The sequence below is a fragment of the Bubalus kerabau genome, chromosome 8 (genome assembly GCF_029407905.1).
Source record: "Bubalus kerabau isolate K-KA32 ecotype Philippines breed swamp buffalo chromosome 8, PCC_UOA_SB_1v2, whole genome shotgun sequence".
Classification (NCBI taxonomy): Eukaryota; Metazoa; Chordata; class Mammalia; order Artiodactyla; family Bovidae; genus Bubalus; species Bubalus kerabau.
In genome coordinates this window covers 79,389,597-79,532,196 of record NC_073631.1, presented here as the reverse complement: position 1 = coordinate 79,532,196, position 142,600 = coordinate 79,389,597, and the positions used below count along the sequence as shown (strand labels likewise).

The following is a 142,600-nucleotide window of genomic DNA, read 5'->3' as shown; positions in this document are numbered from 1 at the left end:
ATGCTATATGGACATGAGTAACTTGTTTTAAGAAAATTCTTAGTATATGGAGCTATTCGTTTCTTGGGCTGCTAGAGAAAATGACCACAGATTTTGTGGCTTAAAATGATAGAAACTTACTGGAGAAGTCAAGGCGTGGGCAGGCCTGTGTGCCCTCCAGAGGCTCCAGGAAAGGATTCTTCCTGCCTCTTCCAGCTACTGATGGCTCCTGTGTTCCTGGGCTTGTGGCCACATCATTCCAGTCTCTGTCTTCATCTTCACGTGGCCTTTGCTCTGTGTATTCCTGCGTGTCCTCTCCTCTTCTTATCAGGACACTCATCCTCGGATCATCACCCTAAATCCAGGATGATCTCATCTTTAGATCCTTAACTGAATTATATCTGCAAAGACCCTATTTCCAAATACAGTCTTATTCTGAAGTTCTGGGCAGACACGAATCTGGGGAACACTCTCCAACCTGTGCCAGAGTGAGGAATATTGTACATTTGTTCTTAGACTCCCTAACCTACAAGTAGAATAAGCATTGCAAGGTAATAAAAGGTAAGTTCTTAAAATCATGTATCCATGCTAGAGTCTTTCTCTCTTCTCATTTCTGAATAATTCTCTACTCAGTTTTCCTCAACAGCCTTTCTTTTTTTCTGCTCAAGCTATGTCAGGAAGTATTGCAGAATTTTCCAAGGCCTGAGCCACCACTGACATTTCTTACCCTGGTTTTGTTGCCTCTGAGTGCTTTTCTTGGGAAGAGGCAAGGGGAATCAATCTTAGGCACCAGGAGGGAGGGATGGTCTGCAGGGTTCAACATGGGGTGGGTAAACCACCTTTAAGAGGAGTCCACGTGGCCATGTGGCCACCACCCAGGGCTCAGGGATGTGTTGGTGGAGGGTGAGCTGGAGCACTGACAGCCTTAAAGCAGACTAGCAGGTAGGGTTGGACTCACTCAACCAGGTGTGGGAAATGATTGGATCTTTCTGAGAAAGAAGTCTAATGGAGTTGTGGTCCATGGTCACTGGTGTGTTAATAGCAAGAGGGGAGAAGAGGGCCTGGAAGCAGTGCCAGCATCCAGAGGGGATTTTCTTAGTCTGGACAATAGCCAGGGAGCATGCAGAATAAGGCAGTGACCGTAGAACAAGAAATGAGAGCGACAGACTATTTACAATAGCCAATACCTAGAAGCAACCTAAGTGTCCATCAACAGATGAACACAGTGGAATATTACTCAACCACAAAAAGAAGGACATATTGCCATATGCAGTAACACGGTTGGGCCTAGAGAATATCATGCCTAGTGAAATAAGTCAGAGAAAGACAAAGACTGTATGTTTTCATTTATATGTGGAATCTAAAAAATAACACAAATGAATTTACTTATAAGACAGAAACAGACTCACAAGACATAGAAAACAAATTTATGGTTACTAAAGGGGAAAGAAGAGGGATAGATTAGGAGTATGCGATTATCAGATACATGCTGCTGCTGCTGCTGCTAAGTCGCTTCAGTTGTGTCTGACTCTGTGTGACCCCATAGACAGCAGCCCACCAGGCTCCCCCGTCCCTGGGATTCTCCAGGCAAGAACACTGGAGTGGGTTGCCATTTCCTTCTCCAATGCATGAAAGTGAAGAGTGAAAGTGAAGTCGCTCAGTCGTGTCCGACTCTTCGCAACCTCATGGACTGCAGCCTACCAGGCTCCTCCGTCCATGGGATTTTCCAGGCAAGAGTACTGGAGTGGGGTGCCATTGCCTTCTCTGTATCAGATACATACTACTATATAAATCACAGAGACTTACTGTATGGCACAAATTTATTCAATATTGTATAATAATCTATAATGGAAGAGAATCTAAAAAATATAGCTATAACTGAATCACTCTGCTGTACACCTGAAACTAAACAACTCTAGCTTCACTGTGACTGTGTAAGACGCTGCACTGGGAGTCTGTGCTGGGGGTGTGTCCCGCTTCTTCACTCTCACATGCTCACTCAGACAGGTAATTCACGGCATCGATCCATCTCCTCAGCACCTGTGGGTGATAGTGGTGCTCCCCATATTGACTGGGGGGTGGGTATGAGGACCCGCTGCCTTTCCTAGCAGAGACACCTGTGGGCCCGACAGGTCGGAGCTCCCTGTGGTGGGGCTGAGCTCTGTGTGTCTGCTGCTCAGCCTGCCTCTTCCACCCGCAGATACTCATCCTGAGGGGACACCCAGCAAACTTCCTGCACATGGACCCCCATCTCAGAGACAGCCTCTGGGGCCACCCAGTCTGCAGCAGGGCCTGGCGATCATCACACCTCCTGGGGAGGTCCTTCGGACTAAAGAGATGCCATTGGTGGGATATGAGGGGCCCTTGGCAGGTGGGAGCTAACCAGGGTATGTCACCTTCCAGACAGTGTTCCAGGGGAGGCAGCAGATAGTTAGGGCGGGGACTCAGAGTGAGGGAGAGATGCCCTCCTCATTAGCTGATGGGGGAACGCTGTGGATCAGCCGGCTTCACCGACCTGGTTGCAAAGAAAATGGCCACCATATTCTTTTGTTCTCCGTGGACTTGCAACAGGGAGGCAGGACAGGCTGAGTTTGCAGGATAGACCAGAATTAGACTGCAGGTGGTCACGGATCTGGAGGCCTTGGGAAAACGAGCACCAACGGCAACGTGGAGATGTTAAAAACTACACACTTAATTGCTCCAGAAAGTGCTGCGAGCATCAGAACTATATTTGGACTGGAAGGGCTTATTGGCAAAATATTGCAGCAGATGCTGGAGGGAGGTTTAATTGGAGGAGTCTGCATGCTCCATTTCCCAAGATTCTGAGTTTGATGCCACTTAATTTTTGCAAAATAGAACATCTTTTAAAAGGTTGAGAGCTACAATATAAGCCATTCATAGTTGTTAGAGCAGCATTTTTCTTTTCAAAGTAATTTAAAGTAATCTGTAATGACTGAGAAAGAAAATGTGGTTTCTGGGCGTGGGGTGAAGGAAAAACTGCAGCTGACATGCTCCATGTCATTATTTAATTTACCCTTCACACTGAAACCCCCGAAAATTAAATCATTTTCTTTCTCCTTTCAAAATAGATTAGGCATCATAGAAAGCCAGTGAATAAAATTGATTCTATCATTTCTAATGAGGAGAAAACATTGCACTTGAGAGTCATAGAGTTTTCAAGACACATTTACAAACATGTTTTACAGCATATTGCAGTAAATGTGGGGGGGCCTAACCCAGCTTTGTATCTAAGAATTGCCTTCTTTTTCTCCAAAGTTGTCCTCCGAGACCTTCTTCCTGGTCCCCAGGCTGGCTGCAGTTGGTTGGACTCCAGAGCATCACCTGACAGAAGTGAAATTTGGCCTTCTCCACTGGGTGTAGAAAGAGGAGGAAGGAAGAGACCACAGTGGCCAGACAGTGATCTTGGATAAAGGAGATGTGTATTCTGGGCTAAGTGGTCCTCCCCAGCACCCCCAGGCATCCCAACAAACAGCAATTCTGGGTTAGGGCTCCTCAGATGCATCATGGGCTACCATGGTGGGCTCAGTGGTAAAGAATCCACCTGCAATGCAGGAGACCCGAGTTTGATCTCTGAGCTGGGAAGATCCCCTGGAGAAGGAAATGGCAACCCATTCCAGTATTCCTGCCTGGGAAATCCCATGGACAAAGGAGCCTGGCGGGCTACAGTCTGTGAGGTCGCAAAGAGTCGGACATGACTTAGCGGCTAAACAGCAAGATGCAACACAGAATGACCCAGAGGGCGTGTTGCTGAGCCCCAGCAACAGCTTCTGATTCAGCAGGGCAAGTGGGGCCCCAGAATTTGCATGTCTAGGAAGTTCCCATATGATGCTGATGCTTCTGGCCTGGGAACCACATTTGAGATCCACCGCTCTAGATAAATATGATGATGCTTCCCATTCAAATACAGTGGATCCTAGAACAACTTGGGGGTTAGGGGCACCCACCGTCTGCACAATAAAAATCTGAGTGTAACTTATGGTGAACCCTCCTTAGTCATGGTTCCTTTGTGTCCGGGTTTCCTCCATATTAGTTGTTCTGCATCTTTGGATTCAACCAACTGCTGATTGGATCATGTTGAACTACAATATTTACTCTAAGTGGACCTGTACAGTTCAAATTTGGGTTGTTCTGTGTAAACGAGATTCACACAGAAATACAGGCTGGAGCATAGGACATTCTAAGAAAAAATAGGGAAGAAAGTCATTCCTCTACCCTGTACCCAGCCTGAGGTTAAGAACTTAAAGTAGAGGAGCCCCCGGAGTGAGTGTCAGAATGAGCTCCCCTCAGGTAGGGTGTGTGCGTGTGTGCTCAGTTGTGTCTGACTCTGCGACCCCATGGACTGTAGTCCACCAGGCTCTTCTGTCCATGGGATTCTCCAGGCAAGAATACTGGAGTGGGCTGCCATGCCTCCTACAGGGGTTCTTCCCAACCCAGGGATTGAACCCACATCTTTTATGTCTCGTGGATTGGCAGGCGGGTTCTTTTTCCAGTAGTTCCACCTGGGAAACCTGCCCTCAGGTAGGCTGCTTCTGTTAGGAAGCTAGCCAGACATACCTGCCCTGTACCCTGCCCCCACATCTGAGATGCTTCATCTTTCCCTCCCCCACTTGAACAGTGGTGGTTGGAGCATTACCTGAGGTCCTTGCTCTCGTGGTCAAGGACCACTGCTAGGTTTCCAGCCATAGGTTGGCACAGGTGCATCAAGACCTAAAAAGTGGCTCAAGGTAACCCAGGGTTCATCACACTGTACTTGTACTAAATTAGCATTGTGGTTTTGCCCTCACCTCCTTTTGCTTGGGTGCTTATGTGTGCCTGTGCACTAGGAGGAAAGTTATGTGACCTAAAGCTGTCAATCAACTTGTCAGTCAAGTGACACAGGACACAGAGAGGGACTTGCCACCTCTCCGAAACAACCAACCCCACCACGGGGCTGCTTCTGGTTTCCAAACAGCCCGCTGTCATCCTTTCTCGGGAGTGACTTTATTTCTGCTTAATAAAAGTCTTGCTAATTTAAACTGCTTTATGCCCCTTTACTGAATTCTTTCCCCCGAGAAGGGCAAGAATGGAGGAAATTGCCATTCTGCCAGTGACACTTCTGGCAGTTACAAGTTCATAAAACAAGATTAGACAAGGCTTCTCCCTTTTATGTTTAAATGTAATAAACATACACACTTTTCTCAAGTCTGCAGCCTGCTGATTTGTTTTAAACCTGTGAATCCCCTGATACCCCCTGAACGAAGAGCCATAGAACATTCTCAGGGCCTCCGTCTCGCTCTTTCCCAGTCTGTCTCTCCATAACTGAAGTAACTGCTGGCTGATTGAAAGCAGCATCATTAGTGTGGTCATTGCTGAACTTCACAGGAATGAAAGCAGACAGCAGGCCCTCTCAGTTCTGACTTCACGGTCCTCTGAGATTCATCCAGGTGTTGCCTATAACAGCAGTTCAGTTTTCTTAAAGGTGTGCAGGCTTGGCTTTAAAACACTTTTCACTTTGAAATAATTACAATCTGATAAGAAGCTGTAAAACAGAGTGGTCTCCTGTTCCCTGCAGCTGGTTTCCCTGGTTGTAGCCTAACTGTGGAAGACTGTCCACACCGGGAAGTTGACACAGGTACACTGTGTGTGTGGTTATACTCCTATGTCATTTGTTACGTGTGCTGATGCCTGTAAATACCACTGCAATCAAATTACTGAACGATGGCAAAGACCTCCCTGTGCTACCCTTTTGTAGGCCTGTTCACCTCTTGGTGGGTATGGAGCCAAAAGACACAACCAAGCCAAAGATCAGGAAAAGGAAGGATTTATTACTTGTAGCAAGTAAAGAGAACACCAGAGATGTTTCCCAAAGCAGTGTCTCTCCCAAAAGCAAAATTGGGGAAGTTTTAAGCTAAGGGTACATGCATGTTCATGATGGGGCTTGGGTGGTGGACAGAGACCCAGCCTTAGTTGACTGAAGTCACAAGGGTCAGAAAAGGCCATCGTCATCATCCCTTAGGTTCTAGCTGAACTGGTGGTTGAGTTTCAGGCTAATCTTTACCACTGAAAAAGAACTGGAGGTCCTTACAACTGATATGTTATCTTTGCTATTATTACTTTTGTTCCTCCTAGCAGTTGTTTGTTCTTGCCTTCTTTTGTTCCCTTAAGATTATTAATTACTGAGCCCTGTCCAAGGGCCTGGTTCTTCCTTTGGGCATCCCCTGGTCTATCTGCTCACAGTCACCCTGCCTTCGTTCTCCCACGACCATCCCTGATGCATGGTAACCACCCATCTCTTCCCTACCCCTATGATTTTGTCATTTCAAGAGTTTTAAATTTATGCTATAATTATAGATTATATAACTAAACAATGCAGTATGGAACCACCCTTTTTCACTCGGCACAGTGTCCTTGAAATCTTGAAAATCACTGTGTGTATCAACACCTCTTTCCTTTTTAATATTCCTCAGGTTGGATGGTTGGAAAGGGAGAGGTTCCACCCCAACCCCTCTTGAGTTCTTTTGGCTAGTCTAATAATTAAATTGACACAGAACAGGTTAAGGAGAGGAAAAAGAATTAATTTGTGTTCATAGAGGTTTCATAGAGGTGGGACCTCCGAAGTGACCAAAGCAGACTATTTATGCATCATTTTTTAGACAAAGAAACAATGATCTGTGAAGTTTTAACAAAACAAAGGGGCTTATGCTTGAGATAGCAAACTAATGAAGAATTAAGATTTGTTTATACAGCTTTCTTAGTCTTGAGTCCCCCAACTCTGGTGATAAAGATGCTTTCTGTCCTCCCAGTATGGGAAGATGTGGGACATGTATTTCCTGATTTCAGAGGAAAAGAGTGGAAGGAAGTCAGAGTGTTTTTATATCTTTTTCTTTCACAGGCTGTTTCTCAACTTAATTCAAAATTTTCAAATATGCCACTGTGGCATACGTTGGGATGGCCAGCTCTGAGGCTCAGTGGGAGAAGACTAGTTTGTTTCACCATTCGTCCACTAAAGGACATTTTGGTTGTTTCAGTTTTGAGTTATTATTACAAACAAAGCTGATATTCGTGTACAGGTTTTTGTGCAGGCATAAGCTTTCATTTCTCTGGGATAAACAGCCAGGAGTGAGATTGTTGGGCTGTGTATTATCAGTGTATGTTTAGTTCTTTGAGAAACCATTATACTATTTTTCAGAGTGGCTATACATTTTACATTTGCATCAGCACCATTATAAAGCCAACTTTTCTGCATGCCTGCCAACATTAGTACCCAATTTTATGTCTATTTTAGCTATACTAATATTTAATAGATGAGGAGTGGTTTTTATTTGCCCTTCTTCTAATGGCCACAGATATTAAACATCTTCCCATGCGCTTATTTGTCCCTTGAATATCCCCTTCCATGATTCGTGTATCTTAATCTTTGCCCATTTTCAGATTGAAATACGTGTGGTTTTTACTGTTGAGTTTTGGGAGTTCTTTATACATTCCAGATATTAGTGTTTGCCAGCTTTGCAGTTGCAAAAATTCCCCACCCCCCCAGTTTGTAGCTTGTTTTTTAAATCCTTTTGATGGCATCTTTTGCAGAGAGAGCTAAGATTTTAAATTTTAAGTTCAATTTATCATTTGTTTTCTGTTATGAATTCTGTTTTGATGTCAACTCTAAGAGCTTTGTAACACACTCTAGATCCTGAGAATTTTCTACTCTGCTTTCTTCTAGAAGTGCTATAGTTTTACCTTTTATGTGCAGGTCTGTGGTCTTTGTTGAATTAATTTTTATAAGGTGTGAGGTGTGAAATTGAAGCTACGGTTCATTTTCCTGTCTATGGATGTACAAACACTTCAGTAGTGTTTGTTGAAAGCACTCTCTTCCCTCCACTGGATTGCTTTTACATCTTTCTCAAAAATTGCTTGACTGAGCTACTGCTACCCAGGGAAGGCAGACTGTAGGGGCCTGCCGGGACTCTACTCACAAGGAGGCTGGGCTCCATGAGGCTGCTCTTCTTGGATTCTTGGAAACCTCAACAGCCCTCCCCAGGATATTTGGGGCCAGCTGTCAGGACAAACCCCCTCTTTATTGTAACCTTTAGAGAACATTTCATGAGCAGACTTGCTCAGGACCACATTTTGTGCTGTCTGTGGTTTTCCCTTTATTATGAATAAGAATTTCATTCTCTATATTTATGTGATATTTACATTTCATTTAATTTCATTCTTTATATTTATGTGATATTTACAAAGCCTTGGTGAGGCTGGTTTAACTATTTCCCCATTTTCCAGCTGAGGGAGAAGAGCTGTGAAGGGTCCCAATCAAATCCAGTCAGTGTCTGGGGCTCAGCATGTCAGCCTGGCTTCCTAGGCCATGAACAGAACTGGCATCTAGGTTCTAACCAAGAGGTTCAGTCAATTATCACCACTGGAATTCACATAGTTTCAGGTCAAAGCAGCAATTCCTGAACTCCAGATGATTTTACCTGATTCCTTGATGCGACCATGGACCTGAGAGCCTATGGAATCAACCAAGTCATTCAGTAAACAAGGGTGACTGGTTGGTCATCTCTGAGGCAATGTCCTGGGGAGAAGTGAATGAAGTGCTGTACTTCATTAGAATCTGCAACACACATGATGCAAACTAGGGGGCGCCTCCTCCTGCACCCTAGGGGAAAGTGAAAGTGTCAGTTGCTCAGTCCTGTCCGACTCTTTGCAACCCCATGGACTGTAGCCCACCAGGCTCCTCTGTCCATGGAGATTCTCCAGATAAGAATACTGCAGTGGGTTGCCATGCCTCCTCCAGGGGATCTTCCCAACCAAGGGATCAAACCAGGTCTCCTGCATTGCAGGCAGGTTCTTTACCATCGGAGCCACCAGGGGAGTGATGGAATAAACACAGTGAAGATCTTTGCCATGATTTCTTCTGTCCTGTTTGGGGGCATTGAGCCTCACCTGAGCCTGGAGGGGGATGGTCAACAGTGGTTCTCCCTCTCAGGAAGCTCATGAATTTAACCTCATGAATTCAGATATTATTCTACTCTGGGAACAGTTTAATGGAAAAAAGGGAGAAGGGAATATTAACAAGTAATATTTATTGAGCACTGACCATTTCCTGGGTAGCAATATTAAAATATCCTTCCTTGCAATGGCCTTGGAGTTACGCTATTATGACTCCCATTATACAGATGAAAGTCAAGGCCCAGAGAGGTCAACCAACTTGTTCAAGGTTATTCGGCTAGACGTGTTGAAAGAGGGTCTTGAACTCAAGTGGTACTCTTGACCACTGAACTTATAACTAATCTGGGAGCAGAGTTTTGTGGCCTGAAGTTGGGGTGCAGAGGACAGGGCTCGCTCTACCAGGGGGAGGAGAGTCATGGGGCTAGGACTCCAAAGGTGGAAGTTGAGAGGTGAAGCAGGAAGGCTGAGCAAGGATTCCCAGGTAGAGAAGATGGGCAAGGGCAGTGAGGCAAAATGGGCTTGGAGGCCATGGTGAGCCAGGTGATTTCCAGAAACTACAAGCCCCTCGAGTTGGTTGGGGCCTGGGGTATGGGGACAGCTGGGAGGTCAGACAGAAAGGCAGGGGGAGCCCAGAGCACGTGTGACCTTTACAATCTGAACTAGAGGTGAATAGGAGGCTCTGGACAGTGTTAGGCACAAAGAGACACACCCGTATTTCCCTTTAGAGAATTCAGCTTAATGACAGTGGGCAGGTGGGGGTGGGTAAGAGAGCAGAGAAACCACCGTGGTGGGAAAACAGCTGAAAGGCTGGTGCCTCTCAAACAGCAGGGATGGGGAGAAAGAGATGCAGAGGTACCCACATGTCCGAGAGGTAGGCATGTGATTGGAGACAGGAAAATAGAAGCATTTAGCATAATCCCCAGGAGTTTTTCTTGGATGATGAGTAGATGGAAGAGTGATTTATTAAACAAAAATAAACCAAAGATCAAAACAAAACAAGAGAAAAAACTAACAAGGGCAAACCAGTTTGATTTTAAGGAGAAACCAGGGGGAGGGGATTTCAGTTTTTCACAGACTGAGCTTGCAGTGTTTGTTCAGTAAGCAGAGGAAGGGTCTTTAGAGAGGCCCTGGTGGGCATATTGTAGGCCAGGGGCTTCTACGAGAGGAGACTGAGAATAAACCGTCACTGCAGTTGCTGAATTTTGTTCTGTGTTTCCGGTGGTTCGGCTCTGAGAGTCTGTAAGACAAAGCTAAGATGAACAGACCACTGGGGAAAAGTGACTAAAGAGGCAGCGCAAGTGCAGTATGTGAGCCTTCAGGACAAATGGGAGGAATTCTCGCACATCATTATCTGGCCACTCAGAAGCCGGCCGTGGGCGGTGCGGGAAGTACCTGCCACCTCTGTCATTTTACAGCGAGGAGCTGGTCTGGGATGTGCAGGGGAATCTAACAGAGACATTAGTCCTGGAAGACAGAATGAATTAACCTGGCTCCTTTATTAACCCAGACACTCACCAGATGAACGGTGACGACTGAGCTGTGCATCGGCGCCAGGAGTGAATCCAGACAGGATTGACCCCGATTGATCTGAAGCTGTTAACAGGTGTCTCCTCTGGTTTTCGCCACAGAACCAACAGGCTTAGACGGGACCTTTTCCTTGGAAAAGGTCAGAACCCAGAGAGGGGAGGATATCAGCGTTCTGCTGAAATAATGTAGTTTCAAACGGATGTTGGAAAATCAAAACAGATCTTTGGTTTCAAAATAGAGTCTTGCTAAAATAGTCATTGCTTTTAGGGAAATTATTACCTGAGTGGGGGTGAAGGGACCCTGTTGGGGTGCTGGAAATATTTAATATCTTGATTTGAGTGGTACATCTGTGGGTTTATGAATAAGTAAAATTTAATCCGTATTCTTAACATCTATACATGTTATTGTATTTCGGCTGAATCGTGTCTCCCCAAAATTTACACATTGAAGTCTTAATCCTTAGAACCTCATAATATGACTTTATTTGGAAACAGCTACATCATTGAAGATGTAGCTAGTTAAGACGATGTCATCCTGGAATAGGGTAGACGCTTAATCCAGTATGACCGGTCTCCATATTAAAAGGGAAAATTTTGACATGGACACACACACACATGTAAGAGTGCCATGTGAAGACTGAATTATTCTGCCACAAGCCAAGGAACCACCAGCAACTGGAGAGAGGCCTGGAAAAGACCGTCCTGACACCTTAATCTTGGACTTACAGCTTCCATAACTGTGAGAGAATGGACGTTTGCTGTTTATGCTGCCTGGCCTGTGTACTTTGTTATGGCAGCTCAGGGACACTAATAAAGACCAGCGGCTAAGATTCCATGATCCTGATGCAGGGGGCCTGGGTTCAGCCTCTGGCTAGGGAAATAGATCCCACACACTGCAACTAAGAATTCCCAGGCTGCAACCAAAAATGCTGCATATCACAATGAAGACGAACAATTCCACATGCTGCAAATAGACCCAGCGCAGTCAAACAAATAGTAAAAAAACAAATATACAGCATTAATAGGAAAAAGGAGAAAATGATCATTTCAAAGGACACAGGAAAAGCATTTGACAAAATCCAACACCCTTTCACAATAAAAACACTCAACAAATTAAAACTAGAAGGAAACTTCCTCAATATGTTAAAGGTATCTGTGTAAAACTCATAGCTAGCATTATACTTAATGGTGAAAAGTTGAATGTTTTCTTTTAATATCAGGAATAAAGCAAGGATGTCTGCTCTCATACCCTCTATTCAACACTGTACTTCAGGTTCTAGCCAGGACAATTAGGAAAAAAAAAAAAAAAAAAAAAAAAAAAAAAAAAAGAGAGAGAGAGAGAAAGAAAGAAAAGAAAAAGAAATAAAAGGCACCCAGATTGGAAAGGAAGAAGTAAAACTGTATTTGAAGATGACATGATCTTGTAAAAGACAATCACAAGGAAGAAATTTATAAAATAAACCAGCAGAGCTAATAAATTGAACCAGTTTGTAGGATACAAGATCAGTGTACAAACCAGTTTAAATAAATGGATAAATGAAGAGATATCCCATATTCATGGATTTGAAGTCATAATATTTACATAGCAATACTCCCTAGATTATTAATATCTGCAGATTCAATGCTATCCCTCATAAACTTTCAAAGGCCTTCCCCATCCCCCATCAAAGCAACAAACTTATTCAGAAACCTACATGGAAATGCAAAGGTCCCAAATATTCAACCAATCTTGAAAAAGAAGAATAAACTTTCGAAGTTGGAGAGCTTATATTTCAATTAAAAAAAAACTTACTATAGAACTAAAGTAATAACAGCAATAACTCAGTACAGGAGTGAGAGCTGCCTGATGGAGTCCCAGATTACTGCTATGGGATTGCATGGGCAAGCCACCTGCAGCTCCGCACCTCAGTGTCCCCGCCTGTCCCCATGTCCAGGATCGGGCTGCAGGAGTCAAGAGACATAAAGTGTATCTTTACAGCAGGGCCTGGCACACAGTGAGGGCTCTAAATACTAATCCCTATTATTTATAGAGGCTTCCCTCATAGCTCAATCAGTAAAGAATCTGCCTGCAGTGCAGGAGACCTGGGTTTGTTTCCTGGGATTGGAAGATCCCCTGGAGAAGGAAATGGCAATCCACTCCAGTATTCTTGCCTGGGAAATCACATGGACAGAAGGTCAGACACGACTTAGTGACTAAGCAACAACAACATTATTTATAGGGACCAGAGATCAAATTGCCAACATCTGTTGGGTCATCAAAAAAGCAAGAGAGTTCCAGAAAAACATCTACTTCTGCTTTATTGACTATCTCAAAGCCTTTGACTGTGTGGATCACAACAAACTGTGGGAAATTCTGAAAGAGATGGGCATACCAGGCCACCTGACCTGCCTCCTGAGAAATCTGTATGCAGGTCAAGAAGCAGCAGTTAGAACTGCACATGGAACAACAGACTAGTTCCAAATTGGGAAAGGAGTATGTCAAGGCTGTACATTGTCACCCTGCTTGTTTAACTTATATGCAGAATACGTGAGAAACACTGAACTGGATGAAGCACAAGCTGGAATCAAGATTGCCGGGAGAAATATCAATAACCTCGGATATGCAGATAATGCCACCCTTATAGCAGAAAGCAAAGAACTAAAATCCTCTTGATGAAAGTGAAAGAGGAGAGTGAAAAAGCTGGCTTAAAACTCAACATTCAGAAAACTAAGATCATGGCATCTGGTCTCATCATGTCATGGCAAATAGATGGGGAAACAGTGGAAATAGTGATAGATTTTGTATTTTGGGGGCTCCAAAAGCACTGCAGATGGTGACTGCAGCCATTAAATTAAAAAACGCTTGCTCCTTGGAAGAAAAGTTATGACCAACCTAGACAGCTTATTGACTTTCCTGGTGGCTCAGAGGGTAAAGCATCTGCTTGCAATGTGGGAGACTCGGATTCAATCCCTGGGTTGGGAAGATCCCCTGGAGAAGAAAATGGCAACCCACTCCAGTACTCTAGCCTGGGAAATCCCATGGACAGAGAAACCTGTAGGCTACAGTCTATGGGGTTGCAAAGAGTCGGACACGACTGAGCTATTGCACTTTCACTTTCAGACAGCTTATTAAAAAGCAGAGACATTACTTTGCCAACAAAGGTCCATCTAGTCAAAGCTTTGGTTTTTCTAGTAGTCATATATGGATGTGAGAGTTGAACTATAAAGAAAGCTGAGGGCTGAAGAATTGATGCTTTTGAACTGTGGTGTTGGAGAAGACTCTTTGAGAGTTCCTGGGACTGCAAGGAGATCCAACCAGTCCTTCCTAAAGGAAATCAGTCCTGAATATTCACTGGAAGGACCGATGCTGAAGCTGAAACTCCAATACTTTGGCCACCTGATGTGAAGAGCTGACTCATGCGGGGACAGAGGATGAGATGGTTGGATGGCATGACTGATACAATGAACATGAATTTGAGCAAGCTCCAGGAGTTGATGATGGACAAGGAAGCCTGGCATGCTGTAGTCCATGGGGTTACAAAGAGTCGGACAAGACTGAGCGACTGAACTGAACTGATTATTTATAATCATTGTAGAAAATAGGAAAATATATTTAGGAAGCTGTGTCTTCTGTACATTGAACATTTTAACCTGCTTGGAATCATATGAATGCATAATGTTGACTTTCACTTTTTCCATTCAGCATGAGTTCATGAAAGCCCATTGTCTCATTAATAATTTTAGGTCTCTAGATGCACTGAGAGCTTTCTATTTTTGTTTGTGTGAATATATGCACTAGAAACTGTGGGGAGATCCAGTGCTTCCCCACTGAAACTACTCAGTCTGGATCTAGTCAGAATAAAACTCACTGAAGTCATCAACATTAATTTTTAAAGTGATGGAAAAACATTTAGGTAAATGTGAAAATTCTTCTTTTAGCTTTCAAATCCTGCTGTGCTGGGTTTAGCAATGTAAATTACAGTTCTGGTCCCATGGTGGTTTCCTCCCCTTGGTGGGTGGGAGTGGTGGAGCCTTCCCCCTTTGCTTTGCCTGCTGACCCACTCTGAGTGAGAGACAGCACAGTGACCACCTTGACAGTTTAATGGGAAGAGTCACTGCTTCTATAATTATGTAGTTATATATAGAACACATTATGTCTGTCAAATAAAACTGTTAATTTCCATTCCTGTTCAGATAATGGGAAATGCAAATTTTAATAATGTAAAAGCATTTCCCCAAGTTTTCAATCAGATTTTGGTGCTTTTATCTTATGAACTGATTGAGAAAATAGACCAACACAGGCTCTTTAGGAAGAAAGAAATATTTATTGGTAGTACTTCATAATAAATACAGTAGGGTCCCTGGACCAGTGGCCTCACATCACCTGGGAAATTGTTTAAAATGCACATCCTTTGGCCCCAGCCCATACCTACTAAACTGGAAGCTGGGAGAGGGGAGGGCAATCTCCAGGGGATGCTGATGCAGACTCAAATTTGAGAACCACTGGTGGCTCGGTGGCAGAGTCCACCTGACAATGTAGGTGACGTGGGTTCAATACCTGGAGGGGGAAGATCCCCTGGAGGAGGAAATGGCAACCCACTCTTGCCTGGAGAATTCCATGGACAGAGGAGCCTGGTGGACTGCAGTCCGTGCATGCTTCATGCTAAGTTGCTTCAGCCGTGTCTGACTTTGTGTGCCCCTATGGACTGCAGCCTTCCAGGCTTCTCTGTTCACAGAATTTTCCAGGCAAGAATACTGGAGTGGGTTGCCACGTCCTCCTCCAGGGGATCTTCCGAAGCCAGGAATTGAACCCACCTCTTTTACCAGCTCTTGCGTTGGCAGTCAGGTTCTTTACCACTAGCACCACCTGGGAAGCCCAGGCTGCAGTCCAGTCCAATCTTTGGAGTTGCAAAGACTGCGAGAGCACGATTCACAGCATGGGATTTGAGATAATATTCTCGACTACATAGTTCAGCAAAATACACAATACAAAAACAGTTTAAGTTTCTCTCTTACTTTCTTAAGTTTCTTCTCTTACTAGTGAGCTAGCAGTGAGGGGGTTCTGTCTGAATGACAGATAACTTGAATGTCTCTGTAGTTCAGCTTTTTTCTGATCTTGTGAAATAGGCTTTAAAAAATGTGTGTGCCTTCCTAAAGTTTCATAAGTTTATCTCTATAGGACTTGCACCTCTTTTGTTACATGTATTCTTAGGTACCTTACAGTTTTGACTATCATTATAAATGGGATCATTTGGAAAACTCTGTTCCTGCTTCAGAGATATAAATACATTCTTAAATTTTGCTGCTGATCTTCTAGCCAATCATATTGTTAAACACATATCATTTCTGATGATTTAGGTATGGATTTTCCTGAATTTTTGATGTATTTGTTTGACCAAAAAGCTTGTTCATGTTTTTCCATCGCATCTTACGGAAAAACTTGAACAAACTTTTTGGCCAATCCAATAGAATATCACATAATATTTAAATAATAATAGCTTGGTTCCTTATGATTTTCCAGTGCTTAAAGCATTTAGATCTTTAGAAACTCTTTAATACCATTTACATTGATTTAATACTATTTATTATACTTCGCCATGATCTCAAATAAATAGTGGATTTGTCTTATTCTTGATTTTTAAAGAAAATGATTCTAAGATTTCATCACAAAGGATAATGTTTTTGAAGATTTTCATTCAGAAGTCTGCTTCCATTTTTATTCAATTAGACTGATGAAGAATGTGTGAAGGATTTTATCAAATGCTTTTGTGGCATCAGTTGAGATGATGGTATGGTTTCTCCCTTATTAATCTATTAATTTGGAGAATGATATTTATAGATTTTTTTTCCTAATGCTAACAAGGCCTGCTGCTGCTGCTGCTAAGTCGCTTCAGTCATGTCCGACTCTGTGCGACCCCATAGACGGCAGCCCACCAGGCTCCCCCGTCCCTGGGATTCTCCAGGCAAGAACATTGGAGTGGGTTGCCATTTCCTTCTCCAATGCATAAGAGTCAAAAGTCAAAGTGAAGTTGCTCAGTCGTGTCTGACTCTTAGCGACCCCATGGACTGCAGCCTACCAGGCTCCTCCGTCCATGGAATTTTCCAGGCAAGCGTACTGGAGTGGGGTGCCATTGCCTTCTCCTCTAACAAGGCCTAGTAGTTCATAAAACAAAGTGGAGTGTACCCTCTTTTTCTATTCTCGGGAATTGTCTCTGATTCTGGAGCGATGGATTCCTCAAAAGTTTGGCAGAACTGATCACTAAAATCTCCCAGGCTTGCTGTTAACTACTGACCCAGTTCTTTTAATGATTATACCACTACTGAAATGTTTCATTTCCTCAAGATGTTATTCATAAGTTATGTTTTTTGCAGGATTCAGATTATATACGCTCTCAAATATGTTGCCACAGATTTGTAAATGGCATCATCTTAATTTCTTTAAACTGTAGTTTTGGTAATTAAGTCCTCTTTCATATTCCTAATATTTTCTTTTTTTACTTATGATTTCTATTTATTTATTTCAGTTATTTTTGGCTGCCCTGGGTCTTTGTTGCTGCCCTTGGGCTTTCTCTAGTTGCAGCAAGCAGGGGCTTCTCTCCAGTTGTGTGATGAGTTCTCACTGTGGAGGCTTCTCGTGTTGTGAAGCATGGGCTCTAGGCACAAGGGCCTCAGGAACTGGCACACAGCATTAGTTCCTCTGCTGCATGTGGGATCTTCCTGGACCAAGGATTGAGCTGGTACCCCTTGCAATGCAAGGCCTACCATTGCATCCACACCATTGGACCACCATGGAAGTCCCCCTAATATTTTCTTATACTTTCCCTCCTTTAAACCAATCAACTTCTACAAAGAACTGTCAATTTTCCTAGTCATTTTAAAGAACTTATTTGGCTTTGTTGATTTTGAAGATTGAGTATTTGTTTTCTATTTAATTTTAGAATTTAATTTAATTTAGAATTTAATATAAATTTAAATTTATATTTCACATGATATTCTATAGTTCTTTATATAGCCTCTTAGGTTGGGTTCTTAGTTTTTTATTTTTAGCCTCTCTTCTTTCTTATTAAAGTCTTTGAGGCTATAAACTTCCCATTAAATACGGTGTCCATTGTATCTCAAGGTTTGGTATGCAGTATCTTTTATTGCTCAGTTTTAAGTACTTTGAATTTTTCTGGTATTATTTCACTTTGAGTCATGAGTTATTTTGACATACAGGAACATTTAGTAATCATTTTATGTTTACACATATTTTACTTTTATTGTGGCTAGATGACTGGTTTGTAAATATCTGAGTCTTTGACTCAGATTTTTGAGATTTACTTTGTGACCTAGTGTTTAACTTTTGTAAATGTTGCATATGTACCTAGAAGAGTGTATTATTGAATAAATCAAGTTTAATAGTGTTCAAACCTAATTTACCTTTAGTCATTTTTTGTCAGCTTAAATTATTGATAATTGAAAAAGGAAGATTGATATCAACTACTCTGATAATATACTTGTTAATTTCTCTTAGTTCTACCAATTTCCTTTTTTTTTTTTTGGCCGTATCTTGAGGCATGTGGGATTTTACTTCTCTGACCAGAGACTGAACCTATGCTTCCTGCATTGGACCACTGGGGAAGTCCCAAGCCAATTTTTAATTTATATATTTGGAGTTGACTTTTTTCATGCAAATTCAGAATTATTATAATGTATGGATTGAATATTTATCTCCCTCCCCCAAATTCATATGTTGAAATCCAATCTCTAATGCAATGGCATTAGAAGGTAGGTCATTTGGGAGGTAATTAGGTCATAAGTATTGAGCCCCCATGAATGGGATTAGTGCCCTTCTGGAGAATCCCATGGTTGGAGGAGCCTGGTGGACTGCAGTCCAAGGGGTCGAGAAGAGTCGGACATGACTGAGCGACTTCACTTTCACTTTTCACTTTCATGCATTGGAGTGGGAAATGGCAACCCACTCCAGTGTTCTTGCCTGGAGAGTCCCAGAGACAGGGGAGCCTGGTGGGCTGCCATCTGTGGGGTCGCACAGAGTCAGACACGACTGAAGTGACTTAGCAGCAAGAAGAAGTCCAGGGAGTTCCCTGGTAGCCTCATGGTTAGGACTCTGGGCTTTCACTGCCATGGCTTGGGGTTCAATCTCTGGTTGGGGAACTGAGATCCTGCAAGCTGCAAGGCCAATAATAATAATAATAAGCCCCACAGAGCCAGTTTGACCTACTCCCACCATTGAAATAGAAGAGAAGTCAGCTGTTTGCAACCTGGAAGGGGGTTCTCACTAGAACTTTACCATGCTGGTACCTTGACCTTGGACTTCCAGCTTTCAGAGCTGTGTGAAAAGAAATGTCTGCTATCGTGGTGTTTATAGCAGGCTGAGCTGACCACAACTGTGTCTTCCTGTGGAGCTATTGTCATTATGCTGTGATCTTCTCTGTCTGCAGGAACATTTTCTGTATAAAGCTTATCCTGCCTGGTGTTAGCCTCATCAACCAGTTGTCCTTTGTTCAGTGTTTCCATTTGTTTCTTTTTTCTTGATTTTTCATCTGTGGGTGTTGTTACCTATTAACTCTTGTAATCAAGAAATTACTCAATTTTGTTCGTATGCCCAATATTTGTCTTTCTACTCCCCACACAGTTCAGATCATTTTTCTGGGTTCATTTTCTTTTCCTCCTGGAGCGCTCTTTTAGAAATTTCATTATTGTCCTTATATTGGTGCAATTCTCTTGATCTTTGATTTTCTGAAAATATATTTCATCCCCATTCAGGAAAGTTTTTTCTGCAAATTACACCATTCTCAGTTGAGAGGTATTTTTACTCAGTCCTTAAAAATTGTAATTCTTCTGTTTTGAGAGCTCTTTGTTGCTGTCTGAAAAGTCTGTTCTCAGGCCACCTGTTGTTCTTTTGTAAGTAGCAGATCCTTCCCTTCTGGCTGCTTTTAAGACATTGTTTATTGTAGTCTGTTGCTCACTCATTTCTGTAACTACACCTTTAATTCCTTAGGAAATATATTCATCATTAGTTGATACTCTGTATATGATCATTACACTATCTCAGGTCTTTGAGGGTCTAAATCCATGGTTGTTTGTTTTCTGTTGACCATCACTCTCAGTAGTTTGCTTTCTTATGTCTTTGATGATCTTTGAGTATGAACTCATGTTGTTTATCTTAGTCTGAGGAGAATCAGGTACTCAGACTAAGGTGCTTTCTGACGGGTAGCACTTGTGATTCTGTTGGTAGCCAAGGGGCACTTCTGGGTTGAATTTCCTGTGGGTCCCCTTCTTCCTTCCCTCCCTCTTCCCCTTTCTAACTTTCAATATAAAACATTCAAACATAAGGGAAAATGGAAAGAGAGTTTTCTTTGACTGAACCAATTTGATGAAAGTTATAGACAACTGATCTGCCTCCTGAGAAATTTGTATGCAGGTCAAGAAGCAACAGTTAGAACCGGACATGGAATAACAGACTGGTTCCAAATTGGGAAAGGAGTACGTCAAGGCTGTATATTGTCACCTTCTTATTTAACTTATATTCAGAGTACATCATGTAAAATGCCGGGCTGGATGAAGTACAAACTGGAATCAAGATCACTGGGGGAAATATCAATAACCTCAGATATGCAGATGACACCCCCCTTACGGTAGAAAGCAAAGAGGAGCTAAACAGCCTCTTGATGAAAGTGAAAGAGGAGAGTGAGAAAGTTGGTTTAAAACTCAACATTCAGAAAACTAAGATCATGGCATCCAGTCCCATCACTTCATGGCAAATAGATGGGAAATCAATGGAAACAGTGAGAGACTTTATTTTCTTGGGCTCCAAAATCACTGCAGATGGTGACTGCAGCCATGAAATTAAAAGACGCTTACTCCTTGGAAGGAAAGTTATAACCAACATAGACAGCATATTAAAAAGCAGAGACATTACTTTGCCAACAAAGGTCTGTCTAGTCAAGGCTATGGTTTTTCCAGTAGTCATGCATGGATGTGAGAGTTGGGATATAAAGAAAGCTGAGGGCCGAAGAATTGATGCTTTTGAACTGTGGTGTTGGAGAAGACTCTTGAGACTCCCTTGGACTGCAAGGAGATCCAACCAGTCCATCCTAAGGGAGATCAGTCCTGGGTGTTCATTGGAAGGACTGATGCTGAAGCTGAAACTCCAATACTTTGGCCACCTGATGCGAAGAACCTACTCTTTGGAAAAGACCCTGATGCTGGGAAAGATTGAAGGTGAGAGGAGAAGGGGATGACAGAGGATGAGATGGTTGGATGGCATCACCAACTCAATGGACATGAGCTTGAGTAGGCCCCAGGAGTTGGTAATGGACAGAGAAGCCCGGCATATTGCAGTCCATGGGGTCGCAAAGAGTTGGACATGACTGAGTAATTGAACTGAACTGAACTGAACTGAACTGATAGACATTGTGAAATTTCATCCCTAAATATCTCAGCATCCATGTCCTAAGAAACAAGACACTGTAACTGCAACATAATTATCATGCTTAAGAAACCAAGTCATCTGGTCACTTACTAATTCCCTGATATCATCTCAGACCCAGTGCATTTTCACATTTCCCTCATTGTCCCCAAAGGCTAGCTTATGGTTAAAAACTAGAATTCCAGAGGTTATCATATTAAGTGAACTAAGTCAGACAGAGAAAGACAAATATTATACAATATTGCTTATACATGGAATCTAAAAAATATTACAAATGAACTTATTTACAAAACAGAAACAGACTCACAGACATAGAAGATGAATTTATGGTTACTAAAAGGGAAAGGTGAGGGGATAAATTAGGGGTATGGGTTTAACATATACCACTGTATATAAAAGAAATAAATACAGATTTACAATATAGCATAGGGAGCTATATTCAATATCATGAAAAAGCCTATAATAGAAGTAAATATGAAAAAGAATAGATAGATAAACCTATATATGTGTAACTGAATCAGTTTGTACATCTAAAACAAACACAATATTATAAATCAATGGTAGTCCAATTAAAAAATAATCAACAACTAGGATTCAATCAAGGTTCATATATTATTATTGGTTATTATGTCTCTTTTATTCTAGAACAATCTCCCCCCCCCACCCTGTTTTTTTAATATATAAAAGTGGTTTTCACCTAACATGTAATTTCTCAAAGAGGAGTCTGGGACTGGCTGAACCTACACCAATGAACTTCAGCGGGTGCCCAAGTTGACTGCTCCAGGTTGTCCCTTTCTCCTTGCCATCAGGAAGGAAGGAGTGGAAGACAGCCTGTCCCCCAGCCCCTGAGCCACCCCTTTTCTCATTCCCACACTCCTCAATCACCCTCACCGGGGTGCTGACCCTCTCCTCTGTAGGTGAGGTGACTGGCTCCCCCTCCCTACAATCTCTTTCAGGGGATTTGTGGGGGGCTTTCCCCGACACCTCCAGAGCGGGCAGATCACCTCATGTTCACAGCAAGGAGGGGTCATCCATTACCCTCCTTCTAACAGATGAAAATGTCAAAGTTGAGAGAAGCGAGGCTGATGGAAGTTGGCTCTGGAAGACGGTCAGTGGTAGCAGCAAACCAGTGGCTGTGCAAGGCCACAGCTGAGCTCTGAGTGTTTTTGCAAAATGAACCTTGCCCCCACTCCCATATCTTCCACCAAATTCCAGGGAAGCGCCCAGCCTGCCTGCTGTGCTCAGGGGTGCAGGTGTGCACACTGGTGTGCTCAGGGCTGAGGCTGCACTCTGCCACACGGGGGACCTGGGCTATACCACTTTGTGCCCCATGAGCCTTGCACAGTGGGCTGCTACACTGTGACCTCCTCACCAGCATCCAGGACTGCCCATCCCCCCAGGTGCATTGGCACCTCCTTGGAGTTTGGATTCTTGCAGGACTTCTTAGCATCCTAACTCTCTGTTTCTTCCTGGGAACTTTAATTAATACATGATAAATAAGCATTTATTCCCTGCTTGTAACCGTCTGTGGGGAGAAGGATGCCCACCTGTAGTGTTCCAGCTCTCTTTTAAAACAACATCTGACCAAAAAAAAGTGCGTTGACCAGACTTCAGGGCAGCCCAAGGCTTGGTTTGCTATCACCTCCGGCCAGGTCCTGAAGGCAAGCGCATCTTTCCCCTGCAGGCCAAGAACAGGGACTTGGTAACTGAGAACTGAAAGCACATATAAACTGGCCTGCTTTCCTCTCACTGATAACAATTTGTCTTGACCTGAAAAAGACATATTACAATAATAATGTATATTTTGCTTATGCTTTACAATGGTTGAATTGTAATTTATCTATTCTGACTTATTTATTAGTCCTCATAGCAAACCTGTAATGTGTTAGATTTCCAACCTCATGATATTAAATTACATATTTATGATTATAAAAATTTTTCATAAAAATTTTATAAGCCACAGAAACATACATACATACATAGGAGAAAAAACAAACATCCATATTCTCTGGGAACCTGCTGAGGCGAGCTAAGCCCTGAGGGTAGAGGAGAGGGACATGACAATGAGAAGTGACCGTGTGCTCCAGGAGTTCACAAGGGAGGGAGATGGAGGAAGCGAAATAATTGTCTTTTAAGACTGTAAAAGTTTCCTAGGGCTGCTGTAAAAAAAAAAAATCCACAAACTGGGTGGTTGCTTTATGGTATAAATTTATCCTTTACAGGTGTGGATGCCAGGAGTTCAAAATCAAGGTATTGGCAGGGCTGTGCTTTCTCCGAAACCTGTAGAGGAATCCTCCTTTCAGCTTCCAGCTGAGGTGGTGGCTGGCCAGCCTTGGCATCCTTGGCTTGTGGCAGCATCATTCCAAGCTCTGCCTCCATCCTCACACGGCCATCTTTTCTTCTCATTTGTTATTATTCAGTTGCCAAGTTGTGTCTGACTCTTTGTGACCCTCATGGACTGCAGCACACCAGTCTTCCCTGTCCTTCACTATCTCCCAGAGTTTGCTCAAACTCATGTCCATTGAGTCAGTGATGTCGTCCTCTTCTCCTCCCACCTTCAATCATTCCCAGCATCAGGGTCTTTTCCAATGAGTAGGTTCTTGGCATCAGGTGGCCAAAGTATTGGAGTTTCAGCTTCAGCATCAGTCCTTCCAATGAACACCCAGGACTGATTTCCTTTAGGATGGACTGATTGGATCTCCTTGCAGTCCAAGGGAGTCTCAAGAGTCTTCTCCAACACCACAGTTCAAAAGCATCAATCCTTCAAGGCTCAGCTTTCTTTATAGCCCAACTCTCACGTCCATACATGACTACTGGAAAAACCATAGCTTTTACTATATGGACCTTTGTCAGCAAAGTGATGCCTCTGCTTTTTAATATGCTGTCTAGGTTTGTCATAGCTTTCCTTCCAAGGAGCAAGTGCCTTTTAATTTGGTGGCTGCAGTCACTGTCTGGAGTGACTTAGAGTCCAAGAAAATAAGTGTTTCCACTTAGACACCTAAATGTAGGATGATGGCATCTTGAGACCTTTAATTAATTGCATCTGCAAAGAATGTATTTCTAAAGTCCCATTCTGAGGATGAGTTCTGGGGGGACCCCATTCAACCTGCTACAGAGATAGAAGTTGATGAGTGTGGGAAGGCAGGGGAGTGTGGAGGGAATTGGTGTGGGGCTCCTTCGATAAAGAGGGAACTGAGCTGGTCCATAAATGGGGGTGTGCTGATGGTGTTTTATCCTACTAGCGTCCCAACCTTCCCCAGTTGACATGGTTCCAATGGGATGCCAAACCGTGTGTTTTCTTTATGCCCTCCTGCCTAGGGAGGAACAGGACCCAGACTCAGGCTGGCTGTTGGAGACCCTGGGCTCCTAGCACAGTAATGGTTCCAGCAGTGAGCACATGGGGGCCACTGGGCTGCCTCTGCTGGCACGTGGAGGACATGAGCTAACCTAGAATGACCAAGGCACAGGAGGCACCTGCCCTTCCTTGTATTGTTCCCATTGGTATCAGGAAAACACGATTTGGACTTCAGGACCCATCAGAGATGTTTGTGAACCGACCTGCCACTGTGGTTTCCATTCCTCTTGATTGACTTGGAAGGTTTCTGGCTGATATAGTGGATGAAACTCTGCAAGGCAGAGGAGAGGTTCAGAGAGGACCTGACAACACGGGGGATGGCAGGGAACAGTTAAAGAATTCCAGTCTGAACTGGGGGCAACCAGTGTTCAGTTGTGTAGGAGAGGGGACGGGTTGGGTGCCGGTCTGCCCAGCCTTGCCCAGGGCAGCACTCATGCTACACAGTGCCCCTAGGTGTTCCGTGGTCAAGTTAGTTGAAAGGCAGCGTTCAGCCAAGGTAAGCGGGGCTCCTGTCTGCAGCATCTCTTGAGAGCTTTCAGACACAGCATTTCTTTTCTTAGGGTTTTCCTCAGGACGCGTGTGCTGTAAAAAAACACGCTTGGGGGATGCTCTGAGGCAGTAGGAAGCATCTTTTTTTAGAGCATGGAATGGATAAGATGCTTTCTACATTTTAGGGAAAATGTGCCAGTGTCTGAGTGACGGGAGGGAGGGTGGTTCCAGTGGTCTTGGCAAGAAGCGGTGAAGACCCGGATGAAGGCAAGCTGCAGCGGGCGAGAGAGGAGATGCACGGGAGGAAGCTATTTCAGGAGTCGGATTCATAGGACTGGGAGGCAGATTGGACATGAGGCGAGGAAGGCAGGCTTGGAGGGAGAGGCTGCCGGGCTCCTGATGGGGATAAGGCGGTGCCTGGAGACTCAGGGAATCCAGAGTGGGTTGGGGTGTGGTCCCACTCACATTTCCCGGGGGCTGACCTGAGTGCTGTCACCAAAACTGAGTGTGACTCAGACCTACAGCTCTTAACATAGGGAAGGGTCCATTTAGCCAGACCCCACAGTGGTGAGCAGGGGGCCAGTGGGCAGCGCGGCTCTGCACCAGCCTCCACCCACTGCAAAATGCAAAACACAGGGCTGGGAGCTCATCATCCAGGTGCCTTGGGCTGCATTTACAGCACTCTAATTCCCTTCCCTTTACAGGAGATGCAAAATGCATTTAAAAATCCTTCTGGAGTTTTGGTTTTCCTTTTAGTCCCAGATGGCCTTTTCAGCCTCTGGCGCCTATATTTAACCTATTTAATGAGATTTCTTTTCCAGTAATTCCTGAAACTGGTAATCTCTAATTGGGTCAAATTCTCTACCCACAAGCTAGCGATTCTATTTTTAGTGCAAATCCTCAGGCTGAAGCTTCCCTGCCTTTCGGGCGCAGCTGTCAGAGCCGACTCTCCGCCTTGCACAGCTTATTTCCCACCCCTACCCCCCCTCTCCGCCACCGCCCGGCACGTTTCAGGGTGAGCCTTTAGCTCCCCTTCCCTACCTCCCCCTGTCTTCAGCTTGACCCCCTGGGGAGGGTTTATACAAATCCATTTAGTGCCGGTCAGCTTAGGTCCCCTGGGTCACTACAAATAACTGTTGGCAGACAGCTTTGGGGCAGCGCTGAGCAGGCACCTCTCCTGTCGCCTTCTGTCCCTGTGGTGGATGGTCTGCCAGGAGAGCTGGTACTAAGAGCATTGTTTCAGGAGCTGTCAGGACCCCAGATGTCACCAGGGAATCCATAGGGAATCCCAGCTTTGTTCTCATCACCCAGGGCACGCCGCTTGGCATCAGGATGTATGCCAGGCACTGCCTCGGGGGTGGGTGGTCCTTGTCTGCACTGACCACCCTGTCCACTAACAGCAGAGGTGACCATCAGGACACTGTGTCCCCTCCTTCCTCCTGCTGGACAGAACCACACTCCTGTGAGAACACTTGGCCCCTGGACAGTTACCATCTAAATGGAGAGCTCCCCTCCTTCTCAGAAAACACCACTGCATACCTGCCCAGAATCTAATTTCTTTTGGAAAAAAAAATGCAATACAGAGAACACAGGAAGGGGATGCACTTGCTTTGGCTCATGGAGGGAGGTGTGTTAAATTAGGGCAGACGGTTTTTCCCTGGAGCACCTGAGTGGGCATGGATGGGGCTTGAATGAATTGCTGTCTGCACCTGAGAGTGGCCACCATGGCCTCTGTCCCAGGGCCGGTCAATGGACCTTTTCATCCTATCTGTGCTGATGTCAACCCTCCCAGAGTCATCTGGGCCCTTCCACACTGCTTGTGGCTGATGTTCACTCCTCAAGAGGCCACTTGTTGTCTCACCAAGATGACACAGAAACCTCACAGGAACCCTGGCTCTGGGCAGTAGAGGAGGTCAGCAACCCCCACGCCCACCACCGCCCACCACCACCAAGTCTGGATTAATCGTCTAGGCCCCACAGTGTGCTCTGGGCATCAAGAACAGTAGCCCACCCTTCTGGGTGCATGGGTGCGGTTCACAGAGCCCAGTATAGCCTGACCCCTCTCTCCTACCACTGGGCTCTTCCGAGGACGTATCCTGCTTTCCTGGAAGATGATCGCCACAGGTGCGATTCTGTATCTACCTGTGTGATTGCTCGGCCGGCACCCGCCTCTCCCACCAGCCCGGAGTCCTGCTCTGCTTGATGCCAAATCCTAAGTGACAAGGGCAATCGGCGAAAGTGCCTGTCATACCAACCTCCTCCCGCCAGCCGGGTCTCCCTGTAGAAGCGGTGGACACTCAGATGTTATCTGACGCCTTTGCCCCTAGGCTGGCCAGAGACGCCAGCGCAGAAGTGAGGATGCTGAGTCCCCCAGGATCTGCGAGCCCACCACCCTGGGGAGGAAAGTGGTAGAGCCACTTTGAAACTGCAGTTAGCCCTCTTCCTGCTGGCACTGCAGGGGACAGTGACATGTGAAGGGGAGGCTGGTCGTCTGCCTACTGTCATCTGTCCACTTGTCCAGGGGCAGCCCCTGCTTGGGCTCGAGGACTTCAGGAGGGGAGCACCTCCCTTGGTGGCCTCCCCAGGCCTCCAGGTTGTGGTCCTGGGTCAGCCATCCAGGCTTTCAGTTGGGAGAGTAAAGGGGCCTCTTAGTTTTCAGATTAAAAAAAAGAAATTATTTTTAATCGAGGGATAATTGCTTTATAATATTGGTTTGATTTGTGCCATACATCACCATGAATGAGCCATAGGTGTACATATGTCCCCTCCCTTTTGTACTTCCCTCCCACCTCCCACCCATTCCCACCCCTCTAGGTTGTTACAGAGCCCCAGTTTGAGTTCCCAGAGTCATACAGCAAATTCCCACTGGCTATCTATTTTGCCTATGGTAGTGTATACGCTTCCATGCTGCTCTCTCCATTCATCTCACCCTCTCCATGCCCTGGTCCACAAGACTATTTTCTATGCCTGCATCTTCATTGCTGCCCTGCAAATAGGTTCAACAGTACCATCTTTCTAGATTTCAAATATATGCGTTAATATACGATATTTGTTTTTCTCTTTCTGACTTACTTCACTCTGTATAATAGGCTTTAGGTTCATTCCCCTCACTAGAACTGACTCAAGTGTTCAGATTAAGGTAGTTGGGGTTGGAGTTCTCCTTCCCCCTTTTGACTGGAGGGTTCCTGAACAGACTCCCTGAACTTTTCTAATCACTGTCCACAAATCGTGGGCCTCTCAAGCCCCAGACAACAAGTCCACCAGGAGCGATCTGAGGAAGGCCTGGGAAGTGTGCCTGCCCCGGGTGTCAGGAATGTGCATCCCAGTGTCCCTGGAGGCTGAGCGCCCCCAAGTCACCTGGCTGCAGGGCTATTCCACTTTAATGGCTCTCTTTTGAACCTGTCATGTGGGTCATTTGATTAAGAAGCAATGGCTCTGACAAAATTAACTTTGTAGAATGTAGTTTCCTGTTAAACTTTCCTATCTCTGTCCCAACCAACTTGCATTTCCACAGTGGCCCAGAATCAATCTACTAGAGGTAGGTCTCTTTCCCACAGACCCACACAGGCAGAACTTTGTTCCAAATACAGAGTGGTGGCATGTGGAATAAGAAACACTTGTCTGCAAACACTTGAGTCCATGGGCTGGCTTAGAGCAACTACCCTGCTATCATGGTCTCTGTTCAGAATGCCTGAAACTTAAACATTTACCTCAAAGCGTTTGAATGGCCTTTGCCCCATTCCTGTATGCAGGGATCACTGACCCATGAGAGGCAAAACCCATTTATTTTGTGCTTATGAAGTAAGTGCAGGTTCTGTGGGCATTTGTGCCTCTCTTCCTACCATAACCCTGTGAGCCAGGGGTTGTTACCCACTCAGTTTAAGGAGGACACGAGGCACAGAGAGGCTGAGTAACCTGCCCAAAGTCACACAGCTGGGAAGCGTGGTGCTGGGACACCAGCCCGGCTATGTGACTCAGGGTCCACCATCTCTGTGGCGTCTGTGATGCTGAATCTGGCTTCAGGCTGGGTCCACCCTGAACCATACTCACTCATGATCTGAAACTGGATTAGTTTCTGCGAAGTTCAGGGCCGTTGGCAGTTGTGATGCTCAAATGCAAACTAACACATGAGATTTGTAAATAATCAAAAGCCAGAGGGAGGCCTGGTGGCATTACTGATGCAAGAAACACTGCCTGCCTGTCCCAAGAGATGTGCCAGCTCTCCTTAGGAAAGTGGGGAGAGGACTGTGAGCAGCCCTCCACAGGGTAGAGGAAAACATTTGTTTGGTGACAGGAAGGTAACCGAATGTCTGTCCTCCCAGGCCAGCAGGACTCAATGTGGCCCACGATGGTGCCCTCTATCTGCTCACCTCCGCTGGGGAGGACGTGCTCCCCAGAACAAAATTTCCCCTGGTGATCTTTGCAACCCCTTTGCTATCTGTCAATATTTACTCTCTGTAACATGGAACATTACCCAAGATAAACCATATGCTAGAGGTATTAGTCTGCTAGGGCCCCTGTAATAAAGTATTGCACCCTGGGAGCTTAAACAACAGAAAAGAGATTTGCAAACAATTCTCTCACAGAAGTGGGAGGCCTGAAGTCCAAGATCAAGGTCAGTGGGGAGGGCCATGCTTCCTCTGAATACACTGGGGGAGGATCCATTCCTGGGCCTCTCTCCTGATTTCAGGTGCTGCCTTGGCTTGTGGCAGCGTCACTCCAGTCTTCACGCGGTGTTCTCTGCATGTGAATCTGTCTCCAAATGCCCCCTTGTATAAGGACACCGGTCATATTGGGTTAGGACTCACCCTACTCCAGAATGGCCTCAACTTAATTGCATCTGTAATAACCTCATTTCCAAATAAGGTCATGTTCAGAGGTACTGAAGGTTAGGACTTCAGAGTATAAATCTGAGGTGGACACAATTCAAGCCATGACACCCAACGAGTGTACTGGATGTGTGGACTTGACTCTCGGATAATTTCCCCCATAGCCCTGGCTGCAAATTGTCCATGTGAGGTCTTCTCCTTGCCTTCCAGCCAATGGGATGAGACAAGAGGAACCTATGAGCAGTGCACGTCTGCACTGTGATGGTAACAATCTCTCCCACCAGCTGGAGTTATGGAGCCATAGCCTCCACAGCTCCCACAAGGCTCTGGTGCATCCCCATCTCTGGCCCTGCAGGAACATCTCCAGGCCTCTGCTTCCTGGTCAACAAGACAAGGGTGATAAACCTTTTCACCAGGATGCCACGAGGCACAAAGGACATGATGGATGTGACAATGACCTGTGAACCATGCCCCATGGCCCTGGATGCTTTGTCAGGAGGAGCAGTGTGCTTTGTCAGGAGATGCTTTGTGTGTAGCAGCAAACAAAAGGCGTGGTGCCGTGGCTGAATCTCTTTCCATTGACCCTGCAATACACAGGCTCTGTAGAAAAAGAGTTGATCTTGCCCATTAAAGTTGTTGGGTGAAGGAAGAGTGTGTTACTGATTTGTGAACTTTGTACCCAGATCACTTTATCATACTTCTTGCATTCTTACTGTAGTTTGATCCATTTTCGGATATTATTCAGCTTGCCTTTCACAAAGTCATTAAGATATAGAAATATACTGCATCATTTTACAAGAGAATCTACTCTTGACACTCAGTACTTAAATAGAAAAATCTTGCAGACTTTGCTACCTTTTGGGGACGGGCAGAAAACCAGATGATGGAAGATGGGCACTTTGCCAAGTGAGGGGGAGGCAGGAGATCTTCCTGGTTCAGTTGCTGCCCTTCCGGAGCTGCCTGATCCATTGGGGTTGGAGACGAACTGATGACCAAACAGAGTGTTGGGTACTAGGGAGAGTAGAAACCAGGATGAGGAAGCAATTGGCTGGGGCAGGGGGAGTCAGGAAGGCTTCACAGAGGAGGCGTCCTGTGTGGGGAGGCCATTTCAGGAGGAGGGACCAGATGGCCACCCAAAATTTGCTGATATGAACAGCTGGGAAACAAGGGGTGGAGGTTTTCCTGGCCTAGGCAGAGACTGTGAGGTGCTGTCTTTACAGCTATCACAGCTGATACCAGATTACTTTGGACCTTTTATAACAATGGCAACTTCACCCGGCCCAACTAATACTGATTCCAGAAAGATGTGACATGCACCTCAAATTTAATTCTTGTGTCCATATAACAGTATATGTGCAGGGGTTCTCAGCCCTAGAGCCCCTCTAAAACAGACCCATGCCTGAGCCACAGTAGTTTAACCTGTTTGTCTGGAACTGGACTCAGGGAAAACCCCTTGCCGGGGGCTAGCCTCCTGGTCTCTGTGACTCCCTGGGATCTCAGGTTCCCAGTCCACTCACGTCCACTCATATGAGAAGCAGCAGGGGATGATGGAGCAGACACTGGTTCTGCTGGGAGTCCGGACACCTCTCCACATCTCCTGGAGTCAGCTGTTTACTCTGAGATCCTTGTGTGTTAAGGCAGAGGTAAGACATAAGACCCCCCCCCCCCACCCCCGCCAGGGGCTACTATGAGCATAATGCAGGTTAAGGCTGGCACAAAGCCTTTTCCTTTAGAGTGAGTGTAAGCAGTGGGTCCCACACACATGCCACGGCAACGGTCCCTACATTTGTCCTGCTGAAGAAAACATCTCATCACTCCGGTTTCCAGCTTCCACTTAGGGCAAACTGCAGCTTCCCCTTTCCTTTCCCTCTCCCACTCCATCCCTGCACCAACAGCCTCACACCCGCTTCCCTAGCCTCCATTGCTGTGACTCTAACCTGGCTCCTCCAGCGCTCAGGTGGCACTGGCCACACTACATGCAGGCGACTGGGGTTTCTGCTTGTCGGATCTTACCACCTGGTCATTGCTTCCACCCCTGCACCCGATGACAGGGGTTGTAGGAACCAGGACAGGACTTGCCCACAGCCTGCCGTGTGGCGGGTTCTGGGTGTAGAGAGGCTGGGGGGAGGGAGATGTCGCGGGCCACCACCTTCCTCCCTGCCCCCGGGGTCCTAGGGCATCCCCTCACCTCTCAGGGCTCTGGGTATGGGTCTGTGGTCAAGCATGGGCCCCATTTTGGGTTCCTCTAGAATAGAGTGACCCGCTTTTATTGGGGGTTACATTAGACAAGGTAAGCTGCCCCCCTCGGAGGGAACGGTGCAGAATTCCAGCACTTTTAACGCCCCAAGAGACAGCATAGTGCGAGGCGTGCGCACCAGTGGGGAAACTGAGGCCGGGAGGAGTAGGCTGGGCGCCCAAGGTCACGCGACTCCTCGGGCGGCGGGGTGTACAGATTGTGGAGTTGGGGTGCGGGCCTCGCGCACGCGCGTGGGCCTCGCGCGCCAGGCCCGCGGCTCCGAGCTCGGCTGTCGCAGCGCGGTCGCGGGAGGACCGAGGCCGGGGCGCGGGCGGCGCCAGTGCGCAGGCGCGGCGGGCGGGAGGGGACGCGCTCGGGGCGCGCGCGCGGGGCAGCCGGCGCCCCAACTCGGCCCGCCGCGCCCCGGCGCCTCGCCGCCCGCCCGCCCGCCCGGCGCCCCGGCCGGCGAGGGGCGCGCCCGCTGCATGGCGCTGGGATGGCGGGGGCGCCGCGCGGCCGAGGCGGCGGCGGAGGCGGAGGCGGCGCGGGCGAGTCTGGGGGCGCCGAGCGGGCGGCGGGGCCGGGCGGCCGGCGCGGGCTGCGGGCGTGCGATGAGGAGTTCGCGTGCCCCGAGCTGGAGGCGCTGTTCCGCGGCTACACGCTGCGGCTGGAGCAGGCGGCGACGCTGAAGGCGCTGGCCGTGCTCAGCCTGCTGGCGGGAGCGCTGGCCCTGGCCGAGCTGCTGGGCGCGCCGGGGCCCGCGCCCGGCCTGGCCAAGGGCTCGCACCCCGTGCACTGCGTGCTCTTCCTGGCGCTGCTCGTGGTCACCAACGTCCGCTCGCTGCAGGTGCCCCAGCTGCAGCAGGTCGGCCAGCTCGCGCTGCTCTTCAGCCTCACCTTCGCTCTGCTGTGCTGTCCCTTCGCGCTCGGCGGCCCCGCCGGTGCCCACGCCGGGGCGGCAGCGGTGCCGGCGACAGCCGATCAGGGAGTCTGGCAGCTCCTTTTGGTCACCTTCGTGTCATATGCCCTGCTGCCCGTGCGCAGCCTGCTGGCCATCGGCTTCGGGCTCGTGGTAGCCGCCTCGCACTTGCTGGTCACGGCTACGTTGGTCCCAGCCAAGCGCCCACGTCTCTGGAGAACGGTAAGTGTCGCCGCGCGCCCTCGATCCGGTCTGGGACACACCTGCTCTCGGGAGGGACTGGGCACGCGGGGAGAAGGGTGCGAATCTACCGACTGGGCAGGTGGAGAAACTGAGGCCCCGAATTGGAAGGGGGACGTTCAAGGTCACTCAGGGAATTGGGGACACATTGAGGGCTGGCACCCTGGGGCCAGACTCTTTCCCAAGTTACAGTCCACAAGCGGTCCTGGGTGTGGAGTGTGGAGACCCGAAACTACCGGGCGTGGAGAGGGCAAGGATTGGCCCAAGGTCACACAGCTGGTGAGCGGCCAGTGAGGCCAGAGCTCTGGTCCGATGCTGTCTGGCTGCACCCATCCCCAAAGGATGGACAAAAAGTAGGTACGAGGAGCCGGCCTCGGCAAGCAGGATTGCTGCGGGCTGTGCGCTCAGCCCGGGGCTCCTCTCGCTTGCGCCTGGAGCGCGGAGCGCGTGCTAGGCTCGCAGAGTCACCCTCCCAACCCTGCCATCATGGGGGATGTGGGAAGCGGGTAAAGACTTTGGCCCCCTCCAGCGACCCTGGCTCCCATTTGTGGATCCGTTTGGGGTCCTGAAAGACAGGGTTTGCCAAGGTCGCACAGGGCTCTCTCTGGTCCCTCTCGACCTGCTCTGCCTCAGCCGGGATCCAGGCTCGCAGCGCCTGAACTTTGTCACTCTTTTCCCCCAGGGGCAAGATCGTGGTGAGGACCCCATGCTGACTGCTTCCTAGGGGCTCCTCCCCAGCCCGAGGACCCCAGGGGTTTTAGGCAGGTGTCTTCCAGCCTGGTGCTTTTCCGTGCAGCCCAGCCCATCCCACCTAGTCTTGGAGGGCCCAGAGGGAGGGTTTTGTTTCTCCCTCTGGCTTTATTTTGGCAGGAGGGTGGTGGGAATCTGATGGGTTGGGGGAGCCCATCTAAAGAGAAAAAGGGGGATGTGAGGAGACAGGGGTGAGGAAGGGCAGCTGGACAGAGCTGGCTTTGGGAAGAACAACTGGGGTGGGGGGAGTGATGAGAGTCAGATAGCTGGTTCCAGGGCCCCACCAAGGCCCCTCCACCCAAGGATCAAAGGAGGTGCCCCCAGACGGTGATGCCAGAATGCACAGGGTCAGAGGGGCCATGGGACACCCAGGAGTGACACACGTTTCAGGGCCCAGAGAGGCCAGTGTGTGGTAGGGGCTGTGGAGGGGCAGGGGGAGAAGGAGGGAGTATGTGGAAGGGAGCGGGCTGAGAAGGGCTGGTGGGGTGGGGGGAATAGAGGAGGAGAAATAGGGGTGAAGGCCAGAGACTGAGAGGAGGCAGAGATAAAGGCAGAAAAAAAGGGAAAAGGGCCAGGGGGCTAATTGCCCCCAGGGAGAGGAAGGAAGGCGTGGAGAGGGGAGGGCTCCATTCTCCAGCTGGCCTCCTGCCTTGCATCCTTAGGCTTTGAGTGGGGCTTGTGTGACCTTCTCAGGGGGCACTCCTGTATCTTTCCCCCCACAGCCCTACTATGTGTTGTGTTTGCTCCCCCCTCCTCCCAGCCAGCTCCCCCCAGCAAGGACCACCTCTCTATCTGGACAGGGAGGGTGGCTCAGTGGCCAGGTCAGCTTCAGGTGAGAGGGGCCCTAAGCTACCTGGGCAGGCCCCGGCTGAGTTCTGGTGGCCCCAGGGGTTCAGGCAACTGCTTCAATGAAAGGCTGTACTATTGTCTCCTTTTATAATCACCAATGTTCTAGGTAGCCTGTAGACATTCCTTTTAGAGAATTAAAAGATTAAGGGAGGGGGGTGGGGCAGGGAGAGTCTGTAAAGGTGCCCCAGGCAATCAGAACTCCACCCTTCCCCCAGGATAAGATGAGCTCCATTATTCTAGGGAGGAGGGGAGCCCATCCTGGACTTAGGTGAATTCTTAGGGAGCACACACCTGGGTTTCAGTTGGCTAATGGCTGTGACTCCATGGGCTAAGCAGACCCTTCCCTCACTGAGCCTCAGTTTCCCATCCTGTCTTACGGGGCATCACAGCTCACCTTCAGGGCTGTGGTGAAAGTGAAAAAAGTCCACATTGGAAAAACACATATTCAGAATCTTGTGCCACTTCTGAATTGTTGTGGCTTCTTTAGAATGTTGGTATTCAAGTCCACCAGTCTGCACAGGTGGTGATATTGACGGACAGATGGAGATGGATGCGGAGAAACATGCGGTGATCGGACCGCATGGTGCTCCAGGGATTCTCCCTTCCAATGAGAAAATTCTGGGAGTCTGTGAAATCTGTCCTTAGTGAGCTCTGAGACTGGTGGAGAAGATGGCACCCACGTTTCTGAAGCATGTTGGTTGCTAGTCATGCTTACGCCTCCCTGCCCTCCTGCAGTGCACTCACCTGCTGACAGTGCCACTCCCGCAGGATGGAACCCAGGACAGGCAGAAGCCCTGCAGGACACAGGGTAGAGGCCAAAAGGAGGCAGAAGGGCTGGATGGATGAGCCAGTCTGTGCTGGGGTGCCGTCTTTGCTGCAGATACGGAGCGTGTCCTATGCTTGCTGGAGAAAGCCTGTGCTGGGGCCTGAGACCTGGGTTAAAGTGTGGGCTCCTCTGGCCCTCCATAGAGGGATTCCAGGGGTTTTCTGCAGCAGTGCTGGGCTGCCCTGGTGTGCTTTGGGGCTCTGTAGGGCCCAGGCTAGCCCAGATGCTGGGAGGCAGAGGAGAACACACAGAAAGCCAGACATGTGACTGCACAGCTGAAATTTGGGGGGCTGGTGCTCCTCCCTTTCCCGAGAAGGTGTGCCTGCTACTGCTTTCCCCTGGGGCAGAAAGAGTTTAAGGGAAATGGCCTTACTCCCCTGTGGCCCAGGACCAAGGCTGGGCCCCATAAATATAGATCGAACGGAGTCCCTTCTGTGTCCCTTGCTTTCAGGGCCCAGTGGTTGTACCTCAGCACAGTTACTTTTATTTAACTGGGTGACATGTCAGAACTGAAGGTATCCCATGCAAGAACACCAGAGGCCTGCTCAGAGCCAGCAGCAGTGGGCAGGCTGCAGAGTCCTGGGCTTTCGAGGGTGGGGGAAGGAGGGAAGCTGGTAACGTCAGACTTGTCCCTTGCTGACTTACATACTGGAGGTGGCTGTGCTCAGGTACAGGGCGGGGAAGTAGAGTCAGGGGAGTGCTTGTGAAGGTCACTGCCGAAGGTCATTGCGGGGGAGTGGTGGTGGGGGAGGATGGGTGTCTCTGGAGAAAGCTCGCTGGCTCATGCTGCCTGCCCTGCCCCCCAGGTGCCTTGCCTGTGGCAGGTGCAGGAGGCAGAGCCCCAGCGTCCTCCTTGTGCTGCCCCTCTGCTCACAGCTCCCAGAGGCCCGCTTCTCAGCCAGGTGGGGCAGGGCTGCTGTAGTTTTCAGAAGGGGGACAGTGAGGGTCCACTGCAGCGTGCAATTTGCAGTGCAGTGTGGCCTCCTGTCAGTATAAAGGAAACATGTTTAGTGCCTGAACCACGGAACGGTAACAGAAATCATGGCTGCCCTGGGGAAGTGGGAGCTGGCCAGATTTCCATCCCCAGCCCACCCCCTCCACCCCCCACCTTGTAGTGTGGTCTGAGCTCTTGAGGAGCTCAGAGTGCTGGCAGGTGGAGCCATGTGACCGCTCTCAGAACCTCCGCGTGTGCTGGCGGTGCTGGCTGCCACACGGGCTTTGGCAACCCATGCCTCTTGCCCCTGTGTCTCCTACTCCTCCTTCAAGTCAGGCCTCTGGGGCATTTGTCAGGACCTGTGTCCCTCTCTCAGCCTAGCCCCTCCTCAGGCACCCCCCACCCCAATTCTCCCCTGCCCCACTGGCTGGCCCTCTTCCCCTCTTTGTTTAGTTGCTAAGTTGTGTCTGACTCTTTGTGACCCCATAGACTGTAGCCCACCAGGCTCCTCTGTCCATGGGATTTCCCAGGCAAGAATACTGGAGTGGGTTGCCATTTTCTTCTCCGGGGGATCTTCCCAATCCAAGGATCGAACTCATGTCTCCTGCACTGGCAGGCAGATTCTTTACCACTGAGCCACCAGGGAATCCCTCTTCCCTCTGGCCCTCTGCAGACTCTCCGCACTCCCTGCACCGGACCCTCTCCTGACCGCCTGTGCAGCCCTGCCCCACAGCTGGCCCCTCATCCAGCGTCGCCCCTTCTCCTCAGGCTGGACTCTTTCCCAGGTGGGGCCCTCTTCCTGCTCCCCTAACCAGCCTCCTGGCCACTGCCACCAGTTCCTCCCTGCCCCCCAACCCCCACCCTGACTGGTTCTGTCACCTGTTTGTTCACCTGCCTTGGCTGAGCTGAGCAGGGAGGAGGAGGTGGCTCCCTGGCACAGGCTTGTCCTGGGCTGGCCACTCCTCCCCCAGGCCTCCGGTTGCTGGGCAGGGCACAGCACCGGCTTCCCATCCCCTGCACCTTTCAGCCTGGGCAGTTTCCAGTGCCTCTTCTAGGCCTGCAGGTTCATGTCTGTGGGCATCCCATCAGAAACTCCTGAGTCCTTGGAACCTGGGCTCCCAGCCCTCTTGTCTGATGGGCGGGTCCCTCCCTAAACCTGGTCTGTTTCTATCACAGCTGTGTCATCCTCTCGCTGGGCAGCCAGCTCCCACAGTAAGAAGCACCTAGAGTTGCCGACACCAGGGCAGCAGGAACTAGGGAGGTAGGGCCCGGGTGGGGAGACCATCCTGCATCAGAGTGAGGGTTCCCACCTGCTCCCCCTCCGGGCAGTCCTGGGGGTCCCAGGCTTTCCTCTGCTGCCATGTATCCCCAGACTGTCCATGTGCTGGAGCCTGGCCCCCTGAGTGGACTCAGCGGCGGGGCTGGGGACCACTGGAGCAGACACAGCTGTGAAGCCTCTGCAGCTTCTCAGGCCGTGGCACTTTCTCTAGATGGTTCTGGGTCCACGCTTGAGTGCCAGATGCTGAGCCAGGGGACAGGACCTCCTGCCCTCCAGGAAGTTAGTCTTCGGGGACTCTGATCAACTACTGGAACTGCAATCTGTGCTGGGGGGAGTGTGTGTGACCTTCGGAGAAGAATAAAGGGGACAAGGCAGACGGAGGGCTCAGGCCTGCCTCCTGGGGACAGAACACTCCAGGGTCCCGGACAGATGAGGCCAAGAGGCTGCTGGATTCTGGGGTTGCAGGCAGCTGGCTGAGGGAACGAGCTGGTCACCGTGGGGCCGGCGAGGCGGCTGTGGAGGAAGGGGCAGGTGTGGGAGGCCCTGGGGTTTGGGCTGCACAGAATGTTTTGAGGCCTTCCTTAAGCGGGTCCTGTGGGGAAACGTCCCCACCCACTGCCCTTTCCACGGGCTCCCTCCCAGTGGTTCTGGGGTGCTGCCCTTCTCCCCTCACATCTCTGATGTCCAGAGGGCCAGGTTGATAGGCCAACTGCTCTTTGTTGCAAACTTGGAGCCCAGAAATGTCCTTGGGCCATTCCCTGACTCAGATGGTGGTGGGTGGGCTTGCAGAGTGGGTGGGGTGGGAACTCCCTGCACCGCAGGGGCTCTGCTCCAAGCTGTGTTGCTGAGGGCAGGGCCCTCACCCTGTGCCTCCCTTTCCTCCGAGGTCATGCCTGTGGTTGTGTAGGCATAGGTGGCCCCCGGGGACTGTGCCAGCCCCACAGCGGGCACTCAGTGAAGTGGAAGCCGTCTCCTGTCGTGCACTCATACACGAGCACTCACACACACACAGACGCACACCCTTGCACACTCACACAGGAATGCATGCACCCACATGCAGACTCACATACAGGCACAGGCTCGCACACTGCACTGATTACTTTTCCCATTTCCTGGGTAGATGTGTTTTCCCTGAGGAAAATGGGATCTGGGGCCCTCCCGCCCCGCGACCTTAGAGGCCAGCCCTTGGAATGAGACCAGGCCCCAGACTGCACCCAGATGGGGAGGCTGGGTGAGGGGGGCCGTGCATGTAGGCCTGAGAGCCGTGGGGTGACAAGGACCAGGATCCCCGACTGTCTGGGGCCCTCTGCCCTCCGTCTGCTCTGTGTGAGTCTCGGCAGGGCAGGCTGGGCTTCCTTGTGCGCACATCCGTGTGTGGGGCGTGGCGTGAGAATGACGCTCACTGCCTTCACTGCTCCAGTGCAGGCTGCCCCTCAGTGCTACGTCTGTGTCCCTCCTGTCCTCATCCTCCCTAGGTCCTGCTTTTTTCCCTGCAGCTCCCGACCCTGCCTTCCTGGATTGGAGGGTGGCGGGATCTGCTTTGTACCCGAGCTGCCGGTGTTCACTTTGCCTCCAGCCGAGGGAGAGCTTCTTGACTCCTGGTTCTCTGGGTGGGGCTGTGCAGAGCATGGATGCAGCTCTGGGGGTGGGGCTCGTGTGTGTACATGTGTGCATGAATGTGGGCACAAGTGAGTGCACATGTGTAATGTGTGTGCATCTGTGTGGGCATGTAGTTGCCTGTGTGTTCACCTGTGCATGTGTCCTCCTGTACAGGAATGTGAGTGTGTTCATGTGTGTGTGTGCATGTATTGGTAGCATCCAGAGGCCCAAGTCCCACCCCAGACCTACAGAGTCTGGGTCCCTGGGTTTGAGGACACCCACCGTTCTTCCAGAATCGAGCACCTGCCTTGTGCCAGGCTTGGTGTGGGGTGTGTGGTCTGAGGGCCCACAGTCTGTGCACAGGGATGGAGAGCAGGGCCATTGTGTGTGTAGGTCTGGAGTCAGGGGCACTTGCTGAAATGGGCAGTGTAGCTAAGAGGGGGCAGCCCAGGGGTCATGGTCCATAGTGATCCTGTGGGCAGTGTGGCTGCTGCAGGCCAGAACCAGGGTGTCCTGATTTGCTCCTGAGGGGTGCCCAGGTGAGGGGTGCCCAGGTGAGGGGGTGCCCAGGTGAGATGTCCAGGTGAGGGATCCAGGATGCCCATTGAGGGACTAGAGTGTAGGGGAACAGGTCGCCTGCCCCGATGAGTAACCTGGGTGCAAGGGGATAGGATGCCAATTAGGGACCCTGGGGATGGGACTCCCACCCATGATGCCTCAGGAGCTCTGGACAGCTGGGTGCCCCCTCTTGCTGTCCACGCTCTCAGAGGGGAAGTCCTCCCCAGGGCCACATTCCCAGTCTGAGGGCGGATTTGTGTTTTGACTCTGAAGTACAGAGTAGCTCTACCAGAGCTCAGCTTTCCCTGTGCTGAAGTAGACCCTGACCTTCGGGAGCACAGCTTCCTCCAGTGGGTGGATGGGCCTTATTGCTCACGCAGCAGCTCGTCTGGGGCCCAAGGCACCATGTGCCCAGGCTGGACGTCAGATGCCACACTCTGGACAAGGAGAATGGCCAGCTACAGAAGGGTCTGGCTGCTCCAACCCGGGCCGGGCCTGGGACCCTGGCCCCGTGGTCCGCCCTTCTGTGTGACCTGTCATCCCATGCAGTGTCCCCCTACCGCCCTTCTCGGGAGCTGCCCAACGAGCTCCTGGGAGACTGCAGCCTGGGTGCCTCCCGCATCTGCACTGGCAGCTCCATGCCACATCTGAGCATCTGAGCGAGGTGTCTGCTCTGGGACTCTCTGTCCACTGCTGCTAGGAGAACTGGGTTGTGAGCATTGGTGGTCAGGGCGGAGGGTGCTCACTGAGAGCCTCGTGCTGGAGTGCTGTGCTGAGTGCTGGCCTTCTCTGAAAGAGTGTGTTTTTCTTGGTGCATTTGCTTAGTTTCCTTATGTGAGAAACGCTGTCGTGTTGTTGGAGTGTGTTGCCTTCTGAATCATCCGTGGCCAAAGGGATCTGAAATGTGTGCTCTTTGAACTTGTTTTGCAAGATGGCTGCTTTTCCAAACACACTCACCCTGCTCTATGGGTGAAAAGCTCAGTGAGCACATTTGGGGAGTCACTGGTGTAGCCTAAGGATTTGGGCATATCTCTGCTACTTTATTGTAAAGCAGGTCTTTATCTGCAGGAATCACAAGTGGTTCCTGGGCCCTCACCATGTCCCTGGAGGACCCTGTGCAGTGAGATCCATTCCTGAAGTCCAGTGTGTTCAAGGGTCCGAAATGAGCAGTGAGGGGAGAGCCTCTGTGGGGCTAGAGTCGGTGTGTGACCCAGTCCCTGTGTGCACACGTTTGTGCACTGTGCCCCCCCGCCCCGCCCCGCCCCGCCATGCCCGGCTCCCACCAGCTCAGCATGCCCCAGAAGCCACGTCACTGCAGACACTGGGACATACTGATGCCTTGCCTCTTATGTGCCTCTGTCGGTCGTGGAAAAGCTGGGATCCCTCCCCACTGCCCGGCTGATGACAGATGCGAGAGTTGGGCTGCAGTCTTATCAGGTCTTGTCTGAGGCAACCTGGAGAGAGGTTGGGCAGTGCCCCTGGCAGTGCAGGCGTATCCCTGCACCTCCCTTCGCTCCTTTCCAGGGCTGTGCCAGGGCCAGGCCACCTCCCCCCCACATGCCCTCAGTTACTCATTCAACAAACACCAGAGCACCTGCTATATTACGAGAGGTTCCCAGATCTATCGCGGACCTGACAGACTGAGGCCCCTTGAGAGGCAGCAGCAGGTAGGGGAGGTGACAGATGAGTTAATAATATAATGTATTGGAAGATAGTAACTTCTAAAAGCAACAGAAGGAAAGAAATAGAAACAGCCAGCAGGAGAATCCAGAAGCTGAGGTGGAAGTGTGTGCACTTTTCGCCAGGGGTCAGGTAAGTGGTTTTGATAAGGTGACATTTGAGTGGAGCCCCTGCAGGTCAGGAGTGCATCAGGCACTGTGTGTGAAGGGGGTTCCTTCCCAGGAATGCAGGACAGAGGCCCCAAGCAAAGTGGGCCAGGCCAGGGGTACACGAAGAGGACAGGCTGTAGGGCATGAGCCACAGAGAGTTTTGGGCCCAGGGAGACTCAGGACTAGGGATTTAGAGCAGAGGACCATCCAGGAGCCTCAAGGGCCAGGAGGGGCACAGGCTTGGGTTAGGAGGCAGCTTGGCAACCAAGCAGTGGATGGCAGGGAGGGCAGTCAGGGGGCCCTGTGTTGGAGACAGAGCTGGTAGGATTTGCTGGTGGTGGAAAAGGGCCGTGGCCTGAGAGGTTTCCAGGGGCCTGGATCAACTGAGGTGGGAGAGGCTGCTGGGGTGAGTGCTGGGTGCCACCAGGGGTCCCACCAGGGCCTGTCCCAAGCAGGCTTGAACAGACACCCAACAGGAGACATGCATGGACAGGGGAGGGGCACGGCTGGCTAGGCCAAGCTGAAGGTATTGGTTTGGGGGTCTTTGGCACAGGGATGGGCTCCCAAGTGGAGTGTGGCTGAGATACCACAAAGGGTGGAGTTTGGGGTAGAGAGGGGTCCAGATGTGAGGCTTGGACCAGAGGATGCTGGGGAGGGTGCCCATGGAGGGGAGCTCATGGCCTGAGCAGGTGGGCTGGACATTGGGACCTGAGCCTGGGTTCAGGATATGAAGGTGGTCCTGACCTGGTCACAGACCACCCAGCACAGCTGCAGAGGGGACGGAGGCTGGAACTCCACTGGGCCTTTCCAAGAGTTTTGCTGAAAGGGGAGAAAACTGGGCAGGCCCAGGAGAAGAAGAGGAGTCTCATTTTCAGGAGAAAGAGAGCAGTAGGTCCCAGCTGGAAGGTTCAGGGAACCCTGGGGCATGGGCAGTGGGAGTGGCTGGGCCAGGCAGAGAGGGCCGCGGGGGTGGAGGGACGGGTGAGGATTGGGATGGAGAAGCTCTCCAGGCTGCGGGTGTGGGGTGGTGCACTCACTCCTAGGAGACGCCCGGGTGGGCAGGCCCTGGCGTTTCCTCCAGCGGTGTGTGTGGAGCTGGATTTTACCAGCCTGACGTTTCCAGAGTGGGAGTGACAGGAGAGTGTTCTGCTGGGCCGTGGAGTTTCAGCTGGAAAAGAGAGCTCTAAGGGCAAGTCTTCCAGGGGTGAGAAAGGTGCAGATGGGGTTCCTGGCAGGGCCCAGGCATCCGGGGGGTGTGGGCTGAAGGGGGTCCTGGGGGGCCTGGATGCTGAGGCCAGGTATGTGGGGGAGGTGCCCTGAGGCCAGGAGTGAGGGCAGTTACAGGGAGCCCGGGAGGTGGGGCTGCTGGGTGTGCCCTGCCCTCTGCAGCTGGGGGCCCTGCCCTTCCTCAGGACCCATGTGTCTGTAGATTGAGGATGCTGGTGGGGGTAGCAAGGACCTGTCAGTCCCGGGAGGCGTGTTCTGGGCTGTGTGGTACTCAGCCTCCACCCCAGCACGGACCCTTCCCCAAGCTCAGAAGCCTCAGCCTGGCTCCCCCATCATCCGCTTCTACTGCTGCCAGTGTGAACCAGCGCCCTCTTCAGGCCACACCTGCCAGCAGGTGACCTCTAGGCTTCTCTCTGCCTTGTCACCCTCCTCCCTGGTCACTGATTAGGTAGCCCGTCTTGAAACTTCTCTGTGCCCTTTGGGGTAGGACCTGGGCCTCTTGTCACTGCTGTGCCTGTCACCTTGGTTCCTGATCGTGGAGTGTGTGGGAATTGAGTGGAGGCAGGGAGGCAGGTGTGCTGGGGGCTTTAGCATCATGTGGACAGCCTCCTCCTTTGATTTCCTGGGCGAAGATCGGCAGGTTTGTGAATGTGAATTCAGAGCATCAGGCAGGGAAGATCCCCTATCTCTGTTTCACTCTGCCTGCTAGACTCCAGCTGTGGGGCAGGCCATCGGGCTCTTCTTTGTGTGAATGTCTCAGATGGTGTTGACAAGGCAGTCAGCTATGCATCCAGCTGGGCCTTGGTGTCCCTGGGGGATCACTGTGGCCACAGAGTAAAGGGAAGTTGTGAGGAAGGTGGGTGTAGAGGGGGTGACAAGGTGACCCAGCTCACCCCAACTCTGCTACTGATTTTTCCCTTGACCAGATTGCCCAGCCTCTGCCAGCCCTTTTGCCTGTTGGCCCGCGCCTCTCCACCCAGACCTCACTGGGGACCTCCACTTTCCCCTGTTTCTGCCACAGGCCACCTGAAAAGCCTTGGCTTCCAGGCTCAAGTGTGACCTGTGGCTTCGTGCACCCTGTGCTCAGCTGACCTTGGGTGCCTGGCCCCTCAGTTGGACTCTTTGTCCTTGTCCTGACAGTGACAGCTGAGGGCTTCACTGCAGGGGTGCCGGGCTGGACAGCATCTCAGAAAAGGCATCCTGTGTGTTATCTCGTCTCCATGTTCAGAACCTTAAATTGAGGCTAGGATGGCATGCAGAAGCCATGAATGATTAAAGTTCTACTGGGAGATGAGTGTTTTGTGCAAAGACTCACTGTTGTTTAAATTTTTAGAAACCTGTCCAGCCCTGTACCTGTGGGTGTTTTAAACACACTAAGTATGCTTTTAAATATTGATTCTGCCTGCCTGCCTGCTAAGTTGCTTCAGTGGTGTCCGACTCTTTGCGACCCTATGGACTGTAGCCCACCAGGCTTCTCTGTCCATTGGATTCTCCGGCAAGAATACTGGAGTGGGTTTCCACGCACTTGTGCCGTGCACAACCCTGAAGGCTGTCCCCTTCAGGGGATCTTCCTGCAGGGATCGAACCTATGTCTCTTATGTCTCCTGCATTGGCAGGCAGATTCTTTACCACTAGCACCACCTGGGAAGACCAAGTATTGATTGGTGGAATCAATACCACCCATGTGCAGTGTGTTGTTTCATATACGCTGGTCTTCCTGGTGCCACCAGAAAAGTGCCTTCATCAACAGACTGGCATGAACTGGCCCCAGAATACAGCAGGCGGTCCTTTAGACACAGGACACTGTCTGGTATGGGGCCAGTGCAGCTGCCCTGGGAACACCAGCGCTGGCTGCCAGGACCGGCACTGAGACCGACTGGCACTGGCCTCGGAGAAGCATGTGTGTTCCAGTCCTGCACCTGGAGAAAGCATGAGTGCTCCAGCTAGGGGGGCACTCAGATTTGGAGGTGTTCAGGGTCACAGTGAGGGTGAAGGGTCACATGCAGAGTCACAGGGAGATGATGAGGTCATGGAGATGTCAGGACCTGACTTGGAGATGGTCAGGTCACATGGAGATACTCAGGGTCATGTGGAGATGATGAGATCGTGTGGAGATAATCAGGGTCACAGGGAGATGATCAGGGTCACATGGAGATGGTCAGGTCACAATGCGACCTTCCAGGTAACGGCAGGCACCATTTTTATTGGACTTTTGGCTGTTCTCCTAGACCCCTCTCAGGATGGCTGTCCCTCTCTCTGGGGGGCAGAGGTAGGATCCAGGAGGTGATTTGCAGGAGAGTATTTTGTATGCATTCCGTGTTAGGTGTAAGCGTGTGTCCATCCTCTGCCAACTGTAAGTGGGCGAGTTGTCCCTGTTGGGTTTGCTGGGGGCTCACTCCCCTGCTGGGGGTTTAGGGAGATTTACCATTGGGTGCTGGGGTCCTGTGGATTCCAGTTGCTTGGCCTGTCTCCCTGTGTCCTCCTGTGAACAGTTTCCATGTCTCTAGATGGATGTTACTGCCGACTGCAACCTCCCTGGGCTCCCTGTCCTTGTCCCTCAGCTTTCCCTGTTCGGGCCACTTTGCCCGTCACTGCCTGGACTCTGGCAGGTGTCCTCTGATCGTGGACTGCCGTCCCATCTGCCACTGTGTTTATTTGTCCTGTGTAGTCGTGTGTGATATCAGTCCTGGGTGGGGAGTATTTCGGGTTAATCCATGAGGAGCGGTGACACTCAGAACCTGCAGGAAATGCTGGAGTTTAATCAAACATAAAATCATCCATTTTTACAGTGACTGTGACGGGGGCGGGTGGGTGCAGTGGTTTTATGAAGACTGCAGCCTCACAGGGAGGTGGGTGGGCGCCCTTTCTCTCTCAGTGGCCTGGGGGCTCCAGGGGGATGTGCTGGGGTTCTGCTGGTCCGTGGAGGCACCTCTGTCTGGCCCTGGGCCCTGTGGCCATGAGAGGTAGGTACAGGTCAGCTGAGGAGGCTGAGCAGGGGACGTGGGGTTTGATCCTTCCCCAGCCCTGCCACTCTGCGCGGTGTGACCATCATCTGTCGTGGGTTCCTGGGAAGTCCCCCGGGCTCAGTCCTGGGCAGTCTGGCCTGGACTTGCAATTAGGCAGGTGAAAGCAGGAAGTGGTCACACACTGTGCTCCTCAGACTTCCTGCCTTAACTCCCAGGCTGGGCAGAAGCTACCCTGGAAGGGTCCTTCCTGGCCAGGTCCCTTTCTGGCTTCTTGTCTGTTGACATGGAGTGAGAACTGGAGCCATCAGAGGCTCTGGACGCTGCATTTTCTCCATCTTCATATGTGCAAAAGTTCACTTCGTACTCAAATGCGATTTTTTCTTTTTTGTTTTTAATCCGCTCACCTTCACTGCTTTTCTCCAGAGCCTTGCATGCTGCCTTTATGGGAATAACCACTCTGTCTGCACCTTCGACACGTCTAGGTGTAGTGTTTCCTTGGGCTGTTGTAATGAAGTGCCCAGACTGGGCGGCTCAGACAGCAGATGCTACTTCTCGGAGTTCTGGAGGCTGGTCTTTCTCGAGGCCCCTCCTTGGCTTGCTGATGGCCGTCTTCTCCATGTCCTCGGGCAGCCGTCCATCTGTGTGTGTCTGTGTCCTCATCTCCTCTTACAGGGACACCAGTCATGTGGGATTGTTCTGGATACTGCTTAGTCACTAAGTTGTGTCCGACTCTTTGCGACCCCATGTAGCCTGCCGGGCTCCTCCGTCCATGGGATTCTCAGAGAAGAATACTGCAGTGGGCTGCCATTCCCTCCTCTTGGGGATCTTCCCGACCCAGGGATCGAATGTGTGTCTCCTGCGTTGAAGGCGGATTCTTTACCACTGAGCCACCAGGGAGGCCCCTCGTGTTGGATTAGGGCCGCCCCAATGGCTTCACTTTCTCTTGATTACCTCTTGAAAGACCCTGTCTCCAAGTATAGCCCCTCTCTGGGGGATTGCGGGTCAGGACTTCCACGTGAATTTTGGGGGATGCACCTTGCATCCTTGCCCACTATTCAATTACATGAAGCTTATAGCACAGATGACCCCTCAGAGGGTGCGGGATGAGGCCTGGCTTGTGGCCACATGAGGCTGGCTTGGCGCGTGGGTCTGGCTGGCGTGGTCATTTCGTGGGCTGGTGGTTGGGGGATGTGGAGGAGCCTCTGCTGAGCCAGGCCCCTGGTGCAGTCCTCTGCATTGTTCTCTCCCCCCAGCTGGGTGCCAACGCTCTGCTCTTCCTCGGTGTGAACATGTATGGCGTCTTCGTGAGGATCCTGGCTGAGCGCGCCCAGAGGAAGGCCTTCCTGCAGGCCCGGAACTGCATTGAGGACCGGCTGAGGCTGGAGGACGAGAATGAGAAGCAGGTCAGTGCCCAGGGCCTCACCCAGAGGGGCGTGGGGGGCCTGGGGTCAGGGGATGGAGCCTCACAGTCTTCTACACCGAGGGCTCTGGGGGTGGGGCCAGACTGACTCATCTGAGAGTTGGATAGGGGTCTCAGGCCCCCACTAGTCCCTGTGCCTCCGTGGGCCAGCTCCCTCGGCCTGTTGGGGAAGAGAGGACAGTTGTTGGGGGCACTGTGGAAGTGAAGGCAGAAGAACTGCCATCTGTCCCCTCAAAATACCTGCTGGTGATATGTGGTACAGGACTATGGAGGAGATGCCCGGGGGCATTTGCAGGCCTTAAGTGGAGGTAGAGTAGAGCTGGGCTTGGTGCCTCTGGAAGAGCTGAGTTGTTAGGAAGTGGGGGTCACCATCGCAGCCCCACAGCTGAGCTTGGCTGAGGCCGCAGAGCACTGTACCCTGTGATCTAAAGGCTTGGAGGGAGCCGGGCTGGGTTCCCCCCGCCCCAGCCACTGTCAGCTGCATGTCCTGGGCTCACTTCCACAGTGATGTTTCCTCTGCTGCTGTCCTGGGACCACCAGGCTGCTCTGAGCACTCTGGACGAGGCCTTCAGCTAGGAGCCCCCAGACTCCTGGGTTTATGAAAGTGCAGAGGCTTGTTTTCCTGGGGTGGGGTGGATGGGATGGGTTTATAAATGAGATGCTATTATTGTGGTAAATATAAGGCATGAAGTTCTGACTGTACATTTAAAAATGTACATATTTCCATTTATAGGTATTGTAATGATGCCTAGTATTTACAGTAAAAGAAGTAGATGGCTTATGTATATTTAGATCATGTGTAGATCCGTGGGTGGCTTTGTCTGTGAGTGGTGTATGGGTGTGGGAGCTACTTGTCTGTGAGGAAATGTGCCCACGTGTGATGTGCACGTGTGTGTTTTGTGTGCACATGTGTGGATTTGTATTTCTGTACACATGTATTAGATATGTGGGGCATGTGTGCAAATGTATATAGGTGCATATGTGCTCATGTTAGTGTGTGGGTATATCCACGTATGTGGATTTGCATTCATGTGGATCTTGTGTGCATGCCTGTATGTCTGTGTTCATGTGTCCATGTGTGTATGGCTGTGGATATGTGTGCATTTGTGTGTATGTGCGCATGTAGATGTGTGTATATTTGTGCATACACGTGTATACTTGTGCATGCTCAAGTATAAGGAATGTATTTTTCCAGACCAGCATCATTAGCACCAATGGGGAGTCTTTGTTGCTTAGAGGGCCTTGAACTTGGTGTCCTTACCTTCATCACATCCAAGAGATCCCAAAAGTGAGTCTTCAGAGTTCTCTCCCCTTAAATACATCTGCTGAAGTGCTGGAAAGATTGATGTGGGGGCCATTCTTGTGTGGATGAATCTGAATCTTCCTTGCATCCCCTCTGTTTTCCCTCTTCTCCATCTCCTTTCAAATGTTTTCCTTTCCCACATTTTCTAATTTTAAAAAGTTATTTGTCTTTATTGCAGTACAGTTGATTTATAATGTTCTGTTAGTTTCAGGTATATAGCAGACTGATTCAGTTATACATTTTTTTTTTTCAAAAAATTCTTTTCACTTAGAATTATTACAGAATAGAGTTCCCTGTGCTGTAAAGTAGGTCCATGTTGGTTATCTATTTTATATATACTAGTGTATATATGTTAATCCCAGACTCCTAATTTATGCATCCCCCCCTTTCCCCTTTGGTAACCATATGCTTGTTTTCTGTGTCTGTGAGTCTGTTTTTAAGTTCATTTGTATCATTTGTTTTTAAGATTCCACATATAAGCTGTATCATTTGATATTTGCCTTTCTCTGTCTGACTTTGCTTAGGATGATAATCTCTAGGTCCATCCATGTTGCTACATATGGTATTATTTCATTCTCTTTTTATTGCTGAGTAATATTCCATTGTGTAAGTATAGCACATCCTCTTTATCCATTCATCTGTCTGTGGACACTTAGGTTGCTTCCTTGTCTTGGCTGTTGGAAACAGTGTTGCAGTGAACGCTGGGGTGCATGTATTTTTTAGAATTATGGACTTACTTTCTCTGATTTTGTCTTCATTTCTTTTCTTACTCTTGCCACCTTTCCTACAGATTACCTAGTGTCCACCCTTAAAATATGTTTAAATGCTTGATGCACCCTCTGTCTCTCGGGTGGGTCCTGCCTGTCAATGGTGAGGATGCTGGCCACACATGTGGGTTCTGCAAATGTGTTTCTCCCCGTATGCCCACATTCCTGCCCTGGGAACATAGTGGCTGAGCAACCTCTCTTGCTCTTATGGAGCAGTTGCGAGCCCAGCCTCTGCTGCTGTTCATATGTCACTTCTCTGCAGCTCTGAGAGCAAGGGTTTATTTTCTCAGTCCTACAGCTGAGGAAACCCAGATTGGTGGAGGCTCAGAGACACGTCTGAGTTCTAATAGCAGGCCTGATGTTCTTAAGCAGGAAATCTACAAAATGGTAAATGTCACCCAGTCCTGTCAACCCAGCTGAACGCTCAGTATTTTCAAGTCTTTGTCCTTATGCACATTCTCTCCCCATGTCATTGTCATTTTGGTGTATACACACTTTTATTTCTGCATTTTGACTTATTTCCCATAGGTGTATCCAGCCGGTGCTCTAAAGGTAATGGAAAACAGCTGCTGCTTCCTGTGTGCGTGTCTGGCATCTGACATTTAGATACTTAAAAATGTTTCTTTTTCATAAGCATCTTTATTCATATAGACTTGAAATATCTTTGGTTATATCCTCAGGAGTGCGAATGGGATGTTCTTTCTCTCTCTGGGTCCTGGGCATTTTCCAAAACGTGTTGTGCTTCATTTTATCTTTATAAGTAATAATTAGTTACACTGGGCTCTGGGGAGCAGTGGTTGAGTGGGGTCCTGGGGCCAACAGAGCCAGCTTCACAGGGAGCCTGTCAGATATAGAGATTCTCAGGCCTGCCCAGTCCCGTGGGTGGGGTGGGCCCAGCATTCGGGGTTCTGGTGTGTATTCCCACTGTTGCTCGTGACGCACTTTTTCCCTCCCTCCCCTTTTCCCCGCTTCCTGTTAGAACGTGGTTCCTCCCGTTTATTCAGATGCTGGTTACTAGCCGTGGCCGCTTCTCCACATGTGCTTACCATTTGTATTTCTGTGTGGAGTGCGTGTTCTAATCCTTTGCCTGCTCATGCTCTGACTTTCCTGTGGGTTTGAATGAGCCTCTCACTAGAGAAACGCTGGTGCTTCATCTGAAGGGATCCCTGTGTTGCCCAAGCCTGTTCCTCTAGCTCTGCTTTTCTTTGTGTAAAAACTCAATCTTTCATGTTTTCCAATGTATCAGTCATCTTCCTTGGTGGTTTCATCTATTGCTGCAGAGCTGAGCACACGGAATGTGGAAGTGAGTGAGGATGGGTCATCCCCATGAGTTCCCCTGGCTGGTCCTGCGAGGAGGCGAGGCAGCATCCTGACTGGTTCTGTGTTTCTGATTGGAACCAGCGGGTGGTATCATAGGACAGCTGTCTCCCTGGGCAGCCTTGTACCTGGCACTCAGGTTACTCCCTGCCTCTGGTTTGCCTGACTGTTTTTAGCTCAGGGAGCCTTGTTTCTTTGGGTGGCAGAAGGGAAACCCTCGAGCTCACATGGGGCTCAGGCACCCCTTCGGGGCTCTCAAGCACCCGTAGGCACTCGATACATCAAAGCCTGCCTGGGGACCGCCTGGCTGGGCCAGGGGAGCCTGCAGGTGGCCAGCCACCTCTGCTCAACTCATGCCTCTGTGTCAGTGTGAAAACCGCAGCCCGCTGAGTTGCAGGTGAGGGGTGCCCCAACCATACGGGGTTGTCATCTGTGTTTTCATGTCTCAGCTCAAGTCACAGACAGTCCAGTTCCATAGCTGCTTCTAGAGTCTTCTCCAGGCCCTGACCCCATCAGGCGGCACCCAGGGTGATGTGGGGGGATGTTGGTGGGTGCAGCCCAGTTTTGTGGAGGCCATGCTGGGGGTGCACCCCAGTTCTGGAGGGGCCACTGGGGTATCTGGCTCCAGAGTGACCCCTGTGTGACGTCAGGTATGCCCCTATCAGCCTCTGCAGGAGGTGGGGTGACACTGCACTGGGGCTGGAGGGGTGGGAATGGCGTCCTTGAACGAGGCTGAGTTGGGGAGGAGCTTGAGCGCAGAGGCCGAGCTGGAGAGGGAGGCTGGGCTTTGCACTTTGTGGAAGGACGTGCATGAACATGTGACCATGTGCATGTGACGTGGGGCCTCTGATGTGTTCAAGCAGGTCAGACAGTGGGTCAGATGCAGGTTTTGGGGGGTCAGTGTGGAGGCAGGACTTGGAGGCAGGTCGGGGGCAGATACTCTAGAAGTTGGTGGGTTGTTCTTTCCTCTCTTCCAGGGTGAGTATCCTCCTGGAGGATTTGAGAGGATGGAGGTTGGAGGCTTTGAGAGGCAGGGAGAAGAAGGTTGTGCTTTGTGGCTTGAAGCAGATGTTTCTCCTGAGCCCCAGGAGATGTCTTCTCCCTGGGATGTGCCCACTCTGCACAAATCTGCCGCCAACATTGTTCTTGCCCATGTTGATCTGTTACTTTTTATTGACGTGTAGTTGGTTTATAGGGGCTTCCCTGGTGGCTCAGTGATAAAGAATCGCCAGCTAATTCAGGAGACATGGGTTCGATCCCTAGTCTAGGAAGATCCACTGGAGAAGGAAATGGCAACCCACTGCAGTATTCTTGCCTGGAGAATTCTGTGGACACAGGAACCTGGCAGGCTACAGTCCTTAGGGTCGCAAAGAGCTGGACACGACTTAGCGACTAAGTGCACATACTGGTTTACAATACTGTGTTATAAATAGTTCTAGCAAAGTGATTTAGTTGTGCAGGTTTCAGGGTGCACTTCATCACAGCCCTTGGGGAGAGCCTCTGACTGTCGTAGGGAAGGATGCCACCGTGAGCTCTCACCACTCACCTGCTCTCAACCAGGAAGGACCCGTGGGCATTCCATGCCTGTAATCACTGATTTTTAAGGCAACCCTGAGAAGAAGGTGATAATTGCTCCAGTAATCAGGAACATCCCCTCCCCTCCTACACTGTTTAGAACTAATTAGCCCTGCAGTTGCTGTTTTGAAAGGAAATCCATCTGCTTTGTCTACAAAATCTGAGTTTGTGTTTATCTCCTGCCCTCCTCCCTGCACATGTGGGCAGGCATGGTCTCCCCAGACAAGTCTCCCAGAGCAAGGCCTCCTCTGTCGTTTTCACCAGTTGGAATGTTTGAAGTGGTCAGTTCCCCTCAGTGCAGCCCTCAGGAGCAGAGGGGCTGGAGAGGATGGACAGGGGGCACACTCTCGTTCTGGAAGGTTCTCTGCTGTGCTTTGAAGTAGCTACTTGAGTTGTCAGTGTCCCCGAGGCTGACTCCTATAAGAGAGACTTGTATATGCTTAAGTGACCCCCCCCCCCCGCCCCCAGAATCAGAACAGACAGTGGCCCCTGCACAGAGCTGCCCAACTCTGTCCTGTCCCACAGGGTCTTGGCAGAACAGATGAATGAGCTTGATCTGAAAGGGTTCTTTCCTCTAGGTTCTTAGATCTTTCATTTTAGGCCTCTGTGTCCATAGCTGAACATGTAAGAACCTTGTTCTGTTTTATAAATCTGAGAACTGGGGCTGGCTTGAAGAATTTAAATGATGTGGGAAGGATAATAAGGCGAGTCACAAAGTAGCTAGTGACTCAGTGAGGACAGCAGAGGCCACAGCCCAGAATCCCCCCAAACCAGCCGTGGCCCACTTTCTCCTTTTATAGCCCACATCTCCTCAGCCATTGAAAAGGCTCACACAGAGGTTTTGGGTTAAAATATTCCAAAGGGCTGTGAAAGGGTCTTTTTAATAGGTCTCTTTCAGTTTCAGACAAAAGTTGGTTCTTTGAAACAGAAAAGCCTTAGAGAGACTGACCAAGAAGAAAGAGCAGACACAAGATGATTGGGGACGGGAATACACAAGCCACAGAGATAAAGCTGGGTTAAAAATAGATAAGAGGGAAATACTTAGAGGTTTTTAAATTTTTTTTTGCCAGAATATTTGAAAACTTAGACAAAATGGACAAATTCCCAGAAAGGTGTTAGTTACTAAAATTGATTCTAGAAGAAAAAGAAAGCCTGAAACATCCTATGGTCATTAAAACGATTGACTCAGTAATGAAAAGCTTGCCCCAAAGTCATCATCAGACCCCAGTGGTTCTACAGCTGAGTCATAGAAACTTCTGAGGAAAACGTTGTTCCAAGCTGATCATCCATAGGACAGAAACTCCTTGTGAGAGTGCAGAGTAACCTTGCTCATGATTTTGGAGGACGGAGCCAGAATTCCAGAATCTCAGAAATGCAGGTCAGACAGATGCATAGGGGAGCAGCTTCTGCCCCCCTAGTCCTGCATTCATGACTGGTATCTGCCCTGAGGCCTTTTGCCTCTTGGTGCCAAGTGGGTTGGGAGAGGCCCAGCTGGAATTTCTGTGGGGGGTGGTCATCCTTGACCCAGCACATCTGAATGCTTGGCCTATGGCTCCAGGGACCCTGGGATGGAGGGAACCTGGTCTCAGCCAAATGTGGGACTGCATGGGAGACAGCAGCAGTTGGCTCCTGTGGGGAGGCCCAACTGGAGGATGGGGGGGTCTGAGAAGCATGCTACATGGGGGAGGGGTGTGCCTTGGAAGAAATATAGAAATATTTGATTGGGGCTTTGAAGGTTATGTAGGAGTTTGCCAGGTGGAGGCTGGGAGATGGGGAGCAGTAGGTGGCTTTCACTCAGAAAATGGGGGGTGGGGTGGGGCACCCAGTGGGGTATTCCAGTCAGGCCAGGCAGATTGGTAAGCTGCGGCTTTGTCATCCTTCAGCGTGGAGAGAGCTGGGGCAGAGTTGGACAACCTGCTTCACTGAGTGGGGGTAGGGAGCAGACAGAGACCACTTGGGGGCCTCATGTGATCACAGCTCCCCACTGGGGTCTAACCCTGAGGTCTGAGCCTGTCAGAGCTGGGGAGCATAGGGAAGGGAGTGAGAGGCCTCTGAAGGTCACCCCTTAGCTCCTTGGGGCCTCTTCCCTACTGCTCCCCACAGCCCGGCCAAGAAGCCTGGGCTTGCAAGGTCTGACCCCTGAGATCAGTGTCCTTGCCCTGACTGCAGCGGCCACCACTCCAAAGTCCCTAACATGCCTCAAATGCCATTATTAGGTTATAATTCCAGAATTGCATGCAATTGTTTGCAAAGTGTATACTCAGTTTGTCATTCTAACAAGATAAATGAAACTTTGACAATTTTGATTTCCCATTGTGTGAAGAAATCTATCAAGAGAAAGCAAATTTCTTTTAAAGTGATATAGGATGGATTTTTAAACAGATCTGGCTCATTCACAGCACCTTTAGAAACCACCATAGATGTTATTTATTTTTAATTAAAAAAACCTATTGATCTATAGTTTACATACTGCTGCTGCTGCTGCTGCTGCTGCTAAGTCGCTTCAGTCGTGTCTGACTCTATGCGACCCCAAAGATGGCAGCCCACCAGGCTCGGCCATCCCTGGGATTCTCCAGGCAAGAACACTGGAGTGGGTTGCTATTTCCTTCTCCAATGCATGAAAGTGAAAAGTGAAAGTGAAGTCGCTCAGTCGTGTCCGATTCCTAGCGACCCCATGGACTGCAGCCCACCCGGACCCTCCGTCCATGGGATTTTCCAGGCAAGAGTACTGGAGTGGGTTGCCATTGCCTTCTCCAGTTTACATACTATTAAGTTCAATTTAAAGTTCAAAACAACTAATGACTTTTCTGATATTTTGGGTGTGTAACCATTATAATAATCTGTTTTTTGAAAATTTTCAATCACCCCAAAAAGAAAGCTGTACCCGTTAGTGGTCACTCCTTATTCTAGACACTGTTAATCTGTGTTCTGTCTCTATGGTTTTGCCTGCTCAGGAAGTTTCTTATCAATGGAATCATACATATGTTTCCTTTTGTGTCTGGCTTCTTTCACTTTGCATATTGTTCTCAAGGTGTGTCTGTGTTGTAGCGTTGGTCAGTGCTTCATGCCTTGTTATGGCTGAGTAGTATTCTACTGTGTGGATGGACCACACTGTTTACCCATTCGTCTATTGATGGATGTCTGGGTTGTTTCTACTCTTCTGTTATTTTTCCAGTCTATTTTCTCTGTTTTTCAGTTTGGTCAATTTCTACTGTTCTGTCTTCAAGTTCACTAAACTTTCCTTGGTCCCCTCCATTCTAATGTTCCCATTTGTTGAGCTTCTTATTTCAGGTTTTTTTTTTTTTTTTTAGTTTTAAAATTTCCATTTGATTCTTTTTTAATTTTTTTGTTTTTTTTTTTTGTTTTGTTTGTTTATTTTATTATTTTGTATCTTTTATTTCTTTGCTGAGAGTTTCTGTTTTTTCACTTTTGCAAACATATTTGTAGTTGTTCATTGAATCATTCTTAGGATAACGGCTTTAAAATCTTGTTAGTTATTCTGATTATTGTCATTTGGTGTTGGAGTCTGTTGATAACCTTTGTTCATTTGTTGAGATTGTTTTGGTTCTTTGTATGATGAGTGATTTCTGATTGGAACCTGGACAACTGGGGTATTGTGTGTGAGACTCTGTGTCTTCTTTGAACTTATTTCTATGACTTCATTTGGTAGGGGAAAGTGGAGACCACCACCTCAATACATCCTTCTTGAGGTACAAGTCGAGGTTCCATACTGAGCCTCTGTTGGGATTTATAGTGGTGGGGGTACCTCCTTACTGCTGTGCAGGAGAGAGTTCTGGCTTCTGACTTGGAGGAGCAGGAAAGCCCTTGGCTCTGCTGATGCAGTGGAGCAGGGTTGGTGGGGTGCACTGGGTGTTACCAGCTGGTGGCGAGCACAGGCAGAGTTCCCTGCATGGCTTCTCTGGCACCCCAGCCTGGGGAGGATGGAGCTTTACTGATTTTTTGGAGTGGTTTGCCTGGAGTGGGACAATTATTGTATAGCAGTTTCCATCTCCTGAGGCTACCCCTGTCCTGATCTTTTAGTCAGAGAGGGTCGAATTTGTTGGGGCTTACTGCTGTGCCTGTTGACATTTCTGGGGCACCCACCTTCCAGCACCCAGCCTGGGGTATGTAAGGCAAAAAGAAAGTCCAGGCCCTCACCTGCAGGCCATCCCTCGCACAGAGGTTTCTGCCTCCTTCGCTCTGCCTTTCAGAGCCTTCAGATGACTGTTTTATATGTAATGTCCAGGACTTTTTGTGTACTTAGTGGGGGAATAGGGAAAAGTGCTTTTCCATCTTTTCAGAAACAGTCTTCATAATTGTTGTTTAAATATCTAATGTTTATTAAGGTTAATATATTAAGTCACATTTTGATAATCAAGATAAAATTGAGGTTTTTATATAGCCTTCATAGAATGCTGGGATATTTTGTATGATTCATATTTATAAATTTGTCCCTTTGATTTCTGGCTTCGTATCTTATTTCACTAGTTAGAACTCATCATGTAGCTGTCTGCTTCTAATGTAATGTTTATTGCTGCCTGAGGCTTGAGGGCTGGGTTTGGAATTGGATGTGGATTTCAGGTATAATCTTTATGATGTCAGCCAGCTAAGTTGTTTGCTGCTTTTTGTTTTTAATCAGGGACGGGAGCTTGATCTTTTCAGATGGCTGGCTGCTTTGCTCCCTGTGGGCGAGGTTGTGTACTTTCAAGTCTTGATTATTAATGTGTGTTGGCTTCAGGCACTATCACTAATCTTGTGGATGGAGTTAATGCTGAGCCCTTGGTCAGAAATATAGCCTGCTGTTAGGAACTTCATATGACAGTGGCTTATGCAGTGAGATAACTCTTTTTCTCTTACATACGTATTGCAGGCCCGGCACTTTATGGCCAGTGATGCAGATCTGACCCACGCAATCCTCACAACCCAGTCTCCATCTAGTTAAATGGTGTGCCATTGGTAGCGTGTAGCTTTCCTCCTCCTGAACTAAGACGGTTGGTACAGATCCAGCCATCATGACTGTATCCCCAGCAACAGGAGGAGGGAAGAAGAACAAACTGCCTTTAGGGAATATTCCAGAAATTTCCACTTGACCCTTCAGCTCCTATCTCCTTGGCCACATCTAGTTGAACAAGAGGCTGGACAATAGAGCTTTCATTCCAGGTTTTCAAGTCCCCTGATGAGAATGAGGGGCTAGTTTGTGGTGCTAGTGGTGGAGAAGGGATCCTGGGACAGTGCTCACCCAGCCATCTGTCTCGGCACCCCACGCTGCGCTGGGTGTGCGCCCCTGGGCTGCAGTAGCACCTGGCCTAACCCTCCACACCTGCCTCCTGATTTCCTCTTGAAGTCCCGGACTAGTCAGTGTCCCTCTGCTTTTTCAGTCCTTCCCTCCTGGTGGCTGCCCCAGTTTCCTGGTTCTAACTCCAAGTCGTGCAGGACAGCTGAGGTGATGGAGAGACCGAGAGAGGGGAGGGCTTTCCTCAGCAGGACCCTGATGGGGAGGCTCAGGGAGAGCGGTTGGTTCTGGGGCTGTGAGACGGTGAAGGAAGGTGTGAGGCGGGCACCGGGGAGGACAGTTTCCCTTGCTTGATTTGACTTGGGCGACACCCGAGTGCTTTTCCGAGAGCAGGTGACAGATTTAAAAGACGCAGGAGACAGAAGAGCGAAGCCGTGAAGAGCTGTCATCGGAGGTGCTGGGACGTGTGACACAAGATAGGGACCCCTGTGGGTCAGCGAGGGCCTGAGGCGTTCGTCCCTTTCTCGGAACACCCTGCTGAGGAGGTTGGTGTGGTTATCACCCTGATAGACAGGATGGGATTGAGACAGAGCTTAACTAATGGCCCTGGAGGAGGCAGAGTCGGGATGGGAGGCCAGGCAGCTGTCCTGCAGGCCCTGGGACTCTTCTTCCTGAGACCCCCCTGCATGGGGCTCTGGGGTGCACCCTGAGCCCCTAGACTGGCAGGTGGCCTGAGGGGCCTGGGCTTGTAGACACCCCTGATGTGGGGCAGCAGAGAGGGCTCTGCGTGTTCCCAGGGCCTTTCCAGGGTGGCCTGCCTTGTCGTCCAGCTGCTTCTGTTTTCCCACCTTGCACCTCAGGGCAGTGACAATATCTGGAAGCTTCCAGGTGGTCCTTTGATGGTGGCCCGAGTGAGCCCCCTGCCGAGTACTCTCTGGGACCGCGGGCTCGCCTGCAGAGGCTCCTGTCCACGGGTGGTGCTCGGGCTCGTCCCCAGAGGCCCCGCTGCTAAGGAAGGGATGATCAGGTCCTGTCTACACTCAGTTCACACACCAGCTCCCACGCCCTGGGCACTGGGACTTTCTGTCCCCGAGGCTGCTCTCACATGCTCACTTAGACTGGCACTTCCATCTTGGAGGGGCCTCTCCCCATGTGGCTGGTCACAAAATGTCATGAACTGCTGTGCTCTTGCGATGTTCCTCCTGAGTGTGGGGGTCTGTCCAGCCTGGAGCCATGTGGGGGCCACAGTGGGGCCCCCACCCCACATAGACCAGGCCTGGTTCTCCTGGGTGCACATACTCAGCTCCACCTGGTGCCGGGTGGGGCTGGGCCTGGCCTCCATCCGAAGTGTATGTGGGGATGTGTCACCTGGGGAGACTCTTCCTATGCATCAGATACATTCTCCCATCTTAAAATAACTTTACGATCTGGAGCCAAGGGGGTGAAGCCTTCACACCCCTACCCCAGGCCCCTGAGGCCATTTCCTGGAGGTGGGAGTGCTTTTAGGGTTGGTGGCTGTTGTCACTGCTGCTGCTGTGATTGCCCTCCAGAGGATGTCATGTGGGGGAGCAGCTGCTCCCAGGCAGGGATGTGGTCTCATACTGCGGGGTAGACCTGGGGTCTACGAGGGTCTCAGGTCCTGGGACTGCACCTGGCCATCTGGTCTAAGTGGAAGATGCCAGAAATCCATATGACCCCTTCTGAGCCTCCTCCCTTGAGCAGACTGAGGGCCAGGGGCTGTGGTCCCAGCCAGGTTGGGGGGTGCTACTGGAGAGACAGTGAGGGAGGGACTACTGCCCCCTCCCTGCTCCACGTCCACCTTTGTAAGTAGGAGGTGTTACTTGATTGCAGGCAGGATCTAAATTCTGCACTTTTATTTTCTTTCCAAAGTGGAGTGTGTGTGGTTGGGGAGAGGCTCTGAAAGGGACAAAAGGAGGAGTGGGGGTCTCACCCCAGGTTTCTAGAACATGGTTTCTCAGACACGGTGTGACCGGTGGGGTTGAGGCCAGGGAAGGATCCATCATGAGGAGGAGAGACGGGGATTGGAGAAGGAAACCAAGGTCCAGAAAGGGTGACAGAGCCCCTGGGGGCAGCATGGCTCCTGTGGCTTATCAGCCCAGGCATTCGGTCCATACTCTTGGGGGTGGAGAACCTTTGACTTCTGCAGATCTGGAAGTGATCAGAAGACAAGACCAGGAGAATATGCCACATTGTATCCAAAGTCGCTTATCTCTGTGGAACATGGGCTCCTGTCTGTCGATGGGCATGGGCAGCCCACCTTGAGGTCCCTCTTGAGGCTGTGTTGGGTGGTGGTGTGGGGAGTGAGGCTGGACAGGCCTGGTTGGAGGCAGCGGTGTCTCCTCCCTGTGACTCCCACTCATTGGAGCTGGGGCACATGGTGAGCTCGCCCCAGCAAGCTTGCCCAGTGCTCTGGGAACAAGTTACCTGTGCAGTGACAGGCCAGGCCTGGGCACAACCCACCAAGGCTCTGGGGCTGGGCAGGGTCCATGGGGCTGAACCACGTGCTGGCTGTGTGTGAGGAGGCTCTGGGGCCCCTCGTGGAGGGCAGCTCCTTGGCACCAAGGTCACTGGATTGGGCATGTCCAGGAATCACAGGGAGGAGCTGCTGTGTCACACGAGCCTGTCTCTTCTGTCCAGGAGCGGCTGCTCATGAGCCTCCTGCCTCGGAATGTTGCCATGGAGATGAAGGAGGACTTCCTGAAGCCCCCTGAGAGGATTTTCCACAAGATTTACATCCAGCGGCATGACAATGTGAGGTAGAGCTGGCACTGGTTTGGCCCTGTGATGGGAGCTGAGGTGGGAGGTGATGGAGGTGTGGGAGGGGTGATCGGGGAGGGGGGAAGTGATGGAGGAGGTGGGAGATGGTGGAGGTGGAGATGATGTTGTAGGTGGGAAGTGATGGAGGAGGTGTGAGAAGGTGGAGGAGGAGGAGGTAATGGCAGAGGAGGGTGATGATGGTGGAGGTAGTGGTAGAGGTGGGAGGTGATGGTGAAGGTGGAGGTGATGGAGGAGGAAGCGGTGATGGCAGAGGTGAGCAGAGGACCCTAATTTTAGGGAAGGAGGGAGCAGGTGTGGGTCAGGAGCCCAGGTGAGCACTTGCCCAGCAGGGAAGCAGTTCCCATAAGGGGTGTGGGTGGGCTTCTCTGGTCATGCATTTCACAGTTGCTATTTCTCATTTCTTCACCTTCTGTTTCCTGTATTGGCTGGAGAGCATGGGAACTCTGTCCCTTAGCCAGACTTGGGCAGTGGCCATTGGACTGGGAATTTGCCTGTATCAGGTTAATAACTGAGCATTGTTCTAGTTCGTGCTGGGCTCTGGGGTGGGTGTTCCTTTTACTCTGTTCATCTCTTGGCAGCCCCAGGAGGTAGAGATGGTTATTCCCATTTTATAGGTGAGGAAACCGAGCCCTTGGAATGAACCAACTTTCCCTGGACACTCTAAAGTTTGCTAATTTGTTTTTAAAGATTCTGTTAAAATGTAATTTATTATATTAAATCATGCATTGCCTTTAAAGGTACTTAGAATAGCAGTGTTTCCTGTCTGGGAGTAATACTTGACAAAAGTGTCAGGTAGGAAATGATGGTTTGAAGGACCCATGCACTCTCTCTCCTTCTGGTCTTTGCTGGTTTTCTTGGGTGTTGGTGTCAGGCCTCCCTGCCCACTGAGCCCTTGTGGACCCCAAAGGATAAGAAAATCCTCTGTCTGTGTCGAGTGCTGCAGACTGGGTCCCCATGAGCTGGTGCTTGTTTGTCTGAATGAGCCAAGGCCCACTGCTGCCAGCCCACCCTTGTCAGGGTCCAAGCGCCCCTGTGTGTGGGCTGGTGTGGCCAACAGCTGTCTGGTGAGTGCACTCACTCCCACTGTTGTGTCTCTTAAGGACCAGTTTTGTCTTCCTACAGAAGACGGTGAAGCCAAATGGGATTAAGGCCTGATATGTGAGGCCAACGTTCAAGCCCAGTCAGGAGAGGTCACTTGATTCTGTTTAATATCATCACACCCTTGATATCCATGAGCACTGTCACCTCTACTTTATAGATGAGGAACTTGAGCTTCAGCAAAGTGAGGTGGTGCAGGACTCCCGGGCCAGTGAGTGATAGGGCTGAAGCTAGTCTAGGATTGGCTGATGCTGATGTCTGCCGAGACCTTTCCACTTTGCACATTACCTTTTGTTACTGGGTAAGGACTCAATTTAGTGACCAAATGCCCTGCTGAGAAGACCAGACTACCACAATAATCCAGGGCACACCTTGCCAGGGCAGAGCATCTGCATACATCAAGGAAAGCATCAGACATCAGGGGTCTTCTGGGGCTGCAGGTAGAGGTGGGCATGTGCATGGAGCACCCAAGTGCCTTTCTCTTCCTCTCCTCTCCTATAATGGTAATACAGATGTGACAAGTTACTGCTCCCCTTTGCTGCTGAAAAATCTCTGTCCAAGTCCTATGATGGGCTTCCCTGATAGCTCAGCTGGTAAAGAATCTGCCTGCAATGCAGGAGACCCTGATTCGATTCCTGGGCTGGGAAGATCTGCTGAAGAAGGGATAAGCTACCCACTCCAGTATTCTTGGGCTTCCCTTGTGGCTCAGCTGGTAAAGAATCTGCCTGCAATGTGGGAGACCTGGGTTCGATCTCTGTGTTGGGAAGATCCCCTGGAGGAGGGCATGGCAACCCACTCCAGTATTCCTGCCTGGAGAATCCTCATGGACAGAGGAGCCTGGTGGGCTACAGTCCATGGGGTCGCAAAGGGTTGGACATGACTGAGCGACTAAGTGCGTGTCCTGTGGTGGGCCAGTGTGCTTGGTGCAGGCAGGACAGCCCTGAGACAGGAGCGGAAGCTGAGGCCCTCTGTCACACATAGTGCCAGCTGCACCATAGCCCTCCTGGCTACCCTCCATCAGGATTCAGCGACATCTTTCTACAGCCCAAATATGGACATTTCATTGGGCTGTCTACAGTCCTGTTATGTCCAAGCCCAGTATGGCCTGGCTGAGTGTTGAAAGCATGTCCCAACATTCACATACACACCATTGTCAAAGATTGAGAAATTTATTTGCTCCGAACATCTAAGAAAATTTCTGTCTAGTCATTAGCTGAACACTATACCAAGTTAATGAAGCAAAGTCTTTAGTAGCGTCATGTAACAAAGAATACAGACTTCATAGAATTAGTTCAGACAAGTCACTAAAGAAGCAATAGTATAAACAAACAGTAACAGCAACAAACCCTGAGGCGGATCTGTTTTTCAGAGTTGCCGTGTTATATTACCCAGTTTTCAATAAAAACATATGAAACAAGCTAAAAACAAGAATGCATGGCTTACATAAGAATATATTTAAAAAGCGGTCAATAGAAACTATCCCAGAGGAAGGCCAGACATTGAACTTATTTGGCAGTACCTTTAAAATCAGCTATCTCAGATGTGTTCAAAGAACAAACCATGTCTAAGAAACTAAAAGAAAATATGAGAGTGATTTCTCATCAAATAAAGAATACCAATAAAAAGATAAAAATTATGTAAGTGAACAACTGAATAGAAATTTCAAACGTGAAAAATAAAATGAAAAATTCATCTGGGGCTTAGCAGCAGATTTGAACAGACTGAAGAAAGAATCAGTGAATTTTAAGATAAGTCACTTGAAATTATCCAGTCTGAAGAACAGAATGAAGAAAAGGATGAGGAAAAATGAACAGAGAACTGAGGGACACCATCAAACGTAGCAACACACTCATGATGAGAGTCTGAGCAAAGAGAAAAAGGGGAAGAAAAATTGAAAAAAACAATGGCCCCAAATGTCCCAAATTTGGTGAAGAACACTTAACTACATCAGAGTAGCTCAAATAAGATAAACACAAAGAGAACCGCAGCTGCACACATCATAATCCAACTGTCAAAAGCCAAAGACATGGACAGAATCTTGAAAGCAGGAGGAGAGAAGCACTTTAATAAAGTTTCTCATCAGATTAATAATAAAGATAAATAGTTTAATAATGAAAACAAAACTTTAATAAAGTTTCTAGCAGATTTCTCATCAGAAACCATGGAGGCCACAAGGCAGTCGCATGGCTTATTCAAAAGCTGAACTAGAAAGGTAAGAATTCTGTACCCAGCAAAAATCACAACAGTGCCAGCTGCTGTTCTCTCTGCCTGCAGAACCTTGTCTGGTGTCTTCCTGGCTCCCCTTCTCCTCCCTTCAGGACTCAAATGTCACCTGACTTACTCAGAGCTCCACACCCGTCTTCCCTGCTTCATGTTCCTCCATAGTTACACTTGTCACCTTTGACACACTGTGAGCATCCACCTCCTCCGACTAGAATGGAAACTTCTGGAGGGCAGTGATGTGTGAATCTTTTTGCTCACTGCGAAGTCCCAAGCATCCATCCAGAACACTGCCTAACATGTAGATCCTTCAATAAGTATTTATTGCATTGTAACACTCACAAATTATTGTAACTAAGCAATTGGTGAGCTCTTAGTAGGTGCAAGGTGTTATTCTAAGTGCTTTGTTAATCCATGTAACCCTCACAACCTGTCATCTGGACTCTGGTCTTATTCCCATTTTAAAGATGGAAAGACGGACATGGAAAGTATTGGGTAGGTTGCCTGAGGTCCCAGCACATTGCCATAACTAGCAGACGTAGACAGTCCTTCTGGAATCCAAGGTCTCAACACTTCTCCCCGTCACTTCTCGCCACACTCTGGAGCCTCTCCTCTTGGATACTTGTGTCCCACTGCTTACTGCTTGTGTCCATGTCCCAGCCAGTCTGCCTCTCTCAGCTTTTGATAAGATATTATATGGTTCACCCGTTCTTAGTTTCCACATACTATTTGCACTTCTGAATCAATCCCCTCTTCTTTTTTTCTTCCTCCTTTCCTCCTTCCTTCCTTTCTTGTTTGTCTGGAAAATCCCTGGATAGGCTCCAGACCCTGCTCCAGCCTGGCTGTGTCCTTGAAGTGGGTGAATTCCAGCCTTACCATATCATTGCTTCCCTGTGCTTTGTCCCTCCCTGCTCTGAGCCTTCTTTCCCAGATGTTGAGCTCCTGAGGACAGGGGTCTGGGGTGTAAGAGATCCGCTACCTGGGTGCTTTAGGGGTGAGGTTTCCCGTTGGTTGTGGAGGTGGACAGGCAGGGAAATGCTGGGGGCTTTCCAAGCGTGGAGGTGGGCAGTGCTCAGTCAGTGTTCATGGAACTAAATGAATGAGCAGAGGCTGAGAAACCAGAGGCTAGAGGAGGGCATGAGAATGCATGGGTGGTTATAGAGAAGGAATAAAACACGGTGGATCCTCAGAGGTGTGAAGAAGCCTGAGTTTTATACTGAACAGAGGGGAGAAAACTGTTGTTTGTCTCCGCCCACTCTTGCAGTCCCTTTGCTCAGCTTCTCAGTATCAGTGACACACCTGTAGCCTAGACACAGTTTTTACCCATTCATTCATTCCTAACACAGATATGTGTCTCCTGTTGCTCTGTGTTTGGTACAGTGGGATGTACAAGTCAGGTCTGCATCCTTAGGCTCCTCTCAGTCTCAGTGGGGGATGCTCTTCTGCAGTTAGAGGATTATAACGGCATATGAGACTTGGCCTGGGGTGAACACAGCTGCTCTCTGCACTTGGCTTGCTCACAGAAGCCTCTCTGAGATGTGGGTTCCCACTTTCTGCCTGTAATGTGGGTCCCCACTTTCTGACATGAGATATTATTGAAAATTCAACCCTGAGTTAAGATCTGGCATCAGGAATTAAGATATGAACACAACTGTGTCAAAAGAACAGATTCCTGTACACATCACTTTCTTCATTTAAACTGGAGATGCACGTTTATGTCTCGTCAATCTCTCCAGTACCCATGTGAGTGATCTCCCAGGTCTCATAGCTGACGGTGCTTTTGGCTGAAGGTGACAAAAGTTGGCCATACAGTGTCTTCAAGAGTGAGGGGTGTTCCCCTGGGGTGAGTGGTTTGGAGGTGACACCTGGTACTGGTCCAGGAACTCTGTGATCAGGCCTCATGGTTCCCATGGAGCAGCTTGTTCTGAGCTAGGCCCCTGGTCAGCTCTCCATCATCCCCACACCTGTGGGGGATCAAGGTGCTTGGGGGATCAGCAGGAACCCCACCACTTCCAAATGTATAGCTGGGGGAAGCTCTCTGTTGCTTTACAAGTTCTCTGTTCTGCCTTGATCCTCTGTGTTGATTCATTACTTAAGACTTTTAAAGTCTTTGCAGCATCCAGGTTGCTGGTTGTGTACTGTGGGTAGACACGGTGTTGTTTACCCTGACACGGGTACTGTAGTAAACGGATGCCCAGCATCTAAGAGAGATGTTGCTTTCACCCTTGTAGCTGACCGAAGGGCAGCCCTGCACACAGCACAGCACCCCTGGGGGGTTTGGACAAGGCCTGGGCTCAGTCACTGGCATCAGTTGTGGGGGGAGGGGTGGGGAGATGGTGTGAGGGCTGCTCATTCCTTGAGAACATGTCACTTTTGCTCACCTGCCACCAGCCATGACCCCATCACCAGGCCACCCCAGAAAGTGGAGCAGGCCTGGTGGACGTTGAGCTGCTCCCTGTGTCCTGGGAGGAGTCAGCAGGAACTCTGAGTGGCTCCAGCATTTCCTCCCTCTGTGACCGAGGAGTCCCCCGGCTTCTCCCAACCTCAGTCTTGTCCCGGATCCAGCAGGGATACGCAGGGGGCTGTGGTTTCAGGTGATGTCTGTCTGAGCCCATGGAAGAGGGCAGCTGGTACCTCTCTGTCTTGCAGCATCCTCTTTGCAGACATCGTGGGCTTCACGGGCTTGGCGTCACAGTGCACGGCTCAGGAGCTGGTGAAACTCCTCAACGAGCTCTTCGGGAAGTTTGACGAGCTGGCCACGGTAAGTACAGCCACCCGCTTCGTCTGATGAAGTTGGTCCTGGGGCCAGGACATGCCTGGTGGATCCTCTGGTGGAGATGTGGTCTTGGCTGTTGTTTCAGCCTCACTGGTTCCTCCCCTGGGACCAGAGTGCTTGCTGCCTTTGCAGATGGCAGGAGGCTGCATGAACCCAGTCACACCTCCAGTGAAGGGCCCTGGGCAGGCGGAGGCACTGGCTGGGTTGTGGGGCCCTGTGTGTGTGTGGACTGCCTGCGGGCCACCCTGCATCTCCTGTTCCTTGGCAGATGTCACTTGGGCTGACCTTGGTGGAGGGAGGGGTCTTTGGAGCAGGCCTGCACTGCCCTTTTCTGGGACAACTACCTGGACTTGAAACGTGACTGCTGGGGGTCAGTTGGTGACATCTCAGGATGCCTGCCCCCTTTTCTGTGCTGTGGGTTGAGCACTGGGGTTTTGAGATTTCCTGGGACAGGTCACATCTAAGGTCTGTGGGCTTCAGTAGCCGTGGCACATGGGCTCAGCTGTTGTGGCTCCTGGGCTCTAGAGCACAGGCTCAGTAGCTGTGGTGCATGGGCTTGGTTGCTCTGTGGCATATGGAATCTTCCCGGACCAGAGATTGAACCATCTCCCCTCCATTGACAGGTGGATTCCTATCCACTGTGCTATCAGGGAAGTCCAAGATGATGATCTTTATAAAAAATTTTTGTTTTTTTTTTTCTATTTAATTTTGGACAATTTATACTGCTGCGCCTTCAGGTTCGCTGATCTTTGCATCTACAGAGTCTAACTTGCCATGTACCTTCCAGTGCAGCTTCCGACTTCCCTAGAAATTGTTTCTTCTCTAGAAGCAATTTCTATCTTTTGTCCTTGTTGAGGTGACTGACCGTAAAGAAGCCCAAAATTAAAATGGCCTCGTTTGCTTCTTATTTATTGCTTTCTTTCTCTGTTCGTGCATTGACATGTTGTGTCTTCAGTATATTTTCACCCTTATCTGCTTGTGTCCTGTTCTGAGGAGCACCGGACGTGTTTCCTTGTGTATGTGCTTGTTTTATGTCCGAGCGCCCTGTGTGGAAGGTGTGGCGACCCCGGGGATGCAAACACATCCTCCTTTATGAAGGCCCCTGGCGGGTGGTTAGACTCACAGTGTGCTTGTCTGCATCTCCGTAGGCGCTGACGGTTTGTTTACCCTGATCCACGGCTGACAACCGCAGATGTGCACTGTGTTTTTGACCTTTCCTCCATTTATTGGATCTATTTTAGATCTGTGTTTGCTCTGATGTCTGTGTGTATCTCAGAAACTGGCCACACCCTTTGAATTTACGGAGAAACACCTGTTCTGGGTTTAGCCTTGCTCCACCACCACCTTTTGGGGGTGGGCCCATCATCTCTGGATGTCAGTTTTTCCCATGGGAAAGTGGTCTCCCTGGACAAAGCAGATGCCCCCCTGGCAGTTTCCAGCAGGCGTGGGGGTAGTGGGGAAGGTTCCTGGTGTGCCAGCCACGGAGATGAGCCTGGGTCCATGTTGGCCTCATGTCGGCTGGGCCAGGCGGACTGGTCCTCAGGGGTTATGGGCAGGTGAGAGCATGGTCCTCAGCTCTGGTCTTAACACCAGGAATCCTTCAGGGACTGTTTCCAGCAAGAGCTTGATCTCGACCCCGGCGTGGCCATTGCCAGGCACGAGAAGGGATGCATTGGATTCAGGCCAGTGCCCAGGGCCAGGCAGCTGACCCGCACACATCATGGGTGGTTAGAGAGCTTGGACGAGTGCAGAGGCTTCCCCTCTTTAGGTCCAAGCATTCCTGGGGTATGCGGGGTCTGCCGGGGGCTCTCCCTGGGGACATCAGCCCTTGGGCTTGGCCAGTCCTTGTTGTCCCTAAACTCAGACGCTTTGGAAGCCTTCCCAGACCATGAGGACCCGACACAGGAGCACTTGGCCAGGAGTGTAAGGGGTCCAGTGCCTGATGGATGACCGTGATGACTTGTGTTAGTGAGGGCATTATTTCCCAGTTACTTGTGTTACTCTGGATGATTCTGAAAGGGACCCATGGAGGCCTGTCGGAGGGCGGAGCTCCCCACCCAGTTCTAAGCTGCTTGGCTGTATGTTCCTGTCCATCCTTCCTATCCCTATCTTTCTTCCTCCCCCTCAGGAAACTGTCCTTGGGTCATTTCAGGGGGTCATACCTTCCTGTTCTGACAGCTGGTCCCACGGCCGCATGGAGCTGGCCACGTCCAGGCCTGACATGTGCTCAGAGTCCAGCTGTGCCTCTCCAGGCCTGACACGTGCTCAGAGTCCAGCTGTGCCTCTGCTCGACAGTGTTCCTTCTGCAAAGCTGCCTGCACATGCTGTTGGTGGGGTGAGGGGCGGACTGGAGCCCCGAACGGAGTCAGAGAGCCTTGGCCAGGGAGGTTACAACCCAGCCAGGGAGACCTGGAGCCAGTTTTGTGAAACCCGGATTTTGCTGAATGACATATGGTCAGGATGTAAAGAGATATCGTGAGCACAGCCTGGAGGGGGCGGCCATGGGACCATCACCTGAGCTCAGCTTGGAAAACCGACCCAAGGGTACGATTTCAAGTGATCAAAGTAGAATGTAAAGTTGCATATAGAATAGAATAGAATGGAATTTCACACTGCGTGTGCACATTCTATACACACACTCACGAGTGCCAGAGAGAAAAAGGAAGTCTGGAATGGAATATCCCAGAGTAACCATGGTTATTGCTAAGCTGTAAGATATAATATTTAATTTTCTGAACTTTCTGCATCCTGGATAATGAACCTGGATTTCTTTAACTATCCTTTGATTAGCAGGGAATAAATATTGTTTGTTGAAAAACCAGTAGATGTTTGGAAGTCTAATGAGTCTGTCGTTTGTGTTAGGCCACTGTGGAAACACCCACCCCGTTTGCTGGAGGAAACTGTGTTCAGAAGCTGCAGTGGCTGAGGTCCCTTTGTGGGGAGGTGTGCTCCAGGCAGAGGGACGAGCGAGATGTGGGGATGTGGGGAGGTGTGCTCCAGGCAGAGGGACGAGCGAGATGTGGGGAGCAAGGCTGGCTTGAGGCCTCGGTGCGGAGGAGCAGTGAAGGGAGAGGCAGGGTGGCCTGGAGGGGCCCGGAGTGCCGTGCAGAAGAGGATGTGGTGCCTCTGTGTGTCACCGAGAAAGCACGTGTCCTTAGTTGGGTTCAGAAAACAGCTGCCAGGTCTCTACTGTGTGCCCGAGTTGTCCTGGGTAATGGGGATGCAGCGGGAACAAGTCAGATGTAAACCCTGCCCTTGAAGGTTTTAGGAAACTCACACATGCACGAAGTTAGAGACAGTAACATAGCAACCGCCCCCAGGCACTCACAATCCTCTTTGATAGGAACTAACATCCGGCCAGTCTTGTGGGTCTGCAGCCTCCCCCCAGATCCTACCCACCACCATGCCACATCCTTGCAGCCTTGGAGAGTGGCTCCTCTGTCCGGCACGCTGTGGCCGGTGCCAGTTTGAGTCCTGCTCTGGGCATCGTCACCCTGCTTGTCTCAAACGCGTCTCTTCTTCAGAGCTCATTTGTTTCAGTCAGGATTCACGTGAGATGGATGTATGTCTGGGTGGTGCCTGTGGATTTTAATTTATGGAGGTGTCGACTTAAAAAATGTTCACAACCCAGAAGCTGAGAGTTACGTTTAATTTGGTGGGAATTTTTAGGACTTCAAGCCCAGGAAGACAGTATCTCAAGTGATCCCGAGAGAACTGCTCCAAGGAAGCAAGGAGAGAGCCAGGTTATATAGAAGTTTTGCAACAAAGGGCAGATAGTCTGGTCATCAAAAAATTATTTTTAATTAAAAACAGATAACCCAAGTTAAGGAACTTAGTGCTTTTCTGTATATGGGAAGATGCAAGTCTGGGCTCAGTGGAATCATCCCTTTGATATGCCCTCAGCTATCTGGGGCCGCTTCCTGGGTTTTTCATGTCCTGAGTTTCCTCTGGGCTCAGTGGTAGTGAGTGCTTGCAGTCTGATGGCTGCTAGATGGCAGGTATTCTTTTCCTTCCTGAGTTCCCTCAGGGCTCACGGGCTCACACACGGAGGGCTGCAATCTCCGATGGCTGTGACATCCTTGTTTACTGATATGGCAGAAAATGCTCCATCTTTCAGAGGTGACAGTGATGGCGGGGGGGCTAAGGCCAGAGAAGGATACTCTATCAATCACCGTCCCGCAGAGGAGGGACCACTGGGTGCCCAGGAGGCAGAGAGGCTAGGAGAGGGGGACGGGGCTTTATAGGTGTTTCCATGGCGATGAGCAGACACAGGGCTGGACAGTGTGGATGGTGAGGGCTCTGGGCTGTCGGTGTCTCCTGCCCCCCTGGTCCCTACCCTGGTGATTAGGGCGGGAACAGTGGCAGGAGTATGAGAGTCCACAGAAAAAGTGTGGGCTCTGATCTGCCAGTGGGATAGGAACAAGCTGTCTACTGTCTCCAGGAATTAGCCAGCCCTGGTAAGCAGGAGGCATCCTTTCCTACCAGCAAGGCCCCTGAGATATCAGACCTTCATAGCATACAAAAACCAAAAAACCAGATGGATACACACATTGTATTCAGTGGATGTGCCAGGTGTGTCTTGGTTTTGGTTTTTCCTTGCTGATGCTCCTGCCCTTGGTGGCAGCTCAGCCCCAGGGGTGGGTGTGCTCTGTACTTCTCACGACCTGTCCAGACACCTGAAAGAGCTGACCTTCTGTGCCTGCCTTAGGTCCTGAGCTCTCATCTGTGTTAACGACACTTCCCTGATCACTTTGCTTCTCCCCTGTGCTCCCTCCTCGCTGGCCTCTTCTCACCGGGACGTGTGGATCTGAGGTTCCTGTGTTGTTATGGGCTTCCCAAGACGATGTGCCCGAGGGTCACAGCAGTTGCCTCAAAAGCTTGGCTGATCTGTATTCACTAGGGTTTCCACACTCAGGGTCAGTTTTCTGATCCTCTTGTTTCTTCTGCATTTATTAGCTCGTGATTCTTTAAGAATGAAGAACATTTACTCATGAGCTGTTTGGTTATCCTCAGTGAACGCTTGATTCTTTTCATTTCTTTATCAAGTTTCAGGACTGGATCCACCAAGGGGATGAGCCTGAGGTTACCTCCTGCTTCCTGGTGACTTGGCCCACACCCTCCTAGCATATTCCTGCCTCATACACAGATGTGGCATTTTTCAGAAGCTCTAGCTTTTCTCAGCAGGAAATGGGTTTTCCAGCCTGTAATCCGGGTTGTCTCTGGCCCTGTGACTTTCCAAAAGACAGAGGTGGAAGATGTTTTTTAGAAAAATGGAAACAAATTCTGAGTTCATATGGATATTTCCAATTCACTTAGTCCTTTGATTTTTACATTTGTGTCTCTTTTCCTTTGATGTTGGAAACTCTAATGACAGTATTATAATTTTTTGTTTCATTCTTTTATGTACAATTGATTCAAAATAGCATCAACAATATTATTACCCTCAATAAGACCACTGAATACAATCTAAGATTTCTTTAGTAGTTTCTGTGGTTATCTTGTCCTTGGATTACATCCCACTAGTGTGTGTGTGCATGCGTACTCAGTCACTTCAGTTGTGTTTAACTCTTTGCGACCCTATGGACTGCAGCCTGCCAGGATCCTCTGTCCATGGGATTCTCCAGACAAGAATACTGGAGTGGGTTGCAATGCCCTCCTCCTGACCTAGGGATTGAACTTGTGTCTCCTGCATTGCAGGCGGATACTTCACCACTGAACTACCAGAGAAGCTGTATATCCTGGTGGCTCAGAGGATACAGAATCCACCTGCCATGCGGGAAACCTGAATTCCATCCCTGGGTTGGGAAGATCCCTTGGGGGAGTGCATGGCAACCCACTCCAGTATTCTTGCCTGGAGAATCTCATGGGCAGAGGAGCCTGGTGGGTGCAGTCCATTGGGTCGCAAAGAGTTGGGCATGACTGAGTGACTAAGCATAGCACACAGCACTGATATACGGTCAAATATGTATTTTCTCCTCACTTGGAATAGTTCTCTGCTGTGTGATCATGCTACCAGTGAGGTTACAGTTAGGTTTAATTTATTTTGGTTTTGATTTTTAGGCATCAGTGTTTTAAATTAATTTTTCTTTTCAAGTACATAAAATATTGGCATGGCTCCATCCCACAATGGAGACTCCAAGACAAGATACTTGGATACTGCCAAGTATCTGCAGGGCCAACATACTGCCCTGCCCCACCGTCTCTCCCACCCCATGCATTTATGCATCTGTGCTGTGTCTCGGGTTGCCCCTCCATTGTTCCTTCTGGAGACCAGGAGCAGATATGTACATGTGACTGTTTATTAGTGAACTGTTTATTATTGAATTGTTATTGACTGTTTATTGTTTATTATTGAAGCCTCAGTGGGGGCTTCCCATGTGGCTCAAGTGGTAAAGGATATGCCTGCCATTGTAGGAGATGCAGGCAGGAGACAGCAGGTTCAGGCCCTGGGTCAGGAAGATCCCTTGGAAAAGGAAATGACAACCTGTCATTTCCCAGTACTCTTGCCTGGGAAATCCCATGGACAGAGGTGTCTGGGAGGCTACAGTCCACGGGAACACAAAGAGTTGGGCACAACTTATTGACTGACTGAGCCAGCCTCTCTGGGACCCGTTGTTTTCCCACTGATGGCCAGATACCGTGCAAAGTTAGTATGACTCGGCCAGTTGGGTTTTGGATGCAGTCGCTGGGTCGTTTCTAGCTCTCCATCTGCACCTCCCTTTCCCCTGGGGGTTGCCACCAGGTCCTGGGAGCGTCCTTGCCTTCCCAGAATCCAGGTGCAGCACAGGGTCCACCTGATGGCCTCTGGCCTCTCTGAACTCCCGTTTCAGAGTCAGCCTCAGCCCCAGAGAGGTTTGGGCATCTTTGGGTTCTGAAACTGCAGTGGGTCTTCCTGATCCCACTGAATTTTCTGCTTCTTCCCAGGCCTGGGGCCAGTGGGGCAGGCTCACAGAGCCTTTGAACTTGAGGATCTCTGCCGTCCTCTCTGGCAGGGCCAGTCAGGTCCAGAGTTGACCTGCGAGCCTGCAGAACATGTCTGGAAACCAAAGCGTGAGACCCTCCTCCCTGGATCCCCCTGCAGGTCTTCTGCTGCTCTGAGGGGGCTCTGTCTGTCATGTCCCTGTCACTGCTGTCCCTTCTGAGCCAGCTCCTCCGGCCCTCCCCCTCCATTTTCTTTCTTGCTTTGGCTGGGAAACAGCTGTTCAGCTGTCACACTCCTGCTGGGGAACTCCAGGAGCCGGCTTTCATTAGTTACAGGGAGGTGTTGTAATCTAAAACACCCAAAGCAACGGAAAAAACCTTTTTTGGTCTCTTAAGCTCGTTAACCAAAGCCGGTACAGTTGAGATAAAAAAAACCAAGGCGATGGGTTAGCATTTCACTTCCCTAGTCTGTTCTGGGCTGTGTTGGCTGCCCTGCGGTGGAGCCGGCCTGGAAGGGACCACCTCAGGATGGTCGCCAAAAACATGTGTGTCACTGACTGACTGTAATTATCCTCCCAGTCCTGACTGTGTCAACGGGTCCAGCTGAGGATGGCTCTTCTCTAGGAAGCTCTCCCCAGAATGTGGTGGACCTGTGAGCCTGTGGCCTGGATGTCACCTGCTAGATGCTCTCGTCCTCCCTTGATGCGGCACCGCTTGCCTTCATCTTCATTTACACCTCGTTATTCCAACGCCTCCTGTCCTGAGGGTCCGGCCATCAGAGAGCCTCCCCAGCCCCACAGAGACTCCCCTTTCCATGGCGGCCACTCTGAGCATCTGTGTCACAGGGGACAGTCAGGCTCACACGGTGGCCGTTTGGGGCAGCCCCACCCATGGCCTCTGATTTTCCTTCGAATCTGATGGTACAGCTGCCACTTCTGACCAGCCTATCGAATTTATGGTCCGTTCACTTACACACACACACACCTGTCCACACCTTCCAGTCTAGGGAGAGTCCTCTCGGGGACACACAGAGATAAACCGGAGGCTGGGATCATGGGGCCTGGAGACGGCCAGGAACACGAGCTGGGGGATGCAGGGACGACCATGGTCACCCACACTCATGCCCCAGGGGGATGCTGATGGATAGGGACACCTGTCATACATGAGGTCCCCAGAATCGGGCCTTGGTGACCTTGAGGAATCTTCTGCAGGAGCAGTGCCTAAGTGGAGTAGGTTCTGTCACTTCTGTGGGCTCCTCAGAGGGAGGGGTTTAGTTCCCCAGATGGACAGCTGGGAGGAAAGCTGGACGAGTTTGGGGTTCATGAGCTTTCCACTAAGGGTCTCTGTGCCCAGGGAACAGTGGAACCTGGCAGTGGACCCTCGTCTCATCCTGGGCCCTTGGGTCCAGTGAAGGTAGCCTGAGTGTGAAGGTGGTGAGGGGATGGGGGAAGGAGCTGTCCCTCAATGATCTACACCACGTGTCCTGGCAGTGAAGAGACAGGTGGGGGCGGACATGCTAGAGATTCCGGAAGAGAGCCCAGTGCTGCCTGCTGGCTTGGAGAAGGCTGCCTGCCAGAAGCCTGGCCCTTGGCTCCATGATGTGGACATCTGCACCTGGCTGGCCCTGGGCTCCCTGACTCTGTTAGCCGCAGCATAGTCTGCCCATGGGACACTGGGAAATCCCTTCTGCAGACGAGGAGGCAGGTGTCTGATGGATGAGTGACTGCCCCTGGTCACTTGAAGGCTGAGTGGCCAGATCCTGGACCTCCCTGAGGCCAGCTCCCTGATCACAGCAGGTGCCTTCAGGGCTCAGGCTGAGGCAGACCCAGTCACTGGGCTTTCCCAGAGCCCTCCCGACAGGGGCAGCGTCCACTCTCCTCCTCCTCTTTGACCGAGTGTCCCCGTGGGAGGAGCGGGGCACTGAGTCATCTGCATAGAGGACGCCCCCTCCACTGATGCCTGGATCACCGCTCCGAAGAGCATCGGGATGCTGGCCGTGGCCTGTCCCCCACCCCTCTGCCTGGTGGAGAGTGTCCTGCGGCAGTGCATGGGTGGGGAAGGCTGAGAATTCCCATCCCAGGGCGCTGAGAATTCATAGCATTCGAGAAAACCTGCAGGAGGCAACTCGTTTGTAAGAAAATGAAGAGCAGAACTAAATATAATTTATAGAGTGTGTTCTCAGAGTGGGGTCAGTGTAGCTCTGGGCTTCCAGACCATCCAGGGGCTGTGAGATGTGTCTCATCCAAGGACAGGTGGTGTGAGGCCCGTCTCCTTCACAGACGTCCTCCAGGAGAGACCATGGAGTGAATGGTGGAACATAGAATCAGCTGGAACAGACAGAATAGAATAGAATCAGAACATGGAACACAGAAAACAGCTGTCTTCTGAAGACAGATACCGAGACTGGCAAAAGGGAGAACAAAACCTTGCTTCTCACAGTGCCTGTTTTGGAAAGTGTCATAATTTTTCATAAAATTTGTTACATACTCTTGTTAATACATAATGGATTGGCTACTGTTACTTTATTTATTTTTAATGGTTTTTGTTTCCTTTATTAAAGTTCTTCAAGGTTAGTGGAAAAACATATAAATAAAATCCATAAATAATCCAACACTCTTAACTTGAATCAACAGTTTTACCCTCCCCACGGACGATGCTGTCTTCAGAATCCTTTGTATCATCTGAAGCAGCACTAATCTATTTCACTTCCTTTTTTCTTCCAACTCTCCCGACTTTGGGGTCCTAGTGAACAGTGACATGTTCCATGGAGGGAGGAGGAAGGGAAGAGGGTCGTGTATTACTTTAGATACATTAATACATTTTTAAAAAAGCTTCTCAGTCGTAGCTTCTTATGTGGCAATATCCATAGCTCTAACCTACTTACACGAAAACTTGTTGAGGTCCTCAGTTATTTACGGGGTATAAAGGGGTGTTGAATACAAAATGTCCCAGAAATGCTGTTTTAAGGCTCTCCTTGTATAAAGCCGACAGCCACCATCATCATCGTAGCCAGCCCCGATGGGTTGGTGCAGGATGGATGGTAGCAAGTGTCTCCTGTGTCTCCCTGTCTTCAACTTGAGGGCGAGGTGGGGCCAGCATTCTTCCCGTTGTGTAAATGTCCGAGGAGACCTTGTGTGGTATAGGATGCCTTTCTGAGGTGTTCCCTGTGAATGGTGAGGTTAGGGCTTAGACCCCGGCTGGTGATCCTTTGGGGAGAGCTGCTTACATGGCCTGTGGACCTCAACTCTGGGTTAAGCTATGGGGCGCTCAGAGCCGTGTGGCCTGGCCCTTCCTGGGGTGGGTAGGGGTCTAGCATGTTCCAGAAGAGCCATCACATGATGATTTGAGTTGGTGGTCAGACTGTCCCAGCCCCTCTTGGGAGAGAGGACCCCTCCCTGGGGAGAGGAGCTGGCTCCTGGGCGTGGGGTGGCCTCCCAACCTTGAAGGGTCTGTGGGTTTGGCCCTGGTGAACTGAAGGGCGGGAACGTTGAAGGAGTGTGGGGCAGTGTGGGGTGCCCCAAAGCGACCCTAGTCCCAGCCATGGGGAATGCCTGCGCTCTGGAGGTGCCCTGACTGTCGGGGGGGTTGCCTGAACACTGGTCTAGGTTGTGCCTCCAGCTCAGCCTCTGGTGGCAGAGGAGCAGGTGCTCTGGCGGCCCCGGGTATATTGCTAACTTGCCCTTTGCCCTCTTGTCTGAAGGAGAACCACTGCCGCCGCATCAAGATCCTGGGAGATTGCTACTACTGCGTGTCTGGCCTCACTCAGCCCAAGACTGACCACGCCCACTGCTGTGTGGAGATGGGCCTGGACATGATCGACACCATCACGTGAGTGCCCTGTGCTTACCCCGCCCCACCGCGCAGCCTGCCTTGTCCTGGCCAGTGTGTCCAAGGTGGGTCACCTGTGTCGTGGCTGCAGAGAACCAGTGCTTCTTGGCAAGGTGCTGGGTGAAGGTGCCCTGCCTGCACTGCGGAGCTCTGCCTCTGGGAGTCCCTACTGTGCATTTTGTTGGGGCTGCGTTTTTTTGTCCGTGGTGATCCCAGGTATTGTCAGCTGTGTGTTGTTGCTGTTAGCGCTCAGTCATGTCCAACTTGTTATGACCCCATGGACTGCAGCATGCCAGGCTTCCCTGTCCTTCACTATCTCCCTGAGTTTACTCAAACTCATGTCCATTGAGTTGATGCTGTCCAACCATCTCATCCTCTGTTATCCCCTTCTCCTCCTGCCCTCAATCTTTTCTAGCATCTGGGTCTTTTCCAATGAGTTGGCTCTTCCCATCAAGTGGCCAGAGTATTGGAACTCCAGCTTCAGCATCAGTCCATCCAGTCAATATTCAGGATTGATTTCCGTTAGGATTGACTAGTTTGATCTCCTTGCAGTCCAAGGGACTCTCAAGAGTCTTCTCCAAAACCGCAGTTCAAAAGCATCAATTCTTTGGCATTCAGCCTTCTTTATGGTCCAGCTCTCATATCTCTATATGACTACTGGAAAAACTATAGCTTTGACTATATGGCCCTTTGTTGGTAAAATGATGTCTCTGCTTTTTAATATGCTGTCTTGGTTTGTCATAGTTTTTCTTCCAAGGAACTGTGCGTTAGTCCAGTCAAAAGAAAGAACCTTTCTAGCTTAGCTAGATGAGATGCTCAGGGATTTGATTGTGGGAAAGAGTTAGTCCCTCAGTCGTGTCTGACTCTTTGCGACCCTATGGACTGTAGCCCCCCAGGCGTCTCTGGCCATGGAATTCTCTAGGCAAGAATGCTGGAGTGGGTACCCATTCCCTTCTCCTGGGCATCTTCCCCTCCCAGGGATTGAACCCACGTCTCCTGCATTGCAGGCGAATTCTTTACTGTCTGCACAACCAGGGAAGCCCTGGTTGTGGGAAAGCTTTGGCTCAAATCTGGCTAAATCCCAGTTGAAAAGGAATCACGTGTGCTAGACCATGAGGCCAGCTATCCAGGCGTCAGGTGTCCTCTGTGGAGAGAGGCTTAGATGGAGCTGGTCTTTCTGGAACACTGGGAGGCTTGCCTGCTGGTTTCTTAGCCACTCTGTCTCCTCACAGTGCTCGTCAGGGCCTGGGATGAGGCGGTAGGGGGCCTTCTGTCTGGCTAAGGAAGGTCTGGAGCTGGGAGGGTGAGATGGTGGGTGGCGCATAGATCCACATTTCAGCTTCTCAGCAGCATGGAGAGATGGCTTCGGCTCAGTGCGTGGGGTTACCACGGCCTGGTGTGGTCTCACACTCGGGAGAAGAGACTTAATAGCACAAGAGTGGAATGAGACGGGGTGGACAGCAGGCTTGCTGCACCATCCCTGTGAGGCGGATTGCAGGGTCCACACACTGTGTGTAAAAATAGGGTGCTCAGCACGCTCAGACTGCATGCTTGGTCTGAGCCCACTTCTCAGGAGACAGGACCTGCGTGTCAGCATTGCCTGGGCGAATTGAACCCCCAAGGGCTGCTCTGCCCAGAGAGCCCATGGCAGCTGATCTGGGCTGTGGTCTAGAGTGGATAAGTACCCCCCACCCTCAGGTGATTTCAGTATGTAGCCCCTGCTCTGGAAAAAGAAGCTGAACTGGGGGAGAGGCTGGTTGTTGACCGTTGTGTTGTTTAGGGAGGCCACAGGTGCCCCTGGGTCGTGGGCATGGCACCGTGAGTCATGCTTCACAGGAAGCAGCAGAGGCTGCAGTGCTGAGATGTCCCTGGCCGAGGCCACAGAGAGGTCTGCTGCAGGCCTGGGGACCTCTGAGTGGACAGAGGAAGTCCAAAAGCAGGAGGGATGGTTTGCATGGTTATGAGATTCCTAAAGCATCTCCTACAGATCCCGTGCGTGGTGATTCGGATGCTCAGGATCAGGAATGTTCTTGTCCTCCTGTGGTATGTTGGACCACTGTCGTCAGCTCCCTTTTCAGGCTGATGCTCTGCTGGTGGTGCATCCACCAGCATCATCTCGAAACAGGGTGGTCCATTCTGACCCTTGTGAGCACAGGACCAACTTGTGTGGGTCAAGCATTTGATATCGCAGGATAGAGAGGAGTGTAGTAAGAGATTCATAAAAACCGAGAAAGAAATCTCTGCCAGGGCAGGTGAGCGGCCTGACCAGCTCTGACTTGTGTGAGAATGGAGGGGTCGAGGGTCTCCTTGGACGGCAAGTGGGGAACGATATTGTTTTCTGCTTGGTAGAAAGTTCATTTCTATGGGGAAAACAGATGAAAAGATTTGTCATGTTCTGTGTAAAAGACAAAGCAAAAAGTACTGCCTTGAATGTGGAGTCCCAGGGCTTCCAGGGACAGAGGAGCCTGATGGGCTGCAGTCCATGGGTTCACAAAGAATTGGACATGACTGAGCAACTGAGCACAGAGGACTCTTACCCTCCCAGGAGAGTGGCAGTGCCTAAGGCTGGTACCCCGAGGGCCCCTGGGCTCCTGCTCTGGGGCATCTGGACCCTGTCTGCTCTCAATACCCAAATCAGATCCTTTTCTCAGACTTGTGGACCTAATTAAGGTGTGCAATGCACTCTTAAAAGAAACACCACAGATTAATTCTGTTGGTGTGATTTTTAATAATAATTTAAAGTTATATATATTGCTGGTTTTGGCCAGATGGCACCTGCCCATGGGAGGAATGGAGGTAGAGTGGGAAGTGCCTTACGTGCCCAGTGAGTGTGATGACTGGCTTTGGCTTGCCCTTGCAGAGCTGTGACCCCGGCCATTAGATTCCTCATCTGTAAAATGGGAGTGTCGGCTTCATGACATCCAGGGCTCTGAGTGAGCCTGGACTGGCAGAAATCCAGGGCAGTGGAACCCACTCTTGGCCTCTACTTCTGGGCTCTGTGGCCCGATGGTCAGGGGCTAGACCTTGAAGTTTCTCTCTCTCTCTCTCTCTAGGACTCCTGGTGGCATCATGCTGCTTGGACCTATGTCCTTGACCCTAAGTCCTGTGTCCCCTCCCCAGGGTACCCAGGCCTGAGCCTGCCCCCCTTGCCCCCCACCATAGGGTGTGCTGCCCATGTGAGATCTGTGCTGCCACTCTTTCCCACACCCCAGCACCAGCTTTCCTTCATCAGGCCTTGAATATTATTAGGTCAGTCCTGAGGAACTGCTCCTCTGCAGCCGCGTCTGGTACATGAACACTTCCTAGGGTTCAAGCCATCAGTCTCCAGATTCAGGTATTCCTGAGTGGTTTGGGGCTTCCTGCCCAAGGAAACAGATGGGCCCCCTGTCCCATCCTTAAGCTGGTGCTTCAGTTTCCTCACATCCTCACATTTTCTCTGCTGTGAAATGAGCTGTTGTGAGAATTAAATGGGATCCCAGGTTAAATGGGCTGGCAGGGAAGATGCTGGATCCCCAGGCAATGCAGACATCAAATCATCAAGTCTCCCCTTCCCAAAAAGGAGTGGCTCAGGGTGAGCCAGCGGGGTGGCTTCTGTCCCTGGGGCTCTGGAGCATCTTGATTCTGTGCATTTGCAGGAAAGGGGTTTGTCCACTCCACCGGGAGTGCTTCGACCATCACAGGAATTAGCCAATCACAAGTCAGACCTCCAAACATACAAGTACCATTTTGCTAAATTCTTAATCCAAACATGGCTTTGCTTGCAGTCTGGGTATTTTTAGTTCACTATAATAAGTAGAAGTAAATGGCGTGTGCTCTTCTTTCCCTGACCCATCTTTGAACTGGTAAGGGCCAGCTTGTCTGTGCTCAGGTCATGGGTAGACCCGATGTACCCAGCTGGAGTGGAGGTCGAATGAGAAGAGATGCTCAAATGGCAAAAGTCATTTCTGATGGTTCTGGAGGCCCCATTCTCCCCCTCCTCAATTTTCTCAGTTCTTGGTAAATGTTCCTCAGTGAGATAGTTTTTTTTTTTTTTTTTTTAATGGTTTTTCTTAAAAAAAAATTTTTTTTTATACAATTAAAAAATTACAGTATAGTTGTTTACTATTGTGTTAGTTTCAGATGTGATTCAGTTATACATATGTGTATATTCTTTTTCAGGTTCTTTTCCCTTATAGGTTATTACAAGGTATTGAGTATGGTTCCCTGTGTTACACAGTAGGTCCTTGTTGGTGATCTAGAGTGAGACAGTTCTTTTTTTTTTAATATATATTTATTTTTATTTATTTATTTGACTGTACCAGGTCTTAGTTACAGCGTGTGGGATCGAGTTCCCTGACCAGGGATCAAACCCAGGCCTCCTGCATTGGAAGCAAGGCACCTTAGCCAGTGGACCACCAGGGAAGTCCCTAGAGTGAGACAGTTCTTGAGGAAAGATTTATCTTAAGTGATTGTCCAGTTAACTGCACATCTGTTAGTGCAATTGAGAACCTGCTGGAAGGGATGACAGATGGAGTGAGTTGGTAGAGTATCCTGGGCTGCCTGGTTGGTTGGAAGCTTGGGAAGGTCCTGCATACCAGGGACCCCTGAAGGCTTTCTTGAGGGAGGTGGACGTGGGTCCCAGAAGTCCCCCTGCCCTCCTTCGATTGCTGCAACAGTAGAAATGCCTAAAATGCACAAAAACACCTTTTGCAAGTTTACTTATTTACATTTCCCAAATTGATTTCTTTTTGTGAATTAAAAATTAAAAAAAAATTTTAGTTTTCTTATTTTGGTACCTTTAACTGGAGATCGGCAAATGAATGAAAAAAAGTTAAAACTGAAAAAAAATACACATTCAAAATATATTCAGCTAATTAGGTATTAAAGATATGTGGACAGCCAGACTTTCAAAAAACCTTTATTATAAGTTGGTGACATGCATACTTCTAAGATTCTCAGAGGTGAACACCAGGCTGCCCTGGACCCTGCATAGATGTATCTGATTCTGTGGCCTGGCCTCCTGAATGCAGAGGATGGTGAGCTAGGCTGGAAGGCCAGCCAGGAAGTTGGCGTCTTAGCTCACCTTTGGGGCCCCTGGGTGTCATGGTTTTGGGGGACAGGCCCTTGGTGGATGAAGTGACCAGTTATGGGCAAAGCTGCTCCTGGTTAGAGGCCAGATTGAGGGGAAGGTTTGAGTGGAGGCTGCTTGGGCAGGGGGCAGTGGCCAGTGGGGGCGCCTGTGGACAGGCAGTGGGTAAATGAGCAGTGTGTAAGTAGAAGTTAGGGTGAGGGCAGGTGAGGGGGACGCTGACCTGGCAGGTGGGCTGGGTCCAGCGAACCTGATTCTTCTTGTGTTATTAATGACAAATGGGACTTCGTCAGTAATGCTGACAAATCCTGGCCTCTGTGGAGCAGAGTGGCGGCAGCTCAGGGCCGAGCAGGTTGGCCATCGTCGTCCCCTCTTGCTGGAGTGCCCCATGGAGCCTGTTAGTATCTCCACAGCCCATGCAATAGGAGCAGTGGGATGTGGGTGCTGAGGGGCACTAGAGTTGAGTTTGAATGCTTTCAGAGCCTGCAGGGGCTCATTCAGCCCCACGCTGGATTGCACACAGTGAGACTGAAGCCAGGAGAGGGCAGAGGTCGATGTGGTCAGTCGCCAGGTCAGATGGGGTTTCCCCAGAGGCCTTCATTTCTCTTAAACCACCTTCCCTGGCCCGTGCTCCCCCCACGCTCTGTCCTCCCTCTCCTGCGCCTCGACCACACCCCCTCATCCTGTCCCTTCCTGGCTGCAGCCTCTAGTCCTTGGTCTGAAGACAGGACACTGGCATTGAAGCAGCTGAGTGTGCAAGAGCTGGGCTGGGGAGGCGGAGCTCTGAGGGCTCGGCCAGTGGGGCCCCCTGGGTGGATAAGTGTTCCCTTCTTTAACACTGCTACTCTTGTTCTGATGATCAATAAATTGCGAATCATTAGTAGGGGCATCATTTATCAATAACCTGCTATGAAGAGATGATGGGTTTCAGAGTCTTTGGGGATTTTTAGCCATTTCCATCTGGCATTCCTGTTGGTGGCCATCTCTGTCTTCCTTTCTGCACAGAACTGGCTCCTTTCGCTGTCAGAGGCCTGGTGAGCCAAAGCTTTGGGACCTTCCTTCTTTTTCACTCTCCTTGTGATGTTGTGGACTTAAGTTGTGTCTGGTCACATTCATTTTGTTCCAGATGAAGATTCCCAGTCTCTTTATTCCAACATCACTCAAAGCTCCTCATTCTTTAATTTTTTTTTTTTTTTTTTTTTTAGTCCTTCAGGGTTTTTCGTTGGAGAACAGTGAGCTGGTGGTTCTCAGGAGTTGCGGGTGGGTGAGGGGAACGGAACTGTCCTCATCACGGGCCTGCTGTGTCCCCCAGTGTGGCTCAGCCTCCCTCCCTTCTTGCTCTGGAACTTCTAACACACCTGCTGTGCAGGGCCACCTTTGCACCCACCCAGGGTGGAGGGGCCAGGGGAGCCGTGACTGACCTCCTGCCCACTCTCACGCTTCCTTGCAATTCTGTCACTTGGAGCACACCAAGCAGGCCTTGATACTGCTTCCTCAACAATACGCTCTAAGACTGTTCTGCCTTTTGGGGAAAAGTGGAAAAAAAAAAAAAAGAAACATGGCATCAGAGGGTCTCCCCATGGCAGCGCTGCGTCTGCTGTGCTCTGACCTGTGATCACAGCCCGTCATGTGCCTCCCGCATCTCACTCCACTGTGGGCCTGGAGAGGCCCTGCAGGCATCTTCATGGCCCAGAGGGGATTTCTGAGCCCTGCCCACCTACAGGTTGCCTTGATTTCTCTTTCCAAGAGCTTTAAAAACCATCTCCCATTTCCTTGCCCAAATGCCTCCTCTGACACTGCCCTCACTTCCAAGGGTGGTCTCTCCTGGGGGCCTCAGGGCTTCAAGCCACCATCTGCTGGAAGCTAGAGCCCAGGGCCATGAGCGGCTGGGCAGGTGGAGTGCACACTGGCCCTGCAGTCTAATTTCAGCATCTACCCGTTTCATCTTGTTTTCTCCCGTGAGTTGACTGTGGCACAATTTACGTCCCACAAAGTCCTCCTGTTGTTCGGACGGGTTTGCAGAGTCCTGGGCCTCCCCACAGGATTAGCCTGCCTTCTCAGTCAGGGAACTTGGGGTCAAACCTTGACCATTCCTGGGGCTCCTGGGACCCCGTCAGATGTTCCCCATGGCTCTTACGCTGGCCCCCGGGTAGGCAGCAGGCATGAGCACCCCTGATCAGGTTGGTGGTACACAGAGCAGGATCAGGGTCCTGGGACTAGGACCTTGGGCTTGTTTCCCTTCTGTGGCTGCCCTGGGTAAGGAGCGGGGAGGGGAGGTGCGGTGCCTTGTGAGCTGAGCAGTGGCCCTGGAGTTTGGGGGAGCCAGCCTGGAGGGACCCCTGCCCACCAGAGGCCACAGCTCAGGGGTCAGGCTAATTAGGTCAGGAGACCACCGTCCCATCCAGGCTCCTGCTGTCCTGTGCTCATGGCACTATGGGAGCAGACTGCAGGGTCCCAGCTTCCGCTCTGTGTCTATGTTTGTTGCAGGTCCGTGGCTGAGGCCACTGAGGTGGACTTGAACATGCGTGTGGGGCTGCACACCGGCAGGGTCCTCTGCGGGGTCCTGGGCCTGCGTAAGTGGCAGTATGATGTGTGGTCCAACGACGTGACCCTGGCCAACGTCATGGAGGCCGCTGGCCTGCCTGGGTAAGTCCGGGATCCTGAGGGCAGGGGTAGGGGATAGTACTTGGCCCTTCTGCTTGGAGGGCCTGGAAGCCTGGCCATCCTAGCCCCCATCGACAATTGGAGGGGCTTGTGCTGGGCTGACTGAGACTCCTGGCCTTCACGGAGAGCAGGCAAGCTGACAGGAAGCGGTGGTGACTGACAGCCCCGTGTCTGCCTGGCTGGGAGCTGTCCAGAGTGCTGACTGCTGCTTCTCACTTCACTTTCTTTCTCAGACTTACACAGCGGAAAGCGTTGTGGTTTAGCGCCCCACTAGGGAAATTAACAGATTTTCTTCTAGAATGAGGATGTGTTTCTCATTGGTCCGTGCACTTCTAATGCCTCCTAATTACAGTTGCCTGCCTTTGTCTCATTTTATTCAAACCATTCCACAGAGCCAAGGCATCGTATTGCTGTAAAAACATTAATCTGAGAGCTGAGCGGGTGCTCCCCTCCTTCCATGAGCAGTGGGCAGCAGGGGGATGACGTGATTGCAGGAAGGGGGCTCTGAGGCACATTCATCTCTCAGTCACACCCTCCTGCTTTCCTCCCCTTAAGGGGTTCATGGGCTGTGCTTGCAGCTGCTGCTGGGCCCAGCTGTGGTTCCCAGGGGCTAGAGCTGAGCGTTAGACGCTTGCACATGTGTGTCTGCTTTTGCACACTTCCTCCGAACTTCAGGGCAAAGCTCTGTGCCCTCTTCTGTGGCCCCTCTGGCCTTGGCTGCCTGTCCTCTGCCTGCCCCCAGGCATCCTGTTCTCACCCTAGAGGCCTGCTGTCCTCTGGGCCACGTCTTTCCTCCTCCCTCCTGGCCTGACCTCAGGGGGGAGTGTAGAAACAGGGGTCCCCTTTCTATGTGTTGAGGCCCTGAGCTTGGCTGAGGGCCAGGTGGCATCCGAGGCTGCTCGGCGTGCTCTGGAGAGTGGCTTTGAAATCAGGAAAGGGAGGCTTATGGGACTTGAGGAAGTAGCGAGCCTGGAGATTAGAATCCAACAGCAGAAAAAGGGAAAATCTTCCTCAAAGCCTCACTGCATCTGTCCCAGGAATGGCCACAGCATTTCTGCATGTTCAGTTGCTTCAATTGTGTCTGACTCTTTTTGACTCCATGGACTGTAGCCCTCCAGGCTCCTCTGTTCATGAGATTCTCCCGGCAAGAATACTGGAGTGGGTTGCCACGCCCTTCTCCAGGGGATCTTTCCAACCCAGGGATCAAACCCACATCTCTTATGTCTCCTGCATTGGCAGGTGGGTTCTGTACCAATAGTGCCACCTGGGAAGCCTAGGGCATTTCTAAGTGAGCTCAAAAACCCTGGCATTGTTGTCTTCAACCAGGATGCCTTTGAGCATCCCCCGGGGGGACCCTGGAAGGCCCTGACTCCTCCCTCCCGCACCCTGTCCTTCAGTGCTCCCCCCATCCTGTTCTCTGCCTTTCAGAGCAGGGTCTCAGGGGGTCACTGTAAACACCTTCTCACTGTGTCTGCCCCCTCCCCCTCTGGCAGCTGTGCTCACAGCCCCTTGTCTGGCACAAAATCCAGACCATCAGCCAGCAAGGAGGTGACAGGAGCTGCCCACCTCCATCCTCCCCTGCCTGCTGAGATCCCACGGGTCCTACCTGCTCTGCAGCTCCATGTTTGGACAAGCACAGGGACTTCCCACCGTTAGGGAGCTCTTCACAGGCCCCCTCACCTGGCCAGGGCCTCTTTCAAGTTGGGGCTGACCTGTAGCTCTGCTCCCCTGACTCCATCTACCAGACCCCCAGGAGGGGCCTCATCCCCCGTGCCCGCTCTCTACTTGGCTTCCTTTTTTCCTCTTCTCCTCCACCCCACCTTTCGGAGACACTCCTCTCCCTGCCCCCCACAAAAGAAGGACCGCCAGCCAGGAGCATAGTAATTACAGAGCGCCTGACGGATGCAGCGCTGTTCCTAGAGGGGAGTGTCAGCAGCAAAGACAGAGGCCCTGGCCCTGGTGGGGTTCACATACTGGGGGGCCACAGGGAGCACTCTGCGGAGTGCACAAGAGGGGAGCATGACACAGGGCTGGGGGGGGCCCTTTTTCATCAGTCAGACTGGGTCTTCCCAGGCACCGAGGTCAGTTAGGGACTCACAGGCCCTCGGGGGCACTGAAACTCTGGAACTCCACACTGAGCACAAGGAGGAGGGAGAGTGAGAGTCCCTGAGAGAAGGGGAGCCAAGAGGCAGAAAGAGGAGCAGCGGAGGGGCAGGGTGGTGAGAAGGAATGCAGGGAATGCAGGCGTCAGGAGGAGGGCCTGGGGAGGAGAAGAGCCCTCAGCTGTGTTCAGTGCTGCACAGTGAGGACCAGACATCAGATCAGCTGTGTGTGGCCAGAAGTGGCCTCAGCAGAGGGTTCCGGGCACTGCGGGGTTGGGGGGACAGAGGAGGCAGAGCATTGCCATTCCCCCTGCAGGGCCTGACACTGGGCCGAGTCCTCCCGCCCTGGGGATTTTGGGGACAGACCACGGCCTGGGGAGAGGCCTCCTTCTCCTTCACTTCACTGCCCTCTGCATCCCTCGTTGTCCCTTCTGCATCCTGACACTTGCTTCCCTCCTCCCCTTCAGTTCCCCTCTGGCCCCTTCTCCCCTCTGCCTGCAGCTCTCTTTGCTCTCAACCCCTCTTTGCACATGTTCCCCTCCCTCTGGGTCCCCCTAATGCTCCTCCCCACCTTCCAGCCCTCTGTGCTTGTGCCCCAGGGAACCTGAGTGGTCCTTCCAGAGCTTGCCCTTGGGGAGGGGACATCCCTGCCAGGACCCTGCGGAGTGTCAGCCCTGTGGGGGAGGCCCCGCTTTGACTCTGAGCAGGGATCTCCATGCCCTTTTCCACAGGAAGGTTCACATCACAAAGACCACCCTGGCGTGCCTGAACGGTGACTATGAGGTGGAGCCGGGACACGGACACGAGAGGAACAGTTTTCTGAAAACTCATAACATCGAGACCTTTTTTATTGTGCCCTCACATCGGCGAAAGGTAGGCTTGAGAGCGTCTCCTGTGCAGAGCCTTCATTCTCCTCAGATCGCTGCTTCTCAGGCCCTGAGCTCTGCGGACTCGAGGGTGTTCCCACTGACCTTGTGTGCTGGGCCTGGCCTGCTGCATGTGTGGGGAGGGCTGAGGGGGAGGGGCGGGGAGGGAACTTGGAGTTGGGGCCCTGGGGTCCTTAAGGGCTGGGCCATCTGAGTCCTCCCGCACCTCCCTGGGCCTTTGCTGCCTCTCCTGCAAATTAGGTTTGAGAACCTTCTGCAGGAAGTCAGTGATGGATTGTACTGTGGATTAAGGGGTGCTGTGCACAAAGGAAGGCTTGTGACCATCCTGTGTGGGCACTGAAGGTCACTCCACCCTGGGGAAGTGATCTGGACATGATCAAGGGTGACTGAGCCACTTCCAGGGCTCAGGTGAGGGCGCAGGGCTCAGGCGAGGGTGCAGGGCTCTGGAGAGGGTGCAGGGCTCAGGTGGGGGTGCAGGACTAAGGTGAGGGGCGCTGGACACAAGAGGCTGTGGTACTCCTTCTGGACACAAGCAGGTCAGATGTGAGGGAGACCTTTGGGTTTCGCTGTTCTGGTGCTTCCCTGGTCTAGCCCTCTCCAGGCTGGGATACATGCACCCATGTGGCATGGGGACCTTGGATGGTGTAGCACTGGCAAGGCGAGAGAAGTGGGGCTCAGGGAAGGACAGGTAGGGTGAGGTGAGCTGATTCCTGGAGAAGGCGAGTGAGTGTGCATGACAAGGGGCAGGTGTGAGGTGGGCTGGAGGAGGGCTGGGTGAGAGGTTTGGTTGGCCAGCTCGGGTGAGCCTGGGAACAGGGGAGCAGAGGGCGGGGCCCGAGGAGGGAGGCCTGGGAGCGGCTGCTTGCATGCAGGAGGTTCTGAGCTGTAGGAGGGAGCCTTGGGGCCCCGCGTGGATGCCGCCCTGTCATGCAGAATTAAACTACAGCATCAGTCAGGGCTGCGCTTTGAGGATGAGCAGGATGATATGGTTTGTACAATGAGCAGCCCCTTTGGAGGAATTTGGGGTGAAAAAGGGAGACAAAAAGGCAAAAGGCAGAAGGGGAGGTCTACAGGAGTGACCCTGGTGGGCCAGTGGGTGACACTCACCAGCGTGGTGCAGACCTAGCTGGGTGATGTCCACACATCCGCCCCGGGATTCAGGCATTGCTCTGGTTTCAGAGGCATTGGGTGGAGTTGAGAGCTGCATGTTTGGGGACTGGGTTGTGGTTCTGTTCCCTGGCGAGCAGCAGGCCTTGAGCTAGCTGCCTGTGACCCCTCTGCCCCATCACATTTGCGCTCCCCGCCCAAGAGGCAGGACGTGCCTGTTACTCACAGCGTATCTCTTTGCTGCATGTCTGCACAGATATTTCCGGGGCTGATTCTCTCAGACATAAAACCGGCCAAGAGGATGAAGTTCAAGACCGTGTGCTACCTGCTGGTGCAGCTCATGCACTGCCGGAAGATGTTCAAGGCCGAGATCCCTTTCTCCAACGTCATGACCTGTGAGGACGACGACAAGGTAGGCTGGCCCTGCTCCCGCGTGCCGGCCCTGCCGAGTCCCCACCCGTCTGTCCTCCTAGTGCGGTCCTGCCGTGGTCAGCTCCATCAACCCCGCCCCTCATGTTTCATAGTCTCGTAAATGCTCTTTGGAGCTGGGCTGCTTTGCTTTCCTGCAGAAACCTTTTTATTATCTTGAATTTTTTCCCCCCCACAAGTTGACATTCCATGGATTTATCGGTGAATTCGAGCTCAGATCCCCCAGATGTTTAAATCTGTCCTCTGGATATTCACACGTCAGATGTTGTAGTGCTGCTTCTGGGGACTCCTTCCCCCTCTGTCTGCACCCCAAGAGCCTCAGTGTGGTGTCACCACAACATTGTCCTTCACCTCCGTGGGGAGCATCTCTGACCATCTGCTCCCTCCCTGTCTGGCTCTCATATCAGAGACCCCCCTTCCTCTGTTAAGTCCCTCTAGTTGATGGTACATGGCCTCCAGACTTGACAGAGGTTCCTTTTGGAGGTGTTCCTGCAGGGAAACCTGGGTGCAGGACTTTCCATTTTTCTTCTTGGGTTGGTTTCTTCTTGAGTCACCTTCCGATCTTCTTTAGTCTTCTGCTGGAGTTGGCTGGGGCCTGGGGTGAAAGCATGGAGCTGAATGGGGAGGCACCACCGTGGCTAGGGGTGGTCCTCAGTGTCTGCCTCAACCACGCGGCCCTTGTGTCTGTAACCCCCCTGATCCCTTCCCCTCCAGGGAAGACCCTGGTCCTCTGGGAGCCTGGGGTGAAGCCTTGTGCTCCATCACTTCATCAGTAGCTCTGAGCATACTCTTCCCAAGTCCTCTTGTCATTGGCCCTCCAGCCCCTGTCCTGCACCAACGGCTGCACCTTCTGAATATTCTCACTTTCACCCTCGTCTGTGTTCTTGAATCTGTCAGTGACTGATTGCCTATTTCCTGAGATTGCATCGCTGCCATCTGCACTCTGGTTTTCTCTGCCTTGTGGGTTTTATGCCTTTAAAAGGAATTCCTTCACCACAGTTTCAGTGGCTTTTTAGGAAGAAGCAAAATCCTGCTGACTCTCACTTGTGGTGCCTTATTCTAGAGGGAGTTTTTGTGGTTTGATTACGGGCTTCTATTTGGGAAGACTTTATCTGGAAACGCAGTAAGAGCTCTGTTGATGGAGAATTCTCCCAAGGAGATTGGTCTTTCCTCTGCCTGCCACGAGGGAGTCTTTAAACTAAATGCCCGACCTGTGGTTTCTAGATGTCCCAGGAGGCAGGCGCATGCGTGCACATGCCTTTGGTGGAGAGTCAGGTCTAAGACAGGCCAGCGTCCTCACTGACCCCACTGCTTAGTCTCTCCTGGTCGTGGAGCCTCTCAGGGTCTGGGGTTCAGCCAGATGTCTGTGACTTCACTGCCCATCTTGCTTGGGCCCTGGGTTTTCTGTGAGCCCCATGAGAGCATGATGGCACCATTCCCTGGCCTGAATTCCTATTGTCCTATTGTTTCTGGCCTCTGGTCATTTCCCTTACTTTTTTGTCAGTTCAGTTGTTCATTTCACAGTATGAGTGGGTTGATATATTTACCCAGAACATGTAACAGGAGCACTCTCAGGCTTTCCTGTTTGCCAGCTTGCCGGAGTAGAAATCGCTGTCTTCTTCCTGCAGCGCCCCCACCCCCGCAACCCCCTTGACTCAACTTAACCCTCCAGAGATGGGACTGGGGGAGGGGAGTGAGGTATACAATTTAAATACATGTCCAAAACTCAGTGTCAGGATAAATTTCCTACATGCATGCTTAGTTGTGTCCAGCTCTTTGCAATCCCATGGACTGTAGCCCGCCAGGCTCCTCTGTCCATGGGATTCTCCAGGCAAGAATAGAGGTTGATTTCCCACTCAGCTCCATGCTTTCACCCCAGGCCCCACCCAACTCCAGCAGAAGACTAAAGATGGTGGGAAGGTGAATCTGACCACCCAAGAAGAAAAATGGAAAGTCCTGCACCCAGATTGCCCTGCAGGAACACCTCCAAAAGGAATCTCTTTCAAGTCTGGAGGCCGTGTACCATCAACTAGAGAGACTTAACCAAGGAATGGGGGCTCCTGACATCTCCAGGAGCGGGTTGTCATTTCCTCCTCCAGGGGATCTTCCCGACCCAGGGATTGAACTTGGGTCTCCCTTATCTCCTGCACTGCAGGTAGACTGTTTACAGCTGAGCCATCTGGGAAGCATCAGGATAAATAATAGTGCAATATTTTTAAAAAATCAAGTGTAATCCAAAAGAACCCACAGTGAACAAAAAATCAAATTTTAGATGAAGCCAGGGCAGTGCAGAGTCATTGACCTGGAGCCCGAGGCAAGGGCTGGTGTCCCCAGGACTCTTCAGAGAAGTTGGGGTGGGGAGAGGGGAGAGAGCGAATCATTCCTGTTGGGTTGCTTGGGAGGGTGGGGTTCATAAGATTGAGGAGCTGAAGCTTTTCCTGGGCAGAGCCTGCTGACCTGTGAAAGGAGCCTGTGACCTTTGGATTCAGACTGTGTCTGATGAGCCCACACAGTTAGCGTCAGTCTCTCGTTCTCAGGGACTGAGCAGCCCCTTGGTGTCCCCGCTCGGACCTGAGAGTGCCAGCAGCAGACCCTACCCAGCCCACGGCTCCTTAGTTGAGGAGGAATCACATGCTGGGCTCACTGGCCACCTTCTCTGGCTGGTGTCTGCAGCCCATCCTCCTGGCCCCATGGCCCAGGAACCCAGGGAGCCCTGCCGCTCCACCCTTCCCATCCCTGCTCTGGGGAGACCAGCCGTGCTCAGGGCCCCTTCTCTCCTTCCTTTCACACCAGAGTTCAGATTCCTGGATTCTTCCCCAAGCCTGTCACTTCCATGGCTCTGTGGTCCTTCTGTCTCCCCTGGGAGCATGAGGGGTGGTATCCCAGGTTTCATCCTCAGCCCCTCTGTCCCCACAGTCTCCCACGGGTCTCCCCTGGGGATTCAGGGTCCTTAGACCCCTGTTCCAACATTCCCGACATCTCTGGTGCTTGGGATACCTCCGCTGCTGCCTGGCTGGCCCCAGACTGAGGATCCCACAGCCCAGTCCTGTGCTCTGCTCTCAGACGCCCTCTTGCATCCAGCCTTCTTCTCCCTCCATCTCGCTGTCTTCTCTAGACTCTGATCCCTCGCCCCCAGCACACCCAATTCTCACCTCTTTTCCCCCTGGACAGCCTCTGTGGGCCCAGGCAGCTCCCCTGCTGGGGAGGCAGAGAGACAGCGCAGCCCCCATGGGCAGGTGCCAGGGGCTGGGGGCCCAGCTGGGAGCCCGGACTTCTGCTGCTCTGCTCTGTGCCCTTCATCACTTTTGCCCTGTGATAGTGGAAACAAGTCCAGGATGCGGAGGGTGCAGTGTCGGCACTGTGGGAGGGCGTCAGTGGGCGAAGACAGGGCAGTGACAGGCAGGTGGCCCGGGCTGGGGAGTCCATGGTGGTCTTGAAAGGATGGAGTGGAGAGGCCATGCATGGGCAGGGCTGGCCACCAGTGGGGATATTTGGGAAGGATGACGTGAGTGACCCGTCCAATGACCTCGAGCAGAGCAGCCCCTTCTCTGGGGCCATTTTCCCCACCGGGTCCGAAGTCCTACATCTGCTTTAGGACGAGGTTGCCTCATCTTTTCTGTTGCTGTCTTCTGTTCACTTTATCTGCACCTCCAGGCCTAACAGCCTGATGGAGGTGTTCTTGCAGATGGAGCTGGGAAGGCTGGCGGGATTAGGACAGTGGGGTCCACCACTCTCTGTGCCTTTGTGCTGAATTTGTGAGAAACTGTGTCCAAGGTTCTGGGGAGCGTGACTCAGGTGTATGTGGTCAGCCTCAGAACACAGCCGGTCTTGGGTTCCCCTGTTCCTGGCCTCTCCTGGATCAGAAGTGTGGGAGCCCAGGGTAGGTCGGCCACTAGGTGGCGATACCATGCAGGTGCCTGCAGGGCGGCCTGAGCTTCCAGGCTTGGTTTTAGAGCTCCTGAACAGCCCAGTTGCACCCCAGTTTCGGACCACGCCCAAGGGGCTGCTCTCCTTAATACACAGAGACAAGCACCTGCAGTAAAACCCAACCCCCATGTGCTTACACTTGTTCTATTTATTCCTTCAGTATTCCCGATTATAAAAGAACTTTATTGTGGAAAATATAGAAAAATACAAAAATTCACAAAGAAGAAAATGAAAACCATTTATCTATAATCTGACCACCCACAGCCAACCTATTATTAATATTTTGGTTCTTCTAGCTTCTTAGATGTGTGTATATTTACACATTTAAAAAAATAAAATTGATGGGATGATATACAGCGTTTGCTGCTTTCTTTCACTTGCCAGTGTATCATAAGCATTTCCTTAAATCGTTGACTGTTCCTCAAAAATAGGATTCTTCAGTCATTGAGTAAATCTCCAGCCTAAGGAGAGAGCATTTACTTACTCCACTTCTATTGATATTCAGGTCATTTCCGCTCTTTTGGTGTGTTTTCTTTTAATCAAAGTAAGTAATTCACAGCCTTTTTGCTCACGGATGTGCATTTACATCTCTGATCATTTGTAAGATGGATTTCTCTGCCTCAAGTGTCTGTCTGAGACACTGAGAGTGGCTGCATGGCTGACGAGAGGTGGGGCCGGTGTCACCCATGGCAGCAGGTGGGAGACGTGTCTCCCCAGCCCCGGCCAGTGTGGGGAGAGGCTCTCCCTAAAACTGCCAGTAGATATGTCCCTTCTGGAATGTACACCAGGAGCCTCCCAATTTCCCTCTCCCTTTTTATTTATTTTATTGGAGTGTAGTTGCTACACAGTGTTGTGTTGGTTGCTGCCGCATGACGGGGTGAATCAGATACACGTGTACATACATGCCCTCCCCCTGAACCGCCCTGCCACCTCTCTAGGCCGTCCCAGCGCTGACCTGAGCTTCCCATGTTTACAGCGGCTTCCTCTAGCTGTCTGCGTCACGCGTGGTCGTGTGTTTATGTCAGTGCTGTTCTTTTTATTTGTCTCACCCTCTCCTTCCCTCCCATGTCTGCGTGTCCATTTCATGTCTGCATCTCTCTTCCTGCCTTGAAAACAGGCTCATCTGTACCATCTTTCTAGATTCCATGCTGCTGCTGCTGCTGCTAAGTCGCTTCAGTCGTGTCCGACTCTGTGCGACCCCATAGACGGCAGCCCACCAGGCTCCCCCATACATATGTGTTAATACATGACATTTGTTTTTCTCTTTCTGACTTACTTCACTCTATGTAACAGGCTCTAGGTTAATCCACCTAGTTGTAGGCATCCTGTAGATGTTCTTCATCAAGTTGGGGAAGTTCCCCACCATTCCTTGATTTGTGATGATTTTTATCATGAGTGGGTATTGAATTTTGTCAAAAGATTTTTTAGTTGATGTGACCGTGGGTTTTTCCATGTGGTGGCTAATATGGTGTTAATATGATAGCTTGTGTGGAGCGTTCAAATATTTAAACCTTATGTATCTAGAAAAGTTCATGCTATAGACTTCTATTTATATATTGCTGAATCCTATTTGTTAATGTTTTGCTAAGGATTTTTGCATCAATATTCATGAGGGACGTGCCCTCAAAAATAGTTTTCTTTAATACTCTCTTAGTCTGGTTTTGGTATCAGGATAATACTTTATAAAGTGAGTTGGGAAGTGTTGACTTTTATTTTCTGAAAGAGACTCTATAAAATTGATGTTAATTCTTATTCAAATATTTGATAGAATTCACGATGAAACCGTCTCAGCCTGAAGATTACTTTTTTATGAATTTTTAAATTATGAATTAAATTTATTTAGCCATTATAGAGCTTTTTTATTATTATCTTTTCTGTTGGGTGAGTTGTGGTAGTTTGTATGTTTCAAGGAGTAGGTGATTGATCTAAGTTGTCAGATTTATTTATAATTAAAAATTATTTTTTTTTCTTAATTTTTTTTTGGCTGTATGTGGCATATTGGGGTTCCCCAACCTGGGGTTGAGCTTGTCCCCCCTGAAGTGGAAGCACAGAGTCTTAAACACTGGACCATCAGAGAAGTCACTGAATTGTCAAATTTATATGTGAACTATTGTTTATATTTCCTTATTATCCTCTTGATGTCTGCAGTGTCTAGTAAATTTGCTTCTCTCCTGAATTTGTTTATATATTTCTCTCTTTTTCTTTGTCATGCTTGCTAGAGATCTGTTGATTTTATTGATATTTTCAAAGAACAAGTTTCATTGCTCTGTGCTCTGTGTCCACTGCACACGTGTGGGGTCCCATAACCCTCCATGTGGTGCCACTACACAACCGCCACGTGGCCCCACTTACAAACACAGAGACCCAACACCAGGATGTGATAACTCACCTGGGATCTCCTCACTAGCAGGTGGAGGAGCCAAGAATGCATCTCAGATCCCCAAACCGGCCCCCGACCCAGACTCTGCCAGATCCTTAGCAAGGACCCAGGAGGATGGGGCGTAAGAGCTCTTTTCTTTGCTCAGTAGAGACTCTGACCATATCCCTGCCTTTCTTTCTGTAATGGTCAGCGGAGGGCACTGAGAACAGCCTCGGAAAAACTCAGAAACCGCTCGTCTTTCTCTACAAACGTTGTCCAAACCACCCCCGGCACACGTGTCAACAGGTACATCGGCCGCCTCCTGGAAGCCCGCCAGATGGAGCTGGAGATGGCAGACCTGAACTTCTTCACCCTGAAGTACAAGCAAGCTGAGCGAGAGCGAAAGGTGGGTGCCGGGGGGCTCAGGGTGGCTGGGAGTCAGAGGCCCCAGGGCGTCCTGGGGATGTGGGTGCAGCTCTTTCTCATTGTGGTGGTCCTAGGCGTCCTTGGCGCCCTTTCTCCTGGAAGCTGGCGGCTGATGGTCTATTTCTGTGTCTTCTAGTACCACCAGCTTCAGGACGAGTATTTCACCAGCGCCGTGGTTCTGGCTCTCATTCTGGCCGCCTTATTCGGCCTTGTCTACCTTCTAATAATCCCACAGTAAGTGCCATTCTGGGTCCATCAGTCATAGGAGGTTGCCAGGAATCCCTTTCTTTTCAAGTTCAGGTTTGATTCCTGTGTCACTCTCCCACGGTGCCCTGGCTTTTGGAGACTGCCTGAGCCACATGCCAGTTCTCCATTACCTGGAGGACCTAGCTAAGCATGCCTGATGGCAAATGCATGGGACTGCTCACTCTCAGTTGTTAATTTTAAATGTGCTCAGTCCTCAGACACCACATATTTTCAGTGTACTCTGTCCACAGCACACACACCATTGACTTCATGGCACTGACTGCAGGAGATAACACAGGACCGCCAGTGGGGCACCCTGGCTTCTGGGTGCTTGTCATTTTCAGAAACATTTAAATGAGGACAAGTAGCCTCTGGAAAGGAACAAAAACATAAGATTTTAATAAGATTGAATCGTCCTAAATCACAGTGAGTGACAGTGCTGATTTCTTGGCAGGAAAGACCCCTCTTTTCTTCTAGATGTACCCCTTTCTTCATAAACCTCCCGAGTGGAGCAATTCAACTGTGAGTTTCCAGAAGACACTGGAAGCCAGCCCCACTCCAAGACCCTGTGGACACACAGTGGCCACTTGGATGGCCTACTAGGAGATTCAGCTTTCTTAATAAAACTCTTCCCAGATGAAGCCCAGGAAGAGGGCAGTGCTCAGCAGCCAAGTCTGTGCAACCCTAGCCCTTCCTGCACGCGGAGGGCATCTCTCGAGCATTCCTAGGACTAGAGAGACCCTGGAGCGGGGGCACTTAGAAGTTGGAGTGGACACAGGAAGAGCCTGTCTCCTCGAAGAGGACTGGCATGGGCAAGTCCCCAGAGACCACTGTGTCTTCCTGGGGGCTGGGACCTGCTGGGGGAGGGGAGGAAAGATGGCATCTCTCAGGTGCCTGTCGCCTGCGCCGACCTGCAGTGACTGTATGTCTTCTGTTGTAGGAGTGTGGCTGTCCTTCTCCTGCTGGTGTTCTGCATCTGCTTCCTGGTGGCCTGTGTCCTGTACCTACACATCACCCGGGTCCAGGTACATGTGTGTGTGTGCTCTGTACCTGCATGTTATCTGGTCCAGGTACGAGTGTGTGTGTGTCTTGTACCTACGCATCACCTGGACAGGTAAGCGATGGCCTCTGGCTGCCCTCTTGGCAGGACAGGTCGGGGCAGTGGAGGCGGTTTGTCCCCTCGCCTCCCTGGCAGGTGAAGAGTTGTCCGTGTGGCAGGAACATATTCAGCCTGTCGCGTGCTGGTGCTGTTTGTGGAGTTTCAGCAGTGTGCCCCGTGGACACAAGGGTGGTGGACAGTGATGGAATGAATGAACGCGTGGTGTGACACTGTTCTGTGCGGGTGGAGAGTCCTGCGGCTTGTCGTGTGTTCATGTCCTTGACTGGGGCATCCCTTCTCTCAAGGATGCTTCCTTTACGGATTGAGCTTGTGGTCCTGTGTCATGTGAGGCTGCTGGGAGAGGACTCTGTCTTGTCTCACATGCCTTTTTCACGTCCTGAGCCTTCATTATCAAACATCCCTTGTCCTCACCAGACCCCCACTTGTCACCTCTGCCAGACCCAGGGTTATTTGCCCACAGTTGTTGAAAACAGCTACTTTGGGAGAAGATTGAATCAGTTTTATTTAAATTCTTTATTATTCATAGGTAACTTCTTGAGTTAAGAAAAAAAATTCTACTTACTCAAACCACATTCCCAGATCCTTGATTTCATAGATGGAGTGGCGTCTGGTTCAGTGAACTGAAATTTCCCACTTCAAATAAGATTGCTTTATTCACCTAATTTCAAGTGAAAGCAAGTTCATGTTAATTTCTATGGCCTGTTGCATTCGTCCCCAGTGTTTGGAATCTGTTCCTGGTGGACCAACTGTTCTCCTGGCAGAGGTGGCCCTGACTCCACCAGCCCCTCTCTTTCCATCCACCACTATCACCCGCCTCCACCCTCGCCTGTGGGCCTGAGCAGTTTTTCTAAGTGTGTGATTTTTAACTCAGTGCTGCAGCCCATGGTCCTAACAGCTGGTGGCTGCAGGTCACCAGGCCAGCGAGTGCCACTGATCCCACATCCGCTCTGCAGGCCCTGCGCTGGGCTCTAAGTTCACTGCCAGGCTTGTGCAGAGGCCTGTGGGGCTCTGAGTGACAGGGAGGGGTCAGACCGCAGGCTCTTACTGGTGGGCAGTGGGGGTGGGAACAAGCCTTCTTGTGGAGGCCAGCATGTGTGGAGATGGGGAGACGCAGGTGGGATGGTCCATTGTAGCCAAATATCACCAAAAAAGCCTCGAGTCAACTGTGACATAGAAGTGGCAACAGCCAGGGCGTCTGGCTGATGGCAGCCGGGGCCACCTGGGACCTTCACCCACACAGTTGGCGCCCCCATCACTAGGGACTAACTGTAGATCGTGTTCTGGGGGAACTTTTCATTGTTCATGTCAGTTCAGCTACCTTTTTTCTGTATCATGATAGACTATTTTTCATGCTGTTGTTAGGTCTGTGTGTATATATTTATATGTGTATCTATCTATCTATACATATATATATGAATTGTATTGGTTTGTGTGTGTCTATGTGTATATATATATATATATTTGCTCATGAAAAAGAACTGATAAGTTGACCAAATTTACTGTGAAAAAGGAGACTATTAGTCTTAAGATGAACAGACAGCCCTCCTTATTCTGTGTGTACGTGCTCCGACGCCTCTCGTTGCTCCCAGCAAACAAGTCCAAGCTCTACTTGGGTCCCTGTGATTGTCATTACTAGAGAGGTATTTTAACTCTCATGTGTTTAATCAAACACAGTTGTAGGATCAGGCATTTGGGAAGAGTCTCAGTACCCCGAGGCTGGGAGTCACAGCTGTTCACTGTTGTGTCATCCAGGGGCTCAAATGGCCTTCAGTGATAAAAGGAATTTATTGGCCCACATATTCAGGAAAAACCAGAGAGAGGGAGGGAGGGAGGGGAGGAGGGTGGGTCCAAGGCTGGTTTTATCCAGTAACTCCATTCTGCTACTGGAGACCAATTTTCTCTGGGTCTTCTCACTGCCCCAAAGCTTCCCTTCCTTAGGGTGGCCTAGAGGCTTCACTTTCACTCTTCACTTTCATGCATTGCAGAAGGAAATGGCAACCCACTCCAGTGTTCTTGCCTGGAGAATCCCAGGGACGGGGGAGCCTGGTGGGCTGCTGTCTATGGGGTCGCACAGAGTCGGACACGACTGAAGTGACTTAGCAGCAGCAGCAGCAGCAGCAGAGGCCTCAGTAGTCCTGCTGTAGGTCCCCGTCCACCCACCGTGCTCAGAGGGGGAGGGGGACACACCCGGGGCAGGGCTTGCCCAGCCTTGGCCAGTGGCCCTCTTCTCCTCACCTCCCGAGAGACTCTTGTCCTGTTCCCGCCTCTTGCAGCACTGGAGCCAGGCCTCACTCCCGGTGGTGCCCTGGGGGCCTCTGAAGTCCACTGGACCAGAAGGAGCACCTCAGGGTTTGCTGAGTGAAAGTGTGTGCGGCCCATGCTTCACGGGGCTGAGGGCTTGAATCCCCTGCACATCTGTGGTCTTGCCCAGGGCTCTGTGGGAGAGAAGACAGGGAGGGTGTGATTCAGGTCAGTAAACAAGCAGGGCTGGCACCACCGCAGAACAGCTCGTCTTTCTGAGAAACTCAGAGGAGACCCGTGTTTCAAGGAAAATACAACCATGTAGGAGCCTAGAACTGGGACCCGGATGCATACCCACCGCCATGTGAGCTGGAGCACCCACTGTCTGTGCTGGGTTGTAGGATGAGTGAAGTTGGCTGGCGGTGTCTGGGCTGCATTTTTTCCCACCTGTAGGACAGGGATGGTAATGACCCCGACCTCAGAGCAGGGAGTTAGGGGGATAACTCTCTAGATGGCCCCAGGCTCCCTGACTGGTCAGTGTTTTCTGTAAGGTCACTGTGGTCTCTATTTTTGGTTTTATTTCTAATTTCAGAAGTGTGAGTCTAAAAAGAACTTCTGTCCATGAAATCATTTGTTGAATATTGCACAATGTTTAAATAGACTTAAAACATACTAACTGGACAATAATTACATAAAGCCTGTGTGAAGAAAATGATAAAGGTTTAAGTCTATAAAGGAAGCCACAAATAGATGGGAAGTCTTTACCATTTCTGAGATAGAGGGATGCAACATTATGAAAATGTCAACTTAATCTCTCCGATGAATTTCAGTGCCAATCAGTGTCATAGAGTGGTGGGTGGTGTGGCCCTTTTAAATTTAAAGATGTCAGTTTTCATTTTTTAGTTTGGGCAGCGTTTTCACCTGGGAGATGAATTATATGAAAACAGCCAAGAAATGTGTGTGGAGGATGAATAGTGGGTGAGAATCTAGCCACATACAGATGGTGCGGACATTGTGTATCATGATTTATTTACTGTGGACATGATTGGCTTTGCGATAAGAAGCGGTTTGTAAAGTAGTATTTTGTCGTTCAGTGTTTTCCAGGGTGCCTGACCATCCAGATCCGCACCGTCTTGTGCATCTTCATCGTGGTCTTAATCTACTCTGTGGCCCAAGGCTGTGTGGTGAGCGTCTCTGCTGGGTGCAGGGATGGGGGCTCCCCTGCAGGGACCACCCTGGAGGTCCTGTGAAACAAGGGGGTTCAGAGATCGGCCTGGGGGTGCCCAAGGAAGCGGGGGAAAGGAAACATCTCCCAGTGGAGGAAATGTGATGTCCTACTGGTAACTGGGAACTCTGCCTTTCATTGTGTGCAGAGGACGAAGCTGAGGCAGAGAAATAGGAGGAGGTGGTATGGGGAGGAACAGAATGGAGTTGAGTGGTTTGGGAGGATGGTAGGGGCCTTGTTTTCCCCTGGCCCAGATCCTGGGGCTCTCCCTCTAGTAGTGAGGAGCCCAGAAGGGCCATGAGCAGGTAGGAGTGTCCGAAACTTGGCTGTTGGCACCAGGGGAGTGGGTTGGAGCCGGAGGCCATAGCGGGCTAGGAGGAGGGTGCACCCTGTGTCCTGAGTGGGGTCCCTCCCATGCTCCTGGTCCCTCCATCCTCCTCCAGGTGGGCTGTCTGCCTTGGTCCTGGAGCTCCAGTCCCAACGGGTCCCTGGTGGTCCTGTCCTCTGGGGGCCGGGACCCAGTGCTGCCTGTCCCGCCCTGCGAGTCTGCGCCCCACGCCCTGCTGTGCGGCCTCGTGGGCACCCTCCCGCTGGCCATATTCCTGCGGGTCTCCTCCTTGCCAAAAATGATCCTGCTCGCCGTGCTCACCACCTCCTACATCCTCGTCCTGGAGCTCAGCGGGTACACGAAGGCCATGGGGTAGGTACGCTGCTCCCGCCAGAGCCACTGGCCAGGCGTTGCCAGTGTCTGCCTGGGGCCCTGTGTTCCAGTCTGCTGACTAGAAACTCGTTGAGCTGGGGTTGCTGCCTGTCTTCACCTGGGCCCATACACTAGTGAGTTCCTGGGTTTCTCTGTGGACGAGGCTCTCAGCCTGGGTCATTCCTGGGCACCTCTGGGGGTGTCACATCTGAGAGCCCCCTGGGGATGGGCCTTGTGTTCTTGGCACTGAGATTGGCTTCCTTCCTTCTCTTCCCCCAGGGCCGGTGCCGTCTCAGGGCGCAGCTTCGAGCCGATCGTGGCCATCCTGCTATTCTCGTGCACGCTGGCCCTGCACGCCCGGCAGGTGGATGTCAAGCTGCGGCTGGACTACCTCTGGGCGGCCCAGGCAAGAGGAGACCCTCTGCTTCCTGTGGGGGGTGGTGATTAGGGGATCCCTTGGGAGGAGTTTCAGGTGGGGGCTCCTGGCTGGATGCCAGTGGCCATGTGGGCATCACTGTTGGGTGGAGGAGGCTGTGGTGGGGCCAAGGAGCAAGATGGCAGGAAGGCAGGAGGGGGACAGTCTAATGAACCCTGACTGATGGTGAGAGGTTGGCTGCTTTGCTGGCCATGAGCTTCCTGTCCCCACAGGCGTTGTGGCAGAGGGACTTAGCCTCAGTAGGCTAGACATGACCACGGGTCTCATCAGGGTCCTGGGAAACCCCTGAGGTTGTCACATCTCACATGGCCTATTCCAGATTGAGTAGGTCTGCTCTGGGGGCCAGGAACCCATATTTTTACAGTGCACACGGGGGAATTCTGATACTAGAGGCCTCGGGGAGATGGAGTGGCAGTCCTGGGGGCTGTCCTAGGCCCTGAGGCCGGTGACAGGTGGTGACCCCCAGAGTTCACCCTGCTCACCTGCCCGGAGCCAGCGCATAAGGGCACAGCTCAGCCCAGGTCACGTGTGGTGTGGTGTGTCTCTGCGTCCCCATTCTTGCCCACTCTGTGTCCCTGTCACCCTCTCCATGTGTCCTTGTCACCTGCTCCTCTACACCCACTCCTTGTCACCTGCTCTGCGTCCCTGGCCCTGGGAATCGAGGCCTTCTTTCTGGTCCAGAGTTCAGACTCCACTGCTGCAACTTGCTCACTTCTTGGCTCTGAACAGATTGCCTCCCCTTGTTTCCTCGACTGAAAGTGGGGAGGCAGGTGTGCAGTAGAACAGAGGCTTCATTTTGACACATGAAGAAGCAGCCCTTGTCTGTCTGAGGGAATTCGCTCTGTTCAATCCCCATGGCAGCCCTGCCTGGGAGGGTGGGATCATAGATGGGGATCACATATGGATTAACATGCCCAGGGCCAGAACTGGAATGTCCAGGGGTCCAAGCAGGTCTGAGGTGGGTGGGAGCGTCTGCATACCAGGAACCAGAGTGTAGCCAGGGGTTCAGCCCAGAGCTGCAGCACAGGGGCATCCATCACTGGACCCCAAACGGGTGCGGCCCAGAGGGCCACAGAGAGAAGGCGGTGGCTGTGGGTGCACAGGTGGCTGGGTGCACCCTGCTGTCGCCCCATGATCTGTGCAGAGGGACAGGCTCAGACATGCCTACTGGGGGCCCAGGCTCCTCCTGTGCTGCCTGCCCACATCCTTTCTTCAGGAAGATGTATGACTCCTTTCCACATCCTGTGGTAGAATAGGCAGGAGGTGGGTGGTCAGTGACTGAGGCCCTGGTCAGCTGTATCGGGTGGGCCTGGAGTTAGGTGGTCTTCATCCCAACCCCCACAACTCCCCCTGGGGTCTTTGTGACTCTCTTCCCTGGTCCTCAGTCCAGTGGGGTGATGATTCAAATCCTATGTGGAAGTGTGTTGGTTGGGTTCTACAGAGAGGAGGTTTATTCCAGGGACTGGCCTGCGAGTTACGGAGGCTGAGAAGTCCTAGACACCAAGTGCCACTTCAGTTCAGTTCAGTTCAGTCGCTCAGTCGTGTCCGACTCTTTGCGACCCCATGAACCGCAGCACGCCAGGCCTCCCTGTCCATCAGCACTTGCTGTGAGAGAATAGGAGCGCTGGTGTTTGAGGGTAGTGAAGACAGACGCCCAGCTCAGGCCAAGAGTGGAGTTGCCCCTTCTCTGCCTTTTCCTTCTATTCAGAAGGATTGGATGATGCCCACCCCCTTGGCTGGAGTAGAGGGCATCTTCCCATGGTCCAGCCTCTCAGAGCTAATCTCTCTTATGTGTCCTTACACAGACACACCAGAAATGATGCTCACCAGCCATCTGGGCGCTCTGTGGCCCATCAAGTTGACACATACAATTAGCCATTGCACTGAGGGATAATTACAGTTTCCTTCCCAATGGGCTTGGCTGGGGCCCTGGCACATAGTAGGTGCAGACACCCTGCTCCCGGCATCTGACAGGCCGTAAGTTTCCGTGGACTCCCTCAGGACAGCCGCTGCTGAGTGTTCTCACTATGGGAAGGAGGGGTGGCGGACGGAGGGGTAGGCTGCCTGTGATGGGGGCAGAAGGTAGCGACCACGCTGATGAAAACTATTGTCTACCCTTTAGTTAACCTGGAAAAGATAAGATGCTAGTTAAGCAGCTTTCTGTCTGCACATCAGGCCAGGTTATATCTTCAAGATCATGAGGAATTACTCCATTGCTTGGGGCAAACAAAAGAAAGAAAATGTGTGTGTGTGCACATGTATTCTGTATGTATGTATATCTGTGCACACATAGATACACTAGGTGAAAAACTTGGCTTATTTATTCCTTTTTATGTAGCAGCTTTACTGAGTTGTAATTCACTTCCCACAAGATTCACTCACTACACAAAGTGTACAGTTCAGTAGTTTTCAATATATTCACACAATTGTGCAGCCGTCACCCCAGTCAATTTTAGTACAGTTTTGTGCCCCCCAAGGGACCCCTGTAACCATCAGCAGTCACTCCCCATTTCTAACCACCCCCAGCCCTGAGCCACCCCGTCTGCTCTCAGTCTCTGTGGATTAGTCTGCTTCTTCCACTCTTCAGCCTGTGTGTACTTTTAAGTCAGTGCCTGTTCTGGACAGACTAACTCCCTGTGTGCAGCCAGTGGGAGCCTTGAACCAGGCCTTGGAGGGAGAGACCCCCTAATTCTCTGATTCTAAGGGGCTGTGGCCCAGCCCTGTCTTCACTCCATACCTGGCTTCTGGATTCCAGGTGGGCAGGGAGCTGCTGAGATTTGAACCCCGCATTCCCTCTCCACGGGCAGAAATTCCCAGGTGGGCTGTCTATACAGAATTGGCCCCAGTTCTTAGGCAGCATGGCAGGGGTGGTGGTGGTGAGGGCATGCAAGTGGTGCACCCGATTCTGGCTTGCACTCCTCCTCGAGGGGCTCTGGCTACTGCCTTCATGAGTGCCAAAGCCAGGCCACCACTCCCAGGCATGTCCATGTGATACCCAGCCAGGCTTCCGGAAGTGCCTGGGCTTCTCTGGGCCTCTTGAATGCTTGAGAGTTGGTCATGGGAGGGTGGGAGAGGCTGGTATTGAGGAAAGGAGACAAGGCGTGTGACAGGAGGGGGACCTTCACAGAGACCTCATGGGGGCGGGGTGGTGGGGAGGCCATCCAGAACTCCGCCTTCTCTGTGGGCAGCCAGGGTGGCAGGGTCCCATCCCTGACTCTGGAAGGTGGCCTGGTGGTGGAGTGCGATGGAGCAGGGGGCCTGGGGAGGCACCCTGGGGGAGACACCACCATCACAGGGGCCACCAGAGGGCACTTTTGAAGTGGTTGGGTGGAGCCTGGGCAGGGTTGGCCATTGGAAAAGGGGCTAAGATGGAGGTGGGCGTGGTCTCAGGCACATACCACTCAGTCTGGGCAGAGGGCAGAGGGCACATTTCTGACTGACAACGTCAAGAGAGCTGATGGCACTGGACCATCTGAAAGGTGGGTCAGGGTAAGGCAAACCTAGACTGGTGCAGTGGCCAGGGCCACTTCCCAGACCTTGGGGGCGAAGGAGTGGTCCCCAGAGCCAGGACAAGGTGGGCCACCAGACAGGACTCACCACCTTCGTCCAAGGGACATGGCCAGCCTGCAGTGACCATGCTGGGAGGGATCTTGTCACAGTCTGCTCCCTCCCTCCCAGCTCCTGCCTGGTGCTTCCAGAGGCAGAGTCCAACCAGAAACTGTGAGGGGGCTGGTAGGTAGAGTCCTCTGGGCTGGCCCTGGGTCAGTGCAGATGTCAGGGGAAGAGAGCAGTGCACACCATTCCTGGAAAGGCCATCAGGCCACTGCAGCATGCCCAAACTTTGCCAGGTAATGGAGGACAGCCTCTCTGTGGTAGACTGCACTGCTGAACTTGGTCTTGTCCGGCTCTGGCTGGCTCTCCAGGCTGACCAGACTGGCTGGTCTCTGAGATGTGTCTACCCTGCCATCAGCTGGCCCCTCTGGTTTAAGGTCTTTCAGTTAGGAATAGATACTTGAAGCTAGAGAAAAACGGACTTGGGATGAGCCAGGAAGCACTGGATTGGCCTGGGGGTGTGTGAGATGGTTCCCACTTGTTGACTAGATGCTTGCTCTGGATCTCACTCTCAGTGGGATTGAGGCCCTTGCTGTTGGCTCTCCCAACTGGGGACTCCCTCCCCCAGGGCAAGCAGTTTCTCTCAAATGGGTTGGCATGGGCCATTCTAGGCATTGGTGTCCCTTTTAGATTTTTTTTTTTGATGTGGACCATTTTTAAAGTCTTTACTGAATTTGTTACAGTATTGTTTCTGTTTTATGTTTTAGTATTTTGACTGCATAGCATGTGGGATCTTAGTCCCTGGACCAGGGACTGAATGTGTACCCCCTGTGTTAGAAGGGGAGGTCTACCACTGAACCTCCAAGGAAATCTCTGGTATCCCTTTAAATGTTATTTAGTCCAGTGGTTGACCCTGTCCTGAGATTCTCCTTCAGCAATACCCCTTGTACACCCAGCCCCACCGTGAGATGAACTTTCCAGGCAGTTTGGTGCAAGAGACAACCTCTGTGTCATGGAGGGAAGGCTTGCCTGTACGGAACACACTGACGTATTTTTCTAAGGACGTGTAACATGAAACGCCTCACTTTCCTGTAGACACAACAAAACAAAACCATTTCTAGACTTTGCCCGTTTGCCCTGTGGATACTTAAGTCTGTCATGCACGTATCAGAGTGCCTCAAACTATTGCAAAACTGCCAGACCAAAGACTCATTGGTTAATTATTTACTGAGACCCAATTGGTTCTATAAACCTAAACAAACAGATGGGCTTTTCCTTCCTGATGACTTCTCAACCTCTTAATCTGTAACTGTCAGAATGCTTTTGCTCCAGTGATTTTTTTTTCTTTGAACTCAGTGATAATCATGATGACAATTATAATAAAACAATTTCTCTGCAATGAATACCTATTCTGAGGGTAGTTTCCATTTGTGCAGCTGCTGTTCTCAGCACTCAGAGCAGGGGCTGGTTCACATATGGAGCTTTTGGTCGTTGGGCCAAGCTGAGGCCAGCTGCACCTCCTCCTTCAGTCACTTCCCTTCCCAGGCCTCCTTTCTCCACATGTGGGACAGTAACCTGGTCCTTGGGATTATAGGAAGTTCATGCTACCCGGTTCATGACCCTTATTTCACATCTGAAATGCCATGCGTGTTGTTCATCCTGTTCTCTGTTCTTGGCCCCTGGTGTCACCACTGGGACTTGGGTTGAGAACATCCCTCACTGAGGACAGTGCTTCTGGGTGTATCATGGCTGTGTTCTGAAACACAGTGCCAAGGAAATGCCCGCAGATCAAACACTGGTGCTGAACCCTGGGCTCTGAGTCCAGGAATGTCCCCCACTCAAGGGAAATCAGACCTGTCACCATGTTGGGAAGTGCACAGACAGCCTGGGGTGGCCCTCTCTCTGCGCGTGGTGTCCTGCCTGGCTCCATCCAGTAGCTGCTTATTGAGCACCTGGTCTCCACCAGGCCTCCTTGTAGGGGGACACTACATGAGTGTGAGCATTCATAACCCTGCCCTGAATGCCCAGAGGCTGATAAAGGAATCGATGTGTCAGTCATAGATGATTCCAGAACAGTGAGAGAAGTGCCATTGTATTGATAAAACAGCCCATAGCCTGACCCAGCCCTCAAGTCAGTGACATCAGCCTCTAGAGAGAATACCTGGAGATTTTGGAGGAATTAGCCAGGGAGAGGTTCTATGGCTGTTGGATGGTGTTTTATAAATGTCAGTTACATCAGGTTGCTGACAGCGTCCTTTGGTCTTCTATACCCTTACTGATTTTCTCTCTCGCCATTCTGTCAAGTTTAGAGACAATGGTGTTGGAAATATCCAGCTATACCTATAGATAGAGATTCCAACACCATTCTCTCTAATTTCTTAAAGTTCTATCAGGTTTTGTTTTATGTAGTTTGATGATCTGTTATTACATCAATAGATGTTTAGGATTATGTCCTCTTGATAAATTGAAACCTTTGTTCCTCTTATCAAAAAAGAGGAATATATATTTCATATATATTCATATATCTTTCATATATCTTCAGTTCAGTTCAGTCGCTCAGTCACGTCCAACTCTTTGTGACCTCGTGGACTGCAGCACACCAGTCTTCCCTGTCCATCACCGGCTCCTGGAGCTTGCTCAAATTCATGTCCATTGAGTTGGTGATGCCATCCAACCATCTCATCCTCTGTTGTCCCCTTCTCCTGCCTTCAATCTTTCCCAGCTTCAGGGTCTTTTCATTATAAAGAGTCAGTTCTTTGCATCAGGTGGCCAAAGTATTGGTGCTTCAGCTTCAGCATCAGTCCTTCCAATGAATATTCAGGTCTGATTTCCTTTAGGATTGACTGGTTTGATCTCCTTGCAGTCCAAGGGACTCTCAGGAGTCTTCTCCAACACTACAGTTCAAAATATTTTCAGGCTAAAACAAAAACTCTAAATAAATATTGAACCTTAAAAAAAAGAGACCTTTTCCTAAGTAATGCACTTCACTCAGCAGTCTGTTTTGTCTGATATTAATATAGGTAATCCAGCTCTCTTATTAAGTCTTTCTCCTCATTTTACTTGTAACCTTATTGTATTTTTTTTTGGTATAGCAGAGGTTTATTAAAGTATAAAAAGGGACAGAGAAAGCTTCTGACATAGACATCAGAAGGGGATCAGAGAGTACCCTCTTGCTAGTCTTTAGCTGGGTGTTTTATGTCTATTAGAAAGCTATTAATCAGATAAGAGAGATACCTCAAGGCTGACGGAGTTTCACCAGTCCCCTCTCCCACAATATGCATTTTTGAGATAGAATGGCATGAGGTGTATCATCCCCCAGCCATAAAACAATTGATATGAATACTTGTTTGTTGAGCCAAAAGTTAGTCTTAGGTGGAACCATTTTGAAGAAAGGCAAATTCCAAAGCAAATACATAGATTTTGCAAATACAAAGCAAATACACAAATCTATTAATGTAGATTAAGAAAAACATTTCCATAAGAAAAATGCATTGATTAGCTCCAGGTTCAAGAAAAGTTAAGTTCAGGTGGAACCAGGTGTCATCATGGCAACACAGAATTTTAAGAGAAAAAAGTCTGACACTTGAAGTTTGTTTCCTCCTGCTGCTTAAGGGAGAGATAAAAAATGTCTAACACTTGCAGCCTATTTCCTCCGTTTGGAGACCCCTGGCTTTCCTGCCTGTTACCCTCTCATTCCCTCCTTTTCTTTTAGGAGAATTATGTTGCCTAGGGAAAGGGGCATCGTGTTCATTTCATAAGTACTTCCTGCTGTTGAGGGGCATGGTCCCTAAATTGTTGAGGCAACATATTCTCCTAACCCTCATATGTAGTCTCTCATCCAGGGGCCCCAAGTAATAGACGGAGGAGGCTGTGGCACCCATAGGATCCTGGACAGCCTATTATAACTTAAAACCTTTTAGACGGTTAGAAATAAACCCCATTTTACAGTTACAGATGTAAGGCAAAATAGTCATTAAACCCAGTTAAAACCGAATCAAAATGAAAAGTCACATTGTTTTTATAGTTAAGGTACAATATGTTATACCAGTCCATCTTAGGATTGTTAGATGTCATCGGATCAAGAAGAGGCATCACATACGGTTGTTGTTGGTGAAGGTATTTGCAGACTCGAAGAGAGTCCTTTCTTTGAAGTGGAGTAACCCACCATGGGAAGCCTTCAATTGATGATGAGGTTGAAAAGCTAAAAGCTGAGTCAAATAGCTCTAAGGCTTTAGGATCTATGACAATATCTGTGTGCAAAAACAGTCTGTCATAGAGACAGTCCCTTCTTAGGGGCAGTTTGAGCCCTCATTAAAGCTACAGGTAGGACTTTAAACCAACTGTCTTGTGTTTCTTGAGTTAGCTTACATGGGTGTCTTTTAATAATGTCATTAGCCTTTTCAACTTTTTCTGAAGATTGGGGTCTCCAGAAACAGTGTAAGTGATATTCTATTCCCAGAACTCTTGACACCGCTTGAGTTACAGCAGCTATAAAGACAGAGCCATTGTCACTCTGAACTTTAGGGTTTCAGATCCCACTTACATCATGAGAAGTCAGTACAGTAAGATTTTGCCCATTCATTAACCTTGGGCTTTAGTGAATACTGCTTTTGATGTGAAAATAGGTGAGGGTCATTGAGCTTGACAGTGATAGGAACAGCATTTTGTGCTCAACCCATAGTTTTTCCATCAGCCCACACTCTAGGATTTGCATTTTGTTCAATTAATGGGAGAGAAAGAGCAGGCTCCGTGTTTATGAAAACAGAGGCTTGGACCGTGTTCAATATATCCCTCCCCAGAAGGAGTGAGGGAGATTCTGGCACGATCAGAAACTGGAGAAAATAGTACAGAGTCCAAGCTGCAGCTTAAAGGATGACTGAAATAATAACATTTGACTCGTCCAGACAGTCCCATTATGGTAGTGGATCAGGAGGAAAGTGGGCCAGGGGCTTCAGTGAGCACAAAGAAAGTTGCCCCAGTGTCCAAAAGAAAATTGACTGATTGACCCTCCACAAGTGTTAAAACCTGGGGTTCCTCAGGTATCATTAGGATGGGAGCTTGTGTGGGGACCCCTGGGCACCTTTGGTCCTGATTGTCCTGAGAGCCTAACCTCTGGGGCCTACATCTTGGAGGGCAGTCTCTTCTCCAGTATGGTCCTTTGCAGACAGGACATGGAGCTGGGGGTGGCTTAGATGCCTGATGGCAATCCCACTTGAGATACCCCTCCCTTTTCACCTGGGTCCCTCTGGGAATTTTTCCTCAGGCTGTTTCAGAGCAGGTCTAACTGCCACTGTTGGGGCTTCAGTCTATTGCCTGGTTCCTTTTTGCCTGCTATTTTCCTCCTCATATTCTCTACCATAATATACTGCCTGAGCCAGCTACAACAGTTTTTCTTTTTTTTAAATTTTATTTTATTTTTAAACTTTACAATATTGTATTAGTTTTGCCAAATATCGAAATGAATCCGCCACAGGTATACATGTATTCCCCATCCTGAACCCTCCTCCCTCCTCCCTCCCCATACCATCCCTCTGGGTTGTCCCAGTGCACCAGCCCCAAGCATCCAGTATTGTGCATTGAACCTGGACTGGCGACTCGTTTCATACATGATATTATACATGTTTCAGTGCCATTCTCCCAAATCTTCCCACCCTCTCCCTCTCCCACAGAGTCCATAAGACTGTTCTATACATCAGTGTCTCTTTTGCTGTCTCGTACACAGGGTTATTGTTACCATCTTTCTAAATTCCATATATATGCGTTAGTATACTGTATTGGTGTTTTTCTTTCTGGCTTACTTCACTCTGTATAATAGGCTCCAGTTTCATCCACCTCATTAGAACGGATTCAAATGTATTCTTTTTAATGGCTGAGTAATACTCCATTGTGTATATGTACCACAGCTTTCTTATCCATTCACCTGCTGATGGACATCTAGGTTGCTTCCATGTCCTGGCTATTATAAACAGTGCTGCGATGAACATTGGGGTACACGTGTCTCTTTCCCTTCTGGTTTCCTCAGTGTGTATGCCCAGCAGTGCAATTGCTGGATCATAAGGCAGTTCTGTTTCCAGATTCTTAAGGAATCTCCACACTGTTCTCCATAGTGGCTGTACTAGTTTGCATTCCCACCAACAGTGTAAGAGGGTTCCCTTTTCTCCACACCCTCTCCAGCATTTATTGCTTGTAGACTTTTGGATTGCAGCCATTCTGACTGGTGTGAAATGGTACCTCATAGTGGTTTTGATTTGCATTTCTCTGATAATGAGTGATGTTGAGCATCTTTTCATGTGTTTGTTAGCCATCTGTATGTCTTCTTTGGAGAAATGTCTATTTAGTTCTTTGGCCCATTTTTTGATTGGGTCATTTATTTTTCTGGAGTTGAGCTGTAGGAGTTGCTTGTATATTTTTGAGATTAGTTGTTTGTCAGTTGCTTCATTTGCTATTATTTTCTCCCATTCTGAAGGCTGCCTTTTCACCTTGCTAATAGTTTCCTTTGTTGTGCAGAAGCTTTTAAGGTTAATTAGGTCCCATTTGTTTATTTTTGCTTTTATTTCCAATATTCTGGGAGGTGGGTCATAGAGGATCCTGCTGTGATGTATGTCGGAGAGTGTTTTGCCTATGTTCTCCTCTAGGAGTTTTATAGTTTCTGGTCTTACGTTGAGATCTTTAATCCATTTTGAGTTTATTTTTGTGTATGGTGTTAGAAAGTGTTCTAGTTTCATTCTTTTACAAGTGGTTGACCAGTTTTCCCAAACCCAAAACAATAAAGTAAATGGCAACGGGATCATACTTATCAGTAATTACCTTAAACGTAAATGGGTTGAATGCCCCAACCAAAAGACAAAGGCTGGCTGAATGGATACAAAAACAAGACCCCTACATATGTTGTCTACAAGAGACCCACCTCAAAACAGGGGACACATACAGACTGAAAGTGAAGGGCTGGAAAAAGATTTTCCATGCAAATAGGGACCAAAAGAAAGCAGGAGTAGCAATACTCATATCAGATAAAATAGACTTTAAAACAAAGGCTGTGAAAAGAGACAAAGATAGTCACTACATAATGATCAAAGGATCAATCCAAGAAGAAGATATAACAATTATAAATATAAATGACGTTTAGGATCAACGTCAGTAAACTTGCGGAGAGCCTCCCATAGTCTGTCTAGGAATTTAATAGGAGTTTATCAGGAGTTTCCTTCTTTCCCTGTTCTGTGTCAGTCAGCACCCAACATGGGAGCACCGCAATATGTAAGACAAATGCTAACAAGTATGAAAGGAGAAATTAACAATAACACAATAATAGTGGGAGACTTTAATACCCCACTCACACCTATGGATAGATCAACTAAACAGAAAATTAACAAGGAAACACAAACTTTAAACGATACAATAGACCAGTTAGACCTAATTGATACCTATAGGACATTTCATCCCAAAACAATGAATTTCACCTTTTTCTCAAGCGCACATAGAACCTTCTCCAGGATAGATCACATCCTGGGCCATAAATCTAGCCTTGGTAAATTCAAAAAAATAGAAATCATTCCAAGCATCTTTTCTGATCACAATGCAGTAAGATTAGATCTCAATTACAGGAGAAAAACTATTAAAAATTACAACAGTTTTTCTAAAGACTGATTTGGTTCGAATGCCTGTTTTTGTAACTTATAGCAGATGTCTGGAGCTTAGTGAGAGAGAAATTTATCTTCTAAGACCATTTCTCCCTCTGTGCTTTTAGGATCAACGTCAGTAAACTTGCGGAGAGCCTCCTGTAGTCTGTCTAGGAATTTAATAGGAGTTTATTAGGAGTTTCCTTCTTTCCCTGTTCTGTGTCAGTCAGCATAATCTAAAGTCTTAGCTTGTGCTCGCTTAAGTCCTTCAAGAATACATCTGGCAAAGCAGCTCTGTTATGGGAACTGCTTGGCTCCCAGTAGGAAGGAGGGCTATTTCATGATCCTTATTTTCCCTTGTCTTACGTTCAAGCCATTCATCTCCAAAAGTAGCAGCTTCCCCCAAAACTCGAGTTCTCGAGTCAGGAGTTAGCCTGTCTGTCCCAAGACATACATTACATCTCTCCAAGTAAGGTCACAAAGTTAGCCCTATAAAGGCTTCTGTGAACTTTTCTGGATCCTCTAGAAAGTCTGGACCATAATTGGTATGGTTTGAATTTCTACTGAGACTGAGGAAACCCCTCCTGAAGGGGAGCCTTTGATGCTCAGCCTATTCAGTTGGGAGCCCCAGATACAGGGGTAAAGTAAGAGAACAGGAGGGAGCTGAAGGTTTCACATGCAAATCTGCACCCTTAGGACATAGGTCTGGCATGTCTTGCAGAGAGATAAAGAGCAACACTATGGCACTTCTACCCATTTCTCTTGTTTTCTACGGAACCGGTCTAGTTGTAAAATAGTATCATAATTAAGAGACCTCGTTCCATGGAACAGGCCCACGTTCCATGTCTTCTAAAGGATACTGTGGCCATTCAATATCACAGAAGAAGATCAGGCATGTCTTTTTAAACTCTGGAGATCAAACTTGTCCCAGCTTTTTAAAAATACATTTTAAAGGAGTGGTTCTGGAACTGCTTGCTCCCATCTGTAAGAGAGAAAAAAGCGGCATCCACAGCTGTGGCTTTTTTGAACTGGAAGTGTCCTTCCCTTCTCTAGATGGGGGTGTAGACAGACTCTCCACCAAAGCTTTTCTTCCCTGGTCGGACTTAGTCTGTCCCTTACCAACACAGGCGTTTTACTCATTCCTCCTGGTTCTACCACCGAGGCCGGGTGGAGATGCACCAGGGGTGCATTCCAGATAGCATCCCAAGCTGATTTAGTTTCATACCACCAAGACCTTTGTTTGATTTGCCCTTTTCTCTGATGCCACGTGAGGTGGAGCAGAGTAGTTTTCCCAGAATGTTTCCCAAGCTAGGACTCCTAGGGGAAGGATGTGCCTGTGCACATTCCTGAATACAGTCCTGACCGCAGTAGAAGCGGTGAGTCATAAAGGGATGAACAACCACCACGATGTCCTTTCTGAGTGTGATACCAAAAGAGGTGGTGGAGGATTGGCTAGCAAGGAAAAAGTGATTTTTGTTCCTGAGCTATTAGGGCCAATCCTTCCAGTTCATTTCCACAGATTCCACAAAAGGAATATCTAAGGAGTTGAGACAAAAGCCACCAGGAAGCCTCCTCTGGTCCACTACGAGCTAGTGCTACCAAAGGAAGAAGCCCGTTGCACTTCCAATTTGGCCAGATCCTGCAGCTCCCGATCTGTGTCCTCAAAAACCTCGTGGCCACCAGCAGTGCTTCTGTCCACGTAGACAGGAGACACAGCCATGACAAAGACTCTTTGTCAGATCGCTTGCCCCTGAGGCAGGCAGCGAAGCGAGTGACCTCTAGCCTGAGAGACTGCTGGAGCTAGAGCTCTGCTTCGCTCCCAAACATGCTCTTGTAACTTTTGGCTCCTAGCAAGGCTAGGCGCTTCCGTGACTACCAAGTTTGGGGTCCGAGTAAAAGTACATAGTAACGGCATGAATCACAAGTCCACATAATCTATGACCCAACAGATTATGTTAATAGTTCTGATTCCCCACGAAATTATGAAATGGTCAAAGAGACGAAGAAAAGGTGACTGAGAAAGGAAAGTTCGGTCCACGTGCTTTGCTCATCTCTGGCTGCTCCCCTAGCAGGGACCTTGGGTGACTCTTGGCATTGGCAGGTTGGTATAAATTCTGGACAAGGCTCCCCTTTATGGGGCTGCCTTTAGTCATTATGAGGCACCGGGAAACTGCAGAGGAGGGCTCATGACTTGCTTCGTGCAGGGCGTGTCATTCATTCACACAAACACACCATAGATTTAGTAAAGTAAAGCAGAAAACGTGCATACTGAGAAAGCAGAGAGGCTAGAGCTCTGAGTGTTTTTACTTTGTCCTGAAGATCCCAGACAAGCCCCCGAGATAGCTTATGGTGAACGATGTCAGATTTGTGATCTCCGAATAAGAAGATTTAGCTTTGGGACCAGGGACCAGGCTTGGTCACTCAAGAACTTTTGTATAGCAGAATTTTATTAAAGTGAGAAGAGAAAGCTCCTGACATAGACATCAGAAGGGGGACGGACAGTGCCCCCTTATTGTATCTTTTTATTTAAAGTGGATTTCTTGTAAGCAACATACAATTGGATCTTGCCTTTTAATCTAATTCCTAAATCTCTGCCTTTTAATTGAGGTCTTCAGATAATTTACAATTAGTGTGATTATTGATGCGATTGTATTTTCATCTTCCATGTTGCTGTTTCCTATTTGTCCCACCTGCCCATCTATTTGTTTTCTTTTTCCTCTTTTTCTACCTATTTGGGTTAATTAAATATTTTTATTATTCTACTTGATCTGTATTTTTATCAGCTCTGTTTGTTGTGTTATTTTAATAGATACTTAGCATTTTCTGTCTTCAAGTGGTGTTATACTACCTTACATATAAGAACCTTAATATTAATAACAATATATACATCAATTTTTTCCATCCTAGGGATTTTGCATTGACATCATCATAGACTTTATTTGTACATATATTATAACCCCCCAAATATATTATTATTTCCATCATAAACATTAAAGTCTACTTTAAAGATAGATTATAATGAAAAAGAATATTTTTTGTTTACCCACTTAGTTATGATTTCTGGTACTTTTCATTCTTTGTGGACTTCCAGGTTTCTGTCCGGTGTTATCTTCCTTCTGCCTGAAGGGCATATGGTTCTCTCAAGTCTGTTGGTGATGAATACTTTCAGCTTTTGTATGTTTGAAAAACTCTTCATTTTGCCTTCATGATTGAAAGATACTTTTGCTGGGTTTAGGATTATGGGTTTTTGATTTTTTTTTTTATTTTCCATGTGTTAAAGATACAGTTCCACTGTCTTTTGTCTGGCATTGCTTTTTACGATATTGCTATCATCTTTTTCGACGTTCCTCTGACCCCATCTCCTCTCGTGTTTCACCCTCTTGACAGTGGGGTAGGGGCTCCTCTGTCCCCCATGTGGTCGAGCCTGGTCCACTCTGAATCTCCACACTCTTCCCCTCTGCAGTGTACCTGCTCTCTGTGGAGACGAGCACCAGCATTGATCCCCTGCCTAGCTGATGATTGTCCATGCAGACGTCTCACAAAGGGCCTTTTCCTCAAGTGAGACTAGTCCTGGAGTTAGAGATTAAGTTCTTCTCACTTTGTGTGCTTTGGAAAGGTCCTTTCCCTCTCTGTGCTTCTCCAGGAGTAGGTGGTTCTCAGAGCCTGGGTGCCCCAAAGAGGGACCTGTACACCCCAGAAGGCAAGTTAGACAGCACAAGATGGTTTTGGAAGAGGACATCATGATGGTTAATTTATGTATCAGCTTGGCTGGCTCATGAGGTGTCCAGTTATTTGCCCATGTATTATTCTGGGTTGGTCTGGGAGGGTATTTCTAGATAAGATTAGCATTTGAATCTGGGCTCAGTAGAACATATTCTCCTTCCTAATGTGGGTGAGCTTCATCCATCCATTGAAGGAGGTCTGAATAGAACATAAAGGTGGAGGAAGAGAGAAATGGGGCCCCTCTTTCCTGACTGCACCACCTGGGACATTTCCACCCTCAGCCCTCCTAGGTCTCAGACCTCCAGGAGTTACAGCACCAGATCTCCTGGGCCTCCAGTTTGCAGATGGCAGATGGTGGGGCTTCTCAGCCTGGAAAAGGGGGCTGAGCCCCTCACTGGCCTTTTAAAGTTCCAGCTTATCTGGGTGATGACTGGTCCAGAATTTCATGGATCCTCGGGGCCCCTAATGTTGATTTAGTTCCTCTGCTTGGTGGGGCCGTGGAGATGAACCTGGTATAGATCATCGGTGCACTTGGTGTTTAGTTTGGATGATTACAGAGAAGAATGTGTTAAAGGTGTAGATTCAGAACTCTTGTTAAAGATGGTAGGGCAGACATTATTCAGGAGCATTGTGTTAGGTGTAGGAACCACTGCAGTGGGGGAGAGAGATGAAGCTCCACCCTAAATATAGCATGGGCAAGTGGGGGTTTATAGTCAAGGAGCAGGGTGGCGGATGGTGGATGGAAAATTATTGAGAGGAGACATCTGGGGTGAGGGATGTTCTGGCTGAACTGACCTAACAGGATTATTGCTGAGGGTAGGTCAAGGTGATCTAACATCACCTGGGGAGCGTTGGAGATTAGGAACCTGATCAGATATCTGGGGTGATCAGATGTCAAGGATGGGGTCTCTGGTTAAACTGACTTAGCAGGGTTCTTGCTAAAACTAGACACATGAACACCCCAAAGTCAAGACCCTGTTGGAAGAGGGTTCAGAGTCTGATCCAGGTGAGAACTTGTCACATGGTGGGGTGTCAAGTAAGGGAGTGTCATATGGTAGGCTGTCAAGTGATGGAAGGAGGCATGAATGGGTGGCTGGGTGACTTAATGGAGGACCCCCTTCCCAGGCAGAGGAGGAGCGGGATGACATGGAGAAAGTGAAGCTGGACAACAAGAGGATTCTCTTCAACCTCCTGCCAGCCCACGTTGCCCAGCACTTCCTAATGTCCAACCCTCGCAACATGGTGAGCCTAGGGCCTGCATGCCCTGAGGTGCAGTGGCCCCTCTGCCCACCCTCCAGGGCAGGGCCAGATCCAAGACTCCTGGGATGTGGGGTTGACAGGTGCTCAGAATTAGCATGTCTTCCCCTTTGATCCTGGGAGAGAGCATAGCATCCACTGTCCCCACAAGGAAGGCAGGATGCTGCAGTAAGTCACACATGAGGTTGCAAAACACTGCCTTGAGGCCTGGGTGGCCCCCTCTTCGCTGAGTTTGGGCAGCAGGTGCCTTCGAAACCACACCCCGCCTGTTCACTCCCTGCTCTGTGCTCAGTGCTGTCTGGGTTGGTCTGAACATCCTAATGGCCACAACCTGCTGCAGTAAAACTCTGAAACCACCTGGACAGCACAGAGCAGGGCTTACAAAAGCTGACTCAAGAATAAAGAGGCTCAGGCTAGGTTTTTAGGCCCTAAAGGCACAAGCCCCCAGGCTTAGCTTGACCAGCTTTGACCTAAAATAGATCTGGGGCTCATCTTTTCATCTTGCTGGGACTTGGGGCATCCAGGGCCAGTTGTTTTCCCAAAACAGTGTGTCCTTCCTTGGTGTATCTGCCTCTCCTTGAGGGGGCTCTGCACCCATCTGTGACCTGAATGACCACCCATCATCCTAGATCCTCTGAGCCCCCTCCTGGTGTGGCATGGGAGTCCCAGCACATCCTGGCAGCCACATCTCAGGACCTGGTCTCCAGGGCCTGCCCCCAGTACCAGCCCTGAATGCTGCTCTGGCTGCCCATTCGTTGCCTGACCCAACCTTTGACCACCCCACCCCCCAGGACCTGTATTACCAGTCGTACTCGCAGGTGGGGGTCATGTTTGCATCCATCCCCAACTTCAATGACTTCTACATCGAGCTGGATGGCAACAACATGGGGGTGGAGTGTCTGCGCCTTCTGAATGAGATCATCGCCGACTTTGATGAGGTAAGGGCTGCCCTGCAGTCCTGACACCCTGGGGCCTGGGTGTCCTGGGGTGCCTCCTCCAACAGAGTCCTGAATTGTGTCCACTGATGTAGTATGTGCTCTGTGGATGGCATGGGACCAGGGGGAGACATGTATTTTGTCTCCTTGGGAATGCCAGCTGATCGTGACATTTGAGGAAGAAATTTTGCCTTAAGATGGGGAGGGTGAGTGGTGGTACCTGTGGTCTTCCTTGTGAATGCCAAGCTCAGGTGGGCAGCCTCACCTGCAGGATGGGCGGGCAGGTATCTCTGCACTGTCCACAGCAGGCCTCCGGTCTGTGCCTGCTTCCCTCCCTGGGGTCTGTCCTCCTCCTGGGTGGTCATGAGGTCAGCTGCTGGAGGATGGGGGTGTGTTCTGCATGGTTCTTCCTTGGTGCCTCTTTTAAATGCCTTTGTTAGAGGCCCTGAGGCCTGCATTTCTCAGTTCAATCCCAGAACTTGTCTTGTGCCCGTATGAAGAAGACACATTGCTTTCCAGAATGCACCTCTCTGCTCTGTGCTTGCTTCCGGCGGCTGTACACTGCTGTGACTTGTCTAAAATGTTATGTAACATTTAACAGTTTTGTGTTTCAAACAAAGCTCATGGACAAAGACTTTTACAAGGACCTAGAGAAGATCAAGACCATCGGGAGCACGTACATGGCTGCTGTGGGGCTGGCGCCCACTGCTGGGACCAAGGTGAGCGTGGACTGAGAGGTGTGCCCTGTTCAGGGACTGGGTCCTGGCTCTGTTCCCAGCTGCCCAGGTTTCCATGGGCAGGCTCCCTGCTGTGGGCCTCAGTTTTTCCTCTGCATTGGATTAGGGAGCAGCCTGAAGGCTGTCTTGTCAGTGGCCAGTTCTCTGTAGTCACAGCCTTCTGTGAAAAATCAGTGCAGAAGGCTGAACAAAGAAACTTCCTCCAGCCCTGCCTCCTCACCCCCCACCATCCCCCCACTACTGTCCTGGCAACTGGCACTACTGAGTGTTCATCTCCCCAGACTGACCCTATAAAAAGACAGAAAAAAGAGAGGAAGATGTAAAAAAAAGAAAAATCCATGAATAGAAAGCAATTATACATATGGTAGATGCTAGCTGAATCAGCAGTCACCTTTAATGTGAGAGGTCTAAATACATCAATTAAAAAGCAGAAACTGACAGAGTCGCTAAAATTCAGACCCAACTAGGTTTTCTGCAAGAAGTACACTTTAAATATAAAGCCACAGATACATTGAAAATAAAAGGATGTAGAAAGAGATACCATGCTAGCCCTGTTAAAATTTCAAGTAACTATCTTAATTTTAGACAAAGCAAATTTCAGATCAAGGAAAACTATCAAGGATGAAGAGGTACATTACAGAATGATAAAGAAGTTAATTCTCCAAGCATACATAGAAATCTTTGATATTTATGTACTTAACAACAGGAGGCAAAAACTGATAGAACTGCAAGGAGAAGTAGATGAATTCATTATTATAGTTGGAGACTTCAGTACCGTGCTATTGGTAATTGGTAGATCCAGTTGGCTGGAAATCTGTAAAGAGAACTGAACTGAACAACATCATCAATCACCTGGATGTAATTGACATCTATAGACTACTTTATTGAAAAATAGCAGAATATACTTATTTTAAAGCTCACGTGGGATATTTACCAAGATAGATCACATTCTAGGCCATTAAACAAGCTTAAAAATTTTTAAAGAATTGAAATAATGTACAGTATATTCTCAGACTAGAACGTGATTAAAGTAGAAATCTACTATTGTTGTTTAGTCGCTAAGTCTTGTCCAACTCTTTTGTGACCCCATGGACTGTAGCCTGCCAGAGTCATTTCTCCATGGGATTTCCCAGGCAAGAATACTAGGGTGGGTTGCCATTTCCTTCTTCAGGGGATCTTCCCAATCCATATGTTGAACCCACATCTCTTGTGTTTCCTGCATTGGCAGGTGTATTCTTTACCACTGAGCTACCAAGGAAACCTTTGCTAGGAGAATCAATTACCAGGAAATAATTGGAACATTACAAAATATTTGGAGATGAAACAATATACTTGTAAATGATACAAAGGACACATGCGAAATCTCACGAGAAGCTGAAAATATTTCGAACTAAATAAAAATGAAAATCAGTTCAGTTCAGTCGCTCAGTCGTGTCCTACTCTTTATGACCCCATAGACCGTAGCACACCAGGCCTCCCTGTCCATCACCAACTCCCGGGGTTTACCCAAACTCATGTCCATTGAGTCGGTGATGCCATCCAACCATCTCATCCTTGTCGTCCCCTTCTCCTCCTGCCCTCAATCTTTCCCAGCATCAGGGTCTTTTCAAATGAGTCAGCTCTTTGCATGAGATGGCCAAAGTATTGGAGTTTCAGCTTCAATATCAGTCCTTCCAATGAACACTCAGACTGATCTCCTTTAGGATGGACTGGTTGGATCTCCTTGCAGTCCAAGGGACTCTCAAGAGTCTTCCTCCAACACCACAGTTCAAAAGCATCAATTCTTTGGTACTCAGCTTTCTTATAGTCCAACACTCACATCCATACATGACTACTGGAAAAACCATAGCCTTGACTAGACGAACCTTTGTTGACAAAGTAATGTCTCTGCTTTTGAATATGCTATCTAGGTTGGTCATAACTTTCCTTCCAAGGAGTAAGTGTCTCTTAATTTCATGGCTGCAGTCACCATCAGCAGTGACTTTGGAACCCCCCAAAATAAAGTCAGCCACTGTTTCCCCATCTATTTGCCATGAAGTGATGGGACTGGATGCCATGATCTTTGTTTTCTGAATGTTGAGCTTTAAGCCAACTTTTTCACTCTCCTCTTTCACTTTCATCAAGAGGCTCTTTAGTTCTTCTTCACTTTCTGCCATAAGTGTGGTGTCATCTGCATATCAGAAGTTATTGATATTTCTCCCGGCAATCTTGATTCCAGCTTCTGCTTCTTCCAGCCCAGCATTTCTCATGATGTACTCTGCACAAGCTGAGTCTGAGTGAACTGAGGGAGTTGGTGATGGACAGGGAGGCCTGGCGTGCTGTGATTCATGGGATCACAAAGAGTCGGACACGACTGAGTGACTGAACTGAACTGAACTGAACTCTGCATATAAGTTAAATAAGCAGGGTGACAATATACAGCCTTGACGTAGTCCTTATCCTATTTGGAATCAGTCTGTTCTCCCATGTCCTGTTCTAACTGTTACTTTCTGACCTGCATACAGATTTCTCAAGAGGCAGGTCAGGTGGTCTGATATTCCCATCTCAATCAGAATTTTCCACAGTTTATTGTGATCCACACAGTCAAAGGCTTTGGCATACTCAATACAGCAGAAATAGATGTTTTTCTGGAACTCTTCTTGCTTTTTCAGTGTTCTGGTTGATGTTGGCAATTTGATCTCTGGTTCCTCTGCTTTTTCTAAAACCAGCTTGAACATCTGGAAGTTCACGGTTCATGTATTGCTGAAGCCTGGCTTGAAGAATTTTGAGCATTACTTTACTAGTGTGTGAGATGAGTGCAATTGTGTGGTAGTTTGAGCATTCTTTAGCATTGCCTTTCTTTGGGATTGGAATGAAAACTGACCTTTTCCAGTCCTATGGCCACTGCTGAGTTTTCCAAATTTGCTGGCATGTTGAGTGCAGCACTTCCACAGCATTGTCTGTTAGGATTGAAATAGCTCAGCAGAAATTCCATCACCTCCACTAGCTTTGTTCGTGGTGATGCTTCCTAAGGCCCACTTGACTTCACATTCCAGGATGTCTGGCTCTAGGTGAGTGATCACACCATTGTGATTATTTGGATCTTGAAGATCTTTTTTGTATAGTTCTTCTCTGTATTCTTGCCACGTCTTCTTAATATCTTCTGCTTCTGTTAGGTCCATACCATTTCTGTCCTTTACTGAGCCCATCTTTGCATGAAAAGTTCCCTTGGTATCTCTAATTTTTTTTGAAGAGATTCTAGTCTTCCCCATTCTATTATTTTCCACTATTTCTTTGCACTGATCACCCTGAGGAAGGCTTTCTTATCTCTCCTTGCTATTCTTTGGAACTGTGCATTCAAATGGGTATATCTTTCCTTTTGTCCTTTGCTTTTGGCTTCTCTTCTTTTCACAGCTATTTGTAAAGCCTCCTTAGACAGCCATTTTGCTTTTTTGCATTCCTTTTTCTTGGGGATGGTCTTGATCCCTGTCCCCTGTACAGTGTCATGAACCTCTGTCCATAGTTCATCAGAGACTCTGTCTGTCAGATCTAGTCCCTTAAATCTATTTGTCACTTCCACTGTGTAAACATAAGGTATTTGATTTAGGTCATATCTGAATGGTCTAGTGGTTTTCCCCACTTTCTTCAATTTAAGTCTGAATTTGGCAATAAGGAGTTCATGATCTGAGCCACAGTCAGCTCCTGGTCTTGTTTTTGCTGACTGTATAGAACTTCTCCATCTTTGGCTGCAAAGAATATAATCAGTCTGATTTTGGTGTTGGCCATCTGGTGATGTCCATATGTAGAGTCTTCTCTTGTGTTGTTGGAAGAGGGTACAAAAGTCAGTTGTTTTCTTTTATACCAACAATGAACAAGGGGAATTTAAAATAACAAATACAATGCCATTTACATTAGCACCCCAAAATTAAATATTAGGTAGAAATTAAATATATATAAATATATATATATAATATCTCTATGAGGAAAACTATAAAAGTCTGATTAAAGAGATTGAAGATCTAAATAAGTCAAAAACTACTCAGTGTTTCTGCATAGAAAGACTCAATATCATTAAGATGTCAGTTATTCTCACTTGATCTGTAGACAATGCAATCCTGATCAAAAGTATAGCAGGTTATTTTGTGATATTGACCAACTGATCCTAAGTTTGCATGGAAAGACAAAAGACTCAGGGTAGTCAACACAGCATAGCAGAAGCAGGACAAAATTAGAGGACTGACACTGTCAGACACCAAGATTTATGGGATTTCCCTGGTGGTCTAGTGGCTAACACTCCTGGCTCCCAATGCAGGGGACCCAGGTTTGATCCCTGATCAGGGAACTACATCTCACATGCTGCAACTAAGATTTTACATGCTGCAACTAAGATTTCGCATACTCCAACTAAAAGATCCTGCATGATTCAACAAAGATCAAAGATTTCGCATCCTGCAACTAAGACTCAGCACAGCCAGATAAATAAGTAATATTAAAAAATTTTCTATAGAGCTGCAATAATCAGTACAGTATGGTTTTGGTAAAAGAGTAGTGAAATAAACCAGTGGAACAGAATAGAGAGCCCAGAAATAGATACGCATAAATATAATCAACTGATCTTTGACAAATGGATCAAAGATAGTCTTCAACAAATGGTGCTAGAAAAAATTGGATATCTGGCTATCTATATTTGTAAAATGAATCCAGGCACAGACCTTATATTCTTCACAAAAACTAACTCAAAATGTATCATAGGCCTATATGTAAAATGCAACACTATAAGACATCTAGAAGATGACATAGAAAATCTGTATAACCTTGGGTTTGGCGATGAGTTTTTAGATGCGGTACAAAAAGCATGATCTGTGAAAGAACACACTGTTAGGTTGGACTTGATTAAAATTTTAAAATTCAACTTGTGGAAAATACTATAATGAAAAGACAATCCATAGACTTGGAGAAAATCTTTGCAAACCACCTGATTTGTATCCAAGGAGATACAACACAATGAAAGAGAGTCTCAGTGTGAGGAAGGAGGGTTGGATTTGCTCTCTGCTGTGTGAATGCTGACCATCCACTGTGCTCACCTTGCTTTGTTTGTTTACAGTGGGCCAGTGGCAGCATTGTCTGAGCAGTGGGACATTTGGTTTCCCACAACAGGGTCCCCTCCCATCCCACCAGCCCATTCCTGCAGAAGGGCTCTGCTTAGGTTCCAGTGGCATCAGCCTCTGCTCTCAGGAGCTGTAAGCCTTGAGCAATACTATTCTACCTCTGTTTCAGTCTCCTATCTGTAGAATGGGATGATAAACACACCGTAGGCAGCTGTAGGGTGCCACTCAATCCCTGATGAGAACCACCCAGCCAGCCTCCAGCCCCAGCCAGCTATTGACATGGGGATCAAGTCCCTGATCCCATGAGGGGTACAGGCTGGTCCCCCTCACCTCTGCAGGTTACTGGCTGAGTGTCCCTGTCCTCTTTGCCCTTACACCCCTCAATGTAATAACCTGTGTGTGCTCACGTCCAGGCTAAGAAGTGCATCTCCTCCCACCTCAGCACGTTGGCAGATTTTGCCATCGAGATGTTTGATGTCCTGGATGAGATCAACTACCAGTCTTATAACGACTTTGTACTCCGTGTTGGTATGTGGCGGCAAGCTATCCCATCACTTGGGCCAGCTCACCCTTTCTCTACTGCCCTGGGAGCCTGTGGCTTGGGCCTTTCCTCATGAGCAGGGGTCACTGGTCCAGACTCCCTTATCTCACAGGAAGGAGGATGGCGCCACCCAGAGGAGTGCCAGGGATGCAGGGACCACTGGGTATCCATGACTTAGAGCCTGGAAGAATCATTGTCCAGCTCACACAACACAGGAGAAATCTTGATTGTCTTAGATACTCTCAGATACACCTCTGAGCCCACACTTACCTGGAGGAGGATGCCCCACTTCCTGTCGGCAGGCATGGATATCTGATACGCTGTGCAGGAGCCCAGCGGTGTAGGCTCGGTCCGGGCCCTCAGTTCTCCTGGGCTCCTGTCCCTTGTCTGTGAGTGAGGAGGAAAACCACCTGGGATCTGAGCTCCTCTCTAGCTGTTACCAAACTATAGGGTTTCTTTTTTTTTTTTTTTTTTTAGTCTTAAATTCATTTTTTTCCCCCTGGGTAGATAGGTTTAGCAGAAAAAGTTGTATTAGTTGAGGATATAGTTAAACTAGAGATTTCTCCCTCCCTCCCTCCCTCCCTTCCTTCCTTTCTCTGTCTGTTTCTCCTTCCCCTGTTTCTCCCCACCCTTACCTGTTAGTCTATGATACAGTTAAACTGGACATTTATTTTTGTTGTACAATTCAAACATTTAGTGACCTTAAAAACAGAACTTAGAGCTGGGTTTGAGTGGTTTTGAGGGGTGGTAGCCAGTGTCCACCAGAGCGGGGGCAGTTCTGATGAGCTTAAACACGAGGGCTGACCTAGCCTGGTGCCCGGCCCATGGGATGTGCTGGAGGTGGGAGCAGGGCACCCTCTGTGCCTCACCTGCAGGGTTCAGTTCTCTTCTGGGGCCGCGGGCTCAGATGCATAGATGAACGGATGTGACAGGAAACAGATCCAAGGGTCCATCAGGGAGATTGTTACTCTCCTACTGAGGACCCACAGGCCAGTTGGACCTCCGTGCCTGGGCGGCTGGTCAGACAGGAGGCTGGATCCTGGCTCAGTCTCACCCACATGGATTAGGGCCTCCAGGGCGGTAGAGGGGGGCTCCCCAGGTTCCCCCAGCCATCTGGAAGTGTCCCTTTTGGGGCTTCTCCCTGGGTCCCCACATCCACCGAGCCTGAGCCTCCCGGCTCAGTTCAGCCTGTTCTGCCCCGCTTCCTCCTGAAGACGCCAAGCACCTGCTGCCCAGGCTTCAGGGGCCCGACTGGGTCAGTGTCTGAAATGCTATTAATATGCTTGGGTAAGCTCAGAAAAATTGATGCAGACTACAGAGTCAGAAGGAGTGATGTGGCATCAGCCCAGATCTGGCTGCAGGGGAGATTTGGGGCACGTGGGCCTGTGTTACTGTCCAGGCCAGTTAGACCCTGACTGCATAAAGAGAAAGGGGCCTCACTCTTTTTAGAGCATCCTCAAATACTTAGTTCTGGGCCCCATACCAGAAAGAACAGAGGGATCCCATCTGGGGAAACAGGAGCTCCTGCCCTTTCTGGAAGAGGGAGCTGGGTGTGGGAACACACCTGCAGACTGAAAGCTTAGCTTTCTTAGCAGCAGGACTCAGCATGAGGTCGCGCTTCCAGGAAATGGGACTTCTTGTGGTGGGGACCGCTGGCTAATGGTGTGGTATGCAAGTAGAGAGCTGCCCCTCGGCAATGCTGTAGGGTCCTTGCTTTGGGGAGGAGTGTTGCTCGGTGACCCCGTAAGCCGTGACTTCATGAGGGGCAGCTCCTCCCCTCGGAAGCCTCTGCACTGACACCACACCGTGGCTGTTTTCCAGGCATCAACGTTGGCCCCGTGGTGGCTGGAGTGATCGGGGCTCGCAGGCCTCAGTATGACATTTGGGGGAACACGGTCAATGTGGCCAGTCGGATGGACAGTACCGGCGTCCAGGGCAGGATCCAGGTCAGTTCACTCAGAAGTCCCCAGGGCCCAGGTGTCCATCCTGGCGGTGGGAGACTGCCGTGGGAGGAGCAAGGGTCATGTTGGGGTGGCCACCCAGTCCAGCAGCCTGCGTCCTCCTGTCCCTGTCTGCCTCTTCTGGGTGGGGACACTGAACCATATGGCTCAGTGTGTCTGCGGCTTCGGCGGTGGGGGGTGGGGTGACCCCTCTGTGGTCAGGAGCAGAGTTGGGGTGATGAGTGGCAGGGGACAGTTAGTTGGGAGTAGTGACAGCTCCCTAGAAGAGAAGGGGCTTCCTTGCCTTTTGAAAGGTGGGTGCAGTGGGGCCACCTGACCTGAGAACCTGTGGGTGGCTCATGGGGGACGAGACTTGGTGCCATGACTCCAGCCGGCGCTGAAGATTTGAAAGACAGTGGCAGAGAATGTAGTGCTGGGTGAGCAGGGCCAAGCCCTCCTGCAGTGGTCGGGCCTCAAGGCGGCCTCTGAGCATTGCACACCCAGCAGTCACCACCTTGCAGCCAGTTAACGCTGGTCCTTTAACTTTATCACAACTTCTCACTCGGTCCTCCACAGACCCGTGCATTCACCCTAGGGTTCGAGAGAGACACTGGGGTACGATCCTGCAGGCTGCAGTTCAGTGAGAAGGTTGCCGGCTTGGAGCTCTCCTGCATCATGCCCCTTCAGTTCCTGGGGCCCTGCCCCCATTCATTGGGCACTAACTCTCAGGCAGGTACCTGTGACGATTCCCAGGTTCCACCTCAGCCATCTGCTTGGGGATTGAGCAGGTACTTCCCTGGAATTCCTCTATGGGGGTCCAGCACTGTCTCTTAGACAGTATGAGGTTGACATGGCTGCAGAGCAGGTGTCCCCGCATCCCTGATGCTGGCCAGGCCTCACAGAGAACTCTAGGGAGAGTTCCTAGTCAGCCTCTTGGGAAATATAGGGATTCTCCTGAAGATGGTTAAAAATCAGACTTCCTGGGGATGCCCTCTCAGCCTCTTGGGGACCTTGTGTCTCTGAGCCCCTGACCTGGACCCTCTATGGGACCCACTTCGGCAACATCATGCACAGCCCCGACTCACAGCCTGGGACTTCCTGGCTCAAATCTCAAGGTGGAGGGATGCAGAGGACAGGGGTAGCTGGAGCTCCCAGGCAACCTGGAAGGACACCCAGGCCCATCCCAACCTAAAACCTTCATTTTCAGCTTTACTGTGTGTAGTGGCAGATTACCTTTACCTCCAGCAATTCTTTGTGCAATGATCTGGGAATTTTATTGCCTCCCATTCTTCATAAGGCAAGAAAGGAGGGAGCTCACCACGAGGATAAGACTCAGAGGGTTTTGTCAGTGTGTATATTTGGGCTTGAGCTGGACGTCAGGGTTCTAGGGAGTGCAGATCTTTTTGAATGGATGAATGGTGGGTTCAGTGTGAAAGGAAAGAGACTTTTATCACCGTACATTTTGCCACCTTGCATCTCAGAGGCCCCATCTGAGAGGTGACCTTTCTGACAATAGCGTCTTCCCTGTGTAACCGGCTAGTCTGTGGCTCAGTTCCATGAAGGACTTTGGGGTGCACTGAGCCTGTTGGGGAACCGCGTAAGGCCATGTAGCTCTGGCCCTCAGTTGGAGCTTGGTGTCCAGGCATCTGGCTTGGGGGTGACCACAGAGCTCACATGCCAGTCCTTGAGGCTGGGTCCTTGTGGGCCTGTCCAGTCTGCTCGTCCACTCTCGGTGCTTCTCATGGTGAGTGCTGTTGTCTCCTGTTTGTCCAGGGCCCCGTTAAGGCCCCTCTGAGTCCCATGCTCTTTGCATGATCACGTCCTTCTCACAGAGAGACCAGAGTGACCATGGGAGGAGCATGACTCAGCCTCCAGGCAGAGCTGGGGTGGGCAGTGCTGGGGGAGGAGAGACCCTCCCGTGGGCTCCCTGTTGACCGCCTTTCCCCGCTGCAGGTCACAGAGGAAGTTCACCGGCTGCTGCGGCGGGGTTCCTACCGCTTCGTGTGCCGAGGCAAAGTCAGCGTCAAGGGCAAGGGCGAGATGCTGACGTACTTCCTGGAAGGCAGGACCGATGGAAATGGATCCCAAACCAGGTCCCTGAACTCAGAGCGGAAAATGTATCCTTTCGGAAGAGCTGGCCTCCAGACCAGACTGGCTGCGGGTCACCCCCCGGTACCTCCTGCAGCTGGCCTCCCAGTTGGACCTGGGCCAGGGGCTCTGCAGGGCTCGGGGCTTGCCCCAGGCCCCCCAGGCCAACACCTGCCCCCTGGAGCCTCTGGGAAGGAGGCTTAGTGGAGCCCATGCCAGCCGCTAGTGGGCACAGGGCACAAATGCTCAAGGTGTTGGGGGTCTTTGGGGCTCCCCCAGGGACCAGCCCAGCCAGCAGAGCAGGGCTGGGAGCTGGTGACTGGGCTGGGGAAGGGGCACAGTCCAGGCATGACTTGAAGCAGCTGGGCAGTGAGTCCAGCAGTGAGTCGGGTGAGGGGCCAACCCTGACCGCACGGACACCGAGGTTTTAGCGGCGACTGTGTTTGCTTTGTCCTCACCTCAGTGGCAGAGGGAGGTTGGCTGGGTCAGCTCCAGGTGTCAGGACCTTCAGGACATTCTCCAGGGCCATAGGCTACAGTGAGAGCCTCAGAGGTCTGGCTGGCAGAGTGACTGGGGCGCCCACCTTGTGCCCTGAGATGGATCAGCATCAGCCCAGCAGTGTGGGTCCCATGGGGGCAGCTCCAGCCCTGGGCAGTGGCCTGCAGAGCCCGGAGTGGGAGTCAGGACTCTCTCAGCAGGGCAGAGCTGGACAGGCCTTAGGGGATGGTTCGGGAAGAATTGAGAAGCCCCTGTCCCACTGCATGCATGGTGGTGGCCACTGGCTTCCTTCAGATTGAGTTTTCGCTGAGAGTCAGAGGTGGGTCTTCTGGAATTCTTGGGGGCCCTGCAGCCACATCTCTGTGACCAGCATAGTTCATGTTCTGCCTCTGCATTCTCCGCCTGCCCCGCCTGAGTGCATCAGCTCCTGTGAAACCTGGACATTCCCTTTTCTGCCCACGCCACTGTTTGTTCAAAGGAGAGAAGGTGGTTGGTGTCATTTCTTACCTCTCTACCGTGGCACCTTGGGTTCCTGTATGCTGAACAGCAGTGCAAGTCTTCGTTGACTTTGAAGATAAGTGAACCTCACAAGCATGAGAAGGCTTCTTCCTGGATGGAAGGTGTTCCTCCAGCAGAACCGGCCCCCTGGATGTGGAGTGTCGGCGTTCATGGCTGTCAGTTTAGATGTCCCTGCTCTAATTTGCGGGGAAAGCGACTGCAAATAATTCTGTGCAAGTCTGGGAATCTCCTACCAGTGTATCTCTGTGGTTGCCATGGAGACGAGGAGCGTGACCATGCTGGAATATGCTGTTGCAGGGGGCAGGGGTGCAGGAGGGCCAGTAGGAAGGAACTGTCTAGAAATAGCTGGACGTGGAGACCTTGACTTTCGACCGCAGGGAGGAGGGCAGCTTGAAACTGGAGGGAAGGTTCTGGGCAGGCAAGTCAATGTGGGGGGGATGTCCATCTGAGACCCAGAGTGTTGACAGCATCTGGGGGGGGTCCCGTGGTTTCAGGGGAGCCCTGCTTGGCAGAGTCAGCAGCCTGGGTGTCCCTCTTCTTCGCTGGTCTCCAAGGGCTCTACCCCCTCCCTGGGGGTTCTGACTTTTCTGTATTGGAACAGGGGCTCACTTTGGACTGAACCCCATGTCCTCTGGGCTGCCCCCACTTTTGGCATGTGTCTTGTGACCGTGGGGGCGAGTAGCCAACAGAGTCGGCTGCTTAGCCAGTGTGGATGGGCCAGTGACAGAGGTGGGCAGGTGGACAGTCTTTCCTCAGATGCACCCTGGATGAGTGGTCACCCGCCTCCTACAGACAGGGCAGAACCAAGTCGTCTCCAGAGCACATGGCTTCTGCAGGTGTGCACATCTGTGCCAAGCCATGGGGCTGAGATGCTGTCCAGGGTCCTGCTGCCCATCTGCTCACCATGGCCGAGCTTCCACCCCAGGGCACGGTGGGAGGAGGTGGACGGCATAGTGGAGCATGACACTGCGAGTACGCTGTGTCACCTGGCAAAGGGGGCACTCCATTCAGGGTGCAGGCTGTAAGCTGCAGAGAGGATCCTGGGCCACGTGAGTTAACTCAGTGTGACCAGTGTGATCACATGGCCCCTTAGAAGTGGATGAGGCAGGTAGGCAGTCAGGAATATTCTGAGCACGAGGTTTCTGTTTAAAGATGAGGGGCTGCAGTCGGTCGAAGGTGAGGATGGCCCAGCCATCAGCCAGTGAGGAAGCAGTCGTTGCCCCCACAGCCACGGGCTCTGAATTCACATCGACTTGAGCGAGATGGACCCTGAGCCTGGGGTGAGATCCCAGCCTTGCTGTGCTGGGACGTTGGGTCCACAGAGCCACGGGATCCCCACGTGGGTTGGCAAAGCCACGGAACGCGTGGCCCCCCGTCACCGCCACCTCGGGAAGCCATTGGGGCCTCAGCTGTTCTGAAACGGCGAGGTTTCCCCGTCGATGAGCAGAACCACCTTCATCATCAGCAGCTCCAAACCCTACCTGCTTCCTGTGGGCACAGGGGCCGTGTTCAGCCATAACGTTCCTTGGGGTTTGGTCAACAATTTCCTTTTTATTTGTGATAAGACTGTATGATATTGCCTTATTTATTTTTAACCTTGTACAATAATCATGTACAAATGTTAGAACCTCCTGAGTAGGATTCTCTCTAAATTATTTATTTTAAGAAGCTCTGTAAATAGTGCACTGGGTAAGGCACTGCCTGCTCCCTTCTGACCAAAATGAAGGCAAGCCCAACTCCCGGTGTGAACAGCACACTTCAGCCTACGCGTGAGGTCCCTAATGCACCCCCCTGCTTGGCCTGGCTGCTACCCTTTGGAATGACCCCGTCCTTGTGTCCTTTCAAGACCCTTGCATGCCTCTTGTGCCTGACCTCAGTAGATTAGAACACAGCCCTGAACTTCCGAACGCTTCCACGGCCCCCAACCCTGTCCACTCGGAGGTCTGTGTCCTACAGGGTGGACGCCTGCCCCCAGACCCAGCCGCCGTGAGCCTGCCGTGTTTATCAGACTCCAGAGCCACCAGGGCTTCCGATCCTTTCTGTCACTTGAAGCAATAACTCTAACTCCAAACTGTAGAGACAGGTCTGGTCCAAAGCAGATTGGTGAGTCAGAGACAAGCCATGTGTACATTTCCCCAAACTGAAGGGCACTGTGGGACGCTGATACCCCCAATCCCTGGCTGATGTGCAGGCTTGGACAGGGCCCAGCCAGCCTTCCTTGCTTTCCACCTGATACCATTGTCCCAGCAGCCACCTGGATATAATATTTGAATCCTTGCTTTCGCCTGCTGCTCAGGAAGGAAGAGCTGGGTTGGCCTGGCAGCTGTGTTTAGGTTTTCTCCCTGGCAGGCGAACCCGTCTCATTTCCAGGGTGTGTCCGCCCTTCCACATGGCGTGTTCTGTGATTCCCTGAGTCTGGGATCCTGGAGGTTTCTCCCTATGTGGCAGGTCCTGCTGGGGACAAAATGCCTGACTCATAAGGCACATGCTGCCTAAGTGTACGTCCATCACGCACATAGGAAATGCGTGTTCCCATGATATGCCCTGCCTCAAGCAGCTCCCTTACAGGGGACCACAGACCTGCTGTCACACTTGTCATGCTGAAGTGTGCAGGCCCGTCGATTGTGCGTAACTAGCCCCCACCCAGAAAACTGACGTGCCCTGGTTTTGTAATGGCTTCAATTAACAAAGCAAAACAAAACCCCCAAATCTAAACTTCGTAGAGGCAATTGGTTTCAAGATATTTGCTTTGGTGAAATATTTAAATGAGAGGTGGGCTGTGGCTGGTGGCAGTTGGAGGACACGACCATGTCCAAGGGCCCGGACGTCCCCCTCGCCAGCTGCAGTTTGCTTTGAAAGTTGCAAGTGTGCATTAGCCTTCCTAGATTACCATGTAACATTCCCGGTTCCATTGTGAACGATGAAGGATGTGATGGCTCTTCATGCAGCCTCCTGGGTTTGCATCTGCCTTCACAGAACCTTAGGCTGGGGGTGGGTCTAAGTCAGATTCCAGGTCCACCCGGGGCTGTGCTGCCAGGTCTGGAGGTCAGCAGGCCGGACAGGGGGCCCTAGGCCTGGGTGTTTGGAGGCTAGCTGTAATGGCTCAGGTCTCCACCTTGAGTTGGGAGACAGAGATGGGTTTTACCCTAGGAAGTTCGCTGACACAGTGCCCAGGGTCCAATGACATCTCTTGGTCTGTTGTGAGCAGAGACCAGGCCAGGTGCCCGAGGGTTGGCCTTGTGTGCTGTGGGGGGAGTGGAATTGTGACTTTTCCCAGGTGGTTTCAGGAGATTGGGGCTAGTGTACCTGCATAGGTGGCACCTGGGGAGTGCTACCAGGCAGCTGTTTCCCACCCTCAAAAGCAGGGAGGGCATCCTTGATTCTCTGTGAACTGATCGCTGGGAGCCTGGTGCCAAGGAGACAGTGTGGGAGGGTGAGTGGGATGCAGGGGACAGCTGAGTGGCTGGGGCCAGGCAGGCATGGCCAGCAGGGTGGTCAGTCATACCAGCTGTGGACCGTGGGCTCAGCCCCAGAGACTGGGACCCGATCTATATTTCCCTCTCAGGTCAGGGGCACAGCCCAGACTGTGGGCATACAGGGGAGCTCCTGGGGACTTCTCACTTCCAGGAAGCCCCAGGAAGCTTTGGAAAGGATTCAGCGGTCTTTCCTTTGGTCCGTGCTCTGTCCTTCCCTCTGTGCTCACATGGGTGGGAGGCAGGTCCTGTGATGGTGAGAGGAAGTCTGTCTTCTTTGTTCAGCTCATGAAATTAACAAGCCCAATTTCAGGTGCCCCATTTGGGGCTGGACCTCCCTAAACAGCTTGACCTCATGGTAACAACTCAGACATTCATATTCCTTAATTTTCCTGAAAGTATAACACATGTGTTCACTACGATCAAAGATAACTTTTTTGCCAGAGGCCTAACTTAATCTGAATCTGTGTGTGTGTGTGTGTGTGCACACGCGTGTGTGTTTGCATGGCGTGGCATAAGCAAAATTAGAATCAGTTATTTGTTCCTGGAATCAGGATGGATTCATATAAGAAACAAACTAGGAATACAGGAATACAGACTACAGGAATAACTAGGAATACAGACAGATGACTGCCCCCCAGGGCATCAGGTGAAGCCGTCCCTGCTTGCCCCTAGAGGTCCTGAGCCTGGAAGCAGGGGGCCGGGAGGAGTGGACAGAAAGGGGGCCTTGACCCCCTCTGGCATCCAGGTGGAACCCAAGCCTCCATCTCCAGCAACTACTAGAGAGTAAGGAGGCTTCCTCCCTCCCTCCCTTCTTCTTCCTTTTTTTTTTTTTTCCTAAAAGAATCTCTCTCCAGTATCAGTATAAAGTTCAGGGCATCAAGACCCCAGCCTGATTCCACTTCCTGTCATCTGTGTGGTGGTTTTATTTTTGTTGTGTTTGGGTTTTGGTATATGTGGAGGCCTGTGGGGAGAGCTGCAGGTGGGTGGCTGTTGGTTCAGGAGTTCTGGAGGAAGGAGCTGGCAGGGCACCCCCCACCTCCCTGCACCTGGGGAGCCACTTGGAGGTCTGGCTTCAATCTCTGGGCTGAAGGAGAAAACAATAGACAGATGGTCTTCTAGGGAATGGGTCACAATTGGCTGGGGAAGCCCCGGATCTCTTGTGATTACAGATGGCTCCTATTCTTCAGCCACAAATAATGACTGTCCATGTAGTTATTAATATAATCCTTCATTCCTTTGTGAAATCCCTGTACTTCCCTAGATTCAGTTTGTTCTACACTAATAACCACAGGGAAATGGTAGATCACTCCTCTGTGCAGTTAAACTACATCTCCGATGGACTTTTCATGTGACCACAAACTAAGGAAACCATCATGACTAAGACCCACGTCTAGCTCGGTAGGTGACAGAGCATCTTACCTGGGCTTCACCCAGCCCACCTCCAAACAGTTGGCAGGGGGAGGTGTGGCCATGCTCCCCACGTTGTTGATGAAGAATCTGAGGCTCAGAGAGGCTACAGACGTGGACAAAGTCACACAGTCCTGAGCAGCAGGACCAGGATTCATCCTGTTCCTGTCCGTTCCGAGCTCCTGGTTTCCCATTCTATTCAGCGCCTCTTGACTCACGGTGAAATTGGGGAAGTTGTGTTGGTTTTAATGGCGCCCTTAGCTTGTGTGCACATGAGTGGTGGGGGTGCATGCCAGGCTGGTTCTGAGCGGCCAGGTGGGTCCCCAGGTAGTGAGTGTGCCCCACAGCCCATTCCTTGGGTGTCCCTGGGCACAGAGCCATCCTCAGCTGGGCCTGACACTGTGAGATGAAGACAGTGTGTGTTCTCTCCTCTCAGTGCTGCCCCTTCTCCAGTAGCTGGTCCCCAGCAAAGACTTACAGCATCGGGCTGCAATCCCTGCCCTGTCTTGTCATCCTTTCTGTCCTAAACCTGAATCCTGCAGCACTGTCTGCCATCGTGTCTTAGGAACTGTCCCTCAGTGAGGAGGACCGTTGTCCTGTCACTTCCTATAAGGCCTCTCTGCCTTCGGCCTGGGAGAGAACCAGGCCCTCAGACGCTCCCAAGCTGCACACAGTTCCCCACTTACATGAAGCCAACCCAGCCCCCAGCAGGGGCTCTACCAGGTCAGGATCCTCTGATGTTCTTGTCACGCTACGGTGTGGAGGAGGTGGTCAGTGTTCCTTCCTGGGGATTAGAGAGTGTCCAAGAGCAGGTTTCACTGAGAATGTGTGGAAGGTGAGGCAGAGACGTGGTGGATGGTGAAGGATTGGGTGCCCCCAGAGCACAGATGTCCCTGACTCCCCCAGGGCTGGCTGGCTCCCAGAGCTGGCTGCTCATCTTCAGCAGGATTGGATTCCAAAAACAGCTGGCAGTCCCTTATTGAGAACTGATGTTTAAGCAGAGAGGAATTCCTAGACGAACCCCCAGAGATCTGCCCACCCTTGGGCTTCATAAGTGCGTGCAGGGCAGCATGCGGGACCAGCCAGCCAGAGAGCCATGTCTGGGGCTCACACTCCAGATGGCACTCCACGGGCAGCAGGCCCACCAGTAGCCAGAACTTGATTTTTGCCTCCCACCAGCAACCCCCACGCAACTCCTGGCCCAGGCACGCAGCACATGTCTCAGGGCACCATTCCTATGTTCCGGGAATCCTGATGAAGCCGCCGCTGCAGCCTCTTCCACGGGCCAGTGTCACCGATGCTCCCTGGGCATCAGCCCCAGAGAGGCACGTGGTTTTGCCTTCATCTCTTTTGAAACTGTGGCCGCGTGAGCCGTTTGCACTCAACATCGCATGCTGTGAAATTCCTAACCGTGTAAAACTTAGTTTGGATTCCAAAACACGCAGCATGTGCAAAGGGACAGGCCCAGGCCACCACGGGTCGTCTGCTGGCTGGCCGCAGTGCGTCCCGCCTCGGCGGATCCTGGACCCTGAGCCTGTGCAGCTCCTGCACCCCTTCTGCAGTGTCTCCTCTCAGCCTCAGTGCACTCCCCTTGTCTCTCGTGCACACCGTTCACACCAATTGCACCCCACCTTGCACAAGCAGAGCTAATGTACCAATTCTGACCATCTCTTAGCAGCAGATTCCACTCCCATTTAAGGGAAACCCAAAGCTCACTCTTGGATTTTCTTTACTCATTGAGAAGGGTTGTGTGAACCCCTCGCCCTCCTGTGTCCCTCCAGGGAGCGCAGAGTGGGCTGGGGTGACACATTGTTCCCTGGTAGAGCTCACGGAAAATGCTTCTTTAGACGCGGAAACGAAATGTCTGTACCCGAACGACAACAACTCAATATCACTGGGTAACTTCTCATGATAGATTTGTATAATCAATACGGGTCTATTTTTACGTCCACTGAACACTGTAGAGTACCTTCCAGTCTTTTCCAAGATTATTAAATTGAGACAAGTAATTGAATAATTTGTCCTATTTTTATTTGAAACAGTGAATGGACTGAAATGTTAAATGTGAATGTACATTTCTTAATTGCAACTTTTCTACTGAGTGTTTGCACTATACTTTCTGGAATCTTATTTAACAAAAATAAAGGAAAAAAAATTGCTTGACTAAACTCCTTGGCCGTTTTAATAGAAAAGCAATCGGTTGTGTGGATATTTTAAAGACACCCCTATTTGTTTAACTTTTCCTGTGGGGAGAGAGTGTAATTTTCTAAAATACTGTCACCCCTTCCTTCCTTGGGCCCCCGGTGTGGGCTCTGCTCCTCTGATGAACAGCCCCCTCGAGTGACGAGCAATTGCTCCCAAGTGGGAGCAATGGATGGACACACTTAAGTTCTTTTTAACTTCTTCACCTAAACATGAGAATCTAGGGAAGATAATTTGTATTATTTGGAATTCCCCTTGACTAGTCTCTCTGTCTAATGAGTGTCATTTTGCTTAATCTTTTATAAAAGAACAGGGAAAAATCTTGCCTGTCTTGAATGAAATATGAAAGTTGGGGTTCAGTCTTGCTATTGACTTGCTGTGCATTCCTACAGATCTAGTGAGTGGAGGGGCTCTGGGGTCCTGTGCCATTTGAGCAGGTGGGGATGACCACCTCCAGGCAGAGGCCACAGTGACACAGCATATCTCAGGGCTTCTCCTGCTGCTGCTGCTAAGTCGCTTCAGTCGTGTCCGACTCTGTGCGACCCCATAGACGGCAGCCCACCAGGCTCCCCCATCTCTGGGATTCTGGGGACAGCATTTAGTGGACTGAATGATGATTGTTTTGTGATTTAGGAAAAAAATTCTATTCCAGCCCTGAGTGGAGTGTGGTCCCTAGTTGTGGCTGATTCTGAAACTCAGGCATCCTCAGAGAATGTCAGTGGACACCCCTGCCCATATCATGGCCCTCCTTGAGAGCAGGTTAAATTGTATCCCTGCCCTGGATGAGCAAAGCTTCCTGCTGGAAGAAGCTGTGGGGTGGTATGAAGAGTGGCTGGGCGACAGTCACCATGGACAGCCGAGGTCTACCTGTGGGGAGCCTGGACTACCAGGAAGCCGTGGCAGGGGTGGGCTCAGGAGAAGGGACAGGAGGAGAGGTGGGGTTTGTGGGCTCTGGAAGAGCCCAAATATCTGATGGGTTCTGTGTCATGTGGATATGAGACTGGATGCTTCTCCCTGGTTCCCACTGGACTCCTTGCTCCTCTAAGTCTTTGCTTAAATCTCAGCTTTCCCAAAGGGCCCCTTCACTTCTGTGGTTAAAGCTAGCCTCCCCACCCCTTGCCTCACTTTACTCTCTCCTGCCCATCATCACCTCTGAATATACGTACAGTGTATAGGTTTTTTCTGTACCACTTCCTGACTCCTCACTGGAAGGTAAGCCCTGAGAGTAGGGATTCTGTCCTTTGTACTCACATACTCAATAGAAATTTATCTCATGAATCAGTGAATAAACAGGGTGACTATTTAGGTGGCTGTATTAGTCTCCTGTAACAAATTACCAAAAATTGGGGGGCACTTACAACCATGGAAATTTACTCTCTTACAGTCTGGAGGCTAGAAGTCTGAGAGCAAGGTGTCACAGGGTTGATTCCTCCTGGGGCTTGAGGGAGACCCTGTCCCAAGCCTCTTCCGTCTTCTGGTGGTCGCGGGGGTCCTGGGCGTGTGGTCCCATCACTCCAGTCTCTGCCACTGTCTTCACGTGGTCTTCTCCCTTGGTGTCTCTGTCTTCTTTGCTGTCTGTCACTGGAGTAAGGGCCCACCTTAGTGCAGATAATCTCATCTCTAGACTCATACCTTTATTATATCTTCAAAGACCCTTATTCCAAATAAGATCTTCTATGGACTGAATTATGTGCACTCCAAATTCATATTTTTGAAGTCTATCTTCCATTGTGGCTGTGCTTGAAAATGAGGTCTTTATGGAAGTCATCAAGGTTGAATGAGGATCACAGCAGAAAAAACTTGAGTAGCCCATGGATAATGATGGTGGTGATGGTGGTGTTGGGGAAGGAGGAGGAGGTGGAGAAGGAGGAGAAGGAGCACCAGCGGCAACATCAGAAGAGCTCTGAGCACCCATGTGCATTAACCCATTTACCCTCCTCATATCCATGCTCTGGTGTGGTCGCATTGGAATCTGTATTTATGCCTCTGAAGAGACAGTGCTTTTTGGGGAAACACAGGTGAGTAGCTTTTTCCTGAGCAGCTGCTGTTTCCCTGGGCTGACAGTGCCTGCCCAGCATCCCAGGGGCCCAGAGTGGAGGGATGCCCCAGGCAGGTGTTCACAGATTCCAGCAATGAACCTCTCCCAGCTGGGAGTCCCTGCTGGTGTAGCTGTCAGATAAGCAGTGCTGAGTGGGCGAGGGTCTAGAAGAAATGGGAAGGAATATAGATAGGGATAAGTGGGAGGGCAGAGGAAGAGATATGACCGAGGGTTTCCAAGGGGCAGGAATGAGGGGACCTGATGACTGGGCAAAGGATCCAAGGGGACTGAAAAACCACCACTAACAAAACCAAAGTGTTTATTCCCTTAGCAGACACAGGGTCATGTCCCAACACTAGCACAGGAAAAACAAAGACAAATGGGTCAGAAAAGAAACAGTCCAAGAGAAAAACAGGCAAACCAATATGACTCAGTGCTCAAGAAAAGCAAACCACATGTTCCCCTTTCACTTATTCGGTGGGTCCAGATCACAGCTTTGGGTGGTGGTGTGCAGAAGGCAGCCCTTCTTCTGGGTCTGGGGGCTGGAATGCTAGACTGGAAGTCAGTTCCCTGAGAATTCTGAGGACATTAACTGCCACCTCCTGGTTCCCAGCGAGCCCTGGAGAAGTGGGACCCCTAGGATCCTCAGTGGGAAACTTTGTAGGAGGGTTTTCCTCTCAGGAGGTTTCTTGGGTCAGGTCTCTGTCCAGTGTGCTGAAAATTTCTGTGCTGTGTGAATGGATCAGGCTTACCCCGCTGTACGCTGTACACTGCATGCCCGTGCCTTTTAATATGGAAAACACATCCTCCCTTTTTGGGAAATACTCTTGAAAGATTCTATTGATAAGTAACTCCTCTCCGTTTCTCTGTCTTCACTTTCCTAATCTCCTAGTATTTGGATATTGGATAGGTGATGTTGTTCCTCTAATCTTATTTTTCCTCAGTTTGCCTTTTTGGACTCTTTATGGGAGAATTTCTCAGTTTCATCTTCTAATGCTGTTATGCAATTAATTCTGTTAAATTTTAAATTTCTGAGGCATCTTTTATCAGCTGGGTATGTCTTTGTGTGGCATCGTATTATTTCATCATTATTCCCTGAAGACAAACTTTAGGTTCTCTGATGTTTTCTTCTGCCTTCATAACCTGTTTCTTGTGCTCTTTATGTACTTCAGTATCTCTTTGTCATTTGAAATGAGTATTTGCCATCATCTTAAAAGCTCTGCGTATAGGAGTGGGGTTCATCTCCTGTGGGACAGGCTGAGTGTTAATGGTGTGCCTCAGTGTTTTTCTTTGAGGTGATGCTCCACCTTCTCCTGGGGCTCTGGGCCTGGCTGCATCCATGAACTCTAGGGGGGCACCTAGACCCTCAGTGTTCAGTATGTAAACCACCCCGTACCCAGCACGTGCTTCAATAGTTAGAACATCTTAGCCTCCAAAGCTCCCCATGCCTCCCACCTTTCTCAAAGGTCGTCACTATCTTCAAAGTATCACATGACTTGATTAAAAAAATTCAATGTGAGACTCTGTCTTCTAACCAGGGAATTCAACCCATTTATTTTGTTTATGCTATCTTTGAACTTGAACAATCTTGCTTCTCAATTTCCCTAGTCTTGTTTCATTTCCCTTTTTATCGATTCACTTTACTGTAAGTATTAAGATGTGCATGTGTTCTCAGTTGCTCAGTCATGTCTGACTGTTTGTAACCCCATGGACTGTAGCCTGCCAGGCTCTTCTGTCCATGGAATTCTGCAGGTAAGAATACGGGAGTGGGTTGCCATTTCCTTCTCCAGGGGATCTTCCCGACCCAGGGATCAAACCCACATCTCTTAAGTCTCCTGCATTAGCAGGTGAATTCTTTACCACTGTGCCACCTGGGAAGCCCAGAGTATTAAGACTGCCAGAGGGAAAAGAAAATTTCATTATTCACAGTATTAATTGCTACATTATCCCGCACTCAATAAACAATGCTGAGTGCCTAGATGGCTATGATGTTTTGCCTCTATTCTCATCTCCTCTAAACACTGGAGAATATAATTGGTAAAGTTAACCCAACAGTCAAATGGAAGAATAAAGCAACTGAGAGCCTTTTGCTTGGCTGGAATCTTATATCCTGTTGCATGCTCTTCCAAGTGATAGATGCCAGTCAGCCTTATTCTGCCCTGCCTTTGAGGATGATTTGTAAAAAGTAGAATTATTGATAAGAGAGAGAATGAATGTTTTGGGTGCTCTGATAAACATGAAAACAAAGTAAGAAAAATGGCAAGTGGGAAAAGAAAACGTGTTTTCATTGAAGCAGCAATGCATTCACTTCTGAATAATTCAGGGTCAAAAGGTAAAAACAAGATGATGTTGTCACTGAAAAATAGATACTTGAACTGTCATCATTGCCCCACCCTAACAACACGCTCTTATTAGCTATTATTTTAGTCCTGTGCTTTTTAAAATTTCACAAAAAGATACCTTTTGGAGATATTACAAGTTTTGTTTCAGATTACCACAGTAAAGTGAATATTACAACAAAGTTGCACAATATTTTTGGCCTCCTAGTTATGTTTTTTGGCACACAAAAAAGTTATATTTACACTATTCTATAGTCTGGTAAGTGTACAAAAGCATTATGTCTAAAAATGCACTACATTAATTAAAAAATACTTTATTGGAACTTCCCTGTTGATATAGTGGCTAAGACTTCATGCTCCCAACGCAGGGGGCCTGGATTCGATCTCTAGTCAGAGAATTAAGAGTTTGCATTCTGCAACTAAGTTTGTATGCCAAAACTAAAGATTCTGGTGTGCCGCAACTAAGAGCACAGTCAAATAAATATATATTAAAAGAAATAAAAATTTAAAAATATTGCTAAAAAATGCTGTTATTTGAGAATTTAGCAAGTCGTAGTAGTAGTAAAGATCACTGATCACAGATCAATTACCAAAACGAAGTCAGTAAATGTTAGAAAAATGCCTCTGATGGACTTACTCATTGCAGGGTTGCCACAAATCTTCAATTTGTAGGAAAGGTGTGATCTGTAAAATGCAATGATGTGGAG

General features: G+C 50.0%; 1 protein-coding gene across 1 annotated transcript; it reads left to right on the top strand.

Moving 5' to 3' along the window:
• The first annotated feature begins 32,264 nt into the window (after positions 1–32,264).
• ADCY1 (adenylate cyclase 1) lies at positions 32,265–137,470 on the top strand. The gene is made up of 20 exons (XM_055590662.1): positions 32,265–32,909; positions 46,998–47,147; positions 60,018–60,136; positions 66,126–66,237; positions 76,874–77,001; positions 84,557–84,715; positions 87,567–87,708; positions 89,086–89,241; positions 95,756–95,950; positions 96,107–96,204; positions 97,157–97,241; positions 100,672–100,761; positions 101,246–101,502; positions 101,782–101,908; positions 117,955–118,071; positions 118,878–119,024; positions 119,642–119,740; positions 125,259–125,373; positions 127,208–127,332; positions 129,280–137,470. Exons 1-20 carry the CDS (start codon positions 32,265–32,267, stop codon positions 129,616–129,618), a joined length of 3,405 nt encoding a protein of 1,134 aa, XP_055446637.1. The 3' UTR covers positions 129,619–137,470.
• The last annotated feature ends 5,130 nt before the right edge of the window (positions 137,471–142,600 follow it).

Coding starts and splice junctions, on each gene's coding strand:
- ADCY1 (XM_055590662.1), top strand. CDS start 32,265: ATGGCGGGGGCGCCGCGCGGCCGAGGCGGCGGCGGAGGCGGAGGCGGC. Junction 119,025..119,641: donor TCATCGCCGACTTTGATGAG/GTAAGGGCTGCC, acceptor TTTCAAACAAAG/CTCATGGACAAAGACTTTTA. Junction 127,333..129,279: donor GCGTCCAGGGCAGGATCCAG/GTCAGTTCACTC, acceptor TCCCCGCTGCAG/GTCACAGAGGAAGTTCACCG.